The following is a 144,179-nucleotide window of genomic DNA, read 5'->3' as shown; positions in this document are numbered from 1 at the left end:
TACGGACCATGCACTTCATTTAATGCTCCAATTAAATATCAGAATGAGGAAAATATGTGATCTCAGTGACTTCAACCATGGCATGAAACTTGAAACTGCTGATCTCCTGGGATTTTCAGAAGAACAGCAGGTCAAAACCCGAGGCAGCTGGGCTACAAAAGCAGAAAACCACATAAGGTTTCACTCCATTCAGCCAAGAACAGGAAGTTGAGACTACAATATGCACGGGCCGGACAGCTGAAGATTGGAAAAACTTTGCCTCTATTAGTATGGCGAGTGTATATGTATATGGGTTTTACACCAAAACATGAAAAGCAGAAAAAGCTGTATCTGAGATTATCATATTGGGTGTCAAAACTTTGTGTATTTATTCAATATATTAAAACCACAGGACTGTCAATCAAAACCTTATCATTCAAAGGGCTCAATCTAAAACTTTCTTTGTTTAACATAATTTAAAGCCATTTCGAGCTTGTTTTTATATATAGGTGAATGATAATTGTTATATGTTTACGAACTTCCATAAAGTTACATACTAGACACATATCGGCATTAGTTATATCAGTTCAATATACAATCATTGATATACTCGGCAAAAAAAAGAAACGTTCCCTTTTTCAGGAGACTGTATTTTAAAGATTTTGTAAAATCCAAATAATCTTTACAGATCTTTATCAGAAAGGGTTTAAAGGATGTTTTTCACGCTTGTTCAATGAACCGTAAACAATTATTGCACATGCAGCTGTGGAACAGTCCTTAAGACACGAACAGTTTACAGGCGCTCGGTGATTAATGTCACAGTTACAATAAGTTAGGACACTAAAGAGACCTTTCTACTGACTCTGAAAAACACCAGGAGAAAGATGTCTAGGGTTCCTGCTCTCCTGCGTGAACATGCCATAGACCTGCTGCAGGGAGGCATGAGGACTGCAGATGTGTTCAGAGCAATAAACTGTAATGTCTGTAACATAAGACGTCTGAGACGGTGCTACAGGGAGACAGGAAGGACATCTGATCGTCCTCGCAGTGGAAAATTACATGTAAGCGTGTGTCCCCCAAGACGTGATGGAGAACTTGCAGATGCCTTGGTGGAAGAGTGGAGGAACATCTCACAGCAAGAACTGACCAATCTGGTGCAGTCCATGAGGATGAGATGCACTGTAGTACTTAAAGCAGCTGGAGGTTACACCAGATACTGACTGTTCCTTCTGATATCCACCTCCACTCTGTTCAGGGACTCGTTATTCCATTTCTGTTCCTCAAACGTCTGTGGAGCTTCTTCAGTTCATGTCTCAGTTGTTGAATATTTTTATGTTCATACAAATATTTACACATGTTAAGAAATTTGCTGGAAATAAAAGCAGTTGAATGTGACAGGACGTGTCTTTTTTGCTGAGTATATCTTAGGCAAAAGTAACAAAAATTAATGCTTATTAAACATTCCGGCACAATAATATTCAGAGGAACCAATGAACCAATGTGGCAAGAATTCTCCCAGTATTTTAGATTTTATACCAGATCTGCCAGCTGAACCATGGAGAAAACAAATAAAGATCATTCATAATGTTCTTTCTTTCTTTCTTTCTCCCTTCCTTTTTTTTTTTTTTTGATTGTTTTGTTTGTCAGTGCCAATCCTGAATGCCTGCCCATCATATAGTGCATGTAAGGCCTGATACAGTACACACAGAATTGAAAGTATTTTGTCTGCGTGTCTTATCCAACATTTGTTGAACTGAGAGGTATTGTCTCAACTCGGGAACTACCATTAACTTTCACTTCCTGTAACTGTCAGTAATTTTACTACACACGCTATTGTACATCCGTCCTGGAGCAGGTGCTACCTTTTAAATCTGGGACATGTTGTTAATCACAGATAAGACTGATATTCAACATTTTTCTTTCTTTCTTTTTTATTTTTTACTTTTAATAGAAAATTCCCCTGACTGAATATTCTGAATATGTCTGAATATTGTCAGTCTACTCTCTGATTATTATTTATTGGAGAGCAACAAATGCTGGTTTCTAAGGAAAATCAGATGATGAAAGTACTTACATTCGGATGGTCTGCACTCTTACGTTGTAGACTTTACATTTCTGACACTGTAAATTGTCAATGCGTTGTAAACAGCGAGCGCACTCTGTGTTAAGATGTGTTATAGTGCCCTCTTGAGGCATTTCCATTAAATTACACAGTGTCTACAGGTTCACAATGTACGTCCTACCCAGTTTAATTTGATCGGATGTCTTGCTCTGAAATTTTATTTATTTATTATTATTTTTTTATTTATTTTTTTTTTAAAAATATGTCAGAAAAGGGCTTCACCTGCCTTGTAAGTTTTTCACACTTTTCCAAATAGGCAAATACAGTCCCTAATTGCTGAAAAGCAAAGCAAAGTTTTCAATATGGTTTAATCCTGGTTATATTGCTTTCATATCTTACATGCTATATATTTGGTCTCCAGCTCATTAATTCATCATTCATGACCATTAGTAACCACTTTATTCAGGACCCTGGAGCTGTGAGGTGGCAAACTACCCGCTGGGCCACAACGCCACCCACTCCGACTCATTCCCTTCTGAAACGATTGCAGATATCTGACAGAATGTGGTGCTCTTAGTTTGAAGACCATTAAAGAGAAACATTTAACTGTCTTTAAACAATTTAATGAAGCTTGCTATTCAAAGGAATAATAGAAAACAAACTAATTACAAAGGACAGACCTGATTGACAAGTAAGAAATATCTACAGACTCAAGAAAGAACAGTAAATTATACCGCATTGAGTCGTTAGCGACGATATGAAATGCTCGAGATTTTCAGACAAGGCACCGTGTTGTGTTCTGGTCTGGTGTGAATTGTTTGATGGTGATCCATAATTATCCTAATGATCTTGAAGTTAGTCCAGAAGTTGTGTGTCTCTCAGTCACCCATTAACATGCTGCTCCTCTCCCTGTGACAGGATCTAGTGCTCATGGTGATTTTGTCAATGTCTTTGGAAGATTCATCTGGCGATGTCCTAACCATACTAGATAACGACATGCTCACTTGCCTCTTAAGCAGCTTCATCACCTTCTTCTTGTAGCCCTTGCAGGCAAAGAAGTAGATGAAGGGGTCCAGACAGGAGTTGAGGTTCATAAAGCTGACAGTGGCATGCAGGGAGATCTGAAAGGCATGCAGCTCACCACAGTCTGGCTGATAATGTAGTTTTCGGATCATGTACTGTAGCAGGTCTATGTGATAGGGACTGTAACAAACCACAAACACCAGGATGACACAACATATTACGCCAATGGCCTTGCGACTGAGACCAGACTTCTCGGTCAATTGGTTTGTCTTGGCTAGCTCACGAAGTTTGGAGCAAAGAGCTGAGTAGCAGACCAAGATGGTTACCAGAGGAATTCCGTAGCCCAGAAACACGGCCCCGATCAGAATATAGGGCAAGCCATCTACCTGCTCGAAGTTGGGGTACTCCATGCACGTGATGTAGCCATCATGCTCCACATGGGTCATTGGCATGGAGAGGAGCGGCAGTGTTTGTGCCAGCACCAGCATCCAAACGCCTACACAGATGTATCGCACGTTGTGAATTTTACGAAAGCAGCTGAAGCGCAGTGGGAGCACCACGGCGATGAAGCGGTCCACACTCAAGCAGGTCATGAAGTTCACTCCAGCGTACATGTTTATGTAGAACAGCAGAGCCGTGGCCTTACACAGGCCCTCTCCCATCGGCCAGTGGAATCCCAACCCGTAGTAGGCCACTCGCAGAGGGAGGGCAAGTGCAAAAAGGATGTCCGATGCCACCAGGTTGGCAGAGTACACAGTGGTGGAGTTGATCTTCTTCATATTGGGCCAGATGACATGCAAAGCCAAAACATTACCTGACAGTCCCAGTACGAAAATGAAAGTGTAAACCACAGGCAGGAGCACATGTGCCCACCCACGATGATCATACAAGTTGGTGCAGTTGCCAGCAATGGAGACAGCCATGCTGCTGTTGTTTGGAGTTGCCATCATAGCCATGAGGTCTACTTGTGGAAACAGATCTGAGGAGGCAAAGAAATATTTTTTTCAACATTCACAATATCAACCTCAACTTTCACACATGGTAAAAGGAAGCTGAAGTTGGCTGGTAAGTTTTTTTTTAGATTTTTTTTTTTTTTTTACTAGTAGGTGAAGGAAGTCCGCAGCACGGTTTGGAGGAAGTCTATAGTACAATAGCAGTTCCGCATCACTCATCACTGATTCACACAATGAGTGGTGGTCCCAATACAACCAAGTACACTCTGGTACGCGCGAGGTTAAGTGAAATGTGTTTCCTGCCCGCCTGCATGATTAGCAAACTCTGCTTCAACTCTAAGGTCCTTGTTACAAAGTGAATAACGTTGCCATACGAGAAACTAATATAAACCTGAACGCCGCATGCGTTTGTGCAACGTCTATAAAACGTACACAATCTATACTGTAGCCTACCTGTGTACATGTAAAGACATATTTGACAGAGATTTTCTTATTGGTCTACATTCTGTGTAACAACTGCACCAGTCATAGAGATGTATTTTACAGGTAGGGATCTGTGGCTATGGTCACACACTACTACTGCCCTGCTTTTACCTCAGGGACCGTATTTGATCGAGTAATAATTTGAGCACACAATACGAACAGATTTTGCTAGAATTTTTCTTCGAATTTTTATTTCATCGTGCGTATAGAATACATTGTTAGAATGCTGGATCAGCAAAATATTAAAAATTAAAATGTATCAAGAGTTAATATAATTTAAAACAAATTTAAGCTTTTGTTAATTAGGTTGTGGAAAGTTTATTGAATTTGGACAAATTAACCAATATAATAAAAATAATAATAATAATAATAATAATAATAATAATAATAATAAAAAGTGGATATAACACTAATATTACTCTGAGAAGTGTACTCACCGAATCTTTGTGCCCCTGACAAATGGTCAGCGTGTGTGTGTTATTTCTGTCGGCATTGCAGTGATGGGTGTTGCCTTGCCTGCCTCTGCCTGGACCACGTTTCTACAGAGCAAATGATCAGTGAAAAAGAGAACTCTCTTTCCAGTGTGGTACTGTTACTATGGTGACTGACATAATTTCCTGTTGGTAGGCCTGCCTTTTTTTTTTTTTTTTTTTTCTTTTTTCCATAGAATGCATACGTTTTCAAAATGACACTTTGAAAGCTAAACAAATCTCTCCCGCTGTAAAACATTATTCATGTCTTGCCGTATGAACATCGAACAAAGAAACAATAGTAGTGTGTAAGACATTTTTGGATACAAGAAATGGTTCTGCAAGAAACAGTGATACTCATGCGTTTATGACTCATGAGTCACTTACAGCGGGCACACAGAGTGAGAAGGAGAGTTTAAACATGGTGTTAAGTGACTCTGGAGTTGCGTAGTATGGAAGTTGCTTATTATAATGAGTCTTTATTGATCACGTATACATTACAGCATTTCTTCACATACCCCAGCATGTTAGGAGTTGGGGTCAAAGTGCAGGGTCAGCCATGATACAGCGCCCCCTGGAGCAGAGAGGGTTAAGGGCCTTGCTCAAGGGCCCAACAGTGGCAGCCTGGCAGTGCTGGGGCTCGAACCCCCGACCTTCTGATCAGTCACCCAGAGTCTTAACCAGCAAGCCACTACTGCCACATACTACCCATACTCTATACCTATACTCTATACCTATACTCTATACCCATACTCTATACCCATACTCTATACCTATACTCTATACCTATACTCTATACCTATACTCTATATCTATACTCTATACCCATACTCTATACCCATACTCTATACCCATACTCTATACCTATACTCTATACCCATACTCTATACCCATACTCTATACCCATACTCTATACCCATACTCTATACCTATACTCTATACCCATACTCTATACCCATACTCTATACCCATACTCTATACCTATACTCTATACCTATACTCTATACCCATACTCTATACCCATACTCTATACCCATACTCTATACCTATACTCTATACCTATACTCTATACCCATACTCTATACCTATACTCGGTTATGGCAACGTGAACAGGACATCACATTTACCTCATTAAAAACGAAAATCAATGTATGTCCGCAGTAGTTTCGGCACTGATTTTAGTACCGCATTACCCGTCTGCTTATACACCGTAGCAATCCAGTATTCATCAACTCTGATCAGAAAATGAGGTTATTGTGGCAAGTTTTGTTCCCTCTCATATAACTATTGAACTTCAGACGTTTTGTAGGTGAAGCCCGTTACCTCTGACCTGAAACCTATGACTGAAATGGAAAGTGCCAGATGTGAAATTCACCAAATAACTTCAGCTGTCTTAAGGGTGAAACCTGTTGATTTGCTCTCTCAACCACATCAAATGGCTTCTTGTGATGTGGATGTCATCCTGTTTTTAAAGAGAAAAAGACAGAGTAAAGTTCACAAAATAAGGTTTTCAGCACATCCTTGTGCAATTGTATGCGTATTACTGACAGAGACTTTAAATGTTAAATGTTTATATATTACCTAAATTATTCATTTAAAATTAAAATTAAATTAAACCTCACGTGGGCACCCGGTGACTTCAGCGCAGACTTCAATCTATACCGGAGCACCTTAATCACAGTACTGAGGGCAAACACTGACTGTCAGGGAGCTTTGACTTTTTTTTTTACGATGAACTTTTATACACTGTATTATAGATTATGATTATAGTCTTAGACAAATCCTAGACATCGTGTTTTGTGTTTAGGTTCCTGCTTTTGATGTGAGTTTGGGTTTTGTCTTCACTTACTTTAATGCGTTTGTGAAGTTCATTGGAAGTATGTCTTGTACAGTAGTACTGGAGCACTAACGACCTCATTTCATGGTGCAGTATACAGAATGATAATAAAGTTGACCTTGACATTGACTTTGATGAATGAGTCAATTACACCAATAACAAAAATTATAATATTACCGAGAGGTCGTATCAAAAAAACAAAAAACAAACAAACAAACAAAAAAAAACAACAAACAAAAATGCACTTGAAACACTGCAAAGTGTTTATTTGAAGAAACGTTTGAAATGTATGAAATATTTGATGTGTTAAAAATGATTAAAATAATGACAATTGCTTTGAGAAAGATATAATAAATAAAGAATTGTCCAGATGATGGTTGTAAGTTAATGAATATGAACATTTAGCTGCAGGACACGTACAGGAAGAGTATCTCAACTTGCAAACTGATCTACTAGAGTAGATAATATGCATACCTGCTTGGTGGATTCACGCTAAGAAATATGAAGAAATGTACTACAGTTTAAATAAATAAATAAATAAATAAATAAATAAATAAATAAATAAATAACACCCTGGGTTTGCCGGACAGCACATTGTGCACTTACCTGTTCCACAAAGTATATACAGAAGACAGCTATATTATCCCTCCAATCACCTCAGCCCAGTTCATCCTAATGTTTTGACCACCTTTGCTTAATAAATTTGTCTAAACTCTCTATCAAAGCCTTACTGTTAAAGCTAAGACTAACCAAGCCTAGTTTTTTTTTTTTGTGCAGATTTCCCTTCAGAAGCATTTCAAAAACCCTTTGTCCCCCCCCCCCTTCCCATTTCCCAACAGATCACTTCTACTGGTTTGTTTGTTTCCAGTTTCTACAATCTGGCTTCTTAATCATCTAATAATTGAGAATATCAGTGTGATTCACAACCTGTGCACTTCGCACCGCTATCGTGTGGGATTTAGGATGAACAGCAGGTATAGTTTGCCGTTACGAACACAGCCATATGGTGAGGTCTGGATCAAAGTGATTAATCCTACACAGGAAACGTCGAAATGAGAGCACTACTGACAGTCATTTCATGTGTACCAACTGAAATGGTAAGAAAAGTACCCTTTAACTGGTCATTATAGACACTTCAGAGATTCTGCGTACGGTTATAACTCTAAATTAAAATAAATAAAATGTCCATAGCGATCTGTAATCATAACATTACGACGCATATGAAATTTCTTAATAGCCAATAAATGAAAACCTGCAAATTGTTGGCGTAGAAATGAATCCTTCTGGTAGATATTTCATGTTTTTATTGCTACTGGGTGAAACATGTCATAGCTTGTGTGTTTGTGTGTGTTTGTGTTGGTAAATGAGAATAATAGCTGGCATAGACATGCTTCGGGAAAGTAGTTACAGGAAGCTGGCTTCATTTCATGCTGGGAACTGAAGTAACATTCCTTTGTTTCTATAATAGTCTTATATACAATGGATTCATTCATGGGTTCGTTTATTTATTTATTTATTTATTTATTTATATTTTTTTTTACATAGCTAAGAATTCAACTCAACGTTTTTGACCAGAAGGATATTGTTGAAAAGGGTGCTTTTCTTTAAATCTATTCCCCAAGTGATGTGGCTTTCCAGTCTATACACAGTCATATCAAGACTCCTTCAAAGGGCTGCGTCTGAGCGGCAGACTTTTATGATGAGTATCACTGAAAGTGTCCTAATGTATATATGTGCCATGTCTCATGTCTGATGTGTGATGTGTGGGGGTGTACACACATGTGTGGGTGAGTGTGGGTGTCCATACACGTTTTTAGATCTCAGTGGGGACCTTGTGGGGTAATTGATCGAGTCCCCATGATTATTTTTCTTGTTTGTTTGTTTCATTTTTAAGAAAACAAACAAAAAAAAAACGGAAAGAGAGAGATGGTTTCCTTTTGGTAAGTGAGGTTAAGGTTAGGGTTCGATTTAAGTGCAGGCGTAGCATTAGCATTACATTTGCTTTTTTGCACGTTCTGGTGTTCAGTTCTAGACTGTCTCTCTTTTTTTTTATATATATATTATTATTATGCTTATTTTACGTTATTATTTATTTTTAGTTTTGTTATCTTCATTAACTTTTCCTGCTTAATCCATATATTGTATAAATTAATTGACTTTATTTATTGTGTATTTATTTATTTCTTTATTTATTTAATCTTGTCTGTGCTGATCATCTCCTATTTCATGCTTTGTTTTTGTTAATTTTGTTTTAGTTGATCTGGGGTGCTTAATTCTTTTATCCACTTTGCCTTTTTTTTCTCTTTCTTTGTTATTCTTCTTTGATTATGGAAAGCACTTTGTGCACAACATTATTATTGTTATTATTATTATTACTGTTATTCTTCTTATTATTGTTATTATTATTGTTGTTGTTGTTGTTGTTGTTGTTGTTGTTGTTGTTATTATTATTATTATTGTTGTTGTTGTTGTTGTTGTTGTTGTTGTTGTTATTATTATTATTGTTGTTGTTGTTGTTATTATTATTATTATTATTATTATTATTATTATTGTTGTTGTTGTTGTTTGTATTATTATTATCTGCATTAATATTTATGCTAATAAAAAGTCCTCACAAGGATAGAAAGACAAAAGTGTGTGTGTGTGTGTGTGTGTGTGTGTGAAAGTGTGGTCTACTCTAAGCGGTTTTAACAGCTTTCTGCAAGATTTTCAAGATATGTAAACTTGTAAGTATTGTTTCCACCCCCTTGCAAGATGTTCTGATAGCATCACCATGGCAAGTGAAATGGCGCTAAAACACAAACACATAAACAGCAGCACGAGATTACTTACTGAGATTCAGGCCACTTTTTTACTGTAACATAGCCGACATTAGTCACTGAAAAATGAGACAACAAATACCTCTGTGCCCTGCAGGCCCAGCCATTTGGGGAACTAAATCTTTTTTTTTTCTTTTAAACTCACTCCCACATGGTGTTGACACGTGAATCGTTCATCTTCCACTCTGGTTATAAGAGTAAATGGAAAGAACACAAATAGTGATGCTTTAAAGAGATGAATCAAAGGAAAAAAATGACAGAAACTTTCCACTTTCCACAAAAATGTCAAATATTTTAAGCGCGGTTAATCAACCGAGACGTGATTTGTTTGTCTTCTTTAGTTTTGCACTTCCAGACTAATGTGGTTGATGTACTGTTGAGTGGCAAACAGACACTCACATGGACATACAGTCTACAGCATGTGTAAGGTCCCGAACCTGCATCATGCATCATGCTGAAGCGCTTTGCTTCGGCCTTAACATTCTTAACTTTCTAGTCAGTTACATTTTTTTTCCCCTTTCTTTCTGTGTTTTTAGGAGAAAACAGTAATCGTAGTAGTTTTAATAGCAGAAATACTACAACGGGAACATACTGCGCTTCATTAGGATGTATTGATGCAATGCAGTCAGAGTGAAGTTATCTGATATTTCTACGATCTGTAACCAAGTGTTGAAAGATACAGGATGGAATCAAGGACCTGTGAGACTAGGATGTCGTTAAGCAAAGGATATCCTGTCCAATATGTATTTAAAAAATGTGCAGCTGTTCGTGCTTGAGGATCTGGAAGATTTACATTTCTCTTCTAATTTCGGTGCTTAGTAACAGAGCTTTGCATTTTGTTATGCTACTCATGAATTGTCTATCTGGGCTATGTGGAACTCGCCACTCCCCACTAGCAATGGAGTGTGAATTCGAGTATGTTGAATTACGCTTACTCCGCTAGTGCATCTCTGCTAGTTTGACCAGAAAAAAAAAAAAAAACAGATTGTGCCTTTGCAACTACTCGTGGCAACACCTCAGCAGGAAGTAAATGTTTGTGGCTGTTTCTGCTGACTTCATGAAGATTCAAGACATTTGAGAAAACGCCATACCATGTGCTGATATCCAAACGCCAGTATCAGTGTATATTGTTTTGCTTTGCTCAGAATTATACATCCAGTCATCACTGTAACTTTAGAACAATGAATAATTACGGCGAGGAGCCGGAATGCTATCGGCTTTCAGAATCGGTTTTAAGGAGCTCGTTCTATTGAGCAAACATTTACAAATGTTTATCAGGCTTGCCTGCCTACATGATTAAAAATGTTCACTTGAATGCACTTGACTGACAGTAGTACGTACTGTAGAATGTTCTTTGGTTTAAATTTACACAGTAGCACTCTCTAGTGGCGGTGAAGAACTCTGTCTCAACACAGGTAAATAAATAAATAAATAAATAAATAAATGGTAATCAGATTCAGCAAGAAATCAAGCAAGAAGGTCCAAGATCAAGCTAGCTAACCAGTGAATCCTGCTTTGTGATACAGGAACCAGAACTTGACCGTAAAGGATCAGTGTGCCCGGAGCTTCTCATTCCAGCTACACAAGAGCCACAGCTGATACAACTCACCAGTTATTTAAAGACTAAGAGCAACTGATTAAACAACTGGAATCAGCTGTGATTATGGAATGAACACTTACAGCCACACTGGAGCCTTGCAGATAACATTTGGCAACCGTGTTGTAAAAAAAAAAAAAAACAACAAACCCTCTGGTATGTTTTCCTGGTAGTTATAGAGGACCCTCTGGTGGCCTGAAAAAGTCAGTGAATACAAACGTTGGAGCCAGGGAGTAAAAAACTACATGTAGTCTCCATACAGTACTCATTATATTCTGCAAAAACTGATTTCAAAATATTTGCACACACACACACACACACACACACACACACACACACACACACACAATGGAGGACACTATCTTGGACGTACATGCTTTTTTCTCATTATCAAAACACAAGACAAAACTTGCCTTAATTGTGAAATTCAAGTAATTATATTTTTTGTTGTGATTTCTTTCTTTTTTTTTTTTTTTTTAAAAAAGTGATTTGAATTTCTTGTATTTATTTTCTGCCCACCCTTACTGTATGTTTCATTATTCTATTTCCCATATAAAAAAAAGGAGATTTACAAATACAAGGCCTGCCAGTCCATCAATCAGCTTCACATGGCGACTTGAAATCCAGCACATGCCAATTTCATTACTGTCTGCTGTCTTTTTCTCTTCTTCTCTGGTTCTATGAACGCTTTGGTATGAATCTTGTCGTTAGATTTCTTCAAACTAACTTTTGCTACGGCTTTCCTTTTCTTTCTTGTGCAATGATCACTCTTCATCTATATATGTGTCGATCGTAATGATGATATTATTTCTATAATATCACAAATCAGAGGCGGGTGGTTCTAAGTGCAATATAGGGTAAAAGAGAGTTGAAACCAGAGCAACACATGGAGAAATAACACTCAGATTTGTACATTGAAAGCATGGCAAAACCTGATGAAGAAGGTGCGTGGGTAAGCTGTTGAAGTAGACAGAGTGACTGAGGAAAAATCTGAAACAGGTGTGTTAATATTTAGTTTGGCTGTTGACATATCCGGGCTGGATTCGGACTGGCACGTGGAGTGCTCGCGCCAGCATTGGCAGTGAGTGCTTATTCCTGCAACAGGCATTAACGGTGTGGTAATGATAATATGCCTTATGATAATGATGTGACCTACAGTATGAAAGAAATTTTAACAATAATGCGACTCACACATGGTTATGTAGTGACCTTTATTTCCCTAAATGTGCTATAGTCCAGGAAAAACTCAATTCTGGAAAAAAAAAAAAAAAAAACCTTGAAAAAAATGTATTATTCTGCCAATAATATGCCTTGATGTCTTTAGAACATATATATAATATATTTTAAAAGTCCCCGCATAAAGCTCTGTAAGCATGGCACAAGAGTGCGTAAAAGTGCACAAAGGTTTCAATTATGAATATGCATAAGAAAAAACATATAATTATACATATAAATTTACAGTATGTGTGTGTGTGTGTATATATATATATATATATATATATATATATATACACTGTGGGTGGGGTCCATGAAGATTTTAGCAGTTGCCGTACTGCATCGCATGGTGTAGAGAGGGGAGAGAAAACCCAGAGGTGTGCTCGAAGTGCACCACTCTCCACAGGGCTATGCAGTCCTGGATTGAACCGTACCATGCTGAGATGCACTGAGTCAGTAAACTTTCTATAGCCCCAGTATAGAAAGTTTTCAGGATTGCTGGGGAGACCCTGAATTTCCTCAGCATTCTCAGATGGTACAAACGTTGTCTGACTTTGTTCAGAGACCCGGACACATCTCAGCTGAGGTCCTCAGAGATGTGTAAACCGAGGTATCTGAAGCTGCTCAGTCTCTCCATGGGGGTCCCGGCGATCTCGAATGGGGTGTAGTTCATCTGCTGACTGTTTCTGAAGTCCACAATCAGCTCCTTGGTTTTACTGATATTCAGGGAGAGACTGTTATCCTGGCACCAAGCTACAAGTTTCTCCACCTGGTCAAGGAAGGTGGCCTCGTTGTTGTTGGAGATCAGGCCCATAAATACTGTGTCATCAGCAAACTTGATGATAGAAGTGGAGCTGTGAGAGGACACACAATCATGTGTGTAGAGAGAGTAGAGCAGGGGGATCAGGTCAGAACCTTGTGGGGATCCAGTGCGCAGGGTAAACAGGCCCACTCTCACTACCTGGGTTCTACCAGTCAGTAAATCCAGGAGCCAGTCACAGAGGGGAGCATTAAGGCCGAGGTCCCTGAGCTTGGAGGCCAGCCTGTGTGGGACTATGGTATTGAAGGCTGAGCTATAGTCTATAAACAGCAGCCTCACATAGTTCCCTTTGTTCCTCAGTAGACCTGTTGAGGCGGTAGGCGAACTGGAGTTGGCCGATGGTGTCAGGGATGGAGGAGAAGATGAAGCTTTTGATAAGCCTCTCAAAAACCTTCATGACAAGTGATGTTAAGGCTACAGGACGATAGTCATTTAGGCAAGAGGGCTTATTGTTCTTTGGCACAGGAATGACAACAGATCTTTTAAAGCAGCTGTGGACCACAGGTAAGGACTCGTTGAAACTAGAAGTAAACAAACCTGCTAGCTGATCCGTGCAAGATCTCAGAACACGGCTGGAAATGCTATCAGGGCCGGCCGCTTTCCTAACAGAGCTGCTTTCAGAGCTGCTTTCGTCTACAGCGCTGATTGTCCTCAGTCCCTTCCACATGCATCATGAGTCAATGAGCTGGAAATGAGACTCCACCCGCTTCCTGTACTGGAGTTTAATGGCTTTCCATGCGTGTATGCCACTTTGTTCTAGATCATATGCCCTGACATGAGCCCTGAGTTGTACGTGGCTGTGCTAACATTCACTGCAGCTGGGAGAGTTTATTCCACCCGTGGTTTTTGGTTTGAGAAAGTCCTTATTGTGACTGTGTGTATTGTATCCTCAGTGAACATACCAACAAAGCTAATTGCTACATATGTAAATTCAACGACGTCAACGGAACTCGTCAGGTGTGCTTGAGATAACGCCTGCTTTGCATATTTGTGCTGTTGTGAGAGAATAATAATTTGAATAATTTTGAGACTGGAGAAATCATTATAAATCGCATTTTCAGTTGAATTCGGGGAAACCATTTGAAGCATTCGTTGTGTTGATCTGTTTCAATCCCTTTTGTTTGATTTGTTCATCTCAAACAGCTGAAAGTCTGTACTTTCTGACAATAAACCTGATTTGCAATGGGGGGTTGAGTCACTTGGATTGCAACTGTATGTTGTCTTGCAATCAGCTGATTTTGAGGCAGCACAGAAAGCTTCCCCATACCTAAAGACATTACTTGAGAATTCTGTAGGAGAAAAAAATTTCACTCAGAGGCAAGGAGTGCTACAAAGTTAACGATGGCAAGCTGCTTCATGTGAGTGATGAAGGTGAGCAGTTGGTTGTTCCCGGCCCATTGAGCAGCAAATGACACTGGTGAGAATAGCCAAGCAGTTTCATTGGCCAGGTTTTTACCAGAAAGTGATTGATCATTGCAGGCTGACATCTTAAGCAAGAGGGTCACAAAAGCAACTTTACTCAATCTACACTATGGACATAGTGGGACCCCAATTATTATTATTTGCTCCTGCCCATGATCTATTCTAACTAATTTAGAGGGGTCTGTTTCCTAAAATATAAACAAATAAATAGCCTAATTTAAACCATTGTGAAACTAAAACCTCCCCCTTGTGTGATTTTTTTTCTCGTGTTTTGTCGGGAACCTAGTCACTCAGATGTCCTGTGGGGAAAAAATAGTGCACCTCCTCTACTTATCTTCTTAGAACACATTATCTGTTCATTCTGTTAATGTTCATTCTAATCATTCTGTTCATTCTGTCATTCTAATGTTATAATATATATACATAAATGGTTATGTCCTGTACATCCCATAGACCTAAGTGAACTGTAAATGGTCAATGGAATTGGTGGTAGCATGGGGCATGGGAATGTTTAGCAGCTCCTTCCATATGCATATTGTTAAATTGTGATAATTGTTCTCATTTATGTAAGTTTGTGTCTTTAGCTTCAAGAAACGGCGTTGAATATTACAGATGGCTATTACTTTCTACACCAACAAATTTTCACAGCGAAGTGCATAGCCTTTGAAGAGAGTAAGCTGTAGTCTTAATCACTTCAGATCGGACAGAAGCCATAGGGGGCTTCGCAGTACTCTAATTAACGTTCTCTTGTTTCTTCAATCCAGTGTTCTTCAGGCCATTACGTGTAAATCACTTCAAAATTTGTTTCACTCCATGACCGTATAATTTCTACGAACGTACTGTACATTTTCATTAATTCATCTTCAGTAAGCACGTTTCACCTACTGGACGAAAAAAAAAAAAAAAAAGCAAATCTGAATTCTCAACATATCTAAAATGATTTTTATAAAACGTGCTTGTATAAGAAGGTAGGTGATAACAGATATAAGGAGAATATTATATAGGCTAAGACAGTGGTTTTCAAAGTGGGGGCCGCCAAGGGGTGCCCAGGGGGCCTCAACAATTTGGCGTGAAAAATAAAAAAATGTATGTTTTCTCTTTCTCACTCTCAGACACACACACACACACACACACACACACACACACACACACACACACACACAATCAATTCCTAATGTAATGTAAAGATGTAAGATGTAATTATTAATAATAAAAAAAGGGGGGATATATTCAGAAGTCTATATTTTTAATGTGTTTTAAAGACATCTTGCAAAAGGGGGGTCTCGGTCAAATGTTAATGCCATTTGGGGGGCGTTGCCCTGGAAAAGTTTGGGAACCACTGGGCTAAAACATCAATATTTAATTGAGTGACTTGTGTTAATTCACACCATGCTGTTATGACCAATGCCAGGCCATAATGCAGTAATCATTAATAAGTACCGTCACCTAAAGTAGCCTTTCGGTGAGCAAGGACGAAGAGTCGGCCGAGATTTCTGTACGGTTACATCGAGGACAAAAACCTGCTACAGGTAATACAACTGAGTCTTACAAGAACTGCATAATAATCCATCAAAGAGCTTTTAGGTTAACTCTGAGAAGGAAGAACTGATCGATTCAGTAAACTGATTCACTATGCTCTGCACATGTTTGGATTTTGAGACCAGGAAGATAAATAAATAAGATGATATACTATCCACTGTACGGATTTGGAGATAAATGTGCCGAGCTGCCCGACGTCTTTCAGATATCCTAGTTTAATATGATCTTTACTATACGAGAACAAACTTATATAAGTTTATATACTGAAAGATTGTTATAGATATGTATATGTGCACGTTTTACATTCTGTAAGAGAAACTCAGGACTGTTCCCCTAAAAACCAGCAGATTTTCACTTCCTGGAGTTCAGATATAACCTCTGCCAATCACACACACAGTTCCAGGTCACTTCCTTGCCATTCTCTGTATAAACTAACGATGGACATTCACTAATTACCTTTTGTTGTGTGTAAGTTCTGAGCCATTTATCTTAATATTGCCTGTTTCGTGTATGACCCTCAGTCTCTTACTTTGACTTTGTCTCTTCGGACATGAATACAGTTTCGGAGGCTTTTGGATTTCTGACTGCATTTGGACTAAGATACAGTATTTGGATTATGAACTTCTATATATATATAAAAAAAACTTCTGAAAATGGATCCTTACACTGCATTTGACTCTCACACTGTTACACTTAACCTTTAAATAAATTGCCATTGTGTTCCAATGTGTTTGACATTTAAGTATTGATTTTATATAACAGTGCTTTTTTTTTGTTGTTGTTGTTAAAAACAAATTAAAATTGTGTCAGGGGAAAAAAGAACATTCAATAATATGATATTCCTGACCTGCTGTGAGTCATCTTGACAATCCTGCTGTATGTAGTCATTCACAGCCAGTTCTGTGTCAGGGTTGCCAAATCTGAAATTGTGTGAATTTTGTACACTGAGGTCATATATCAGCTAAGATACACCCTATCTACATACTACCAATCAATGGAATGAGGAGCAATTAGGGGCAATTATGGTTTATTTTAAGTTTGTATACCAACGTTACATAACATTCAAATGATCTTAAAGGTACATTTATTGTTGTGCAATGGAAAATGGTTCCTCTCGAGGTTTCTTCCTCATAGGGAGTTTTATCTCACCACCGTCACCACCGTCTCGCTCAATAGGGATAAATTCACACACTTAAAATCTCTACCCTGTGTTTATATCTTTCTGTAAAGCCGCTTTGAGACGGCGTCCGCTGTTAAACGCGCTAAACGAATCAAATTGAATTGGATTGAATTGAATAGCTATTCAATTCAAGCATCGTGTTTGAACATTTTGTCGATTTGGCTCTCCTCGACGCATGTTTTCTCTGTATTGTTAATGTGTTCTGCACTCAGGTTTACAGAACATCAGTTAAGTAAAGTAAATAAGTTAAGTAAGTAAGTACGTAGATCATTATTGTAATCATAGCCATAAAGAATGTACAGTGAGTTATTAGTTTAAATAAGTTATTAGTTATAACTTATTTACGTTACTTACTGTGGTTGAAAAATAACAGTGCTGTTCTGAGATGCATTTTCTTTACATTTGGTTGGTTGTAAGGTTACCCAAAATACCACAGTACCCTTGTACAACATTGAAGGCTGTACACACATATATATATATATATATAGTGTTAAGTTTTTATTTACTGGTGTACAGGCCAATTGAATATTCAGGACCTGATCCTATAAAGAATATTCGGGACATTCGTGCCACTTTCTCAATGCTTAATACTTGTAGTATGTTCGGAAAGTTTTAGACTGTAATCTGGAATAATATCTTTCATAAAAGTAACAAGTAACCCTGAATCTTAACCACACACTCCTTTTTTTAGGCTTTGGCATACTTCTACTTGAACTGCACACCTATATATAGTTTTGTGGATGTATGAAATACAGAGCAGCATGTGTTCTGTGGTTATCATGATATCCTGTCATAGAGCTGAGTTAAGAGAAAATATGACAGGAAGAAGAAAAGCGCCTCCAGCGTGTAGCTCTAACACCTACATACCCCAGTCTTCAACCTGGCACGTATGTGCCTGCTCCCTGCTCTTTCTCCTTGAAGTCTTAACCGTGTGCTTTGATGGATTTGTCAGTTTCTTAGTAATATTAACCGTTGCTCTCTCATGTTGTGCAAATCAGGCCGAGAAAAAAAAAAAGAGAGCGAGCACATTCTGCAAAACAGCAGAACGATGCGAAACAGCAGAATTGTCTGATGGTTGTAGTTCAAAGTGATATGTTTTTCCCCTAATTCATAAATGTAGTTTGTTTTTCTATGATACTATGATATATGCTATATTTCACATAAATAATGGTCTGAAAATGGGACTGACCATCACTGGAACTTGTTAGCTTATTGGTTAATAGCTATCTTTGTGTGTGTGTGTGTGTGTGTGTGTGTGTGTGTGTGTGTGTGTGTGTGTGTGTGTCGTTTTATCCAACTTGCTGAAAAAATCGCCAGACTGTTTGCAGAAAAAAATAAATAAATAAATAAAAATCCATTAAATAGCCTAACATGATCAAACTGTTTATTCAGAATGCAGCTTATCTCCAGTAAAATGCGTAAACAACATTCAAGCTATCAGCTTTATTCATTTTGATATGTTACAATGTACATGATTTTTTTTTATTTACTACATTTGCAAGCATTGCTAAAAAGGTGTACAGAAACCTTTTTTTTTTTTAAATGCAGAAATTAAAGCACTGGTTCATAGCACATTTAAAATTTGAACCTATTCACAGTTTACTGATCCACTGATCCACTGATCCAGATGAAGACCGACTTGCTTTGCTGAAGCTTTGGAGAAGGGTGTATTTCTCCACCTGTCATAGTACCAGTAAAATCAGCTTTTTTTTTTTTTCATATGCTGTTTCTGAAATGTCAGGAAATGTTAATTATTCGTACAGTAGTAAAATGTCACATGTATTATTTAGAAGACAATGACAAAAAAAAAAAAAACACAAACGCATAAGAAATGAAAAGTATCTTGGTTACTGTTTCTTCACTGCATGGCAAAAGCAAGTCGATTCAGCACCTCTCAGGACAGGCACTGATTTCTGCTGATAGAGGCAGGAGTGGAAAATACTTGAGTAACTGTATAGTGAACGTCTTCACTATACTTAAGCATTATTTTGGGCATATTTATGAATATGAAATATGTTGTACTCTTACTTAGTTACAATTCCAAGAAGAAGAAGAAAACAAACATACTGCTTAATTTTTTAAATTTATTTAAACCTTCAAAGTACCCGTTACAAACCTTGAAGGTCTCTTCGCTCATCCAGCATCCAGCCAATGACTATACAGTATGCTATATATCAATCAAATGAGCCCCTGAACATTAAAAAATTGTGGGGTTTTTTTGTGTGTGTGTGTGTAAATTTCTATTTAAAGCATTCAATTAAATCAAAAAAATATCAAGAATCGTGTCACTTCATCATCTGTTGTGTGACCTACTTAACGTCACAGCTTCATCAGTGACTTTTTTAGCTTCGATACTGTAAAGTAAAATTAAAAGTAGAAACGTATTTGGCTTTCAACTTTCAACAAAAAAAAAGGAATTTTTTGCTGGATACGTCTGCTTTTAATTGAATAGGGTTTTCCATTATTCATATACTTTCACCTCTGCTGGTGGGTGTATAGTATAGCTGCACATAGTAGGAATATATAAGCTGAGCGTGCTGTGTATCAATAAAAGCTTTTTGTTGTTGTTGTTGTTGTTTGGACAACATTTCATATCCTTTCCATATCTCTTTTTCAGTGAAGATTAAAGTCTTTAAACGACCTTCTAAATACCAATGTGTTTAATCATTCACACGCTAACTGTGATCAATTGACAGTCCCTTAGTCATGGTTTCTCCTGTACGTCTCTAAACAATAGTTTCCAGAAAAGAAATCACGGGATAAAGATTATAAGCATACATTTGTGTCCTCAATCGACAATTTATCAGAATCTTAATACTATGGTGATCGTGGAGTTTAAAACAGACCGACAGAAAATGAAGGAGAATTGATTCAAAGACAGTGAAATGATATTCAATTGGATAATATTCATCAGCTAGCTGAATGTAATTGATTATCAGCTTGTTGACAATGTGCCAATTCATTACAAAATATTGGAGGAATCATTCGTAAATAATTTATTTATCAAAATTGTTATTTTTTTTTAAAAAAATCATTTTTTTCAGATTGTTGGATTTCAATAGTTCAGCATCAGTTTTCAATCATCTAGTTACTCAAATAGATCAAATAGATGCTTTCAAGTGTTGCTGGTGCTGTAATCGGGCACGTTCTTTGAGGAAAGTGACGCGGGCATGTAGCCCTTAAAAAGGCTCATTACTCTCTGCTTGTATGTCTTAATTGCAAAAAAGTAGATGACTGGATCCAGGCAGCAGTTGAGGTTCATCATGGACACAGTGATCTGAAGAGACATCTTGAAGACCTTCTGTTCCTCACAAGAAGGCTTATGGAGAAGTCTGCGCACCATGAACTGCATGATATTGATGTGGTAGGGGCAGAAGCACAACATGAAGCTCAGCAAAATCAACAATATTATGTTCTTGGCCCTGCTACTTTTTCCCGACTTGCCGGTCATGGGGTTCTCCTTGGCCATTTTGGAAAGCTTGGAATTGATCTGGCAGTAGCAGCCAAGGATAAGTCCCAAGGGCAGGCAGAACCCAATAACACAGGCAAGCAAAAGCACATATGGGGTTTTAGGAGATTCGTCCAAGTTGGAGTACTCCATGCATGTTTGCTGACCTTCCCACTCATTAATCATGCTCCTGAAGAGCATAGGAGATGTCTCCAGGAAAACAATTGCCCAGACCAGAATGCAGATGCCTCGTACCACTTTCAGACTCCTCAGCTTCAGACATCTGTGTGGATGCACCATGGCCAGGTAGCGGTCAGCACTGATGCAGGTCATGAATGCGATGCCCGTGTAGGTGTTTGAATAGAAGATAAAAGCAGTGAGCCTGCAGAGATGATCTCCGAAGGGCCAGTCAAAACCACGGATGTAGTAGGTGATCCGACCGGGAAGAGCAAGAGTGAAGAGGGTATCAGAGATTGCCAGGTTGATCAGGTACAGTGTGGTGGAGTTGAACTTCTTCTTCTTCTGGCTAGTGATGTACAGGACCAGGCTGTTGCCTGAGACACTGACGACGAGCACGATAATGTAGAAGATGGGAAAGAGAATCCGTGCTGATTCCTTGTAGGTGAACACGTTGCAGGTTTGGTTGGAGATACTTTCATTTGATGGAGATGATTGAGTGGCCATGGTTCTTGAAGGATAAACGACAAAAACATTCAGTAAAAAACCTTTGCTTCAGAAATTCCATTGCGTGAAATATCTGCGTAAAGAATCTGTTCGGTCGCATGATTCATATGATATTATAATGATAAGTGATGAATAATGTCATAGAAGTCAATATCTGTAACAACTGACCATATCTAGGGCAAATGATAGCTTTAATCAGGTCAAAAAAATGACTTACTGTTAATTCGGCAGGTTTGATGGATCACAGTGAGAGCAGATGTTCCTCTCTGCGCTTGTGGGTTGCGAAGTGAGTGGGAGAAGAGCTGGCAAGGCTTTGTTCAGTGACAGCTTCAGAAACACACACCTACTCCACTCATTGAAGAGACACAGTGACAGAGCCGCAGAATTCTTTCGCTCAAAATGTCTTGCGTGACAAAATTATGTTAATTTCCAGTTTGCTTTATGACTTCAATCGGGTTTTTAAAATGGGGTCACAGGGATATACCCAGTGTAAATGTCAGAGGTCTTAGGTCTGATATAGATTTGTCTAAGTGAGATGTAATGGAGCGTGGTGTTTAATATGTGGTGACCATGACGCCTGTATTATTATGTTTCGGTTTTGTAAGTGTATTGATTTCAACAGTGTTGGGCAAATATCGTGTTAGTTTTTCATGTAAAACCCACAGACACCTGCCAATGTAAGGTGACCTATTTAGACAGAGGAAGTTGAGGTGAAGTTGTGCTTGCACAGTATCCACAGAACAAAACATGAGGAAGATCAATATCTACATGGTGTGCACTGGATTGAAAAAAAGTTGTTATGTTTTTGTTGTTGTTCTTGTTGTTTTTTTCTTCCAGAAAGCAAAGCTGTGTTAACACTGTTTACAGTGTCTGAAGATATGACGCATAAATATACTCAGTGTAATAAGATTCTAAAAAAAAAATGATATATTCTAATCAGATTTCAGCAGCAGAGCTGGAGATCTGATAGCATCTGTGGTTTGGCAGGGTTGTATCATCACCGCCTCTCAATTCTATGCTGTGAAAGTAAACCTTCTCACGATCAGATGGCTGTTAATCAAAGAGCATGGAAGCATCACAATTATTACACAATTGTAAATGACATTTAAGTACACACAGGTGACAAATGGTGGCTCTTTTATGCCGTGTTCAGCTGTCATGGTTGGCATCGGCTGATCATCTTTATCCTATGTTGAAATATTTCTATCCTGATGGGAGTGTTTTGGTTTTTTGGTTTTTTTTGTTTTTTTTTTTCCAGGATGACAATGTCAGAGTCCAAACCCAATCGAACACCTATAGGAGATTTTGAATCCATGCTCTCTACTGCCAACATTAAAACACCAAGAAGAATAGAAGTCATCCCTCTGGTGGCTAGTAGTGGACCATTCAGACGCTCTTGAGCACACTAGCGTCTAGATGAAAGATTTACCACTTTGTATTCGAGGTAGGATATCGTAGCTATTTCAGCCCATGACATCGCCGATTGTTTGCTAGTTTTGATCGACAATGTTGTCGCTAGCCGAGGGGAGACACAGCTAAGCTATCACCGTATGGGTTTAGCTGCTGCAGCGCCATGTAGAGTTCGTTATCTTTCCTTCTGCTCCGCTCAGATCACGTTCACGTAAACTGGAACTCATCTAGACGTTTACACGCCAGTTTCAACCCCTTTACTAGTGTATATCCATTTTTCCTATCACTGACCGTGAGCTAGCGTTTAGCATCGCTCCACTAAAAGTTTCCGTTGTGTTGTAATTATTTCTATAAATGTACAAACAAAACGCCATTAGGTTATATCAGTAGTGTCATTCTCTTATTCATCACCGTGACCACACACAGTTTTCTGTTTACAATGTCTACCAGGGTGATAAGAACACGTAGTTAAATTAAACTTTGTAAAGTACTTATAGTAATAAAGTAGAAACTCTCTGCACGTCCCCGCTGTTGGGCCAATGTAATGTGTGCGTATTCATTTGGTAAGTATAAAAAAAGCACACTGGTACATATTTCAGAGGTTCCAGCATTGCTAACAAGAACAATCCAAACAGGCAAAGAGAGAGAGAGAGAGAGAGAGAGAGAGAGATTGCATTAATATTGGACAAAACGGATGATGGATGCATAATCAACAGTTACACCACTGATGCTTACAGCTACTGTATGCTATAGACATGGTTCCTCGCAGATTCTAAGTATTTATGTACAGTTTAAGTATTATGATGAATGATGGCCTAGCTCGGTGCTAAGAGCATAGACTGCAGAAAAGTTTAGATTTAGACTTTAAACGATTGTTATACAGCACAACTGCAGTCCGGTCCATGTCCATATCCATATCCATATACCATGAAAAATTAACTTTAGCTAAAAAAAAAACAGAAAAGCATAGTTTTAGGTGCCTTTTATATCACCGTAACAATAGATTAAAAAACCCTGAACATTGTGGCTAAATTGAATATGTATATAAGTAATTGATGCACATAATACTGTTCGATAATTATCATGTACTAGACAAAGGGTACGTAGACACTGCAGATGAATCTGGAAGGGACCGCCCTAGTGCCATGTGCATGCAGCTTAAGTTACAGTAGATAGCCTACAGGTACAGTCTTGTACAATACTGGTCTATTGCATATCTTTCTACTATCCTGGTTTGTTGTAATTGAAGTGGATGGCTTTAGACCAGCAAAAGGTCACTAATTGGCGCAAGTCACATACAGTTATGACACGGCATACTTAGGTCACACCGTGTAGACGGTATCACCTGCAAGTTAACACCCTGCAGATTTCATGCTCCATTAATTCACTGCACAGAGATAAAGATCTCTCCAGTCTAAGAACACGGTAAAAATGAAGTGACACTGATGTTCGGCACGCGCAGTAGGGAAGGGTCCTGCTTTTCTAACGGGCCTTGAGAGGTTCAGTAATCACACTCACTCAAGCTCTGGGTATTTGAATACCTCATTATTACGTCCATCATCTGGCGTCGGTCATCATTATCAGAGGACTGCAGACGAATATTTTGAAGATTGCAATATCAGAGTAAAGATGAAAGGAAAAAAGAAGCCAAAGACTGCTTACTGGTTTCCCAAGAGTAAAACACAGTGCAGAATGGTTCTGTAGCTGTGATTTACATCGCTTACCCTCTTATCATGCCTTCTGTGAAAAACAGGGGGAATTACAGGGTGGCACAGTGAAAAGTCGCCGGTACGTCTTTGCCACGCCTGAGTGTGTGTACGCGGTGTTGATGGCTCTGTGACAGAAAAGGTTTTTGGATATTGGAAGTGACGACCCAGCATGGGACATGCATGAAAGTCACTTCTCAGAGATCTGACCTTTTTATTTTCATTCTTGAGGGGAGGGAGGTCAGAGTCAAACTGATTCGGAGGGAATTATACATCAATACAAGACAGTCAAGCTAGAGCTCCATGATCATATTTAGAAGAGCTTATACCAGGTACAAGGCATCGAGTTCGGATCTGTGCCACGTCCAAAAGTAGGAAAGCTCAATAGGGGATTTTATTTATTTATTTATTTATTTATTTATTTATTTACGATGTCGTGCTGTGTATCGTGGACGTATTCATTAGTAAAAACAAAAATAAATGAACGGCCGCAGTTTCCTATCAGCGTTTCCAATCAAATGCTTCATTCACAACTACGTTATTCGATTTATTCAATTCGATTCAATTCAGTTTTATTCGGAAAACAACGGACGTTGTCTCAAAGCAGCTTTACAGAAAGATATAAACACAGGGTAGAGATTGTAAGTGTGTGAATTTATCCCTATTGAGTGAGACGGTGGAGACGGTGGTGAAGAAAAACTCCCTGAGATGATACGAGGAAGAAACCTTGAGAGGAACCAGAGGAACTCAGAAGGGAACCCGTCCTCATCTGGGGAACGACGGATAGTGTGAACGTCAAAGAAAGCTCATTATGGTGTTTACATGAAGTCTGTTTGTTGAACTAGTCCACTGTATAACTATAAATAAATGTATAAAAATGTATATAGATAGAGAATTATGAGCTGGTTTAAATGTAGAGTACAGAACCCTGATTTGGTTCTAATAAGCTATACTAAGACGCATTTTGTAGGCAGTCAGGGAGTGCAAAGGTCAGCCCTCGCTTGTTTTGATAGACATATTACATTTAGATTTAGACTTCAGTTATATAAGAGTTTGTGCAGTTTACATAAAAAGTACAAAAGCTGAGTGAACAGATCTGTGGGATTAAAAAACAAGATATACATTTGTGCACAGTGGAGATATAATTACTAATATAACTATATATATATATATATATATATATATATATATATATATATATATATATATATATACTCTATTGTACTTTGTATATTGGTCTTACAGTAGAATAAATATGTGCAGAGGAGCAAAAGTAAGTCTTAAGTAAATTGTTGAATACAGTATGTTCATTCCAGTACAAGGGATAATGTGCAATGCCGTTACTGTCCAGCTATGACTGTGTGCTCTTGTTCAAGAGTCTGGTGGAGGGAAGAAGAAAAAAAAAAAAAAAACCCACATCCCATGTGCTATTGTGGTGCATTGTGCTCAAGTCTGCCACAAAGTCAGAAATAGAAATACTCTGGAAATATCATTCTTGCCTGCAGCCTAATGTGCTGTAGGTCCTTACACTTGTTTTTTGCACTTTCACCTGAATGGTTGAAGTCAGACATGGCTCGGATCAGTTCATGAAAAGCACTTTCAGTCTTCAGCGACTGTCTGTTTTTCTCAGAACGAGATCTCAGGTGGGTTTAAAGGTAGCACATTCTGAATGCCACAGAAAAGTTTTCAAGCCACAACTCCTGTGTTACGTAAGTGCATCCTATCTGTACAATCAGATTATACGAGCGCATGAGCCGTACTTTATTTCCACTGCTGAGTTTCTCTATCCACACAGCACTGAAAATGCATTCGCTCAGTGATCTACTTCATCATAGTTTTTAAAAAAAAAAAAAAAAAAAAAAAGGTTATGATTTGTTTTTTTTAAGCAGTGAGACATGTGCTTCGTTCAATTCTTCATTCTTGAGTACTTTTTGAATGTACTACTGTGTGTAATGATGAGCCAGTATCTTCAGTATGATCCATAGGTCTTGTATTATTTTATGTTCTTGTGCTATTATTGTGGTTTCACTGATCGTACTAATTACACCACGTCAAATATGTCACATAGTTTTATTGTAGTTGTGTTATATTTATTCGTTTCACAAAATCATGTGTGTACCTGTCCAAAAAAAAAAAACAACGAAAAAACAACAACAACGACGAAAGATTAATTAAAACTACAAAAGAAGAAATAAACCTTTATGGAAATTAAATGAGCTTATAATGAAATAAGATGTTAGTTTCTAGAAATGACCACTAGGGGGAACTGAACACTACACTTGGTGAAATGTAAAGAAAATCTTGAGAAAATCCTGGAGGGATTCCCACAACCATGCTGAATTCAGAAATTTAGCAGGATATCTGAGGGTGTGTGTGTGTGTGTGTGTGTGTGTGTGTGTGAGAGAGAGAGAGAGAGAGAGAGAGAGAGAGACCTGCATTTATGGCATACCTGCAGCCTTTTGTAACTCCATCCAGTTCAATACAAGCCTATCTGTACGTCTCTCACTTCCCAGTTCCATGGACCCTTTACTGGATAAACATTGTGGATGAATGGTAATGATACTGTGAAATATCATTTTTGGGACAGCTCTCTGGGTGTGAAATAGAGAGTAGTGAGACTCCGGTTGCCTTTGAAGCTGCCCTGCCCCGGCGCATATGGCCAGGCCTCCTGCTGGCTCTTTGTTGGTGGCGATGGCAGTTCTTTGTCGTTGGCCTCATGTGGCTTGTGTCCGTTCCCATCATCACCAATTACACGTTGCTCTCCGGACAGCCATCTTTAACCATTTCAGTCAGATCCACTTGCGTGAACACACCCTGTGCACATTTCTCTGCTTGTCAGATTTACCACTATAATTACTGCACCCAAACAGACACTGGCACCTGCAGTGCTTTTCAGGGACAGGATGCCCCGAGTGGGTGAATGCGGCTATAGGTGTGTGGATGGCACAAAGAATGAGACTGGTTTTTTGATGGTGTTTTGGGGGTGTATGAATAGATATGGCTACAAGAAGAGGCTGAGATTTTCAATGGCGCCGTATGTGTTTGTCCATGTTTGTGTATGTGTGTGTGAGTCTATAGACACGGCATTATTGTAGCCGATAGCGTCGTAGTGCTATAGATTGACACTGGCTGTGGGCTGTGTGAAGAGTTAAACCAGATCTGGATTCTCAATTGCACTCAGTGGGGGAGAAGTACTCAGCTCCCGGGGACCCCGCAGCCAGCTGGCTTCACACAGACGAGCTGCGCCCTGATTGTCTGCCATGGTGTGTGTGTGTGTGTGTGTGTGTGTGAGAGAGAGAGAGAGAGAGAGAGAGAGAGAGAGAGAGAAGCATTTTTACATACAACGCTTTTTCACCTTACTTACTGTATGTCAGTTGTTAAAATATGTGACTACAGACAAAACTGGGTTGACTTTGAAAAAATACGGTTTCCAATAAAGACGTGACAGGGAATCATAGCTGACTTGTACAGTTGTAGCACATTTATCCGCTCTTTGTGTCTAATCCTTGAGTGAGACAGTGGAGTTAAACCTCCTGAACTGCTGGTGACTTCACACCTTAAAGTGTGTCAAAAACCGCACCGTTCATGTGTAGCATCCATCAGGGCAGGTAACATCTTTTACACCTACTCACGTGCTCCCACTGAATAAAAAGTCAACCCAGGGTCGCACTGACAGTAGTGAAATCAGTATTATTACTGATGAAACCAAACACTGAGTCCTGTGCTCATTTTCTTATCCAAACGACTCTTTTGAGACATGTTAACGGAAACATCTGTACGGTTTCCTTGGGTTCCTTTACTGTTTTCACAGGCATGTGATCATACATGTGTGATTAGTATCATACACTTGCTAAAGATAAAGTCACACTATACACCGATCAGACATGACATTAAAACTACCGACAGGTCACATGGAGAACAATGATTATATCGTTACTATGGCAACTGTCAAGGGGTGGGATATATGTATGAACAGTTCTCGAAGTCGATGTGTTGGAAGAAGGACAAATGGGCAAAGGTAAGGATTTGAGCAAGTTTATAAAGGACAACTTGTGATGACTGGACGTCTGGGTCAGAGCTTCTCGGATACAGCAGGTCTTGTGGGGTGTTCCTGGTATGCAGTGGTTAGTACCTACCAAATGTGGTCCAGTAAACCGGCCACAGGGTCATGGGCGGCCAAGGCTCATTAATACACCTGGGAACTGAAGGCTAGCTCTTCTGGTCCGATCTCACAGAAGATCTACTGTAGAACACATTTCTTTCATGCTGGCTCTGATAGAACGGTGTCAGAACACACAGTGGATCGCAGTTTGCTGTGTACTGGGCTGCGTAGCCGCAGACCGGTCAGAGCGCCCATGCTGACCCCTGTCCATCACCGAAAGAGCCTACACTGGGCACGTGAGCATCAGAACTGTACCGTGGAGCAATGGAAGAAGGTGGCCTAGTCTGATGAATCATGTTTTCTTTTACATCACGTTGACGGCCGAGTGCGTGTGTGTCTCCGGGTCACTTACCTGGAGAAGAGACGGCACCAGAATGCACTATGGGAAGAAGGCAAGCCGGTGGAGGCAGAGTGATGCTCTGGGCAATGTTCTCCTGGGAAACCTTGAGTTCTGCCATTTATGTGGATGTTACTTTGACACGTACCGCCTACCTAAACATTGTTGCAGACCAAGTACATCACTTCATGGTAACGGTATTCCCTAATCACAGTGGTCTCTTTCAGCAGGATACTGCACCCTGCCACACTGCAATCATCGTTCCGTGTAGTCCCCACCTCACAACTTACAGGATTTAAAAGATCTGCTGCTAACATCTTGGTGCCAGATACCACAGCACACCTTCAGAGGTCTTGTGGAGTCCATGCCTCGACGGGTCAGAGGGGTTTGGGTGGCGCAAGTGGGACCTACACAGTATTAGGCAGGTGGTTTTAATGTTATGGCTGATCTGCGTATATGTGCTAATGTGAAGGTAAAATATTAAAGATAGAAATATTGATTGTAAGAAAGAAAGAAAGACTTTTTAAATTAAAATAAATAACTTATTGTCATCCATGTCCATATAAACTCTATGAACTTGCTAGTTTGGTAGTAATTTGCAGTAATGCTGTTTTGTTCTCAGAGAACATAATTTCCTAGAATAATAATAATCATTCTTATGAAACAGGACAATAGAAAAAAGACTAGTTACGCAGTTAAAAGTAGTTATTTGAGGATTCACTTTGATTCCCATTAGACACAGACCTTAACAAACCGAGACTGAACATTCTCAGTGTTTTGGATCCGCAGCTTGGAGTTGTTCCTCCTACACCACTACACGTATTGTTAAACAACGCCGCCTGTCCCTGTGTCCTGGTTCATGTCTGAAGACATTTCCATTTCCCTTGGCTCGTATGACTATACTGGTTTTCACTTCATCTGAGCCAGAGCTCATATTTTAGATGTCATTTTGGCTACTTTCATATTGTTTCCTTCACAGCGCGTGGACTAATTATTTGAGCAGCACTGCTCAGCAGCTAACAGACTGACAGTTGGTATTATCAGAGTGATCAGGCTGTTTCTAGGCCTCTGCTCAAGCCATTTGATGTATATTAACTGTAATTGGTGCCATGGCTGCAATGATGTTTAATAAACCCTCGTGCCATTTTCCAAGTGGATGCCCCGGAGGAATTTGGGGTGGAGGCTGGTCCTTGGAGATGTCTCCTAAGAGATCTGCGACATGACCGTCCATACCTTGTGTAAAGAATGAAGTAAAATTTCTATGATTGAAGTAAAATAAATGTTTGAAGACTTTCCCAGGCTTGGGAAATGTAAAGCTGAGGATTTCTTTCAGGGTGAGGTGAGGTGAGGTGAGGTCACTGATCTGTTGCAGGAGTGAATGGGCTCAGGCTCGGTCACGACTGGGTGATTTCCTCTATCTATGATTCATCTCCACGTTTTTAGCACTTTGTAATCTTGGTCATTATTGCCATGACTAACATATAAATATTTCATGGATTCCGTTTTTATGGATTCAACTTTTTTTCTTTTCTTTTCTAAATTCAAAACATTGACTCAGTAGAAGTAACTGTAGTAGGCTTGCAACAAAATTAGATATGAAGTAATGTAGTGAGATATTTAATTATACATAGATATTTCATTCTCAATGATACACTATATATTACACATCATCCAAGCATCAAAATTATGATTTCATTCTGGCATAATACAAAAAGATTAGACCGGAATGTGAATGTGAATGGCACTCCCCCACCTTTAGTTTATATAGGTGCCATTTGGAGACAGTGATTTTTGTTCTGAATCACATATCCATGACACTGATATCAAGAATATCACATAAAGACATAAATAAGAATATCACATAAAGACATACATTGAACGATACAGTTGCAACATGTTTGGGCACCCATGAATGAAAGAAATAATGTTCCTGTACTTCCCAAATCTTAATTGAACTTCTTATTATGAAGTATTAAATGAAATTGATGAAGCACTTTTAAATACGTTGCCATCTGGTGTGGCATGCGCTTTCAGGAGAGCGGTAGAGGAGTCGCAGGTTATACATAGCTGCCGTCTTCTAACAGTGTAGTGCTGCTGGAAATCAACAGTGACAGTGAGCTGCTCATTAAGCCCAATCAGTGTCAGAATGTGTGTGTGTGTGTGTGTGTGTGTGTGTGTGTAACAAAAGGTTTGAGATTAATTATTATTACTATTGTTATTATTATTATTAATAGTAGTAGTAGTAGTAGTAGTAGTAGTAGTAGTAGTAGTGGTAGTAGTAGTAGGTCAAACATGACAAACGTGTGTGTGTGTGTGTGTGTGAGAGAGAGAGAGAGAGAGAGAGAGAGATGGCTGGTCCTTGTGCTTATTTACTGCTGCTCCATTGCTCAAAGGCAGGAAAGAAAAGGCTCCTGCTCTCTGCACACTTCTGTTCAACGCTGAAATAACACGCTCCTCCAGACCATTCGTTTTACGCTCTCATCTTACTACTGTTATTACACAAAGTCTAGACAGACCCTCCATAAAATAAGCTAAGACGTATCTTAATTGAAATACACCATATCTGTATACAAATGGGTGACAAATTAAAGGAAAAACCAAAACACCTGACAGACTGTTCATTCTGACAATCTTATTACTTTACCATCTCAGTCACCTGAAGAACCATCAGTCTTCTGTTTGAATGTGCTCACTGAAGGTGCACTTTCTACAGATAGATAGATAGATAGATGGATGGATGGATGGAGGAATGTATGGATGGATGGATGAATAGATAGATAGATAGATAGATAGATAGATAGATGGATGGATGGATGGAGGAATGTATGGATGGATGGATGAATGGATGGATGGATGAATAGATAGATAGATAGATAGATGTGACCCTTGTTCTAGTGCACCGCAGAAATAAAAGCCCATTTAGAAATAAAGTGCAGATTTAAGAAAACAATACTCCTTCAATAACATCAGATTGATTCAGTATCAGACAGTAGTATTTATTTATTTATTTATTTTTATGGAGGGAAAATCTCACACGGGATTAAACCCCATCTGCTAAACTGCTGAACTTTTCTCAGGGGCAGAATACTAAGTGCTGGTGTAGATTCTAACGCCCTGTCACAGTCCAGCTCCTTTTGAACAGGCTTCAGCAGTGAAAAATGAGGCACAAGTGTTTCACTGACAGTTGTTCTCATGCCCGGGGAGGGAGGATATTTATATTAAAAAAAGGTGCTAACATAAACAGGCTTTACGGACTGGGCAACACCTCGGGTGTGATGAGGGGCAAGAGCAAATTTGGCTCCTTGAGAACTTTAATGTGTGAATTATGTGATTTGTATTTATTTATTTATTTATTTTTATTTTACTGGCTGGACGGACGGTTGGATGGATGGATGGATAGATACAATGGACATGACTTTAGAGATGGTGTGAATTGGTCTTTGTTTGCCTCGAGGCGACAGAACCTCATCTGCGTTCTGGACCTATAAAAGAAAGGCTACTTTTTAGTTAGATAAAAAGAAATATCACGATTTGTTTCTGCAGTGATACAAAACACATTCTCCCATGGGAGGTTTTGGTAATTTGCCTATTACAAAAGGATGATTTTAACTTATTTATTTAGTTTTTTATATATATATGTATTTAGCTTTGGCTGCATATTCGACTCAATATATGCATTTTAACATTACATTAACATCCATGGTCCCTACGTATTTGACACATATATAAGAAATAAGAGAAAACCCTGCTGGTCCTATTATTTGTTTTCATATGGCTTTTTTAAACTGTAAATTTATTTGCATATTTATTTCTTTTTGGCCAGTTTATGGGTCCCAGTGGTCAATAATCAGCCACATGTTAAGACACAGCTTCTTCGTCCAAGTAATGTATTAATAATCAGATGCTGCTGTCACTTGTCTTATTGTCAATGTTCACTTGTTTTCAAAATTTACGGGTCACTGGAGTGGCATTTGGTACTTGTCCCCAGTACAAGTCGTGTCCTTACTAACTAGCCAGTTGTGACCACTGTGTGAAGCCATGCTTATGGCAAGCCGATTTCATAATGTTGACCATGTAAGTGACAAGGATGATGGGGGAAATGCTTATGCAAAACTGAATATGAATAATGCATGAACTCATATCAGCCTAGAGACCACATGAACATGGTACATATTGAAATAAGGCAGCACATTGTCCTTGTCTTTTTGATGAGGTGGAAAGCTTGAATTGGGGGGAGAGGAGAGAGAGAGAGAGAGAGAGAGAGAGAGAGAGAGAGAGAGAGAGAGAGAGAGAGAGAGAGAGAGATTGCATTAATATTGAACAAAATGGATGATGGATGCATAATCAACAGTTACACCACTGACGCTTACAGCTATGCTATAGACATGGTTCCTCGCAGATTCTAAGTATTTATGTACGGTTTAATGCTTTATATATATATATATATATATATATATATATATATATATATATATATATATATATATATATACAGTGTTTTCTTAAAATAAATTACAGTTAAATGGGTTTTGAATGTATCTATTCTGCAAGCGCCACAAGTGTCGAAGCTGTGCTGCTCTGTGTCGCACATGAAGGCTTTTGTCTCTAGAAATAATCTTTTCCTTTCCTTTCATCGCTGTTGAGGTACATGTGCATTGAAATGTTTGTTCACCTCAAACCTGCAGACCACATGTTTGCTGTAAACAAGGCTCCCGCAGGAGGGAGTTTTTTTAAGCAGGTCTGAACGTGCTCATTAATTTGGTTAAATGAAGTGAGAAAGTAGGAGTCAGGGCCAACCAACCAAACTCAGGGATTAAAACAACAGAAAAACAGAAGAAGAAAGAAAACAAAACAAAAGAAATTCCTCCCGTTGAAAGCACTTCCTATGATACGGGGCAACTTGACTGACCACCTGCCACTCCTCGTCAGCAGCTCCAGCAGTGTTCATTTTCCTCCAGCTTCGGCCTGGAAAGAGTTAATGATTACACACACACACACACCCAACCATATGATAGACTAAAATGATACATCTAATAGTAATAATAAGACATTTTATTAACACTTTTATTAACTGATAAACATGATTTTTTTTTTTTTTTAGAGTGTTTTACGGTATTCATTTGATGCTGATCATATTTTTAAAAACTTTAGATTATTCTACTCAACTATGGCCATGTTTGTTTGTTTGTTTGTTTCTTTCTTTTTTAGGAAAATGGAGAACCCACCTGAACAAAACATACGAAACTCGTCACAGACAGTAACCTGAGCTCAGGATTCAACGTGGGCCTGGAGGTGTGAAGATATCAAGGAGATCTTTCTTAAAAACTTAACTTCAAAAATGTAACAGGAACATTTTTTTTAAACAAGACGTCTCTACCTGTACAAGCAAAGTACTTTGCCTTGCAATTTTTGTAATCTCTCTCTTTCTCTCTCTCTCTCTCTATATATTTTACTTAAATGCAACAGTGTATATGATACTGTATTATGTGCATGAATAATATATCAATAAGTATGTCAATAATTATATAATTAATGCATTAAATGCATCAGATGCACTTTTTTCTTGAAATGCTGACTGTCCACTTTCTCTGGAAGCCACACTGCTATTTCTACTCCCTCTACATTCATCACTACATGTACTAAAAAATTTCACATATATTTCAAAACACTTATTACGGATTTTAGTGCAAATTTAAAGATGATACTTGTTTTATACTTACAACAACTATGTGGTCACTATGGGTTGAAACTGTTTGTCATCCTGCCACCTGCAATCATACCTCCTCCACTAATAATCAGCAGTGCACACTGGCCTTCAGGCCAAACCAAAGCTCGTCATGCTTCTTGAAAAAGACTCAGTGAAACGAACAGGGGGAAACCCACTATTCACAAACCGGAAAGTCCACTTGGCTGGTGCTTACTCATCTGTAAAAATCAGGGAGCGCTGGAAAGTTTGTATAAAAGGGCATTTGACAGTGCCATGCTGTTCAGTCAGTGCAGCACATGCTGCAGGCTCTGGCATTCCCGATTGGCTTCCAGGTCATTGGGTAGCAGCAGCAGGGAGCTGCACTCCAAGCCTCACGACAAGCCTCTGACTCGCAGCTGGATCTGTAACAAGGTATCATAGGAAATGAGTTGGCAAAACATCACTGGGCTGAAAAGTGTGAAAAAACATTTTGAAATGATATCATTCGTAAAGGTACACGGGTGAACACGGGCTGGTGTTCCAGACCCAAGTTCTCCAGCCTGCCACGAGACTCGCCTTTCCTTCGGGGAAACAATTAAATATTTAACTCTCTCAGATTGGGATGTTGCGGCCTCGATGTGTTAATTTCCTGTTCGTTAGACGAACACACACATCATTAGTTGGTGGTTAATATTCGTCTCCAGTTTGAGGCCCACTATAACTGTATATCTGAGTACAAATACATATTTTAGACAAGATTTTTATTAGGCTACGTTTATGGCATTTTATTTGAATTCATTTGGCTAAGTATGTAGTATATTTGTGAGCTATTTTAGAATCACATTTTGGAATCTGACAGTAGTTTTACACGTGATAAATAAGTGACGTCCGATTCAAAATAGCCATGACGTTTTGTTGACCTTGTAGGAATTTTGTGCACGGGTGGTTCTTAAAGAACAAGCTGAGACCGTATGTGACTTAGTGAGAATTATTATTGTTATTATTTTTTAAAGCATATAGCACAGCCCTGTGTAGTTTATATATCAAGGATGATATGGGAGATAACTCATTAAAAAACAGATACGCTCAACACCCTTATTGCTCACGTGCTCCCATTATCTCCAGAATTTCTATGTCAAATTATACTGCTTTAATACAAATAAAAATTCATTCTCGTTATTTATCATTATAATTATTATATCATGCTGTATATATATACGATATAAATTGTATTTATATATATGATATATAATATTATACATATTGTTTAAAAAAAAAAAATTATATATAATATTGTTGAAAGATACTGACAAATATTTCACCATAATATTAAACCTTTTTAAAAATGCTATACTTTAAGAAACATTTTTCCTCAGCAAATCTGACAGGAAGCGTTTAATGTTGTCGTGAGATAGCTATGAAGTATATTTGTTTACGGTCAGGGGAGAATAAAAAGAGCTTTCAAGGAAGCGAGATGAAAACTTTTGAGCGACTCGATTTTTTTCAGATCTCTCTCTCTCTCTTTGTCTCTGTCTGAGTCTCTCTTTCTTTGTTTTGGGAGAGATCATAGTTGAATATCAGAGCCAAGTAAATCTAATCAATTATACAGTTTTACAGATAAAATATTCAATATAAATCAAAACACATTTTCCAAAAGTCACAGTATAATGAGAAATTTAAATTGGAAAGAGAAACCGTTTGTTTATTAGAAATGCCAGAGTGGGGTGGTGACTTGCCATCCATAAATTTTGTCACTCCTAAATCTCCAGACCTCAATCCTGGCACTATTTCAAGATTTTTAATGAACCCAGACATCAGAGACATCAAACCCTGGTGATGCATTGTCCATTTATATCAGGGAGTGCTATGGAGGACAAAGGAGAGACGGAGAGGCAAGACATGTATTCTTATATATATAAAAAAAAAAAAAAAATCAACATTAGCTTTTGGAAAAGATCATTAGGTGCTTTCCATGCTTTAGGCTGGCATCAAAGGAATACAGCAGGTATACCGATTTCTCTAAAGTGAGGGAAATTGCTTGGGTCTTGAACCACTGTGTGCAATATTGATTAACTTGCCTCATATGCCATGCACCCCTCTTTGGCTGAACCAAACCCAAGCTGCTTTTGGGGGCTCAGTGGTTCCTAGGGGAGACCAGAATAGAAGTTGAGTATCTTGCTGTGATCCAAAGAAAGTGTGCCAAATGTTATCAAAACGGGATTAGTGGACAACAGTCGTGTATAATGAAGGCAGGGAACAAAGGTAGTTTCCAAGTAACCAATGAGGGGAATTTTCAAACTATAACGCATTTCATTTATTTTGCATCTACCAGGAAGTCTCTATGGGATCACATGGACCTAAACCCATATTCCACTCAATATGCTGCAAGAAATTGCTATTGCTATTATTATTACATATTACCGTATACGACGAGGAAAGGTGGTCAGAAACGTTCAAATGAAAGAAACGTCTACCGACATACGGCCACCATTTGCGAAGCCATGCAGTTATGCGTTTTCTACCATGTGCAGAATGAGGTTGATGTAGTTGAAGAGTCACTGTGCTCATGTTAGCAGCAGAGGTGCACAGCAGGTTTGGTTTGAGCCTACTCCTCTCACAGCTGCTCACACATTTTCATGCATTTGGAACCAATTGGAAAATATACCGATTTCACCGGATGAATAGTCGGTACCCAAGACTGTCGCATGTACATTAGTTAGTACTGATGCACACAGGAACAGCATACTGGTTTACACTCTTACAACATAGCACAGCTTTAATTCTGGACTGACGCACGGAGCTATATAGAACAAAACATTATTTTCTGAATTGAAAAAAATTCTGTATACAATCCCTGCTGAAAATACTAACCAAAAATAGAAACCATCACAGAAATTCACTACAAATATAGTAAATGGGCTGCACGTATTAGCGCTTTTATAACCTCAAACACCAACGGGAGCAGAGCTGCCATGCAAGATACTAGCTTGCCATCGGAAGCAACTTGGCGTTCGGTGTCTTGCCCAAGGACACTTCGGCATGTGGAGTCACGTGGGCTGGGAATCGAACCTCCGACCCTACCACCTGACCCACAACCTCCCTAAATACCCTTACAAACCATCAGCTGTTAACCATTAAAACCATTATCAAAGTGTTTTATTGGTCCTTAATGGTATCCACTAGACATAACAAGCCACCAATAGAAGGCAACAAATTACCAATAGAGAACCACAGCAGAACCATTACAGTTTCCATTAAAAACCAATACAATTCCCATTACAACCAGTTAAAACATTATAAAATTCTATGAGGGTTTCTATTATATATATATATATATATATATATATATATATATATATATATATATATTAAAGCAGGGACTACTTTGAAAGAGGCTCCAGCATTTGATGATTAGCCTATTCACACACTGATGGGTTATTTCTTTCTGCATGGCACTCTTGTGGAGCTTGCAGATTTCGTGCAACGCTCTGTGCCCACAGCTAACACACATCCGGGAACTGCTTCTTGAATCCTGACATTTGGAGAGAATCTCCTGCTGACTTAATCATGCCAAATATTGCGTGTCATTTGTGAGCCACACATGGACCTGGCTGACGGTAGTAGTAGTAATCCGCCTCTGCTGTGCAGAGCTCCTGGGGTGCTCAGTCACTGCTCTCCCTGCTCTTATTTTCCTGTCACGCTTGCTCATACAAATAACAACGAGCATCATCATGCAATGGATATTTATGGAAATGTAGCTGGGATGAGTAAGTAGGTTTAAAGAAAAGACAAGAAAAGAGAAGAAAGGGCAAGGCTACACTGACACAGACAACAGGACCCCTGCGTGAAACATTAAAAGAAATAATAATAATAATAATAATTTAAAAATAACCAGCAGAAACAGTGCATAATTATTGTGTATTATTCCAAATACTCTGCACGTGCGTGATCCAACTTTAAATTCCCAGCCTAGGTCTGTTCGCCACGCCCATCCTCCCTCGACCAATCACAAGCCGTCACACGCGCGGTCGCCAGCCAATAGAAATGTGTTGTGACATGACGGAGGAAATATGGCGCTCTGCATAGCTCGGGTTTACAGGAAGGGGTCTACTCAGTAAGTTTTACAACACCTCGCTAGTTATTACTCCTTCTCCATGACACATATTTGTGTTTGTTTTGATATCTTTTGCCGTGTGGATGAAAGGCGCAGGAGAGAGGTTATAAAGCTTACAAAAAACAATCATATTAGCGTTGTTGTTAGCGCGTGCAGTGCTGAGTGCAGTGACATGACACTGGGGTTGATGTTTGTGTGATTGTAATTTATTTCTCTCACAACACAAATAGGCTTGATTGTGCAAACAGCTTAAAGGCATACGCTGCAGCAAGTTTGTGTGTGTGTGTGTGTGTGTGTGTGTGTGTGTATGGGGGTTGGACAAGTTGAATGCCCTTGCAGTCTGCAGAGTTGCCAGTTCCGCAGTTTTCCTTCCGGTAAATATCTGTGTCTCTCTGTCTGTGTCTCTCTCTCTCTCTCTCTCTCTCTCTCTCTCTCTCTCTCTCTCTCTCTCTCTGTCTGTGGGATGTGATTGGCTTTTTTTTAATAAAAAAAATATATAGATTAATCATACTTGTATATTAAAATACATTCACATTTAAATAAATCAAGCCATCCCCCACAAATAATATAAGAACTGACAAATTTAAGGGAAACACCCTTAAATTTCTCAGCATGCCAGGGAGTGCCGGTGCTAGACTTCTGGGGCCCTGAGCAAAACTTTATCAGTGGGCCCCCTGTCAGTGCCTTCATAAAAACCCCAAAATGAACCCCACCCCTTAATCTGTTCATTCAGAGCAGTTTGACCGTCAACAAACAACCTACAGTGAGTTTATTTCAATACGTCAATAATTCTCTAAATATGCAAACTTTAGAATAATGGGCATTGTTTGTTTTTAAAGTGCACCTATTATGTTTTTTTTTCTTTTCTTTTCAAATATTCCCTTTCATGTAGTGTGTTATATATGAAGCTGTGTGTGAATGTAAAAACATCTGCAAAGTTTACAAAATCAAAGCGCAGGACAAACGGAGTTATTGACTCCCAAAAGAAGGAATCGATTCTGAACAGCTGAGTCGAGTCGTTAGTGATTCCAGACTTTACTTCCTGTACTAACCTACGTAGGTTTGTAACAAAAAGCCCCGCCTCTGGTCTTCATCGGCTGCTCACTGACAGACGGAGCTGAAACTCGTTACGGTCGTGGGCGTTTCCTTTTTGACACACGCTGATGGTGACAGACCAATGACAACAGACTGGGATGTCTGACCAATCAGAGCAGAGTATGCTCTCTGAAAGGAGGAGGACGGATCATTTAACAAGTCATTTATGACCCTGGTGGGGGATGGTAATGCTGCAGTTTAAATTATGAGCACGTTAAAGATTTTTTTTTTTTTTTTTTACACTTTGGGTGCTATTGTATCTTTAACAACATTAGGCACGTTTCAAAACGATAATAGGTGCACTTTAAGGCACTGACAGGAGTCATACGACAGCTTTCTTTGCTGAACAGTCTACCTAAACAAACTGAAAATTGCATTTCATCATGGGGCATTTCTAACGAAACACAGTGGACGACTATTGAATCTGTTGATCTGGACTGACTGGAGTATTGTTTTTAATTAATTAATTGCGTGGTTTATTAAGACTAAATCAGAATTTTAAATATTACAAAAAATACATATGTTTAAGTTCTTGCTCTTTTGCTTCACGTTCCTGGCGCATTTTCTCTCTTTTTTCTGCTCCCGACGGATAGCTTCGTTCGGAAGCCGTAGCCGTATGTCAAAACGAGTGCTGATGATGTCATTTCCTGCCGCACTGCGCATGATGTCCTAGAATATAATCATGTATTTTATTTTATTTTTTTTAGAGACATTTCCTCATGACTCCTCTAAAGCTGAATCTGCATTTATATTTTCATGTTATAAAACAATATTTACAGACTTTAAATAATATGAGATCAAGGGGGCCCCCTGGTGGTTCGGGGCCCTACGCAACTTGTGGTGTTTCCATATAGGGAGGACCGGCACCAACGCAAGGTCTCCTCACACGCACGTGTCCCTTTTAAACTAGATTTAACTGTACTCTACTGTAACTAATATAGTTGTGCTGGTGAAATTGTCTCCTCTTTCTCAAAGCTGTTCTTTATATCATGATTGTTTAAGGAAATTGGAAATTTGATTCGCTATTTTTAGGCTGCTCATGCTTTTTTTTATTTATTTATTTATTTATTTATTTATTTATTTAATATATATAATATTTATTTTCTAAACTCAGACCTGGACTGTCTGAGACTTGAAATGCCAACTGTTCTGTTGGGCACCCAAATAGTTTCTTTGTGTTGTCCTTTTGGGGAATCTTTAAATCTTCTATATCCCATGCTACAACATGGAGCTTTCCGTCTAGAAAATGTTTCAAGTAGAAAGCTAGAAATCCTCAGGTAGCAAACTGATGGGCTTTTCAGCCACTTTTAAATGCACCTCGCCAACGTCAGCCATTCTGTTGAGTCAACACTGGGTGCTAACGTTGGCCCAACATAACTTAGTCTAATGGGCCAACAGACCTAACATTGGGCCAACAGACCTTCAGCTACCTTTAAATCCACTTTTACCAACGTTGGGCCAGTGTTGGAACGTTTGTTATGGAAAGTTCTTCAATGCCAATGTTAGCCAGTCCGTACAGGATTTCGTGGAGGTTTTTTTTGTTATTATTGCGACCAAAAATGCTTATTTTGCTGTGGCTTATTTATCTGTGCATGTTTACACAATATATAGAAAATGACAGGTTTGCATGCAGACATGCAGTCAAAGTACGCTCTAGCTCCTAACTACAATCACCATTAGTAAGTCTGGACATTATATTACACTTAAAACTTTCAAACTGAATGCTGTACTGGATTTCTCTATTGGCTGTTTATAAACGTTATCCTGGAGACTAACAGTATTTATTTTGAGCTCTAAAACACAATATAGGCCCTAAACATAAGGTCATGATTCTAGTAAAGTTTCTAACAGAACGCTATGCGTTGATGAACCCTTGATGGGACTCTGTGAAAGACTGGCTTGCATTTTTACTGGAATTGTTTGTCTGGTATTGATGATTTATTTATTTATTTATTTATTTATTTATTTAATCAAAACACCCACAGAAATATTCATCTCGAATGCCTTACATTGGTTGGGATGCTCCTGAGCAAATAACTAAATAATAATAATAATAATAATAATAATAATAACAATAATAATAATAATAATATCTTAGCTTTATAACAAATTTCAGCCCACTGTGATCTTTTTTTCAAAAACTTTCTTAGCAATTAACAAATTAGACATTGTGCAGCGCTGGTTGCTATGGGCCAGAAGAGTAGATGTTTTGATTGAAAACCTAAAATTTGTACTGAAGGTTCTTTATTTGTGAATGATGTCCAGAATGCGGTACATAATGTGGTTTTTAAAAAGAAAAATCAGCTCTAATGCTGCCATTTTATTGGGCTGGAATGTCAGATAATGAGAATTGAAGTTGTATGGAATACCTGTTTTTTAAAAACCGATCCTCAGTGGTGGAAATGTGCTGGATTTTCCACAAGCAGGACTCGGTTGTCATGCAGTGGCTTGCCAGGTTCTTACTTGGATTATGGAGTCTTTTTTTTTTTTTTTTTTGTATAAATATTACTACTGATAATAAAATACACCGAGAATACTAAGATCAGGAAAAATCCAGACGTTGAAAGTGACCAGTGGTGACGGGTGAAAGCTTTGTTCTCTGCACTAGAGTTAACGGGCGAGTCCGCATCCGTCCGTGCCTGAGACGCACGGAGCCACCTCCTACACAGATAGACGCGAGCCTACGCAGCGACGTGCTGAGAGATATTTTACTCTTCACCTGGTCCTCGGTGACTGTGACTGTCACATCCATATGCACATAAGGGTTTTTTTTTTGTTGTTGTTGTTGTTGTGTTTTTTTTTTTTTTTTTTTTTTTTTTTTTTTAAATCCTTTTATAATAATACTGCAGATATGCAAATGGTTAACGGTGGTTTTGGAGGTGCAGATCCATGGTCCACATCCATGTGTTGGGACATGGTACAACCCACGTTATGAAATGTTCTTCTCCAAGTAGCTTGAAATATCAGTTTTCTGCCAGTGAGAGTGAAATTCCCAAATCTTACATCCAACAGTGTTAAATTAGGAGGCAGGGAATGGGCAAGGGACTATATCTTAATACTGTGAAATTTAATTTTAGACTAGGTAGACTACACTTCCTCATAAAGCACTGACGTGTCTGCATGTGAGATGTTTAATTATGAACTAACGGATGGTAGCACTGGGGATTATTTATTTATTTATTTTAAATCTACACAACTTGCATTATGAATCTCTCAGAAATGTTGACAAAGCCTCATTAATTTTGGCAGTGTTTAACCCCGTTCCCCATCTCTGTGTTCCCGAGAATTTTTATTTTTTACAGCATGTGCTTTGACACAAAATAGATGAATTGATAGAAACATTTGAAGAATGAGAGAGAGAGAGAGAGAGAGAGAGAGAGAGAGAGAGAGAGAGAGAGTTGGAGTTGTGGTAGTGGTAGTTCAGGCTTGTTGTTTTAGGTCGGGTTAAAATGTCCCCACCTCAATTAGCCAGTACTGTACTTTATTAGGATGGGAAGCTTCCATCTGCACCTGATTCGTCTTCAGAGACTTTAACAAGGAACTTCAAACAGTTTAAATGTCAATTACAAAGAAGGCATCGTTTAAGGTCCTAGTAATCTGTCCCTATTGGTCATCGGAACATGGTGCCAGGTGGCTTAAATTCAAAGCAGATGAATTTCCAGAGGCGCTGTTCTGATGGCAGAGCTCATCTACAGTGTGTGATGTGACTGTCATGCCAGGCATCGTCATATTTGCAGCTCGCGTGTGAGCACAAGGTGCGTACAGTGACAGTTTTAGTGCCTGAGGTTCTCTCGGGCGCTGCCATGAGGATGTGTTTAGCTCGATTAATTAAAGCCACCGTTTCCTCATTTCGTGTCTGGACGACGGAACCGTTTGCTCTTTCTGAGGGAGCACGTGAACTAATGAACGAACGTTTTTTTTTTTCCCAATTTAAAAAATAAATAACTGAAGCTGGTCAGTTTACCGTGTGTCTGATGACTTGTGTTTCCCTGCAGATAATGTAAGGTAAAGCGTATCAGGAGTTTGCGCACCAGGCTAAGTGCTCAGGCTGCGCTCTGTTCCAGGCAGTGTAAGCGTGCATGGTTTATGTAAAACAAGTCGCCGCTGGCATGGCAGCACGCTGTGTTATGTCACCAACACCCACTTGTCAAAGATGCCGCAGCGTCCGAAAGGAAACATTGACTGGCGCTATGAAGTCGACAAGTGATGAAAGTGGCCTAGAGCTTTTCAATTACACCGCCAAGGCCTAGACCCTATAAGTTAATGGGCGGCTTCCTTTTTTGAGGCCTGCCAAGGCTTAATAGCACAGGTTATAAAACCTTGAAATGTAATGTGCTACTATAACTTCTACAATTAAAAGCAACTGTGCAAAGGGAAATAGGAAGCCGTTTTGGAGAGGCATTGGGCATAAATCAAAGGTGGATTTTCCGGATAGCCTCGGTTTACAAACTATTCGGGGGGTAAGTGATATTTAATAGATTCTTATGCACCCTTCTGTTAGGGATATATCTGGATAAGCCGTAATCTGTTTTATGCTGCCTGCAGACAGACATTGCATCATAAACAGGAGTTTTGTAGGCTGTACAATGTTTCAACGTACCTCATGCCAAGCACTATTAACGCCAATAACGAACTTTTTTTATTTATTTAATTTTTTTTTTTTTTCATTTTAAAACCGTTAAACTCTGAACAAAACCAGGCCATACTCGGTATGGGGCTGCAAGCTTCGTTATGAACCGAATAAAAATAAAAGCAGATCAAATGCTTGGAAATATGTGGGAAGTTGGAATCAAAAATGTTGAAATGCTTTTAAAAACTTGCTGTTCCACTCACGCTGCAGATGTTGCGTCCGGAATCCCATTGGGGGGGAAAAAAAAAAAGAGTCCTGAGCAAATAGTCATGTGTTGACAAATAATTTCCACATTGATGAGTGCTGGTAACCACAGCAGAGGTGTGTGTGTGTGTGTGTGTGTGTGTGTGTGTGTGTGTGTGTGTGTGTGTGTGTGTGGCCCTAATCCATTTAGTGAAGAAAACAACTTAGGCCCACTTTAACCAAACGTTACCGTTAGACTAGCAGGAAATGCTCAGTTGATTTGGATCCTTCTGCTTGAGTGGTCAAATATGTGTGTGTGTGTGTATATACAGTATATAAACACTACTGTTACAGTGCAGCTGTAGAAGAAGTACGGACGTAACAGGTGCCTTTTAGTGTAAAATAAATCAGCTACTAATTTCCTCAATTGTAGTGTATTGGAAATGAATCAAGAAAGAGATTTGTGTATTTGTCTTTTGGTTTAATCCCATATAGAAAACATTACTGAATGCAAGGTCAGTACTATCCTTTAAAAAAAACTCAACAAAAACAAGTTCTTTCTGGCTCTCCTTTTAGACCAGTACATCAATAAATCGGTCTGTTACCTGTTGTTGACCCTCCTAAGCTAGCCTTTTGAAATTTGTTACAGAGCATTAACCTAACACATGTTGCTGGGGGAAAACAAAGACTTGGTAACAGGATTGGGGACCAGCTGAGTAAACTGAATGTGTAGGGCTGGTAGGCCGGAGCGCTCTTGTCCTGGAGGAAGCTAGGAAGATCCATACGGCCAGCAGATGGGCGTTTTGTGCTCTGGGTGTCCAACCCCTGCGCCCCCCCCAGACAAACAAGTGCCTCTACTCTCGCGTTAAACACTTTGATCAACACAGGATCTCGGCCAGAGAGCAGCACCTCAGATAGGCCTCGGAATTGCATCTGTATAAACATGGAGTGCTAGGAATGTGTGAACAATGCAACAAGAGAATCTTGCTCAAAAACCAGAGCTTTGACTAAAGCAGGGCCTCTGAGGTCCACTGAGCATTGAACCCAGATGTGAAATAAACAGTATAAGGGATTAGGAGGTAACGCGGAACACGAGGTGGTTTTGTTGGACTGCGCCCGAGTTTGAGTAAATGTAACCGTCATGTCAATCAAGGACGGGTCACAGTTTTATGAATGAAAGGTTCTGAAAACTCTAATGATTAATTAATGACACTGAATGAAAGACGAGCTCAACTGAGCAGAATGGTGTTCTCCGTGCAATACTCGAGGCAAGGTTTCAATGTCAGTATCAGTATTATTCTGGATAATAATGATGATAAGAAGAAGAAACAAATAATTAGTGTCTAACATTACAGAAAATAGTCGCTCTGATATAATCCCTCCATATATCCTTACCAATAATTAAGTGATTAATGTGAAAGCAATGACCATTTTTCATAGTTTCGAAATATTACAAATGTTTGTTTTAATTATTGCAGTGTTAATTAATATTAGTCTTTTACCACGTCTTTCTATCTGGTTATATTGACCTACATGCCAATGATTAAGCTGCATTCAGCCATTTACTATAGCACAGTACTTTGACCGGACCGCTATCGACAAGGACAAATCGACCATAATGTGACTTTTTATATTGCAATTGCAGTGTGTCTTGTAGAAAATAAAAACAGACAAACTGACGAACCTGTGACGTCTCGTGGTTAAAGGTTTTATTTCTTTTACTGGTTTACCCCCAATGCCATGCTTCATTGAAACACAAGATGACAATTTGTCGGAGATTAACAGATTAACAGATGATTTATTGTGCAGTCCTACTCCCCATCTACTGTGTACGGAAGTATAAAAAAAATGACTTCCGTGGAGTTCACGTACAACCAAGTAATGTTAAACGTCGAGAGTATACGCATAAACGAACGTGTATTCATCGACCGCATAGAGAGTGACACATTCTTATTGTATTCTTGGTCCTTCACAGGATATTTACTGACGTACGAATGGTATGCTTGATTAACTAAAGCCGAGTGATCGGGCTGATTCTGAGAAACGGAGAAATAGAGGAATGAACCTCTCGGTGTTAGGCCTAATTGGGCTGCAGTCTATTTAATATGTTAGGCTAGGGTTAGTGAACCATATAGAAAGCCATCATGAAGACTATGGTGTGAGTCTAAGTGAAGCCCCTATAGGAGCATTAGCTGTCTCCTGCGCTCAGCGTGCTGGTGGATCTTGGAGCAGTTCACCAAAGTTTTAGGTGGTAGTAATTCACCACGTATCCTCTTGGGGTCAGTGTGCACAACGTTCTGCTGGTCTGATTGGCACCGCAGCTTGATGTGCATATTTTACATTCAAGGAAATGAAAAGCATCCAGTTTTTAAATGGGTTTAAAATGTATCATTTGGCTTAAGTAAGATTTAAGATGAATCACTTGCGTTCCACCGCATGCTCCGAAATAGACTGCGTAAATGTTCACCAAAAGGTTATAAATATTAAAGCAATAAACAGGCATAACCCCCCCCCTTAAAAATGAATAGTGTGGTAATATCACAGATCCTTATATGCTTTCAAATGAACTATCGACTGTGTGTGTTCCAGGAATAAAACGATTCTGTTGCAGTTTGAAGCTTAAACCAGATAATAAACATTGTCTAAAATAAAATACTAGAGTAAATAGGACTTGCAGTACAATTAGGACTTGCATCACAATGTGCAATCGAATGATATCCCTCCTTTTTATGACTGCATTAAAAAAAAAAAGAAATATATAAAGAACGGAAGCAATAAGTCGAGTAATAATAGTGGGAGCAGATTTCCCATGGTGCCGCACATGTAAATGGAGAGAGTAGAGCCCTGAGGTTGGGTCCCACTCACTGATGTCCCGGTGAGGACGTTTCACCGGTTCTCATTAGTTTTGGAAATGAGCATTTCAAGAGGAGGGGGGAACCGCACTCGACCGTGAACAATAGAAGGAGCTGCCTGTCACGACTTGCACCTTGTTCAACTCTGCATTTGGCTTCGATATCGACAAGTCGAGATATTTCTGACTGGGCAGCGGATACGTGCTAGCGCTTTCCGAATGTTTTAGTCCATTAAAACATCACTTGCAAACTCCTATGAATGATTTCGTAACCTTCATGACGGTGAAGCGTGACGCTTTGCATCTACTGAACATCTAGTGATTTGTGTGAAGCTGAAGCTGAAACCCTGACTCCTGGAGCAATGGGGATATTTTGGATTTAATAATGAGTTAAATGAAGTGAAATCACTAAATATAATTAATCACTTAATTTAAATCACTTAAATTAAGTGATTTTAAACCTTAAAAGCATTTCGTGATTTATGCACAGTTTATTAGTCAGACATGCAGGTATTGTTTTATGTTTTAAGCGAGTAGAAGCGAGCCTTAGCCAAACCCGACGTGCTTAGTTCACACACATGTTGATAACCAGTTACCTTGTTTTATGAGTTGTGTTCGGTTTATGATGACCTTTTGAAGTCTTGTTTAACGTCTTTCCCAGTAAGCTGACTATATGGAATCTTGTTGTGTTGTACCATGTATCATCAGTCCAACACACTGTCCCCCAAACCCCCACCAGGTCCTCAAGGTAAACTAGCATTGGATATTTGTCGTCATGTCTTGCATGTTAACAAGGCCCAGCGTCTCTCTTACGTCCTACGTGGATGCCCTCGGAACGTCTAACTCGTGATGACCACGCCTCGGTGTTGATGTCCTGTCGGCGAGTGTGTTTTGTGTTCGGGCACGTGTGCGGTGACTGGATGCGGACGTCTGAAGTGGGAGCCAAGCGGGCGAGCGGGGCTGTTTGCTTTGTCCCCTTAATGGGGTGTGTGATGGGCCCCTGATCACGTCACTGAGTAGTGCTGCAGCTCATTAGAACCAGACTGTGATTCTGACACACACACATACCACCGAACCCTGCAGCACACACACAATTATTTAGCTTCAAGAAAGGTGTGTGTGTGTGTGTGTGTGTCCACATCGCTCATCATAATGATGCACGTGTCTTTCCACGTTAGTCAGCCCACAAGTCGGTTACACTGCGAGCTATCGGTTCTTTATTTTCCCCCTACACATAATGTTTGTTTGGTTAGTTTTTTGTTTGTTTATTGTTTCCAGATGGCAGTCCTCAACTTTGCTTGCGTGGCTTTCAAGTTCCCAGTGAGCGTTTTACAGCCTTGGCTCGAGTGCTTATCCTGTTTCCTAGCCCCTGCTTTATGACAGCCACTTTTTCCCTCCAAACCCTGAAAACAACTGTCAAAAGCTGTCTGCACTTTTCTAGAGTGTAAAAGGAGGAGCTAATCTTTGTTTTGATGCCACAAGGTTTACCCTAGGTTTAAGGGTCACTCGCGAGGCGAGCGTCCCCGAGGCTACCATTCTCTTCGATTTATTTCCGTATTGAAACCGAGCCAAACTCCTTTGTTCGCGGAGGTGCAATGAAATGTGGCGCTTTTGTTGCAAGGAAGGACTGATGAGGCTGGAAACCTTTTTCCCATGGCCGGGTCTGAGCACCATTAAGGACACGTCACTTATTTACAGGAAAAGAGCAGGTCAGCTGTAAACGTGGGGGTGGACAGCCTTACTCATCAGATGCGGTTAAGGGCAGGACTCTCATCAAAGCTCTCAGCTTTTGTTAAACCTCACCCTTAACAGGTTCTTTTCTCCAATGCCACTCAATGACTAATTGCTCTTGCATTCCAGTTCTCCTAATCTTATTTTCCTAATGGACCCACCTATATTTCAAGTGATCAAAAATACTGGAACATCTGGCTTATTTTTTTTTAATTGCCCAGATGTGTCCTATTGGATTGATTGTTTAAACAGTTAATACCTCTGATTGGCTTCTCTTGGTTTGAGACTGCCTTTTGTTTTTAAAAAAGGTTACATCAACATGAAGATCAGAGAGCTGTCTATGGGAGAAAAAAAAATCCATTTTGAAACTGGAAAAAAAGATGGAGAATATATCAGAGCCATTGTACAAGCACTGGGCATAGCCAGTAGAACAATTTGGAATGCCCTGGAAAAAGAAAGACACGGATGGTGCATTGAAATCTGACATCGAATGGGTCGGCCAAGGAAAACAACGACAGTCGATGACGGAAACATTGTGAGAGCTTTAAAGGAAAACCCCCAAAACAAGAGTCAGTGACCTCACCAAGAACCAACATGGGGCAGGGGTGAAGGTGTCGCAATCCACCGTTCGAAGAAGACTTTTAGAGCAGAAATATCGAGGGCATACCACAAGATGCAAACCACTCATCAGCAGTAAGAATCGGAAATCCAGATCGTATTTTCTTTTTGCGAATTCCAGGACGAGCCACAAAAGTTCTGTAATCAAGATGAACCCCTACAAAAGTGATGGAAAGGCCAAAGTGTGGAGAAAGAAAGGATCTGCTCATGATCTAAAACATACGAGCTCATCTATCCGTGAAACATGGTGGAGGTAGTGTCATGGCTTGGGCTTGCATGGCCGCTTCTGGAACATTCTCAGTAATGTTTATTGACGATTGAACTCATGATGGTAGCAGCAGAATGAATTCAGACATTTACAGGAACATTCGGTCTACCAATTTACAGAGAAGTGCGTCCCGTCTACTCGAGAGGAAATTCATTATCCACCCAGACAATTTAGTTTACCACATCTAGTTGTGAATATCAGATGTAAATCTTGTATTAATCTTTTATTTATTTATTTATTTATTTATCTCAAACCCAAATGTCTTCAGTGTATAAGAAAAACCCCAACCCTACTCCTAACTTTAATTCTTTTATATATGCATAAAAACGCAATATTTTCGACAGTTTTTAGTCTGGATTATCTACAATGACTGCGATAGCAACCTGGTCTGTGCTGAAAGCCTCTAAAAGCTGCTTTAATTCTTTAATGAAATGCTCATGGCTGTGCTGGGTGTAATAACTTTGATAAAGTGTCAAAAGAAGATGGTGTGAAAGGACGTCAGTATTTCCTTTATCTCACATCATTCTTTGTAGAAAACAAGCTCAAACAATGGGAAATAAAGCAGAATTGCTTTCGTTTTCGGTTTAATTCTCTTTTTGCCTCATATGACTCTCTCATTGTCTAGCTCTGATAGACGACAATCCTCCGTCATCTTTAAAGTCAGCAGTAGGGCGACATTTTAGCTTTTTTTCTCCCCCGGTCACATTGGTTGAGAGAAGCTCACATACACAGGCACCACAAGAACCTCAGTGAAAAGAGACCGTTCTAAGACGCAGTAGCTGCTACATTTAAAATAAAACTAATGGCCGGTTTTCCTTACCACATTCACAAATGCAGCAGGAGGTTTTTCATCCACTACCAAGCTCTAACCATAGAAAAAGACAAAGACACTGGGTTTAATTCCTTATTTACTGTTAAACCAAAATACACAATGCCGGGTAGACTACGTGGAAGAAATGAAGTTGTACCCTCTCTGTGTGAAGGATAAGGACGAAATTGAATACAAATACATTAATCAGAACGAACGGGTAATGTTTTAAGCGGTAACGTTTACTTTGGCTTGGTTTGGCCGAAAGGAACGCAACAAAAAAAGTCACATGATCAGGTTTTTTCTTTCACATGGATGTGAGCGAGCGGTCAGATACGAAGTAGGACAAACGGACATTAACATGAATGCACAATGTTCATCCATAAGAGTCTGAACTTGGCAATATTTTCCCACTCATTCTTGCAAAAACTTTCTAGATCCATCACATTGTGAGGACCCCACAGATTTTTAGTAGGATTCAGGTCTGGACTCTGGCTAGGTCATTCAAAAACATGTCTTTTTTTGGTTAAGCTGTTTCTTTGTTGATTTGGTTGTATGCTTTGGGTCATTGTCATACTGAAAGGTGAAATTCCTTCGCCTCTCCAGCTTAACAGCAGAAACCTGAAGGTTTTGCGCTAAAATCGAGTGGTATTTGTAGCTGTTCATGATTCCCTGGACCTTGATAAAAGCCCGAGTTCTGGCTGAAGAAAAGCAGCACTAAAACACGATGCAGCCACCACCATGCTTCACCAGGGGTATGGTGTTCTTTTGGTGGTGTGCATTTATTTTCCCCCAAACATACCTTTTGGAATTATTATACCTTTTTGGAATTGGTCTCATCAGACCATAACACATTTTACCACATGGTTTGGGGGGATTTATTTGAGCGTGGATGTTTTTTGTGAGGAAGGGCTTCTGTATAGCCGCCCTACCCCATAACCCAGACATGTAAAGAATACGGGAGATTGTTGTCACACACATGCAGAGAGTAATCAGTGCTAGTCAGATATTCCTGCCGCTCCTTTAATGTTGCCGTAGGTCTCCTGGCAGCCTCCCTGGTAAGTTTTTGCCTTGTCCTTTTGTACATTTTGGAGGGAGATCCTTTGCTTTGTAATGTTACTGTAGTGCTCCGTTTTTTCGACACTTGTTGACGGCCTTCACGGTGTTCCATGGTACATCTAATGTTTTGCAGATTCTTTTATCTCCCTTTCCTGATCGATTCCTTTCAACAAGCGAGATACCATGCATGTTAATAAGCTCTTTGCAGACCATGGCTTCAGGAGTCCGATGAAAACACTGAGATCCTATAGAAACCGCTGATCTTTATTTGGGGTTAATCACTTAATCGATCAGCTGTATGATGATTACTTTTTAAACATGAGATTAAATGTGATCGGTTCATTCAGAGCACATGCCCAATTATAAAAGCGTGTGCACACTTATGCAATCTGGTCATTGTAACTTTTTTTTTTCTTTCTTTTTTTCCTTAAAATGTTTTATCATTTTAATTTTTATACATTGTAATTGAGGGTGAGAAGAAGTTCTGACATTATCACAAAAACCTGACGTACACAACAGGGGTATTTAGACTTTTTATATCCATTGGATATTACAAAATCGTATCACTGCATTAAAAATAAAACTGTGAAAAATGAGTTTAACAGAGTTGTAATGTCCGACAGAATTAATTAATTAATTACGCCGAAAACTGAGAAACGTGTGTAAAAATGTTCCATAAGATCAAATGATACAAAATTTTACAATAAAATAATCTGCATCCAATCAGATGGTAATTGTAATAAGACATAAAAAGGCTAACAGGATAGCCATGATATCTCCGAATCGTGTATTCTGACACAATTTACTACAGTATCGATATTATATATTGTCATATCGCCCAGCCCTAGTGTGCATCTGGTCAGCGTGGAGAGGTCGGGTTGCCTCAGTGTGTTAACATCGAGGCACCGTATTTGAGTCAGTTGTAATCACGAGATCATTAGTGTGTTCGGAAGGTGCCGAGTGTGCTGTGTTGCTGTAGTGACAGAGTCTCTAGCCAGGTCCTGACCCTGAGCTGAGAAGTGCCTCTTACACAGGTTCCCTTAATCTCCTTGCTGACCGGTCTGTGACACCGGTTGGGAACAGGACAGCGGCACTTGGGTAAGTTGCTCAGTTTTATCTTATTGTGATTTGATTTTGCATTAAAAAAAAAACTCCTGATAAAAGTCACAAAATTTACATGATTGCTTAAAGATAAAGGTAGTGGATATTTATTCTCTGGAGAAATACTTCAGCGATGAGTCTACATGTAGATCAGGTTTAGTTTAGGGTTTTTGCCTAGAAATGTGACTATTCTTTCTCAGTAAATTATTTCTAAAGTTGATGTTCTAAATATCCGTGATTCTGTAGGCCATAACAACACACAAGACACCCTGTACTGACATTTATACATTAGGATACAATACAAATTTCCTGTCATAACATTTACATTTGTCATTTGGTAGACAGTAGAATGCTAGCAACTGTTGTCCTGGAGTATTAAGTTCCAAAATGCAATGAAACAAGGGCCAGTGCTAAAATCTTGTATATATCTGATCAGCCATAACATTAAAACCACCTGCCTAATATTGTGTAGGTCCCCCTTGTGCTGCCAAAACAGCTCTAACCCATCGAGGCATGGACTCCACAAGACCTCTGAAGGTGTGCTGTGGTATCTGGCACCAAGACGTTAGCAGTAGATCCTTTAAGTCCTGTAAGTTGTGAGGTGGGGCCTCCGTGGATCGGACTTGTTTGTCCAGAACGTCCCACAGATGCGCGATCGGATCGCGATCTGGGGAATTTAAAGGCCGAGTCAAGGCCTTGAACTCTTTTGTCACGTTCCTCAAACCGTTCCTGAGCACTGCCATTATTGCAGTGTGGCAGGGAGCATTATCCTGCTGAAAGAGACCACTGTGATTAGGGAATACCGTTACCATGAAGTGATGTTCTTGGTCTGCAACAATGATTAGGTAGGTGGTACGTGTCATAGTAACATCCATATGAATGCCAGGACCCAAGGTTTCCCAGCAGAACATTGCCCAGAGCATCACACTGCCTCCACCGGCTTGCCTTCTTCTCATAGTGCATTCTGGTACCATCTCTTCTCCAGGTAAATGACGTAGATGCACCCAGCTATCCACATGATGTAAAAGGAAAAGTGATTCATCAGACCAGGCCTCCTTCTTCCATTGCTCCATGGTCCAGTTCTGATGCTCATGTGCACATCGTACATGCTTTCGGTGGTGTACAGGTGGTCAGCAGGGGCACTCTGACCGTTCTGCGGCTACGCAGCCCAATACACAGCAGGCTGCAATGCACTGTGTGTTCTGACACCTTTCTATCAGAGCCAGCAGTAACCTTCTCAGCAGTTTGTGCTACAGTAGGTCTTCTGTGGAATCGGATCAGACGGGCTAGCCTTCGCTCCCCACCCACATCAATGAGCCTTGGGCAGCCATGAACCTGTGCCCGGTTTACTGGTTGTCCTTCCTTGGACCACTTTTGGTAGGTACTAACCACTGTATACCGGGAACACCCCACAATACCTGCCATATTGGAGATGCCCTGACCCAGTCGTCTAGCCATCACAATTTGTCCCTTGTCAGAGTTGCTCAGATCCTTATTCTTGCCTATTTTTCCTGCTTCCAACACATCAACTTCGAGAACTAACCACCTTAACGAGATAATCAATGTTATTCACTTCACCTGCCGGTGGTTTTTATGAAGCCATGCATGCCAGTTGCTTGAATAACATTGAATTTGCTTGTTTAGCTACAAATCAATGCAGCAAGTTTGTGAAACGTCAAGTTGTCTTGTACCTTGTACGCTGACCGGAATTAGTATGTCAATCCACACCTGCTGTAGCCTGAAGGCTCTGGAGAAGCCACCTAGACTTGTTCTGAAATGCAGCTAGAAGTTGTAACGGAGCCTAGCATGACCACTGGAAACATCCCAGCAGCGCCAGACGCCATCCGTGGCCAGATTCCGGAGAGTGCAGATAGCCAAGGGGCAGTAGGAATGAAAGAGATGCTGAAGTGTTCAGCAGACTCTGTGGCTTCTATGCAGAAGACATCATGAATGACAAGTAATAGTATGAACTGCTAATGGGAGAGCACTTGCAAAATTGAGGGAGAATAAAAATATTTATCCAATGCTGCATTCAGATTGTCTGTACAAGTTGGATGTTTTCTAGCTGTACTACATTTACGTTTATTCATTTAGCGGACACTTTTATCCAAAGCGACTTACAAATGAGGAAATGTAAGCAAAGCGATATATCGAGCGGAGAACAATACAAGTAGTGCTACTGTACAAGATTTATAATTGAGTTCTAGAGAAGCAAAGTGTGCAGAGTAGAGGTGTTTTGATTTATTTATTTATTTATTTATTTATTTGTTTGTTTGTGTTTTATTTAAATAATGTGGGGGTTGGTGTTTTAGGGGTTAGTTAAGTGCTCGTGGAAGAGGTGGGTCTTTACAGTGAGGGAAAGAAGTATTTGATCCCCTGCTGATTTTGTACGTTTGCCCACTGACAAAGAAATGATCAGTCTATAATTTTAATGGTAGATTTATTTGAAAATCCAGAAAAACGCATGTCAAAAATGTTATAAATTGATTTGCATTTTAATGAGGGAAATAAGTATTTGACCCCCTCTCAATCAGAAAGATTTCTGGCTCCCAGGTGTCTTTTATACAGGTAACAAGCTGAGATTAGGAGCACACTCTTAAAGGGAGTGCTCCTAATCTCAGCTTGTTACCTGTATAAAAGACACCTGTCCACAAAAGCAAGCAATCAATCAGATTCCAAACTCTCCACCATGGCCAAGACCAAAGAGCTCTCCAAGGATGTCAGGGACAAGATTGTAGACCTACACAAGTCTGGAATGGGCTACAAGACCATTGACAAGCAGCTTGGTGAGAAGGTGACAACAGTTGGTGCGATTATTCGCAAATGGAAGAAGCACAAAAGAACTGCCAATCTCCCTCGGCCTGGGGCTCCATGCAAGATCTCACCTCGTGGAGTTGCAATGATCATGAGAACAGTGAGGAATCAGTCCAGAACTACACGGGAGGATCTTGTCAATGATCTCAAGGCAGCTGGGACCATAGTCACCAAGAAAACAATTGGTAACGCACCACGCCGTGAAGGACTGAAATCCTGCAGCGCCCGCAAGGTCCCCCTGCTCAAGAAAGCACCTATACATGCCCGTCTGAAGTTTGCCAATGAACATCTGAATGATTCAGAGGACAACTGGGTGAAAGTGTTGTGGTCAGATGAGACCAAAATGGAGCTCTTTGGCATCAACTCAACTCGCCGTGTTTGGAGGAGGAGGAATGGTGCCTATGACCCCAAGAACACCATCCCCACCGTCAAACATGGAGGTGGAAACATTATGCTTTGGGGGTGTTTTTCTGCTAAGGGGACAGGACGACTTCACCGCATCAAAGGGACGATGGACGGGGCCATGTACCGTCCAATCTTGGGTGAGAACCTCCTTCCCTCAGCCAGGGCATTGAAAATGGGTCGTGGATGGGTATTCCAGCATGACAATGACCCAAAACACACGGCCAAGGCAACAAAGGAGTGGCTCAAGAAGAAGCACATTAAGGTCCTGGAGTGGCCTAGCCAGTCTCCAGACCTTAATCCCATACAAAATCTGTGGAGGGAGCTGAAGGTTCGAGTTGCCAAACGTCAGCCTCAAAACCTTAATGACTTGGAGAAGATCTGCAAAGAGGAGTGGGACAAAATCCCTCCTGAGATGTGTGCAAACCTGGTGGCCAACTACAAGAAACGTCTGACCTCTGTGATTGCCAACAAGGGTTTTGCCACCAAGTACTAAGTCATGTTTTGCAGAGGGGTCAAATACTTATTTCCCTCCTTAAAATGCAAATCAATTTATAACATTTTTGACATGCGTTTTTCTGGATTTTTTTGTTGTTATTCTGTCTCTCACTGTTCAAATAAATCTACCATTAAAATTATAGAATGATCATTTCTTTGTCAGTGGGCAAACGTACAAAATCAGCAGGGGATCAAATACTTTTTTCCCTCACTATAGCTGTCTTTTGAAGATGGTGGGAGATTCTGTGGTCCGAATTGAGGTCAGAAGTTCATTCCACCACTGAGGAACAGTTAGTGTGAAGGTTCTGGAAAGGGATCTTGATCCACACTGAGTAGGTACGACTAAGCGTCGGTCGTTAACCGATCGCAGATTGCGTGAGGGAACGTAAGCCTTCAGGAGAGAGTTCAGGTAGGGGGCGCTGTTCCAGACAAGGTCTTGTACGTGAGCATCAAGGCCTTGAATTTGACGCGGGCGGATACAGGAAGCCAGTGGAGGTGAAGCTACTAGATCTAGGAACTTCTTCTAGATCTACTAAGATTACTAGATCTAGCCAGTGAAGCTACTAGATCTAGGAACTGCAGAGCTTCCATGTTATTTATGCATAAATACATGTATTGGATAAAAACACTGACCTGCTTGTTCAAAAAGCATATTTAATTCATTTCCACAATGCAAATTTACCTGGGGAGGCGGTATTTATATCAAATAACCTTTTTTTTTTTAAAAAAAAAAAATTAGTTTACAAGTAAATTATTTTATCAGCGAGTAGCATATCGGCCAACAAACAGCTGAGCTAATTAGGCTTATTTTCTGCGTTCTGCTTTCATGAGAATACAAAGTGAATGATTTTAGCACTCTTGTTTTATTCATTGATCGATTCATTTATTCATTATCGTCAGGGATGAATCCCAGTTTATAACTGGGCCTTCAAAATCCAGTGCGTCAGCTAAAATGGCCGTATTTTCGGAGGGATGTTTTATTTTGTTCATACCTTGCGATTGAACTGCAGGGATTTTATGGCACTTGCCCTTATTGTGGAGCACGGCTGAATTGGAGAAGGTTGCCTCCTGAAATTGCCAGAGGCTGTTTTCTGTACTTATGCTATTTGAAAGGGCAAGAAAGGAATGGTTTGTTTTGCCAAAAAAAGTCCTCTAAAAGGTTTAACCTTCCAATGCAGTGCAGCAAACAGGTTCTGGAAGTGCCTATTTTTAATGCAGTCAGCATAAAGGACTGTAATTATGAAGTTGAGCGAGTCATAAGCCAGGTCATTTGAAAGTGACAGCACAGGAATGGGACCAAATCCTTTTCAGGCTGAGCTGTTTGAGGGCCCGTTCTGTCTCTCTTCCACTGCAAACCCCAAACCCCAGTCTGTCCATTTGGCACGCCTTTTGATCCAGTCATTCAAACAATGGATCTATCACTAGATTGCAAATTAAGGCAAGTGGACACAAAATATGTAAAACCTTTTTTTTTGGTGTGATGTATTATTTTAATTTTGGTAATTCGGTCTTTACACTATGCTGTCTAATGCAAAAAAAAAAACCAAAGTTCTCATTTCACCCTTCTGCTGTTTTTGGAAGCCCATGGCTCATTTCCTTTGTTTTGATGTTTATTCTGAGTATTTTGTTCCCATTTAGGAGCTCAGCGTCATATTTTTTTTCGACTGCGTGTGTCATCTGAGGCACAGACATGGACGGTGCTCCACTGGTAGTCTGGCTGTAGTAGACTGCCCACTGACACACACATCGCCATGCCTTTTAGGCCCAGCTGCAGCCATGCGCTACTTCCTGGCTGCTTTTGTTTACCCTTCTGGGCCCCAGCTGTTGAGATAGGTGATAGCCACGCTTTCTGCTCCAAGCCCCCCTAAAAAAAAAAAAACCCAAAAAAGCAGAGTCTCTGCGCTCTTCCACCCCAAACCCTAAATAGGCACATTAGACACAGCACATTAAGAGGCTGCTGGTGTGGAGGTAGGTGCATATCCCTGAGGCCCTTCTTCAACACCCACCACCAAACACACACTCATACTCACTGACTAGATCAGGAGGCATGACTCTGGGAAAAGAAAAAAAGACTCAATGCTTTTTTATTTCTCCTTTCACCAGTGTCCCATGCCCGGTTTTCATTCATACAACATTCTCATTATTTAGATATTCCTTTCTCTTGGGGAAGAGGTTGCCATCATGGCTATTGTTGGTATTTTTTAACATTGTGTCTTGTGGCACTGTGTTTGATGTAACATTATGTTTCCCTAGACTTGCCGTGTTGCTGTCTTTGTGTCCCCATTGACTTTTTTTTCTTTTTTTTTTTTTTTCTCCTTCTTTTTCTTTCTCTCGTATCCCACCCTCCTCTTTTTTTTTCTTCTCTCTCCCGCTTTTGGAAGCGTACACCCCGCCGTAGCCACAGCGCTGTGAAAATACCCACAAGGCCAATCAGACCATATGTAGTGTTGCCGATATTTTTTTTATTATGCAGCAGCTGAATCGCGACACAGCAGGGTATTTCTAAACATGAAAACGAATTCACAGCTAAATGCTCCTATATGCAGTACAGAGGCAGAATGGGAGGAGAGCGAAATCAAACGCCGAGATTCAGACGAACCAGAGAAAAAGACCCTGGGCTGCCTGGGCCTCATTTTCAAAGTCAGCACCACAAACGGAGTCTCAGCATATAATGCTACTTTTCAAAATGCTCACCAAAAAGAGACAAAAAAGGAAAAACGCGACAGACTTTTGATTGATAAGAATACGAATGAGTATAATAAATTGGACACTGCAGGAAAGATTCTGCCCATCAGAACGTAATTAATTTGAGTCAGTGATGAGGCCAATTCAGTTACTATATACAGTTTATTAACAAAAGACTAGAAAAAGTTTTTTTTTGTGACTTTAATATTACACATGTATGTTCCTGCTGTGGCGTCCAATTTGGTGTGATTTCCTGCAAGAATGCAGTCAATGGCATCAGTAATGCAGTTCTGGGTTCAGAAATCTGAGCCTGACCTGTTCCCCTAAATAAACTTAAATACAGTGATTGGGTCTTTCTACTTGGAATGAACTTTACCATGAAAGAACTTCAGCATGACTTTGTCTCAGAGCAGTGCAAATGGAATTGCCCCCCGATGGTTTGGAATGCACCCAGCTGGCATTTAAAAGGTGATAATTGGAAAATACAGGATATCCAGCCATAGTTGGGGAAAGGGAGTTCTTGTTCTGGAGATTTAGGGTACGTTTACAGGACAACGATGTACTAAAAACCGAGGAAGTTTTTCCTTTTTGCGTTTTTGAAAAGTTCCGCGTGCAGACGACAACGTCGTCAAAACGATCCCCGTTCACACGGATCCGCGAAAACGACTGAAAACGTTGTATTATGCATGCCAGGCCTGTAGATGGCGATGTCACTTTGTAAAGAAACACTACGCATTTGCGCACAAACATTCACGTCGACGTGTCCGCCATATTGATCCGGGCAAGACCGCCCTGTAAACAAATACAAATAAACGGGAGGTGTGGTTTTTCTGGATTAAAAAAAAAGCACAATAACGTTTACATTTCTCAGACGATTTCAACGGTTTACGATCTACGTGGAGTACAAAAAAAGTCCTGTGTCCGGTTACTTACAATCTCAATAGTTAGACTTGGAAAATGATTCACTGTCATAAGGAATTGTGAAAACTTCTAAAAGGCATTTCTTCAGTTGGTGTTTTGATGATGATGATGATGATGATGGTGGTGGTAGAGGGCGGTAAAGACGTTCATCGTCATGCTTTAATCTGCAGTAACAGCTTTATCCTGGACAGGCTCATGGATCTGGAACCTATCCCAGGGAGTGCACTCTGGGTGGGATGTCCAGTTCATCGCAATGTACCATGCACACACTCGTTCACACCTAAGGACAAATTTAGTGTATCCAGTCCACCTACTGACATGTTTTTGGGAGGTTGGAAGAAAGGCGAGGACTTGGAGGAAACCCACGTGTACACTGAGAGAACATGTGAAATCTTTAATAGGTGTTCGAATGGGTTGAGATCTGGTGACTACAGAAGCCTTAGCGTACCATTTTTCATACTCGTCAAAGTGCGTCCTTGTGCTCTGTGTATGGGGGCGTTGTCGTCCTGGAAAAGACCGCAATAACATTTGATATTTTTCTTTCATTTACCACGCTTGTATGTGCACGCTGAAACACGTCCATTGGTAGGGGACTTGGTAGAAACCTTATGCTTCAGACCAAGATTCCAGCAAGACTGAAGGCTCTACATTCTCCCCAGTTTTCTCAAGCAGGGCATGACGGGCTCTTTTTGTTTTTATTTTGCCAACTTCAGAGTGCATAAACTCTAAGTGGTGTAATCTCTCAGCCCATTTTTTAGTCATCTCACTTTTCCCCCCTTGTGATCTCCAAGCTTGTGTGCCTCCTTTTTGGATCAGGAGAATGTGGAAGGGCCACACAAAAGTAAAAGCTTATAAAAGTAGCCTTTCCTCCCATCACCTCCCCTCTTTTCTTCCTCTCTTTATTGTAGTCTTATAGCAGTGCGTAAAGCCAGACATGGCATTCCTCCTGATCTGAGGAAGGAAGCCCGAAGCCGGGGATTTGGAGAGCTTCACCCCTGTCTAAATTGAAACCATTTCTCTGCTCCTCTTCTAAGCTGGGCTAAGCAGGAGCAGACATTTGAGTCTTCATTAGAGTCCCTCAGTGGAAAGAGGCTGCTCATGTCACTGATGAGACACGGTCTACAAAAGAAGTGTAAACTTAAGCAGTGATTTGTAGCTGTGTTTTTCTTTTGTAAAACGGATAAAAGCTCCGTGAGCACACAAGTTATCTACAGACACCCGTGATAGGTTATTGGTTGTAAAAAAATAAATAAATAATAAATATTTCTACCTACTGCAATCCCATGCCATCTGCCTGACCCAAGCACCTCCAAAAGAAGTTTCCATCATTAGTGCGCAGCATCCTATCTGCACAGGAAGACCTTTTGAAATATCGCACTGGACATAGCCTAATGATTTCCGCTGGTTCGCGAGTGCTGATTCCGGTCTTGTTGTGCGCACAGATTCTGTGCTATGAAAGGCAGTGAGCTGAAAGGACACCCACTCCCACTCGGTTAACTAAAGCAAAGATGCTGGGCTTTTTGCTCTCGTTTGAACATCACACCAGATTCTTTAATGGTTCCTGAAAATAGCACCGCAATTTCTGGTGTCATTGGCGTGGATTTTCCATGTTTTCACAGACTCGGAGGCGATAGACGTGTCGAATGGCTGGAATGGGGAAGGAAGGGCGATGTTGGAGTGGCACTTGCCCTACTAGGCTAGGCAACACTTTGTAGCCACCCTGTTCCTCCACCTCTGAACTTTCCACATGTCCTCCTTTTGCTTGTTTAGCTAAACCATGCGCCATGTGAAAATTCATTCAATTCACCTGGCCAGCTCTAATCCCTTCTTTGCTATACTGCAAGTCAGCAAACTTTTTATCTAACCTTGCAACACATGGTAAGTCTCCACCAAGAAAAAAACAAAAATGAAACAAACAAACAAACAAAAAAAACTAGCTAGCTTGAACATGCAGGGCAATATCAGGAAGTGTGGTCATTTAAAAAAAGCCATAAATTGCACACACATAAAGATATTTGTGAACATGTGAGCGTGAGGAGAAACTGTCACGTGAGAGAGAGACACCGCTTTAGTTCAGTGATCACTGCCCTCCAATGATAATGGCACCCTTGGTAAATATGAGCAAAGAAGGTTGTGAAAAACGATCTATATTTTCTTTATTGCTCTACATCGGGGTGTCCGATCTTATCTGGAAAGGGCCGGTGTGGGTGCGGGTTTTCATTCCAACCGAGCAGAAGCCATACTATGGTCTATGGTTCTATGGCCAGTTTCATCTGACCATAGAACCCGATCCCATTTGAAGTTCCAGTAGTGTCTGGCACACTGAAGACGCTCGAGTTTGTTTTTGGATGAGAGTAGAGGCTTTTTTCTTGAAACCCTTCCAAACACCTAGTGGTGATTGTAGGTGACTTCGGATTGTAGTTTTGGAGACTTTCTGACCCCAAGACACAACTAACTTCTGCAGTTCTCCAGCTGTGATCCTTGGAGATGTTTCATCCACTCGAACCGTCCTCTTCACAGTGCGTTGAGACGATATAGACACACGTCCAGTTCCAGGTCGATTCATAACATCTCCAGTTGACTGGAACTTCTTAATTATTGCCCTGATGGTGGAAATGGGCATTTTCAATGCTTGTGCTATTTTCTTATAGACACGCCCCATTGTGTGAAGCTCAACAACCTTTTGCCGCTCATCACAGCTATATTCCTCGCTCTTACCCATTGTTATGAATGACTAAGCGAATTTGGCCTACGTGTTACCTCATATTTATACCCCTGTGAAACAGGAAGTCATGGTTGAACAGTTTCCTGTTCCTAGTCACCCAGGTGTTACTAAAAATGTAAAATATCAAATGGAATATACTTCAAAAATATTTTTTTCCCAAAGATTTTATTTTTATAAACCTGTGTTGTTTGCAGTTGTATGATGTCCATGAGAGCAGAGTATTTTTGTGAATTCTTTGAACAAAAGATCAAAAGGTTAAACAATAGGCACATTTTCACAGCCTTCTTTGCTCATATTTACCAAGGGTGCCAATATTAGTGGAGGGCGCTGTACATGCACTCCAGTGTCTACACATTGCTCATGAGTCAAGGTGTAATTCATGTCACCTTGATATCATTTTTAATGAGCATGTTTGCTGATGTTGCTGCGTGTGCTTGGGTTGGTCTCCCTTGCACTCTCTATTAAATATCCTGTTTAAACACAACAACATCTTAAACATACAGTCCCCTCCGAAACTATTGGAACTGCAAGACCAATTCAGTTATTTTCGCTGTAGACTAAAGACATTTGGGTTTGAGATCAAAAGATGAATATTAGAGAGTTTATAATTTCAACTTTATTTCCGAGTATTTATATGTAGACGTGTTAATCGGCATAGAACATGGCACATTTTGTATCAGACCACCCAATTTCTAGGCGAGAAACCTATTTGAACAAGTGACTGACAGGTGTTTCTTGTTACCCATGTGTGCCCTGTTGGATTGACCGTTTTAAACAATAAATCGCTCTGAACTACTCTTGGGTTTTAGCCTTCAGTTTCACCTGTGAAGACTGCATTTTTTTGTTGTTGTTTAAAAGGATAAACCAACATGAAGATCAGAGAGCTGTCTATGGGAGAAAAGCAAGCCACTTTGAAGCTGAGAAAAGAGAGGAAATCATTCAGAGGCATTGCACAAACACTGAGCATAGCCAATGCAGCAATATGGAACGTCCTGAAAAAGAAAGAAACCACTGGTGTACTGAGCAACAGACACCGGACGGGCCGGCCAAGGAAAATAACAACAACTGATGGCGGAAACATTGGGAGAGCTGTGAAGACAAACCAAAACAGCGGTCAGTGACATCACCAACAACCTCCACAGGGCAGGGTGAAGGTATTGCAGTCCACCGTTCCAGAAGACTTCGAGAGCAGAAATACAGAGGCCATACCACAACATGTAAACCACTCATAACTGCCCACTGTGTATAATGTGGTATGGCTTACAAAGCTGTCACTTCAGAGGAGAGACCGCTCAGTGGAAGCAGGCTACAGGAAAAGGGAGAAAGTATAGGTCTATAGTTTCTACCGGTAGAATCACTCGGTTAGTTAAAATCATATGAACGCTAACTCAAAATAACTCCTGTTATTAACTGGTTTAGCACATTTTAAAATCAAGCTTTTCCAGAACAGCTGAAAGTAATCTTATTCCTGTTTTCCACATGCTAAATGGTGTTGGGTTTTTTTAGTTAATCTATTGACCGTTTGCTTTAAAGAAATGTTTGGATATGGGCATTTCTCCTGAGGGTGAGCTTGTTTAAGGGCTGATTTCTGCTCCATTTCTACTGTAAAGTTGGCAGTTCACTGTTTGTAGGTGTTGGTCCTGTTATTTGCATTCACTTTACTCTGTTTATTAGCCAGAGGCAAGGAAGCAAACAAGCTGCCCTCCCCACCTCAGATTCTCCCTCTCTTGTGCCCCCTCTCTCTCTCTCTCTCTCTCTCTCTCTATAATTTGATCACTATGTTTCTCTCTCTGTTTGTTTGTCTATGTTTTTCTGGATTGATTTTGAATTTTAATTTCAAATTGCATCAGAGGCTGGCTGTTAATTAACAGCAGAGGAACTGTTCGCTTTATTCATGTATCCACAATTGCACGGTTGCACAGTTTACCTTTGAGAACTGCATGGAAATAAGATACGGTTCTGCCAAACATTTTAAAAAAATTAAATAATAAATAAATAAATAAATAAATAAATAAGCATGAACAATCACTCTGCAAACACACAAATAGGAAATAGTTCTGATTATATTAGCCCTCTTTGTGATTGGACGTATGTAAACGGCAGTGGCAGGAGGAATGCTTGCTATCGGATGCAGTGGCTGCATGTTGGAATGATTAGCCGGCACACTGCGTTACACTGGGTGTCTGACACATGTGTTCGCTCTATGTGGCGCGTCCTGCGCTGTTGTGCTTCATCCTGTACTTACCTCACCACAGCTCACTACATCGCCCTGGGTCAAATGCGCTGGTGATGGATGTTGGTTATTAAGGTCTGCTACCTGAGAGTTACTGAGAGAAAACATTCAGCTTGTGGGCCTTAATTCCCACAATCCACAAGTGGTTCAGGCAAAATTGGCTGCTATTATCCCATGTGCAGTTGCAATCAAAATTATTCAATCCCCCGTTGCAAATCAGGCTCATTGTCAAAATTGACAGACTTTCAGCTGTTTGCGATGAACAAATGAAGCAAAAGCGGTTGAAATAGTTCAACACAACAAATGCTAAAAGTGGTTTCCACAAATTCAACTGAAAATGCAACTTATGATTTCTCCAGTCTCAAAATGATTCACCCCGCCCCCTGAATAGAATCCCTCACAGCAGCACAAATATGCAAAACAGGTGTTGTCTCAAGCACACCTGATGCAATTATTCAAGGACTTCATTAGTTGCAGCAGGTGTGTTTGAGCTGGAACACATGAAATACCTGTACTGGCTCGGGGTAGTAAATACATGAAATACCTGGACGGGGCAGAAAAAGGAAGATATCGACGGCTGCAAGCAGACTTGTGAGAAGGCAGGTTGTGAAAAACCCTCGAGTGACTGCAAAAGACCTGCAGCAATACAATACAGAGGTTTCAGTGAGCACAGGAAGGCGTGTACTAAACGCAGAAGGTTTCCATGCCAGAACTCCAAGACGTTCACCGCTACTGACCCAAAAGCTCAAGTCGCTCAAAATCATATAAATAAGCCACAGAAGTTTTGGGATTCTGTTCTGTGGAGCGATGAAACAAAACTGGAACTTTTCAGCATGATGGATCAGCGGTATGTCTGGAGGAAGAAGAATGAAGAAAGAAGAAAGAACACTCTGTCCACAGTCAAGCGTGGTGGGGGCTCGGTGATGTTCTGGGGCTGCTTTGCATCCTCTGGCACTGGAAACTTGCAGTGTGTGGAAGGCAAGATGGATTCATTGAAGTATCAGGAAATCCTAGGAAAAAATGTCATGCCATCTGTGAGGAAGCTGAAGCTTGGGCGTCATTGGACCTTCCAACATACCTCAAATTCCACCAAGGCTTGATTGCAGAAGTCGTCCTGGAAGATTGTACAGGGCCATCATATTCACCTGACTTGAACCCCATAGAAAATCTCTGGTGGGATTTGAATGGTAAATGGTCTCCACTTGTATATCACTTTTATCCAAAGCGCTTTACACTGTGTCTCATTCACCCATTCACACACCAATGGTAGCAGAGCTGCCATGCAAGGTGCTATCTTGCCAACTTGGGGTTCAGTGTCTTGCCCAAGGACACTTCAGTATGTGGGCTGGGAATCGAACTGCCAACCCTACGATTAGTGGACAACCCGCTCTACCACCTGAGCCACAACCTTTGAAGAAGGCGGTTGCAGCACAGAAACCCAAGAATATTACTGAACTGGAGGCCATTGCTCATGAGGAACGGGATAAGATTCCTCAGGAACGCTGCCAGAAGATATGCATCTCGTTTGCAGCAGGTCAGAACAACAAAAGGAGCTCTAATAAGTACTAAAGATGCTCGCCATGAAGGTGTTGAATAATTTTGAAATTGAAGAAATCATTATAAGTTGCATAAGTTGTGTTAACTGTTTCAATCGCTTTTATTTGATTTGTTCATCGCAAACAGCTGAAAGTCTGTACATTTTGACTACAAACCTGATTTGCAATGGGGGTCGAATCATTTTGATTGCAACTGTTGTTGTTGTTGTTGTTGTTGTTGTTGTTGTTATTATTATTGTTCGTAGTAGTAGTAGTAGTAGTAGTAGTAGTAGTCGTAGTAGTATATACAACTCCAATTCCGAAAAGGTTGGGACAGTATGGAAAATACAAAAAAAACTCAGTTCCCCCTGTACTATATTGAAAACACATTATTTGATGTTTTACTTTGCGAATTTAACTTATTTTTTGAAAATATACACCCATTTCAAATCTGATGACTGCAACACACTCCAAAAATGTTGGGACAGTCGACTGTTTACCACTGTGTAACATGTTGAAATGTCAACTCGTCGGACCATAAAACACGATTCCACTGTGCTACTGTCCATCTCAGATGAGACCGAGCCCAGAGAAGAGGGCGGAGCTAATGGACAGTGCCGATGTACGGCTTCTGCTTTGCGTAGTAAAGCTTTAACTTGCATATGTGGATGCAGCGGCGAATGGTGTCGACTGACATAGGTTTACCAAAGTATTCCCGAGCCCATGTCAGGATCTCCATCACAGACTCATGACGGTTTTTAAGACAGTGACGTCTGAGAGATCAGATCACACGCATTCAGAAGTGGTTTTCGGCCTCGCCCTTTACGCACCGAGATTTGACCGGATTCCTCGAATCTTTTAATTATATTGTGCACTGTAGAAAGTGAAACGCCCAAAATCCTCCCGATTTGTCTTTGGGGAACGTTCTTCTCAAAGTGTTGGATTATTCTCTGACACATCTGTTGGCAGATCGGCGAGACTCGGCCCGTCCTTGCTCTTGAAGGACTCGGCCTTTTTTAGAAGCTTCTTACATACTATGATTAGACGATTGTCTCACCTGTTTCACATCACCTTCTTATTTCAACTCGTCACATCGCTATTAGTCCCAAACTGCCCCGTCCCAACTTTTCTGGAATGTGTTGCATGCATCACTTTCAAAATCAACATTTACTTAAAAAAAAAATACGCAGTTGATTAGATAAAACATCAAATACCTTGTATTTATACTTTTTTTTGTTTAAATACAGCTCAAAGTACATTTAAAGATTAATCCTCTTTGTTTTTATTAGCATATATATATATATATATATAATGTAAGGTTTTGGGGTTTTTTGCTTTCTTTTCTTTTTTCTTCGTTCAAGATGTTACGGTGATGTTAATGGTGTGACGCTTCATTTTTCAGTCAATCCTGTCTCCAGCTGTTAACCCTCTGGTGTACACATTTTTTAAACCCATGCCACGATGTCAGTTGTGTATTTATTTATTTATTTATTTATTTTACTGAGAGTGACTTTAAGAATGAAATCATAAGTGCTGCAGGTACCTTATGTGTTTTGCTCCAAATGTTCCTTTTAACAGACCAGACCAAAGCCTGGTCGAGATCATAGCAAAGAGAATGTTGGCTTTTAATTACTGCCCTCACACAAGGGTGTGTATGCATGTATTTGTGTGTGTGTGTGTGTGTGTGTGTGTGTGTGTGTGTGTGTGTGTCTGGGTAGGTAGATTTAGTGCCCATGTTGTGGGGCTGTGTAGGTTGGGCCTCAGGAAACTCCCCGTAGTGTCAGGAGCAATCGGCCCTAAGCCAGTATTAATTAAAGGATTTGGGCCAAGCTGGAGGAGGTGGGGCAGCCGTGACTGCTCTACAGCTACTACTGCCTCTGCAGGGTGTCTCACTCACTCACTCACTCACTCTGGCGGGAATAAAAATGCTATATAAAGGTCATTCAAGCTTTGAGATTACTAGTCTCCTTTCAAGATTCAAAGATTTTTTTTTTTTTTCAATGTCAAATCATTTGTGGTGCCTGATCTGTCACATCATAAACGTATCTGCAGCTGGCCTGATGAAGAACCACCACCGAATCTCACCTTCTCATGCTTTTTATGATTGCCAGTGCTCTTTTGACGAGCTTCCTATTATTATTATTATTATTATTATTATTATTATGGTTATTGTTGTTGTTATTATTATTATTATTATTATTATTATTATTATTATTATTATTATATGTCTGGTAGAAATGCTTATGCATGAGAAAAGCCGAGACCCACCTGGTGCTGTGAATGGCCAGATCTGCCCTCAGGTCATTGGCAGTTTTGTTCATGCATGCCAGAGACCAAAGACGTGTCTTTTCTGGGCTCACAGTGTGTTAGGAAGCCATGATTGGTCCCTGTGCACCTACAAAAGAGACTCCTCTAATGTAGATCAGACATTTGCTGCCTACCTGAGATTGTATTGAGGTCACTCACTGAAACATTTCTATCTAGCTCGGTTAAACGTTTCTGTCTCACCCACCCTCTCTATATTTTAGTTCTATTTAATATTTGTGTTCCTATCTATCGATCTATCTAGCGTATTCTATCTATCGATCGTATTCTATATGCTTCCCAACACTGGACTGAGACATTTTTATCCAATAATTTATTTTATTTTTTTTCATGCCAGGATGTGATCAGTGCCTGTTTGTGCAGTGCCTACATTATACCACTGGAGGGCATGTCGCACTAACCAGGCCATTGGACAGCAGCTTTTGGGATGTAACTAGGATTAGGAAGGGAACTGTGTCAAAAAAAAAAAAAAAAAATGGAGTGCTTGGTCACATAAACATGCTGTTTGGAGCGGAAATCAAACGAGCATGTTGTCTTTCTGAGCAAATCCAAAGGCCTGTTTGGATATCCTACCCATGTTTCCACCCGACCCATCTGTCTTCAGTGGGTGCAGTGTTGGTCCAAAAATGGCAGTTTGTGGTCGTGTGTGTGTGTGTGTGTGTGTGTGTGTGTGTGTGTGTGTGTGTGTGTGTTCCTTCTGCTCTGCTACTACACCCTGTTTCACTTTGCTCTCCTGAATACTATAGCCAAAGTCTGCTTGAAACATATTCTCCCTCTCCTGGGCCTCGGCCACCTCTGGTGCAGCGAAACAATCCATCTTTCTGTCCGACAGCGTGCCTCTGACAGAAAAGCGCGCTGACGTCTTAATGTTACAACCGGCCGTAGATAAAAAACGAAGCCCTGAAGCACCAAATAAGCTGTTGAATTGTCAGCACTAATAAAGAATAGATGACTGTTTTGGCATAACATCCATGGTGCGTATTTATTTATTTATTTATTTATTTATTTATTTATCTATCCCCCCCCCCACATTGACATTGTATTGTTTTTAAACTGCTCTCCGAGTAGGATGTGTACGTCTTCAGCAGCTCCCAGTTTGCTCTGCTTGTGCAGGAGAAATACCGTAGAGCACCGCTTGTGTGTTGGAAAGATGGAGAATGATAAAGAGGAGGAGTGTTGATGAAATCTCTCTGGACTTCGACCAAATCAGTTGAGCTTGGCTTGCAGTCTGAAAAGCTTTTCCAACACACTCGCTGCCTGAAACTGTCTGCATGACCTCATAAAACATACATTTTTTATTTATTTATCCCCCCCCCCCCCACACACACACACACACTATGTCGTACGTATACATTCCTTTGAGTGTGTGAGTGTGTGTGCATGATGGTGGTTGCTGGCTAGAGGCTAGTAAAGCTCCCAGTGGTTTCCCGTCAATCTTAGTCGCTGCTGTCTAAAACAAACGCTAATCAGTCAGCTCTCTTAATCAGTAATCTCTATAGACCAGTTCACGGACTCGCCGGTGTCACCCTCACCCTCCTTCCTTCCCCACCACTGTTAAACCAACACTAACAACCCAACTCGAATCAGACTGACCGCTAAGCGATTGTCCCGCGTGTTTGTCTCAGGCAGAAGCAATCAGTAAGTGCGTTGTCTTAACCTGGACCGTCCCAACCGATTCCGTTCTCCCTTTCCGTCCTGCTTCAGATGCCTAAACTGGTGGGGTTTTTTTTTTTGTTTGTTTGGTTTGTTTGTTTTTTTTTTTTACTAAATAAGGCACACTGATTTCCAACACGTTGTCAGTTTATGTACCGGAACCAGCTTATAAACGTAACGAAAAGGGCACGAATGCGAGGAAGAGATTTCGAAGTCAATTTCGAAGATGTCGGTAGAAAACTCGTGCGCAAGAAGACGACGGTTCCTCCAAGTTGTAAAGGAAGGCTATTTCAGCTCCAAAATCCCCCGACAGTACAAACGTCTGTGTGGTTGTGCACTGCAGGACGCTACAAAGTCTCCTAAAAGCAGGGCGAAAACGCTCAGCCCTTCCAAACACCGGACACCTCGCAACCCTGCTGTCAGGTTTGTTTAAAGCCTGGATCTATTTGCATGAAATAAATAAAACGCTGTGGCTCATCAAGCGCGGTGCTGTGGCAAAAGGTTTCCTCTCCCAGATGCAGTCTCCATCTGTCCCCCGGCCACCCTGCACATTGCGCAGTTCTGTGATGGTGACTCTTAAATAATTCCATTGGAGCAGTACACTTATTAATGGCCTATGTTTATTTATTTATTTATTATTTATTTATTATTTAGTCACCTTTCTCTCTCTCTCCTGCTCTCTCGTTGCTTGTTGTTCTACTCTACACTGCTCCTGCTGTCCACTGCGAGGACATTTTTCTCCTAACATCAGGAGCCCCTGATCACATTGGCTTGTAACTATAGACAAGGCAACATGGGCTAATTAATAATGTGTGGAATAATGATGGGAGAACATGGTGAGGTGCTTCTTTTTCTGTAGCAGGCCTGATGGAAAAAGAAGAGCTGTATTATTGTTTATCGAGGGGACTGGCGTCTCATTTTTTTTTTTTCTTTTTTTCCGCCTCATCCCTGAACAAGCCGTGTTGCCTCATGGGTTGAACTTGGGCAGTGGAAAAGCTACGCACGATCGTACATGCGCAGAACAAGCCCAGCACCTGGGCTACGATTTGGAGAAGCTGAGATAATGAAGTCATAACTCTGTTATTTGCTTTTTTACAGCTTGTTTTATTTATTTTTTTTTTTAGTTGAGCTGACAAGCTGCGTCCATAACGGCTCCTGTCAGTTTAACTGACCGCGTCATCAAGGGGAAGAGGACCGGAAGATGCGTACGGCTCCTGAGAACGGCCCGGCCTCTTTCGCTTTAGTGGCGATCCGGCTGCGGGCTATCTTTTAACGTTTTACGCCGGGCTACTAATGTCAAGAGGTCACTATTAGCGCTGAACTCCTCTGCTCTGGTTTAATTCTCTGGTCAACTTCTCGCTAATCAATTACAGCGTTGGTCCATTTATCAGCCATGGTGAGGGAGGAAAGAAAGAGAGGGTTAAAAAACGACCTCCTCTCACGGCTCGGGGCGCGTTATAGCCTTTAACTGAACAGCCTGACGGGCCCTTTTTGCCGTGTGCTGTAGCCTGGGAGTCACGAGTTAGGATACTCTCGCACCCGGGGATGGTATTTTTTTTTCGAACACATCTTCAAATGATGAAGGTTTGCCGCAAAACGGTCGAGAACAAAGCGTCGTGGGGTTTGGGTTTGGGAGTCTGGTCGTAATTGTGAGTGTTTAGTATCCGTCATTACGTTATTAAGGAAAGATAATTGGATTTACGTTCATTTCATTCATGTCACATGGCAGGCATTGGACTCCTGGGGTAACACACTGTAAATGAGGAATTACATGTTAGTTTAATTATCACGTGGATGAGCGTGTATCTGATAATCATCATCCGCTATGCTGGCATTCAGCACCGTGTGGAACCATGGAAAGGTGGAAAGCAACGATTCATTATTCGTGTTTTGTAAATGACTTCTCTTGTTTGCGCTCTTTAGTTTTAACACCCCCCTTCAACATTTCCTGCTTTAGAAACAGAAGCACCAATCCAGCGTGCACTTTTTTGGCTGGAAATCAAATGATCTCTGAACGCTCTCTGTATGCATATCACTGTTTAATCTGTGCGAGTGTGTTCTGGGGCATGCAAATGTCTGCACGTGTGGGGTGGGGGTGGGGGCCATCATTTGGAGAGGTTTTATAAAAACATGTCAAACAAATCTCTCCTCTTTTTCTTCGCTCCCCTGCACCTCCTCATCTGCTCTCCTTCTCCGAGGTGGCATGATTTAACTGTAAACGAAGCCCCTCCACGCATTAGAATGGACGACGCACAGCGACTCCAGTAAGCAGTGATTTCAGAACCCAGCGATGGGAGGCATTCTCCATGCTCCAGTAGAATAATAATCAAAGGCCCACGATTAATAATTACAATCGAAGCTCCATTCGCACTTGAGATGCGTGTCTGAGCCGGATAAAGGCGAAAGTCTCTTGAAGAGTCAAGCACATGTTGAATTGAGGAGTGAAGAGGTGGGGAAATGTTACTCAAGGGTTTAGGAGCTAATTGTGCGAGTGCACAAAGAGGTACTTGAGAAGTAGGGCTGAAGAAGAAAACAGGAGGGAGAAGTGGGTGTTGAGTGGTGCCACTGTTGCGCCGCTTGTGTGTGGGGTTCGCGGTGATCCGCCGTCACCTTTTCCAGCTTCGGTCGGGACAGGAGCACGTTTCCGCTCCGTCTTACCCAGCCTGCCTTGCTTTCTTTCAGCCTCTTCAAGCCGGTCATCCTGAGTGTCTTCAGATCACTTTGAAAATTTGGGTTTGTTTAGATCTTTAGCATCGGTCTGTCTTTAGCAACCTTCTCTCTTTCTCCGTCTTCCATATTTTTAGCGCATATCAACCCTTTTTATGAAGAAGTTCGACTCTGTAAAAATCCACTACTATCTTTTTTTTTGTTGTTATGTGTGGTGGAGGGAGGGGGACTCTTCTTGTGTAGATTTTTCGATTCTTCAGTGTGTCACTTGGCTGTGAGTGCCATTGTCTCGCGGCTCTTTTTCTTTTGCAGCGAGTTGTGTCATTCCCTCATGATCAGCACTTTTGTTGCCTTTGTTTTTGGCTGTACTTTAGAAGTCCATCGCGTCTTTTATCTGCCTCCCATTCATGCAGAAGGGAACAGTTGTGCTCTGTTGTGGAGATGTTCCACTGGATTTCCACCAGTGGGGTTTCCTTTCAGGCCCTTCAAAGCGCTACAATGGGCCTCCAAAGGCCTGAATGGCTATTGCCGAGTGCACGCTCTTAGCGAGACTCTCTTATTTTGTTTTCCCGGAGTCAATAAAAATGCTAAGTTAAAAGCTAACCCTGACGCCCTCCCCACTCCCAACACTTGTTCTCCTCCTTTTAAGTTCCTCCTTCGATTTATTTCTAAAGAGAAAATGAACGGGGAAAATATTCACTCTTGATCTTGCCGGAGAAGAGGAACCGGGGTCGCTAAGACCATCGCGATTCGGAAAACGCTTCGCCTGGCGGAGTTTAATATTACGTTTCCTCCGTGGTTTTTGTGGCCAGAGATTGGTGACGTTTGATGCGGCCATGCTTTGTGGGTTTGTAGGGAGAGCTTAGACTTTAGGCTTGTCGAGCATTGTGTGTGATGCTACAGAGAGGAGAAAAGAACAAGAGAACAGGGCTGTAGTAGGATAAGAGATTATAGTGAGATGAATTGGCCAGCACAGATAACTGCTATGACTTCATCCTTATTGCGCAGATTAGGGCGTAAAATCCACCCTAATGAGGCGCGCGCCGGAGAGGCGGGAAAAGGCACGGCCTAGCCCACTTCTACATTGCTGCTGCCAGGGTCACCAGCCACCAGCTGATCCTGTTTAAAGAGGATCAGATTCTTCTCGGCTACAGTCAGGGAGAAAGATAGAGAGACAGACACAGAGGCATGAGAGACACAGGAGGGGGTGAGTGACAAGAAGGCATGAATTGTTTCAGTCTGAACATCCTCAGTGTCCCTCAGTGTTTTAATTATTTTATTTTTTCGGGAGGGGGGGGGGTCTAGATCTTGTCTTCAGGCTCAAAACCAAGTGAGCTCCCATACCAAGAAACAGCTTTTTATCGGGATTGTTTTAATGCTGTTCTGCGTGGAAGTGTGTAAAAAATCCACATCATGGATACGGCATGCGAACGGAATAAATATCGATAACGTTTCTTTGTTTTTTCTTCCCCTCCCTCCCCCACTTTATTTCATGTTTATGCATCACAGCATTGATTTTTTTTCTCTCCTGCTTCATCGCTTCAGAATTCATTTGAAAGCTCAAGCACGATCTTTAGAAGTATCTTGCATGTTAAAAAGATGGCGTTTGCCGCAGAGTAGAAACGTAAATTCGAAATGTTGTGCGTTTTCGGTATCGCTACTGCCTTCTTGCCAGACGCTAGAAACATTTGCAAATCGAGAGGCCTGCTGTTGATTTAGTCTTTTATATAAGTCAAAGGGGAAAAGAGTCACAAAATGAGCAGCAGATTTCTCCATGGAACTATGGCAAGAACGAATTAAATAAATAAATAAATAAATAAAAAGTTATACTGAATATTCAAATCGTATTAAATATGCTATTAGAGGCTGACGATTCAGAAAATAGCCCCATTTTGAATTTAAATAATTTACTGATCGATACAAAAGCATTACAGTTAATCAAACGTATGTGAAAGACTTTTATTTTGGTTATATTTTCTGTAATTAAAGTCCCTGTGAAGCGCCTTGAAACACGCAGCGTTATTCGATGCGTTGCCGTCATTTCCACTGAAACAGGAAGTCGGGGCGGGACAAATCACGTGGCTCCTCTCCCTTTTTAAATAGCCAATAGTGTTTAGCTTTCCTCCCAGCCTGGACTATGGCATGCGCTGTACATTCTAGAGAGCATTTGATTGGACGGAAAATGAGACGAGACGCTGAAGTGCAGAATGATGTCATCAAAACTGTTGATCCGTATCGGGGGTAGAGAGAAGGGTGGGTTTTGTTTGGGGTTTTTTTTATTATTATATCCTCTTAATGCAAGTTTTTCTGCACACGCTAGCTTCTAGATAACCTCAAGGCTAACACGTTCATACTAGAAACTCCCGTTTTGATTTCATGGGGACTTTAAGGTCTGTAAATACATGTTTTCCTTTTTTGCCTTGTAGAACCTAGTGAGGATTTATTGCACTGGCTCGTCTTTCTCCCCGAAACAGTATCATCATTCATGAACAGCAACAAGCATTCATTCCTTCATCTTCAGTAAGCTCTTTATCCTGGTCAGGGCCTCCGTAAATCCCGAGGCTATCCCGGGAATACTTGCCACACGAGGCAGGAATGCACGCTGAACGGGACACCGGTCCATCGCAGCAGCAGTAGTGATTCGAAATCTATCTAATAGCAGGTCGGAAGCGTAAACGTTTCGAAAGGTCCAGTTTCGTTCACAACAGGAAGTGCAGCAAGACCAGTCCCACACTGTAAGACTCGTGCAGCTCGGAGAGCGGTTTAAATTCAGTTATAATGGCACTAAAACTAATGCTATATGTCCTGCCAAAGCCTTGGAATGTTCTGGAGAACTAAAATGGTAAGTTTGTACCACTGTGAATTTTTACCAAAATTGAAATGTTGATATTAAACTTTGTTCATTTGGAAGTAGAGTAAAAGAAAAAATAAAAATAAATCAAACACAGCGTTACTGAATTCTTGAATCTGATTGGTCAGAAGGTGTTGATTTCATCTTCTGTCAGTTGTGCTGGATGTAATTCAAACGACGGGTTTATCTCGATGCCCTCGTTCTAACACGCCATCATTTCTATAGTAACTCTTTCTATGGTGGATGATGTACATAATCCATGGCTAATTATAAACTGATTGAAAACATTCTGCTGTTTAAAAGTAAAATCATAATGAGTCTCTATTGATCACATATATATATATATATATATATATATATATATATATATATATATATATATATATATATATACACTACAGCATAATGAAATTCTTTTTTCACATATCCCAGCATGTTAGGAAGTTGGGGTCAGAGCGCAGGGCCGGCCATGATACAGCGCCTCCTGGAGCAGAGAGGGTACATCCTGATTTCTTCTGTTTTTGTGTATATCTCATGCTAAATAGTTTTAGATCATCAAACGAAATGCAACATAAAACAAAGGCGACCTGAGTAAACACACAATACAGTTTTTATTTATTTATTTATTTTATTGAAGCAAAAAAGTTATCCAACACCTATCAGCAATGTGAAAAAACTAATTTCCCTCCTAAAACCTAAAATCTAGTTGTTCCACCTTTTGCAGCAATAACTGCAACGAAACGCTTCCGATAACTGGAGATCGGTCTTTCACGTTCTTCTAGGACTAGGACGCACTCCTACGCTTTGGATCAGTGTCTTGCTGCATAATGCAGTTACGCTTGAGTTTCATCTTACGGACTGAAGACTGGACATTCTCCTTTAGGGTTTTCTGGTAGAGAGCAGAATTCATCTTTCTCTTAATTACTGCAAGTTGCCCAGACCCTGAAGCAGTAAAGCATCCCCACACCATCACACTGCCTCCACCATGCTTGACCTTAGGTATGATGTTCTTTTTGTGGAATTCGGTGTTTGGTTTACGCCAGATATAACGGGACTCCTGTCTTCCAAACAGTTCCTCTTTCAACTCCTCAGTCCACAGAACATTCTCCCAAAAGGTTTGAGGATCATCACGGTGTGTTTGGCAAAATTCAGACGAGTCTTAATGTTCTTCTGGGTCAGCAGTGGTTTTCACCTCACCACTCTTCCATGGAGCCATTTTCGCCCAGTGTCTTTCTGATAGTGGAGTCATGAACAGTGACCTTTATTGATGCAAGACAGGCCTGTAGGTCCTCTGATGTTGTCCTTGGCTCTTTTGTGACTTCCTGTATGAGTCGTCGCTGTGCTCTTGGAGGAATTTTGGAAGGTCGGACACTTCTGGGAAGGTTCACTACTGTGCCAGGTTTTTTTTTTTTTTCTCATTTGGAGATAATGTCTCTCAGTGTGGTTCTTTGGAGTCCAAGAGCCTTTGAAATAGCTTTGTAACCCAGACTGATGTATTTCAATCACCTTCTTCCTCATCATTTCTAGAATTTCTTTCAATTTTGGCATAGTCGGTTACTGATATTGAATTTTATTCTTCTCATTTTAGGCCGAATAGCAAAAACTAGTCTGCCTGCACAATATATTTGTATTGAATAATAAAAATTTTGAAAAAAATAAATGCTATCTGTCAAATACAGTAGACAGGAGAAAATTTCATAATTGCGTTGTTTCTGATTTGTATCCTAATGTACCGTGTTTATTTTGTTTATTTTTCCACCTGACATTTTAGCACCGTGAACAGCATTGTCTCCTCTTAGCTCCAGGGTCCCTGGTTCGATCCTGAGCTTGGGTTTAACGTCTTTGTGAACTTTTACATGTTCTCCACATGTCCGTACGGGCTTCCTGCGAATTCTGTGCTTTCTTCCCACCTCCAAAAACATGCCGGTATGTGTCAGTTGGTTTTGCTAAATTGGCCCTAGGTGTGAGTGTGTGACCACATGATGCTCAGCTTTGGACCGGCGTCACATCCGTGGTGTATCCCTGCCTTACTCAGAGTATTCCCAGTATAGTCTCTGGATCCACCATGATCCTGACCAGGATAAAGCAGTTAATGAAGATCAGTGTATTAATTTTCCACCTTTTTAATCCTTTCTTCGTGATCCAATTAAACGAAATTTAGCATTTCTTTAGCGTTTAAAACAGTTGCAGAAGACGATACAATCATTGCACATATTTGTCATTTTGCAAAACTTGGTCTGTAGAGATCCGCACCTTTCACTGATGTTTTAAATAATGGGCCTCACTTGTCAGTGTAGCACACAAAACAACAGAGAATGCAGCAAAAATTATACATTATTGCACACATTATAGAAATTGGAGGACCCAGCAAGCCACTCTCTTTCTGATCATTATAAACAGCATGGAATTTCCAGAAGTATGTATGACCATTTCCTGCTTTCAAAAAGCAGAGCTGAAGTTCAGAAATCAGAGGGGGGAAATTGGGAACAAAACAAAAAAAAAGTCTATAAAGTCTGAGAAAGAGTGGTCGTTAGACGTTAATTGAGCAAGCCATTAACTGTCCAGTAAACCAATTTTCAAAGTGTCATCAATGTATACTTTTGAATTTCATAATGGTTTAGATTGATGTACCCCCTCCGCCTCCCCTTAATGGAGTCTAATGTATAATATAATGGCAGCCTGTGTAGCTGAACTACGGTTGCCATCAGAGTCTGTTGATCTGTTGTTACGTAATGCAGTCTAGATTGGTGGTGTGTGTGTGTGGGGGGCGCTAACTGGTGTAACTGGCGATGTGCCGTTGCTAGTGTTAACGTGCAGGAAGAAATATTGTGGAGGATTAAGATCATTTATCAAGCTGGATATGAAAGGATTTATTCCTAAATAGCTCTTAAGGAGGATTCATGAAAATCCCAAAATTTCACCAACAAGAACAAAAAAAACCTGTCCATGCCCTACTCATGCTCCCGAGTGTGTAGGTTTACAAATGAGACGACGACTAATGTAAATCTGGACTTGATCGACTTCGAATCCTGTAATGTTGTATGGATTGCTGCACTTTTGTATATGGAATATACTGTTAAGTTGAAATTGCTTGTTTTTATGCTATGTTTACAGCATTAAGCAGAAAGCGTTATCCAGAGCAGCTTGTAGAAGTGCTTTGTAGTCTCTATTGAAAACACATTTCACTAGGTCATAGACTTTTTTTTAAAAAAAAAGAAGGAAAACCTTCTGTATAAACGGAGGATGGGCAGGTCTGTGTGCCCATAGCCATAAGCTGTAAACAAATGCCTTTTTTTGGGGGGGGTGGAATCAAAGCTACTTTGAAATTTTATTTCAATTATGAAATTTTTTACAGCGTAAAATTTTATTTATTTTTTTTTAATGCTGTGCAACACTTCCAAAAAATCATCCGAGACCCTTAAAATAGCAGTTTCCCTGTGTGATGTGCTTGGTGTCGATGATCACCTGGGTACAGTGCAGAGCTTGCTTATTTATTTATTTATTTATTTATTTATTTATTTATTTATTTTCTTCTCCTTTTCTCGTCACCTCACTTAACTCGCATATAATTCACCTTTTCTGTCATTTATCTCTAGGTTTTGACCTTTTCAGATGCTGTTCAACTGCTAACTCTGGCACAGAAGTGAGTCAGAACAACCTCCAGTTCAGTCTGTTCATGTCTCCAGCCCTCTGTGCGCTTCACGTTTTGGAAATTTTTGTGGCTCGCTAAATGCACATGAGCTGTGTCAGGAACATGCTTTGCACTTTACGGGTGATCGACGTACAGTACACATGCGAGTACAAAGAAGATCGTCTGTGAAACTCCTGTGAATCCGACAGACAGCTTGAGTTCGCTTTGCCGTACACAAACATCTACATACAACGTTACTAAAAGATTGATAAACGAGGCCCATTGCCTGTAGACTCTCTAATCCAGTGTCTTAGCTTTAGGTTTTAGCAGAGCCGACTGTAGATCACAGGACGGCATGGATTGAAGGCGACGGAGCTGTGCTGAATCGATGTCCGACGAGTCCGAAATCCCGTCCGATTCCCTCTGCTATACAGAGGGACACCAGGCTTAAACATAATGAGAAGCAGTTCTGTCTAGAGCCATATAAAAGCACCAAAGAGAAGGAGGCTTTAAAAGCCTGACCAGTAAATCCAAGAACAGCAGCACAGTCTGGTAACTTTACAACCTGTAATGTAGTCATGCTGCCCTGTGTTATGATGATCTTTCAAGTAAAATATGTAAATAAATGAAAAGGACAACAAGGAGGAATTTAAAAATGCTCTACAGGCCTACTTCAGGGATTGTTAAGTATATATCATAGTTTATTAGGAGGGACAAATGTTGGCCAGATGTGGGATTGAGTCACTGCGTATTGAACCTCTCCAAGTGTTCGCAAGCAGTGACGCTAATCGCTTTATATTATTATTAATATACTACGCAACTGTTATTATTAAATATATTCTAATGTTAGCCCTGACGTATTGCTAGAAAAGCTAGGAAAAATAGCAGAAAGCTCGGTTCAGCGTCGCTACTTTGGCACGGCAGGCGTCATGCGTCACTTAAAGTGATTGAATGTTGGTATTTTATGGGCAGCACAATGTCGCCATCTCGCAGCTCCAGTTTCTGCGCATGTTCTCCTCGGTTCTGTTTGGGTTTCCTCTAGGTTCTCCAGTTTTCTCCTCATACTCTGAACACGTGCTTATCGGTGGATTGCTTATGAAAGATTCCCTCTAGGAAAGATCGACTAGCATCCAATCTACACTGTAGACTTCTCCTACCTCAAGCCGGTTGTTCCCAGGATTGGTTCCAGGTCCACTGCAACCCTGACCAGGATCAAACCGGTACTGAAGATGAAGAAATGAATTTTTTTTTTAATGCTTAAATGCTTAGGGGAAGCTCATTCTGCTTCATTTCATTCATTCAGTGCTTGGTTAAAAAAAATTTTTATTTCATGCCTATCAGCAAATGCGTACGGTAAATGTGTATATCTGAACTCGTTGAAACACGCTTAACGAGCTTCTGACACTCGTGTCAAAGACATGTTGCGAGTCTTTCCAAATCCGTTCAGGTTCGAAAGCCCAAATCGCCATTAAGTGGCCAGTCAGAAGTCTTTATAAAGTTAAAATATAATGATGTTCTTCAGCACCGTAGAACCACTTGTACGGAAGATGGTACTATTCCTGATGCCTACAACGAGACTGAAAGCACATGTGTCTTTTGACAGCGGTTCTATAAGTGAGCTGACATTTAAGCTAATTTAGATTCTGTGGTCCGTATTGCATCGTAAAATCAGTACAGTATGTCGTGGCAATAAATGAAAACCCTCTGTAAGCTAGAAGCCAGTAAAGAGAAGGCTTTGGCTTGGACAGGGTTGTTAGAGGGAGTGAAAGAATGTTGGACCTTTTGACTTATTTCTGGAGGAAGAGTACTTCTTCCATTCTCTGCGTGTACACTCCAGAGTCAGACTCTCTCAGTAGGTTAGCCTGGTTCACTCATTTTCCTGGAGCTTCCCATAAGCACATCGCACTAAAGATCCTGATTATATGTCAACCTGAACTAAAGTAACACGTAGGTAACATTAGAAGAACAGCAGATGCTGGATCTTTACAGTAACAGGCTCTGAAAACACACACAAAAAAAAGGGAGATCATGGCAAGAAGAAGCACACTTTCTCAGGTTTAGGCAAACGGCTATGGAGTGAAAAGTGAAATGCGGAATCTTGAGCCTATAGGACTTGGGAATCGGCATCCCATCATGCTGCATTACGGGATCGTTCCACCATTTTAGTTCCTTGTTTTCATGCTACAATCACGTTCATACGCCGCGTGAGCTTAAAGAGGGCGGTTTCATTGGGGTTTTCGGACTCGCCGTGCTTAAACGTGAATCGAAGGAGAAGGGTAAACTCGTAAAACAAGCGGCATAATGATCATAATGACCATAATGACCATTTCCAGACATCTTTCGTGAGATCTGGTGTGTAGCGTGAGTGTCTACAAGTAGTCAGAACCTTGAGATCTATAAGAAGCCAAAATGTGATACCGCAGTCATTCAAACCATTGGATTTTCTCTTCAATTTGGTCACCTGACAATTCCCTGCTACAATCCAGCTCGAAGCTACCATACAACGGCTACTCCCAAGGAGCGCTGAAGGCTAGTGTTTCCTCCAAGACGTGTAAACACACTTTGAGGAAAGTGCTATCTGCTGTCTTTCAAATACATGTGCTCGAAGATGACCACGGTTGGCTATGTAGCTGTGATTGACAGGGCAGAGAGAGTACGCCATCCCTCCCACGCAGAGAGCACGGCCAATCTGTCTCCCGTGACTCTCGGATACAAAGAGCTGTGGCATCAGCAGGATTTTCTTTTTCCATGGAAGCATGAATTTAAGCATTGAATAATGATTTGAACAATGTAAGAGCACACTATTTGATACAGTTAATATTCCATACACATGACCTTTTAATTATCATGAATAAAAACTTGCCGAGTCATCTATTAAACATGACCTGGTTTTATCGCTGTTCCTTTATCCATCGGGGAAGTGGAAGAGACTGTTGTGCCATGGTCTGGGGGGAAACTTTCTACCTTTTGGTTAATTAAGCATTCACAACACACCAAGTTTAACCAAGTATATTACATTTATATTAGATGTCAAAGAATGACATGAAATATCATTCAAATCTAATTTCTGATTTATTTTTTTCCCCCCCTAATTTTCCTCACTGTTCTGATGCCAATGATAAGGGAGGGATTTTTATATATATTTTTTCTTCTATTTTTCTTTATTTGTTTATTTTCAATTAAAATGCATTTTGGTAGGTAGATTTTAAAGAGCCCAACCAATCATCACAGCCTGTGTGAAATTAAGGATACACCCTTAATACCCACTGAACAGCAGAAAATGGCTATATAGTGTAGAAAATACAATTTCCGGAGGTAATTACATTAGTCTTTAGACTTTACGTAAAGTCTTTCGTTTCGTTTTGTTTTGGGGTTTTTTTAAACCACGGTTGTGAGAGTTTATTACAACACGACAATAAAGTAGCTTCCAACCATAATGACTCCAACACTTTGTTTATATTAAGACTTGTCTTCTCGCTAGATTGGCTATCTTGAATGACTGGCATTCCCATCGCGTTCCTATTCTGCCTGAAAACTTTTTGATCACGCTGTTAAGCACCTTAAGCACAAATTTATTTCTCCTTCACTTACATGTCTTGTTAGTATTCACCATGTGCTTTGAATATGAACATTTTATATAGGTGTCAAGCTCCCAACACACACACACATTGCTTTCCACTGTCTTTCATCCAACCTTGCGTTATTTTTATTTTACTCCATTAATATAGGTGCTCTGCACTTTTGTCTGTCATGCAATAGTGAGTTCCTCCCATTCTTCTTTGCATATTCCCTCCTCGTCCCCACGTGAGGTATTGTTCCTGCCCAAATTTAAACACTACAGCATTCAGGATCCCTGCAGAGGCTCTGTGTACCCGGGCCCGCAAAGTGCTTGCAGCCATAACTACATGAATTGCTTTTAATTGCTTGGTATAGCTGCATCATCTTAGTTGAGATTATGCCTGATTGATACTGGAAGGCAATTGTAAGCGTGGAGGATGGGATTAAGTGCCTATTGAAGTGACTTTAGCTCCTTTACACAACAAAGGGAGAAAGGAGAATACATTACCCCCCCCCCCCCCTCCATTTCATCTAAAGCCCACTGCTCCCCTGTCCACCTTTTTCCTTTTCCTCACAACGCCCCCCTTTCCCTGGATGGAAAAGGAGCACAATCTACCGATATTATTCCTCTAAGGGCAATGAGAAGGAACAGCCAGACGAGTACTGTTCCTAGCTATAATTAGCTATATGTGATCCCAATTATTTGGCCCATTCATTAGCGCTAATTGTTTGAGCAACCTGACCTAAAGAACAAATAATTAAAACGTGTGTGTGCCCTAATTGCAACTACTGGTGTGTGTGATAAAATGTGTTGGAAGGAGCTGAAGTAATAAAGCCGAAGCGTTTTTCATTAGGCAGTAAGCACTGTGAAACCGAAATCTTGGCTCTCGAAGGCAGAACTTTGGCCGTTTAGATTAGCAACGCTACTGTTCGCTGCTAGCGAGCCGTGCTTCCAGGTGTAATTAGCTGAAAGTGTTGTGCAGATTTGTTGTGTTGTCCAGACTTTCGTTATTTTCTGGGACTTTGTAATCCCTTACCGTTTCTGTCTCTTTGAGCATCGAGTAGCCCAGACCCTAAATAGATTTTATGCAGCTAGAGCTGTTAAGCCTTTGTGTATTAGTATTAAAGGAGAACAATTGGCTGTGGTGTTGTGGGTGATAAAGGCGCTCAAAGCGCAGGTCAGCAGCACTCGTCCACTTGAATGGGGGGCTTAAAGGAAAACAAACTTTGTCATTGTGTTCAACGTATCGGAAGGAAGGACATGGATTCAGATAGCATCTGTTCTTGCTTTCACTGAAACAAGTTTAGAAACAAGTACCACACCTCATACAAACAAGGTTCAAAACTATATGCAGTTTGATTGATTTTGATTTTATTATCTTTTCATTTGTTTTTGTTTGTGTGTACAGGATAGCCCAGAGGCTGATGGGGGCAGCATGGCAGCAGGGAAGTTGGCGAGCCCACCATACCCCTGGCACATCTCTGAAATACATCCCGCGCCGAGCCGTCCTCTACGTACCAGGCAACGACGAGCGCAAACTCAGGAAGCTCACCTCGCTGAGCGTCGACTGTGCCGTCTTCGACTGCGAGGACGGCGTCGCGCTTAACAAGAAGGTACCCGCTACACTGTTCTTCCTTCAGTATTCCTGCATCACCTGACTCCATGGCACATGAAAACCAAATCCTTTACACACCCCCACCCACCCACCCCCCCTCCCATTCAGCCAGGTGCTAGCGCTTAATCACACAGCATAAAACTAGCTAAGCACCATGCTTAAAACAAGCACATTTCCTTCCCATTATGTCATCATAAAGGCAAGAAATGCCCCCTATCACATCCTCTTGAAACAAGGTGCCCACTTCACACTGGGATATCAGCAGGAAGTCCGCAGATGCAGCAGGTTAAAAGCGTTCTCGACCCGCCCACGCGGCCTGCCAATTGGCCCTGTTTTGCCTTGCCATGAAATTGTGATTGGAGCTCAGGATCAAGAGGGGCTGGAGGAAAGAAGTCACCTAACAATGCTTTTTAAAGTCGTGATAATAAAGATGATTGATATGGCCGGAGGCTGTTCCCGATTGAGAGAGGTCAGCTGTGTGACCCTTTAGGAGGATAAAAAAGTGATTGGGCTCAATGTTTTGCAACACCGTCTTATTTCTCGATCGGTGCTAAGTGGAAAAGGGGTTTCAAAGGAAAATGTCACAGAAAATAATACTAGTTTAACATTCTCGCATCTTTTGTGTCGCCTCGATCGCGTCTTAAACCAGCCTTCGACAGCCAGTGAAAGTTTGGGCTTTCGGTGTTTTGATAGAAACGCGTTCCAGGATACTGTTGTCTCGGCGCACGTGCTGGTAAGAACAAAACCCCTTCATGCGACGGTGCAGATACAGTGTTGCTGTTGGAGAAGAGCAATACCACTGACGGATGAAAAGATCCTTCAGATCATTGTGTCATCCGCTTCAGGATTATCCTGCTGAAGAAGAATAAGGCAGGGTGATCGGAGCAGGGGAAATTAGCACGTATTTTGGCAGGCCTGATCGAATAACTCTCGCTACTCTGGATAAACATGCTCACGGCACCCCCCGAAAAACACCGTTCGTACCGAACGGAGGCCGTCGAGTAATCCTATTACTCCTCAGCTTTTTGATCGTTTAAATCTGCCGAGGTTACAAAAGCACTTACAACCCGCAGAACAAGTCGGAGTCTAGTTTAAAAACCATATGTTCGCTTTAAAGACTCTGGCGCGGTACAGTGAAGGCTGGATTCCATTATTTATTTGTTAGCGCGCTAGCGTGTAATGTAAAAGCGAGTTATTAACTCGATAATAAAAAAGCGCGTCACTCGGCGGCTCCCTCTCCTTCGCTCCCAGTCTCTCGGCCGTTTTATCCGTCCTGGCAATCGCAGATCTGTGGGAGTCGTCGTGTACAGACGTTTTATTTCTGTGCCACTGAACGACACGTCTTCCTGCAGCCCAGCTGTGCTCGTGAGTGACGGAGAAATTAACGCTCTGCAACAACTGGATGACGGATTGACGTCTTTTAACGTTCAGACATGTTTGTTGGGTTGTTTATACGGTAATTTTGTCAGTGTAGTGCTGCACGACAATACTGTTTATCAGTGTACGGATATGTTTAACAGTTAGTAAATGAGAGATTATTTTGTGCTTGAGCTGCAAGTAGTCTGTAGCCAGTACCCATTCACCCCTGTGTGCCCTGATGTCAGATGACAGATGCTACACGGTCTGCCCGGACATTTCAGCTTATACGCTCACGCTGTGGAGCACGGAGAGCATTCGGTCCTCTCATTGTGCATCTAGCTGATGGTTACACTTCTCCTATCTGTGAGAGAGACTTTGTTGTTCTGTTTATGTAGTGTTCGAGATGCCCTATAGACTGGCGCACAGTTTGGAGCGTTCGGCCCAGCGGCTTCTCTTCTAGTCTGCCTCCCGTCTCCCCGCGGCCATCTCGCTCCATGCTCCCCTCCTAATCCCTGCAAGTTTGGAGCTAATGAACTAACTGCTGAGCTGCCGCCACGGCGCGTAGTCCCAAACTATACTGTACTTCACACCCGATTTATTCTCCAGATGGCAAGACTACGCAGCCCTGCCGGGAGGGACCACCTCTTCCACTGGAGTGTGAAAGTGGACGGATGTTGTTTTCATACCCTATCTGATCAGCTCCAAGCTCCGCAAAATCCCCCAGCTCCGTGCTCCAGCTAACCGGCGTGGCTGAGGCTTAATGAGAGAGAGGTTGTGTGAGAGCACATCTCTGCTCTCGTTTCATCCGAGGTTAGTATGTCACTGGTTCAGCCTCCCGCCTCAGCTGATCCGCTCAATAACAGCTGGCAAGGAGGGGTGACGCTTGAAACAGTTCACTTTCTGACCAATCTCTCTTTCTGTTTATTCACCTCCCTTCTTTATTTGCTTCTTTCCTCCATCTCTATGTATTTTATGCTAAACAGACACAAAATAACTTTTTTTTTTGCCTCAAAATAACCCATCTTCCCCTCTTCTGTGTCTCTTGATCAGGAATGCACACAAATAATTCATTAAGCAACAGTGCCACGTGTCGTTTTTGCAGGCCAGACGCTGTCGTATACTGCTTCCGTCCTGTGTCGAGTAAGGATAGTTACTGAATAATGATTTTTAGCCTTATAGATACTGCTTTTTATCTTCTATAGCATTTAACTCGTACTCATGAAGTGCGAGATGTTTTAAGAGGTATATCTATACCCCTCATATCATACTCAGTCTGGTATTGTGCTACATTTTGGCCACTGCACACAGAAAGACGAGAAGCAGGGTGCTGTTCGGTGGGTGTTTATCAGCTGTGTATTCAGCCCACTAGCATTTTCTCTTGTTTGACATGAACTGCCATGACATGCAGAGAGCTTGTTTGTGTTCAGCCTGGCTGCTTCTGTGGTAGTCCTGCTGGTGGCAGCAGATGAATGGTTTGAGCAGTGAGTGGAATGGCAGTCCGTGTTTATCTGTTATACTGTACGGCGTATGGTGTATAAGGGACGGCTCTGTCTTATTCTTTCATGTTGCTAATTCCCAACCCTACACACTGACCGTTAGGGATATAGGGATTTTTTTTCTGAGTCTTTTAGGGTACTGTGCTTGGCCAGGAGCGCAATGAATGTCTTTCATTTGACAAGTCAGACTCAATAATACTCTATTCTAGTCTTGGATTTCGCGCAGTTCTTATTTGAAAGTGTAATATTTTGGCTTCCTGTCATTTTCCCCCCCCCCATTTTAGCATAATTTATGCAGTGAACTGTTATATGATATACAGCCTTGAAAAGCAGTGCATGGATGTAGTGTTCAGTTCAAAGAGCAGCTGCTGGTTTTGGCCGGTGGTCGGCTTGTGTGTGTGAGTGTGTGTGAGTGTGTGTGTGTGAGTGTGTGTAGTTTCATACGCTGCTGTATGAGGCTCGTTTCTCTCTCTGTGAGTTGGTTGGTTGCTGCGCTGCTCGGAGTGGGAGGCTGAGGAGAGACCGTCTCCGGAGATCAGGCCTGTGTCACTCGAGCAGAGACTCCTCGCTGTTCTTCTCACAGTACAGGCCAGAACAGCACAGAGGTGCAACAAAAATCACTCGGCTGCCAAGAATCACAAACGAGGATACCAGGCTTTGACCCAAAAAGCGGAACCTCGGCTCCAACAAGCCTAGAAAAGTTGATGTCTGCCAGAACGTACCCGTCACTCAATTCTAAAAAAGTCAAGTCATGTGTGTATACATACAGATGGGTGACAAATTAAATTAAATTAAATAAATATATATATGTGTGTGTGTGTGTGTGTGTGTGTGTGTGTGTATATATATATATATATATATATATCTCAAACGTGCTTTATCCATCAGGCGTCATTCAATGTCCTAGGTTCTAGAAGTCTCTGGAAGTGTACTGGATCGGACATCACCGTTCTCCCAAAAGATATATTCTCTCAGCTTTGATGATGGTGATGGAGAACGGTGTCTGATTGGTCACTCTCCCATAGGCGTTCAGTTGAGTTCAGATCAGGTGACTGTGAAGGCTGTAGCATATCATTTACATCATTTTCATGCACATCAAACCATTCAGTGCCCTCATGCGCTGTTGGTGGGGGCGGGGTCATCCTGGAAAACAGCACTCCCATCAGGTTAGAATGACGTTTCATCATTTAATGAGGACATTGAGTCTGAATAATAATGTTTTGATTTGCAGTGATGCTTTGCTCTGAGTGCCAGCACAATGCCCACCCAGCATAACCCAGCCTCCGGTTTCTCCTTTGTAACACGTCTGTGTGTGTATATACACAAGTCTGTGTACGTCTGGGTGTCATGCCTTTTATCTCGGGTATTTGTGCGGTAATCGGTGAATAGGAAAGTCCCAAACGTCCCATTAAGACAGCAAAGGTTGCCGGAGTATTATTGCACTCCGCTGCCTGAGTGAACTCGGTGAACTTCTGTGTTCTAATGATGGGGTCAGTGCACTATTTGTAACACAGTAATATCGAATCATAAAGACATTTTTCATGTCTCTTAAATGTAATGAAAATGGCATGCAGCTGTCCAGTATGATGCTGAATTCGGAGCGAGATTCAGATTGAATCCATATGAGAGCCTTATGGCTGGACTTTAATGGGCAAGTCAGTACAGGGAGCTCACTTTTCCTACAGTGTCACTAGGGAATAGATGAGTAGTGTGCATGCCTCACATAGCTGTGGAACTGTAAACTCATCATCAGTGTTTAATGCCTGTAACTTGACTGTAATGGGATATGCGTAAAGTGACCGCTATGAGGACGTGATATGTAGTTTAATCCAGAAAGAATGTCGTCCAGCCTGGAGTGATATAAGGCTCTGCCTATGTGTGGTATGGAAAGCGCGTTAAAGTGCACGGGTATAGAACGCATAACCAGGTTGAGTGTATGGGAGAAAGGTGAAGGCTTACTGTCGATGTTTTACAGTATATGCTGTTCATTTTCATAAAGTTTCTCTCCGTATGATTTGTCTAAGATGTTCAGTGTGTAAATCCATCTTTACCCATCTCATTTATTACGTTACCAAGGTTGCTCTAATCTCCTCTTACTTGGCAAAGAAATGCTGAAATAACTCTAACTATGCATCTTTATAGTTGTTTCACTTTTAGTTATTCGTCATCTTAATATCCAAAATAAACGGGACGAGATGAGGGTAATTGGTTAGACTGCTGTAAGGAATAGTCTCACCCTTTTATTCCCCAAAGTTTGAGGTCACTGGATAAAACTGACCGGTTTGTACAGTATATCAAATTTGCTGTTTATTTAGATTAACAAAAGCCATGGCTAAACTTCATTGAAACAAGCTTCACCAATAATTGTGCTAGAATCTTGCTTTACCTCACTGGAATTTTGGATGGTAAAGTCGAAGAAGTCCTAGAAGGAAACTTTATTTCCTAGAAGCAGTTATAATTCTCTGTGGTTTCAGTCTATAAGTGATTGGCTAAAATAAGTACGACTCAGTATTTCAGAAAGGTCACTATGTTGCAGGGCTTCTTCTGTGGCATCAGGTGTGTGTAACCCTAACGGCTTTAAAATGGAAAGCAGGCAAATGCCAGCACCTGTATAATGTAGCTTTTAAAGGCCATGCAAGCTTTCATGAGTGTTCTCAACATTTCTTTCAGGTTCATTTATCTTATAGCCTCATGGTATGCACAGGATTATGTTCAGGAACTCCAGAGAAGTGTCATAGAATCCAGTGAGAATGATTCAGGTTGTAAAATACATTCACTGACTCAGATTATAGAATACATTCAGGCTGATTCAGATTTTAGAATAAAATCAGACTGATTCAGATTATAGAATACATTTATTGATTCAGATTATAGAATACATTCAGGCTGATTCAGATTATAGAATACATTTATTGATTCAGATTATAGAATACATTCAGGCTGATTCAGATTATAGAATACATTTATTGATTCAGATTATAGAATACATTCAGACTGATTCAGATTATCGAATACGTTCAGGCTGATTCAGATTATAGAATACATTTATTGATTCAGATTATAGAATACATTCAGGCTGATTCAGATTATAGAATACATTTATTGATTCAGATTATAGAATACATTCAGGCTGATTCAGATTATAGAATACATTTATTGATTCAGATTATAGAATACATTCAGACTGATTCAGATTATCGAATACGTTCAGGCTGATTCAGATTATCGAATACATTTATTGATTCAGATTATAGAATACATTCAGATTGATTCAGATTATAGAATACATTTATTTATTCAGATTATAGAATACATTCAGACTGATTCAGATTATCGAATACATTCAGGCTGATTCAGATTATAGAATACGTTCGGACTGATTCAGATTATCGAATACATTCAGACTGATTCAGATTATCGAATACGTTCAGGCTGATTCAGATTATCGAATACGTTCAGACTGATTCAGATTATAGAATACATTTATTGATTCAGATTATAGAATACATTCAGAGTGATTCAGATTATAGAATACGTTCAGACTGATTCAGATTATCAAATACGTTCAGACTGATTCAGATTATCGAATACATTCAGACTGATTCAGATTATAGAATCCGTTCAGACTGATTCAGATTATCGAATACATTCACTGTTTCAGATTATCAAACATGTTGAGAATGATTCAGATTGTAGAATACATTGAGGTTGATTTCAAACTGTAGAATTCATTTCAGATTGTAGAATACATTCAATTTAAGTCCTATTGACACCCAGTGCTGTGAAAGTATTGAACAGAGTTTGCAGTAATCAGACCTGGGTTACGTCTGGTCCAGCTGAACCCCATTATGAATGCAGTTTCATAGATTTGCACACAGCACCAGTTGGTACTGGATAACTCTTTTGCTTCAATAAATAATATCATCATTTTTTTAAAAAAAAGCTGTATTTTGTGTTTACTCACACTTCCTTTGTTTTATCTTGGATTGTGTTTTAATTTTTGAAACAGTTTAGTACGAGACGTACACACACACAAAAAAAAGAAGAAATCGGGAAATACTTTTTCACAGCACTGTACAATACATTTGCATTCACATGGAAGAAGAGGAGAAGTGATGCTGCCTCAGCTCCCGGTTCTTACACTGAACCAGCACACAGACTGTTGTGTGTTTCCCTTTATTGTGGCTTGGGTCTTTAATAATACTGCATTTGTTTCTTGACCAGTAGTAGATCTTATTGGGGTCTTGAGATTTATTTGTAATCCTCAGTAATTATGTGGGCACACCACTAGATTTTATTATATCCACTAGCGGCAAACTATTAAAGCCGTCTCGCTCCTCCAGATTCAGGCAAACATCACAAAATACTGGGACTTCTCTCAGCCTCATTATCAGATTACACTGAGCTGTTTTTGTTGGCAGTGCCAGTGCACATGTAGGAGTGTGAGATTTTATATATATATATATATATATATATATGAGAGAGAGAGAGAGATAAGCTGCTGTCTCAAGAAAAGGGCAGGGTTGTTCTGTAGTCTTACACTGTGTCCTTCTCATGGGGAACTGGACAAATTCAGAATGAATAGATGATTTAAATGCAGGATCTGTTGGGTGTTCGGCCGGGACAGGGCTGCAGACGCCTTTCGTGTCGCATGTCAAAGCCGAGCCATGGGGCGTTGTTCTTCTAGACATCACACCTAGAATACACCGGCATCTCTGCCCTGCTCATCCCTTCACCTCACATTCAGTGGCATTGTAAATGTATAAGCTTGTTGAGAAACGCCAGGTATAAGAGACGAAAAAATAAAATAAAATAAAACAAGAACCAATGACTTGTTTCAAAGAACTTCCCTTTGACCTGAGAATGATTAATTGCGTAATTAACACACATCGGTAATACCTTTTAAATTGTGGCCCGGAAAACGAATATCCGCACACGTTGAATATTAGATCGACGGTTTCAATTATTTCAAATGATTTAAGATGTTTAGATCGATAGATAAGACTCTGTTTATCTACCTTACAGCAGGTTTTCATCATCAAACGTTTGCGCCGTTCACCTTGCCGCGGTGATCGATTTGATTGATTGTTTAAACAAATCATTAAAGTCATTAAATGTCGGTTATTAGCATAAACTCTACAAAGTATTACACCGTGTGCGTCTGTGTTTGAAATAAAAGAACGATTCCTGCCTTCCGCTCAGACACCTTTCCCAGACGTAACTGAATAATCCAGACATGGAGTTCCTTTTTTTGACACATCACTCTGCAGGAGTCCAGATTCTGAAGCTCTCAATACATGAAGGAGCTGGCCTTTTTTTTTTAACTAGAGGTCAGCATCTCCAGACTTGAAAGTTCATCCTTTGTTTTGAGCGTTTTGTGGACATGCTGTCATAACTCAGTGTCAGGCTTTAATGATGGGCTTGATGGAAGGAATCAAAGTTCTCTGAAACCTGGGCTTCTCCGGGCCACTCTGTGGGATGCTGGGTGATTGGGGAGCTCGCTTTGAAGCAACTTGTTGGATGGAGATCCATTAATGTAAAACATTTCAGTTTTCAAAGTGCTTTATTCAAGCGCGGAGTCGCTCGGCCCCTCAGGAGCTGAAACGTTCTCAAGAATGTTCTGTCTGTCAGTTTACTCTGAAAAGAGGTGAGTTAACTGGCCTTCTTCCCACTGATGGAAAATCAAATATTACTCTGTCTAGAGCGTCTTTTCTCAGAAGGAGGAAAGGAGGGGGAGCTGTCATGACTTCTGTTACATGCAGGATTCCTGCAGCATTAGTGTATTTAATAAATCCTACCAATTATTTGTAGTCTCATGTCATGCTTGTTTGGAGACCACATCATCGTGCTTTTCAACACTTTTTTTTTTTTTTTCTTTTTTGCATTATGTAAAAGATGATGAGGGTAAAGTGTTTAAAAGGGATTATGCTGTGAAGCCGTTATATAGCTGGTAATTTCATGCTTTACAGTCTTTCTTGCATTACCTTTTGTGTTTTCCTCCGGATTGCCTAACAGACAGTCTGGAGCAGTAATTGAAAAATACGCAATGACACTAAGGACACCTTTTTAATTGCAATAACACCTCGTTAAAGATTACAATAAACGTATTCTCATGTGCTTTAATTTATTCCTCACAGCAAATTAGTGGTTAGTTTCTTGCTGTGCTTTCTGCGAAATCATTTATTTATTTATTTATTTATGTATTTATTTATTTATTTATTTATTTTTCCGTGATGCTACGTCCTTGCTGATGTTTAGCCAAACAGCAATTCTTGCCATATTTAACACGTTCTTTAGTCTCTCGAGAATGCATGGAGGTTAGTACTCGGTTGTACGCAGGGGTGAATAAAATAAAAGTTTAAAAAATAATAATAGTAATTTAAAAAAAAAAAAAAAAAAAAAAAAAAGTTGCTACTTTTTAAAATGTACTCAAAAAGTAACTGATTAAAATGAAGTCAGTCATGTTTACAGGAGCAAAATAGATTTTTTTTATTATTCGTCTTTCATTTTTTTTATAAAGTGTTTTTATTTTTGTTTTGTTTTGTAAAGCAGCTAGGCCATTTTGCCTGAAAAACATTACTGAATCTGAAACTTCACTTGCTGCCAATTCGATTATGTCATGCTACTGGAATCGATGCTAGTCTACCCGAGCATTAGCAAAAAAAAACAAACAATCAAAGTTTTGGGTTTTTTAGTTTTTTTTTTAAAATATAGCAGGTTGATTATTAACAAATTTGCAAAGCTTACCTCAGCATGCTTTGTCTAATTAGATTTAATATACGCTGTGCCTCCTAGGCCCAGGACACACTTCATTTTATACAAAGCTTTGCTTATTCTAGTATATTAAAACATTTGACTGCAGTAGGTCCTGGGGCGCTTGTCGTCAAATTTAACACCGCAGTCCGGTGGTTTATGAATATTTAAACACACGGGTAGCTAAAGTATTAACTACATGATGTTGTATGAGAGGGTCACGGCTAGCTGTGAATTGATATGTTTTTCTACGTTGGTGAACTGGATTTAATGCTAAAATGACTCGGTCATTGGCCAGATGAGAGAAGAAGAGTACTGCGAAGGTCTACATTAAGTAAGAGTACAAGTATTCCATTTCAATAACACTCGATTGCAAGGTTTTTATTTTTAATGTGCTACGTTAGGATGATTCATCAGCTCCTTGATCGCCTGGCGATAAAGCACATTATACCATACCTCGGCTCTTCAGAGCTCTAATTTAATATCCTTTGGTCCAGGCAAAATCTAGTTTTAATACAATTGGCCGTTATATTTAATAATAACGGAGAGATTTATTTTGATCGGAGCTTATTCTGTGAGGTTGTGTGTGTTCTCATGCATGTGTGGTATGAAGCCTTTTGACCTCTCCATTCAAACTGTATTAACTTGCAAGTGCCGCACACTCCCTGCTTTCTTTCAGCTGCTCCAGCCCTTGCTTCCCTCCATCTAAGGAACCAGGCTAATCACCAACAGACCCTGTAGGCCTCCTCGTGCTCCCAGCCCTCCTCAGATCTAACCTGACATCTCCTAAGCTACTGTTTCCTCACACTACACAGCTTGGACCAGACTTCCCTCTGGACAGAGCTGCTTGTTTGGAAGTACTTTTACTTCCTGTTCTCTCTGCTTTACACTGCTCTTCAGCCACATCTGTTTTGAATTTGTTGGCATGTGCTGGTGTGTCACTGTTTGGATCTAGTGCTGGGATTTACCTTTTGATTCTTTGTCCCCTCCCTCCTTGCACTTACAGTGTGTGTGTGTGTGTGTGTGACCTCTTCTGGAGTAATGTGTTAGGATGCTGGGACTTGCGCTTTATGGTCTTAAGTGCATTTGCTCCATTGAGGATGATCCCTCTTACTGGGATTTGCTCTGCTCTGTAATTCCAGGCGCCAGACGCCATTTCTTCTATAAATTCTCCAAAATGTCAGCCATTGATGTGTCTTGCTTAATCTGTGCATACGAACAATGTCTGTTAATGCTAACGTCTTCATTTTTTATTTGTTTAGCTTTTTTAAAATTCCAGACCGTTTTTACACATAATGATCGATGATTAATATCGAGGGGCATGGTGGATTAATGGTTAGCACGTTTACCTCGCACTTCCGGGGTAGGGGGTTCGTTTCCCGTCTCCACCCTGTGTGCGCGGAGCTTGCACGCGCTTCGGGGTTTCCTCCGGGTACTCCGGCTTTCTCCCCCAGTCCAAAGACGTGCGCCGTAGGCTGATTTACATGTCTAAATTGTCCGTAGTGTGTGAATGGGTGTGTGATTCTGCCCTGTCCAGGGTGTCCCCTACCTTGTGCCCCGAGTTCCCTGGGATAGGCTCCCTGCAACCCTGTGTAGGATAAGTGGTACAGAAAAGGGAGGGAGGGAGGGATGGATGGATGGATGGATGGATGGATGGACGGATGATCAATATTTGTTTTCCATTGAAGTACAGAGTTTAAAAATAATGTTCCAGCATGTGTACCTCACTTATTTCCACCATTGTTAATGTTTTGGAAATTTCTGAATGGCCAATTTAGTTTTGTATTACATCGTTGTTCTGGCAAGACTGACATGTCTATTATAGATAAATATGGCCCCTTATGGTCAAATAAAATAAATTGCTGCAGAATCATTTGCTAAGAATAGGAAAATTGTGTATTTCTCAATCCAGTCTTCAATTTCAAGCCATTATGTTTGTATTCTGTTACTGTACGGTGCAGTTACATGGCCACTCATTCACGTCGCATACGTGTTGCATCCCCCATGCAGGCAGAGGCGCGGGAAACAATCCCGAAGATGCTGGCGGAGCTGAATCTGGGGCACACTGAGAAATGTGTGCGGGTGAACTCGGTGTCCAGTGGCCTGACCGACACTGATCTGGAGGTCATTCTACAGGCAGAGGTCCTGCCCCCGGCACTCATGCTGCCGAAGGTGGAGGACACCGAGGAAATACAGTGGGTGAGTGAAGAACCCTGTTCGACACCAGTGCTCAAGATTTCTTGAGGATAAATATACCAACCGGGATTAGATAAGATAGGTTTAGATAAATGCCCACTTACATAAGTACGTACAGCTTCACATCTCCTAAAAATGCTAAATCACCATCTCCTCACATAAAACTTCATTTCAAAGTTTACACCCATTTTCCAAAAATGTTTATGTGGACTGTTTGCCATACAGTCCCCTGCACGAGTCGTTACTATAGAAACGATGACGTATTAAAGTACTGGAACGAGTGCATTAAAGTAAACCTAATAGTCTGAACTACTACCCGAGCCATGCTGTTCTGAAAATTAATCCGCACCTTCTCAGAGTAGCGCGTTCAGCAGCACTGTGGTATAACTGAGAAGAATACTGGACATCCTCCCAACCCTGATTATTAAATCAGTATTTGTAATGTTTTGTGGCTTCACCCCCATTTAAAACCTGCATGCTAATGCAGATGTTAGACTATGCTGATAGACCACGGTGCCATAATATGAAAAATGAAGACCTAAAAATAACCATTACATTTCCCCTACCATCTTTAAAGCACGTTAAATGCGAGTGCTCCGTGTACTGTATATTAACCGCTAGTGAAGGAGACAATGGCAGGTCTGTTTAAAGCAGACTTATGGTTTTACAGGGGGAGATCTCTGTGGCTAGGGCCTGTTTTTCATGAGTCCAATCCAAGAATTTGAAGTCTGTCTGACACGTTAGATGATGGAGAATATATCGATCCAAGCCTGTCGACTCACGGCGTCGTTAAAATGTGGTGCCGGGTGGCTGAGTGAACTGGCTCATATTCTCAGGGTAAGAACGAGTAATCCTTAAACGTGTTTATTAAGTGTTCCGTCGAGACGCATGCTGTAGCCTGTACCGTCTTGCTCTGAAGCCGAGGCCGAGACCTGGACCTCGACGAGAGTAACCACCTCTATAAAGCCCTTAACCCGGCCGCACATCAGTATCGTCGTCATCTGTCCGTGTGTGTGTGTGTGTGTGTGTGTCTGGTAGAAACGCATCCCTGCTGCTGCAGGAGCCCCAGTGGCTCAGAGACACCCTCATCCCTACATTATTAAAAAAAAAAAATGACAAAAAAGGCTGGCCCCCAATCCACCTCACCCAAATCTGCAGCATTCAGATGCTCTGCATGCCTCCCAAAAGGACCTGAAAGGAGTCACAATGTCTTAACTAGGTGGAGGATGGAGGAAGGGAATGTGTGTGAGAGAGGTGGAGGGAGTTCACAGCTACAGCTAGTCCAGGCCAGAAGCAGGAAGTTTTTAACTAGTGCTTTTAATTAGAGCTCATATATTTCCTGGGCTCCTCTCTGTTTCTTACCGTTTTAATTGCTGACAGGTGCTCATGTTTTTCTCTCACTCTCTCCACCACCTTGTTCCTTTTTTTTTTTTCTTCTTCTTCTTCCCCGCCTTTCAGACGTATTCGCTCACCCGAGATTAGTCTCTTGAAACACTTTGGTCAGGCGATCAAAAAAGCCAAATAGGTCTGCGTGACTAACGAATAGCTGATATTCTATTTATAAATGTCTTTGTAAAAGTTATGAGTGCATCGAGCTGTCCAGTCTGTATGTTTTCGACTATGTAACGGATACAGAAGTGTTCCTGGCTGAAGTGGAGAGGAGTTTCCTCCTCATCCACACACACACACACACACACACACACACACACACACGAAACCCGTCTCTGGGTTACAGTTCTAACAGGTTCATCATCTTTTCCATGCCTTATCCTGTGTGAGAGAGCGGCAGTGTGTAAGAGCCGTACGGATGTGCACATGTATGCCCTGCACATACTTGTCCAGCGCCCTGCTCATGTCTCAGCAGGGTATAGAAGATTGTGATGGTGAGGACATCATGTAGCACCGACCTGACATGGGCCTGCTGCTTTGAAAGTGATGAGAGAAACATGAAAGGAGTTGTTCTCCCTCTCTCCTTTGCTCTCCCTTCACGTGCGTATATTGATACGGTGTATAAACATGAACAACTAAAGTTGGTGTGTCGGCAGCTTATCGTGTAACGCTAAAACGATGACGCCCAAACTAATACCGGTGCGGGTTTAACACGGCGCTTCGCAGTTCGGGATAAATAAGAGCTGTTTAAACGCACTAATAATTTCATCAGTTGCAGTTTTCGAAAATGGCTTTTTTCATAAACAGACTATATTTCTATATTATTATTATTATTTATGTACTTATTTATTTATTATTACGCTTTCTTTTTTTTTTTTTTTTTTCAGCTTCTTCACGTTCTTGTCCAGTCCGTAATAGTGATGACTCACAGAGAAGCTGTATTAAATTTCTCACTCTTTGTCCATATCTCATCCCCCATCGTTCAGCCCCTGGACTTTGTCACATTAGATACTTGCTAACTGCCCCTTTGAGACTTCAAGCTTTCGAGCCTGGTTATGGCTGTCCTCCTCCTGTCCTCTGCTTTCAGGCTGAAAATCCCTCCAATGTTTATTTTTCTTTTTTTTTCTTCTTCTTCTTCTTCTTCTTCTTCTTCTTCTTTTCTCCCCCCTGCACCTAGCTTAGAAGAGGAACCACCACACTGATTTGTTGCTAAAAGACGGACTTACTTGTTTCTCTTTGTATGAAAATCCATTGCTTTCCCTTTCTCTTTGCTTTCTCTCTCCTTGTTTGACTGACAAGGCTTATTGGACTATAACAGGCGTAACTCCCACCCCTTTGTCCAAGGACAATCCTCCCGCAATTTCGGTGCCGCGTGCATTCTTTAGACGCCACGCCACTGGGTGTGCACCCGCTCATGAAAGGGTCCAGCTTCAGGCCCAACCCTCTTGTCTCTTCTCTCTCTCTCTCTCTCTCTCTCTCTCTCTGTCTCACTCTTACTCTCCCTCTCTCACCTTCCCCCTTCAGTGAAATGAGCACTTTAGCAGGCCGGAAACATTTAATCTGGCTCTCTTTTGAAGAAAATTAATTAAAACTTGTCCATTCACCACCCTTTTTTTTTTTCTTCTTTTTTTTCTTTCCACCAAGGCTCTCTTCTCCCATGATCGCTTTCTCTCCAATCCCAGGCCCCCTCCACTTTCCAGCCACTGAAGGAAGGGCTAATGCAGCTCTTATTGAAGAGTGGCTGCTTTTTTGAGTAAAGGCTGAACAAGGACTCGAAGGGTCAGCTCACATAGAGCCATTGACCTGTTAGAAAGACTCTTTTCTCTTCCAACCTGGGAATAGTATTATTAGTTAAGCAGCAGGGCTGGCCTCAGTATTTTTGGTGGCCCTAAGAATCCCCCCCCTCACTCACACACACACACACACACACACACAGTATTGAAATGACATTTATATAGACAACACCTGTATAGATACAGTAACTTTAGGAATACCAATTAGAGAACAGTAGTTAATTAGATTTTATAATCATACCCGTCTGAGACATTTCAGTGATGATTCTAAAGAATATTGCACATAATGTGAGAAGAAGATGCTAACAGGTTAATGTCCTCTTCAAGCATACTTGGACCCGATTGTTTATTTTCTCAAAAACCAATCATATATATATATATATATATATATATATATATATATATATATATATATATATATATATATATATATATATATATTGTATGTATATATATATATTGTATGTATATATATTGTATGTATTAGGGATTGGCACCTTACTTAACTGTGCATAATTAATTTTAAACATGTCATTTCAACAGTTCAGTAGCAAGGGGACTGCTATTGGCTAAAGTGTTCATAGGCTGCAGTGCATGGTGCTGACAGTTTCATTTCTTTGTTCGTGTCTTTAGGCTAATGTGCTAAAACGCTGACATTTTATGGCTTACAAACGAACTTACTAATAATAAACTTTTATAGAGCGCCTTTAAAGGCAGCTTCTCAAAGCGCTGTACACAAAATAAGCAGTACACCGAAAAAAAAAATAATAGATAAATTTTTTTAAATAAATAAATAAATAAATTATAAAAGTAGACATCAGCAAGTAAATTCTAGTTTTAAAAAAAAAATGTCTCGAGTTGAGCTTTATATATGTCCCTTAGCTCCCCTAAGTTGGAGAGGAAGAGAGTTCCAGAGGGAAGGAGCGTAGACAGAAAAAGTGCCGTCACCGGTAGATCTTAAGCGGGTTTAACGTAAAACTGAGCGTTTGCTGCTATCCCATCAAAATGTCTAAGAACAAATCATCTATTATGGCTCTAGTGTAAAATAAGCGTAGCTTTTTCAAGGTGTTTCTCCAGTCTTTGGCTTTTAGCTTATTTTGGGGGGTTGTTTTTAAAAAAAAAAAAAAATCAAACAAACTTTAAGCTCTAGATCCATTTTTTTTTGAATGCCGCAGTGCTCCATCCACAGTGATCGACGTAATTATTTGGGAATAAATTATCTAGGAATCAAAGCTGGATCCTGAGAATGTCACCAGTTTGATTTTAGAACCTCTTGTCGGGTTAGGGTTAGGGATCGTTATACTACAAGGGTGTTCAGAAGTCTACATACATAGGGGACGATGTTTGCCAGCACCATGTCGGTTGTGCCTTCGTCAGTGGACGCTCGTGGACGTCCGCTACTCGTTTGATCCGCAACACTTTCTTAAAAAGTTTGGCACCAGTGTTGTGTGTGATGTGGTCGCCATGTTCCCTGTTAAAGTCAATCCTAACCTTGCGACGGCTTCTCGATCCAGCCGTGAGAATGATTGCCATATGTTCTTCTTTTATATACACGTATACATACATGTGTGATAATGTTGTCTGTGGAGTCCTAATGATCCTGTTACTCCTCTCGTGCTTACTGCCAGCCCTGTTAAGCGTCATCAGGACAATCTGGAGATACGCTACACCATGTGGATTTTGATTAGAAGCTGCCTCTCCATACACATCAGCGATGTAATACCATTTAAGTCCATTAATTTGTTGCCTCTTGTCAACATCCTAAAAGCCCAGTCAATCCTGGTATCTTCTTAAGCTGTACGTCGTGTAATGCTTGGGCAAAAGCTTTTCATTTTCATTTAGGATCAATTTCTGGCTTGCAGATGGACCTGGGCCCTGGATCCAAAATGCAGGGTTAGGGGACTGGCGGCCGATAAAGTGGGAAGGGTGCAGGAGCTAGGGAACGCCATGTCGTTGGGAGCGCAGTCCTTTCTGAGGATTCAGGGGGAAATATTATGCTAAGCCGTCTGTGTTAGCATAGCAGCGTTGCTCCTGCGGGGTTGTGACCTCAGATGATTACAGTACAAAGCTTATTGGGTCTTGAAAACCCCTTTGAAGATGAAAAGGCTTTGATGGTTTATATTTATGCAAATCTCTCAGATATGATTTATCCTACTGAGATTGAATGGGGAGATGATTAAAATTCTCCCCATTAGGGGGAAAAAAATCCCTCAATGAAACCGAGTGTTCATTGGATATATTTTTTTTGTCGTTATTTAGGGGCAAAAATAGCCCAGACTTACCTGAGGTTATTTTGATCCTGGATTCCCAGTGTGTGAAAGGGAGTGAGCATGGAGAGCGACGACAGGGAATTACACATTTCTGCTTCAAGCTTTCTTCCTTTCTCCCTGTCTCTTTCTCTTCCACCTAGTCTCCTTTTTTTTTTTTTTTTTTTTTAAACTGGCTTTGAAAGAAAATATCTGACGGAGTGTGCTTTTGTGTGTTTCCAGATGATAGATTTTGGAATTTGGGCTACCCCACTGGCAGTGCACAGCTAGCTGTGAACTGGTCTGTTGGAATAAAAAAAAAAAAAAAAGGGTGGGGGGGATGCTTTGGTCTTCAAAGAACTAAACTTCATTTTAATGCCTTCTTAGGTAAGCTCAAATATTAGCAGGAAAATGTGCAAAAAAAAAAAAAAATGAAAGGCTAGTAGAAGTGCCACATCACACCCTGATTGTCGTACATCTCGCAGGTTCGTCTGCCCAGGAAAGACGAAGGAAAAGAAAGAAATGCTAAAATGAAATGCTCTCCCAGACAGTTCAAATCTTGTCCCTTGGCATTTTGTTTTCTCTCTTATTACCGGAGCATGTTGTACGTCTTGAGGGAGATTTGCAAAACAGGCATTTGTCCAGAGCCCCAAGAGTGAGTAATTTTATTTTTAAAAGAACATTTATACTTTCTGTGATTCAGGAGGGTTTTTTTTTTTTTTTTTAATTGGATGTCTGTCAAACGTAATGTGCCATCGGTTCGAACATGATTAAAAGGATCCGTCACTACAATAACAAACCATTTTGCTTTTTTTTTCTTCTTCTTTTTTTTTTGCTGTTTTTTTTTCCTCCAGATTGTGATCTTTTTATGATTGATATTCCCTGCACATAGTACTAATCATTATGTATGAACCCAATAGTGATATGTGTGTGTGATATGTGTGTATCTGTGTTTGTGTGTCAGTTTGTTGACAGATTTCAGCAGCGCTTAAAAGGCCGGATGCTAATGGAACCCATTCGCTTGGTAACCTTCGTGGAGACTGCTGTTGGGTTGCTGAATTTTAAGGTATATTAGGCCTAAGAGTGCAGATGAAAGGACTTTAGATAACAAAGCAGTCAGATTAAAGAACCTGTCACTGCGCACAGGGGTGTGTCACGGTTCTGTTTTGGGTTTTTTTTTGGGGGGCGGGGGTTTCCAGATTTCTTTTTTCTTTTCACTGTATATATTTTTTAAACTTAACTCTTTCCATTCAGTCAGTCATAAATAAGCATCATGCAACACTGATAGATTCAGGACGCAAAGATGAGCCTATTTCCCCCACATCATTTTTTTCCTTTTTTTCTTTTCTTTTTTCTTTTTACACACCGTCTTAGATCATATTGGTGAGTCTGTGTCCCCGAGGTGAGACAGGGAAATATTGCACAGTCACAGTGAGAAGTGAAATTAATTTGGAACCCAACAAAAGCCTGACTCAAATTCCATCTGCTTCGTGCCCGACACGATCATCTCGCATTCCAAACTTTCCGCTCCCCGCCACAGCGATGGTCTTCCGTCCCAGCTTGGATGGCCTTCACAGATTTTGCCGCTTTTCCGTCCTTATGCTCATGGCTGTGTCAGGCCATTAATTATCTGTTGTGTGTGCAAGTTGTGGTTTTTTTTTATTTTTTTTTTATAACTGATCATTTTCCATGTCTGAACTATTATGTGAGGAACGGAAGAAGAGACATTGATTGAACGAGTCGAGCGAGGGATTTGAGCCATCTGACTGATTCACTTGATTGAGTGCCAAGACGCGCACACACACACACACACACACACACACACGCATACATATACAGAGCTCTTTGTGTATCCTGTGTCTGTCCCAGGCTGTGTGTGAGGCGGCTCGGCAGCTCGGACCAAAAGTTGGGCTCCATCATGACGGAGTAGTCTTCGGCTCTGATGATTTCTGTGCCAGTATAGGTCTGCCATCTAATCCACTTCTCTATTCTTTCCTCTTTTATCATTTATACTGCTGCTCAATAGTCCCCAGTAATCTTTATTATTATTATTATTATTATTATTATTATTCATAATATTTCAGGTGTTTTCATTTCCCAGGTTTTAAGTATGTAGTTTCCAATTGGGAATTCAATTAAAGCAATATATTTGTATGCAATATTTCCTCTATTGAAGGTGCAACAAGGACTAAGGATGCCCGAGAGCTGCTGTATGCTCGTCAGAAAGTGGTGGTCACCACCAAAGCCTTTGGCCTGCAGGCTATCGACCTTGTGTATATCGACTATCAGGATGAAGAAGGACTGCGGCAGCAGGCCAGAGAGGGTGCGCTCATGGGCTTTACTGGTAGGATGTTCACAAAACACACACACACTAACACACACACACACACAATAATGCAGAATAATCTGTTCTCATATGCACTATACTCATAACTCCTCTGTACTCCTCCCCAACTCACCCTTCTGCTCCTCTTTACTATACTCGATGGTTGTGTAATAAAGAAATAAAAGCATGTGTAAGTAAAGAATGTTTGCAGTGTGCTACAGCGCTACAGGCCGAACAGGTGCCCTCACTCACCTATTCTCACGTATCTGTGCTTGTTCTTTCATGGCGTCAAACCTTTGACTCGCTCATGTAAACGTCTCCTCTCTCTCTCTCTCTCTCTCTCTCTCTATGTCTCTCTCTCCTATTCTCTTTCTCTTTCCTTTTCACTGGAGCTTCAGCTCCTTAGTGTTTATATGAATTCTTCAGAATGCTGCTTTGAAGCCGAGCATCAGTTTTTTGTGTGTTGTCTTTTTTTTTCTTCTTTTTTTTTTTTTACACCTAGTTTGTGCTTTTGTGCTAAGATTCATTTTTATGTTTCATAACACAAATAATTTCATTAAGTAATGAAGTATTTTTTTTTTTTAATAAATCAACTGCTTGTCGTTTGCAAGCCAGAAAGGATAAAAAGACAGATTTTTTTTATTTTTTTTAATATGATTTGGTTAGGCATTTTGTACGTGTGTGGGTGCATGCCTGTGTTCTGCTCATTTGTGCATATCCTTTATTGCATGTAAGTGAGTGCGTGTGTGCATTTGTCTGCATGTAGCTTGAGCTTGGCCGTATGTTCACAGCTTAGCACTGTGTGGGTTTGTAGCCAGGCAACGCGAGTGTGTGTAGTCCCGGTGAGTGGGTAACTGGCCACAGGAGGCCAGGCAGCCCTCCTCAGAGCCTGCGCTAATGAATATGTAATGGCTGTTTGCAGAACACACACTGTTCCCCCTGCACATCTCTGTTTACAGCAACACTGCCATTCCTCCAGAGCACTAGGCCTTTTGTCTTGCAGCATTCTCGTGCTTCTTATTCATCCCACTTCCTCCCTTTCCTTTTTTCTTTTTCTTTCCTTTCCTCCCTCTTTTCACCACTTCCAAATTTCTGTTGTGCAATGACGACATATTAAATATCCAGCAAATGTGGTTGCATGTGGTTTAAAGCTGTTATTCATTACTGGTGTGTGCACATGATTAAACCAATAAAACTGCTCAGAAGTCTTTTAAACCTCAAAACACCATAAAACATTAGTGGTTGAAGTAAAGGTATTTATTTTTATATTTCATAATTTGTTGCACAAGAATACACGCATTCGAAAGCCACAGATTTTGGCTCGGGTATAATTCGACTAATCGCTGGGGGAGATTAAGCATGCAGCGCAGCAATCCGAGCAGCTTTCCATTCACCGGTGTGTCTATATCTGCAGGTAGGTTGGAATATGATGAAGGCCCATTAAACACACACACACACACACATGCATTGTCTGAACTAGCCACGGAGTTCCACAGAGACCCGTTTTCCACTTGGTAAGGAGAAGATGGTTTACATGGTCTGGGTGTGCATGTGGGAAATCGAACACACAAACAGGCTATTTATTTCTTTTTGAATTCCATATTCTTAATGTCGTCTGAACACTTTATTCAGTAAAATAATTGTCGTTCAGAGCATTGTGTTCAAAGTACATATCCTGGTCAGTCTAATATTAAAATTGCATATTATATGTTCAGTTATATATATACTTGAATCTGTCGAAACGGTGTGGTCTAAATCCTCTATTCTGACGTCGTTTGATCATCATGTTGGGTTATATTGCCCGAGTCTCATAATCATAATTCCATTCAGGTGGGTGCGAATAGTTTTGCCTGGAATCACGTGATCGTTCATGATACTTGTTTTGTTGCTAAACGCTCTTCTCGCGGCGATGTTCTGTGATGCGCTACAGTCTGCACGCATGTTTTGTGTCATCATCGAGTTTAAATGTATCGGCAGGTTGGCAAACAGTCCACGTCTAATATACAAGGAAACCCGTCACCTCATTACTGATATTCTGTCGCAAAATAAAAATAAACAAACTGTGACCACACAATTCAGATCATCCTAAAAAAATAATAAAAAAAATAAAAAAATACAATTTAAGCTGCCAACATGTTGTACTTTGAACCTTGCCAAACAGAGGGCTCTGTGCTAAACCACAACACGCCAATGAGACGGACCTTTCCAGATGGCACTGTATGATTGGTTTGCTGGCTTCAGGGGGCATAAATGATGCAATGCGGCCAGCCAATAGCAGCGCGGTAAGGATGCCTGACACGCCCCTTTTGCTGGCGCTGTCATTAGCTGGCTCAGAGCAGACAGCTCCTGAACAGGTGGCACTAGAGGGAAGGGGGCATATTTTGTTGATGTGAGGGAACTACCCCCTGCCAGCCTTTTCTGGGATGGGCGTCGCAGGCACGGGCCCTGAGCCTCCTCTTTAGGCTGTTGATCCAACAGGCCGGCTCCTCTGGGAACAGAGAGATAGTACACACACTTAGTCCTCCATCTACACTAACCCTAACCCAATAGCAGGAAACACCTGAGACAAACTGCTTTGTTTTGTTTGTTTTAAACTGCAAGTCTCACTGTCATTATTATTATTATTATTATTATTATTATTATTATTATTATTATTATTATTTAATAGTACCCAGCTATTAGTCATGTGCATAATTCATTAACCTCCGCAGAAGATGAGCAAAACCGACTGCAGAACGCTCCGTCTGCATGGCAGAAATATTCAAACATGACTAATGCTGGAGTGTGTTAATATATTAAAGCCCAGTAAAGTCAGTCTTATGTTTTATTGTGAAGCTGAAATGCATTACATATGGAAATATATGCTTTGTCGGTAATGTTAGCAGATGGAAATAATGCTTTTCTTCTGTGCTACGTTCTGTTGTTTGGAGCTCAACATATCGTAAATCGCATGATTCCACTTACAGCCGTGTGGACGGTCATGTCCTCTAAGCATTCGTTTATTTATTGGCTTGTTTGTTTGTTTGTTTGTTTGTTTACCTGTCTGTCTGCCTGTCTACCTAACTGTCTGTGCCTTGCTTTGCTGGTAAGTTCTGCTCTGTAATGTTATGTACATGAATGCATCATTTACCTCATTTAGCTCCTGATCAGTGGAAACAGGAGTAGTCTAGAACATGTATGTATATTTTGGATATACACAGAGACCTTGTTTTTGTCTATAAAGCCATGAGCAAATGGCTGTCTCACGTCATGTAAAGGATTTTGTGATTTCATGATCATTCTCCATTGTCTCGTAGAGCTATCTGGCCATTAACTGTAAATCTGAGCTTTTCTGCATGGCAGTCCCTTACGTCTGTCTCTCTGTGTGTGTGTGTGTGTGTGTGTGTGTGTGTGTGTGTGTGTGTGTGTGTGTGTTTGTTTGCACACTTCTCACAGAACTGTATGTACCCTATTTGTGTGTGTGTGTGTGTGTGCGTGCTTGCGTGCGTGTGTTTCATGCCCATAGCTCTGTAATAAAAAGCAGAGGCTGACAGAGGCCAGCTCAGATTGAAGTGTAACTAAGCGTGCAGTAAAGTTTCAGAGTTCAGCGGGGCACAGGGCGAAAATCAGGATGACACCCATGATTCATAGCATCCTCTCTGCCTGCTGTGTCGCTCAAATTCAAGCCTGGCCAGGCTGCCATGCCAGAATAAGAGGAGATGGTGTGTGCTGTGCCCACTGCTGTTGCCTTGGGAAAGCCGACTTTCCACATTCGAGCACAACAAAGCCCGTTATGCTTCCAGCCCAGGCTTTGCTCGACCCATGTGCGTTTTTATACTGTGCAGCCTTCGCACCATCTCATTTCAGGGGCCTAGGATTGTCTTACTCTTACTTCAGTTATTTCTTGGACTATTATCGGTTGTTATAAAATGTTAATATGAACTGCAGATGTATTGAATTGCACATGTGAAGTGTGTATTCGCAGTTGTTTTGCAGTTTTACAGTACAAGGTCCAGGTGTTTAGATTTGGGATTTGTATTTGCTCGTTTTCAGGATAAAAAAGGAAGCAGGTTTGATTTAGCGTGATTATATATATATTTTAATTAATACTATGTATTAATGGTGAACTATTTCCCATACCTCTGGTATTTTTCTCAAGGGAAGCAAGTCATCCACCCAAACCAAATCAAGGCTGTTCAAGAGGAATTCTCACCCAGTCCAGACAGAGTTAATTGGGCCACCGAGTTAATCGCTGCTTTTGAGGAGCACCAGAAGCTAGGAAAGGTAACATCATTGCATCAGCATGATCTCCTCTATTACCCTCCACCACCCTCTTGCATCCTGCACTGCACCTTGCACTGCTATGTAGCTGAGAGAGTTTAAGCTTGAATAATAAATATGACCACAGTTCTTTGCTATTTAAGCAAATAAAATTGATGAAATATTATCATCTCTAATTTGCTGCCTCACCGAGTCTGGTGCTTTGTACACAGTGGTGTGTTGGTGTTGGACAATCTGCCTGAATTTAGCTGCCAGTAATTCTTCGACTAAGACTAGCCTCAGGGACGTCACATGCTATTTCTTCCCGTTCAGCTCTCGTCCGCCTCCGTTATGCCATACATTTCTGCTTTCCTGTTTTAACGCTTGTTCTTTGACCTATAAAACACCCTCCTGTGGTCGAGGATTTTTTCTGTCACTTGGTATTTTAATCTAAAGCCTTGCCAATATTAAAATTCCGTACATTGCACTTTACAGAAAAGTAAAATTCGACGCTACAAGCAAGCCGTGTGTAGTAAAGGCTTCTTTCTCTTAGAAGCGGATGTTGGCCGAGCGAAATAGTTGGCACTGTGCAGTAGTAAAGTGAAGAAAGGCATTTAACAATCAAATAAAAAGACTACCAGCAATAATTCATGCGGCTGTCAGGAACACGTTCTTTGTGTTTTGGCTTCGTTTTTCCCAAGCAGCTAATAAAAATCTTGTCACACAATACTGTATCTAAACGTTCTTCTTAGTAGCATATTGCTGAATAAATAGAGCAGATTTGATGTAATTACAGTTGCTGCATATGATTATTAGAAAGTTAACTTTATAAAAAAATTAACTAGTGCAGTGACTGTTACGTGTGTATATGACGTGAGAGTTAAAAATATGTTTTCTTTTTTTCCCCCCCACCCGGTGTTGCGCTTTGTTCTCTCTAGGGTGCGTTCACCTTCCGTGGCAGCATGATTGACATGCCGTCGTTAAAGCAGGCCCAGAACATCGTCACCTTGGCCGGAGCTGTCATGGGCAAGTGAGCCAAACTGGGCAGCCATATCTGTCACTGTGCGGGACATCGGACAAAAAACTGTTAACCTCAGACAGATGTGTGCCCTCTCAGACCATTAACTGTGGCTCATCTACTGCTCTATAAGGCTGTACTGCATGGCCTGATGGGAGTGACTTCAATGTCAAAGAAGTGATTATGAGAATTGTGTTTCCTTCATCTAATTTTTGTCATATGTATATAATCCACACTAATATTCTCCAATTTATTAGATAAACCTACCTTGTACTCACACTGATTAGCCTATTTATTTATTTATTTATTTATTTATTTCAGGTACAGCTACATACAGCATTCTCTATATATCTACATAAATATAACCTAAAACATTGTTAGGTTTTTCACACAAGTCCTAAAAGATGATGAAGAACCCAATTAAACAAATGAGACGAAAATATTACACTTGGTCATTTATTCATTGAGGAAAGTGATCCAATACAGCGAATCGAATTTCTCCTTCAAATGAACTACTAATCCTAGAGGTTCACTAGAGGTACTTTAACTGCTCATAGATATGTAAAATTGGATCGTTTTCCTCAATGAATAAATGAACAAATCTAATATTTTTTGTCTCGTTTGTTTAATTGGGTTCTCTTGATCATATTTTAGGACTTGTGTGAAAATCTGATGATGTTTTAGGCCATATTTATGCAGATATATAGAAAACTCTAAAGGGTTCACAAAGTTTCAAGCACTGCTGTATAAGTGTACAATTTCTTACTGTAGCCTCTTCTACTCCATCCGTTAGTGGAAAGGTACCACCTCAGGACCACCGCTAACTGCTTATTATTGGGATGGCGGACTGTTCTCAGCACAGCAATACCACTGGCATGGTAGTGTGGGTAGTGTTAATCACATGCTCTAGTGACGCTCAGATCTTAAATGGGTTGTGTCTACTTTTTTATTATTATTATTGTTAGTCCACATGATGATTATATACAGTAGTTATACAGAGACTGTCACTCGTCTTTTTCCATGTACGACCTGCTTTCCTTATAATTTAGATCCTTCACTAGTCACAGAGGCCAAGACAATATTATATCAGTCCTAAACTGTCCACTTTTGGTGAGCCTGTGCCTGCTGTAGCTTCAGATTCCTGTTCATGGCTGACGTTACAGGAACATGCCGTTGTCTTCTCCTGTTGTAGCCCGTCCGCCTTGACGTATGGTGACATGCATTCTGAAATGCTTTTCTGCTCCTCACCGATGTACAGAGTGGTTAAAAACCATAGCCTTCCTGTCCGCTCAAACCAGTCATTTCTCCTCTCACTTCTCTCATCAAAAATTCATTTCTGTCTGAAGAACTGCTGCTCACTGTATGTCTATTTAATTATTTATTTATTTATTTTTCCTGTACTCTATTTAAGTGTGTGTAAAAGAAATCTCAGGCGGTCAGCAGTTTCTAAATACTCAAACCAACCCGTCTGGCACCACCAGCCATGCCACAGTCAACGTCACAGAGATCACATTTCTCCCTATTCTGATGTTGAACACGATCTTGACAAGATCTTGCTATGTATTTGCATGATTTTGTGTTTTGCGCTGCTGCCACCTGATTGGATAGTTGCATGAATGTGCTGGTGTTCCTAATAAAGTGAGAGAGGGAGAGGGTCTGTGGTCTTGCTGTATAACTCAACAGTGTGTGCTCTGTGTGCATATATATTTCTGCCTCCCTCAGGTCAGCTCCTGGGTCAGGGTTTGACATGTCTGGGGAAAGGGCAAACAAACACTTATTTCCCCATTCAGCCCTGAGGCTCCTCCAGGCTCAACCAGGCCACAGCACATCAAAGCAGCGTTTGCCAAAGAGCCGCCATAAATGTCCTTAAACCCACAGCGAGAGGAGAGCCAGCGGCCCACTCCAAACCACAGGCCTTTGTTTAGGAGGGCACTCTGAGCCGCTGAAGTGGGGGGTATGAATACGTCTTGAAACAGGCATCGGCTTTAAGCTGACCTGCGTGGCAACATGACACACTTACACTCTTTCTCTCTCTCTCAGAAACACACACACTGCAGGGGATAGTGTTTGTCCACTTTGTTGTAAGTAAATAGCCACAGTTTCCCCGCATTTTGCACTGCTTTGTTGCTTCACCCTTGTGGCTTGCAGAGATTCCTGGGCAGCAAACGCCATCCGTCAAGCCTATGAATTGCTCACTTTTTATCCTGAACTTGCCCAAGAACTGGGAAAACATGCCACCATTGTCCTTGCAAGCCTGCGTCTTGTTGAGAACGCTCCTTCCAAGATAAACCTCCAGTATATTATTTCAAAACGAATTCATGCTATTTTGACACTTGTGCTTAAATTATTATTATTATTTTTTTCAATAGGTCCTACGGAGCTCTCTGTTTATTTCTCGTCTCTGTCAGTCTTTTGTCTCCCACTGTTGATGAGGTCTTGGCAGAGAAGTCAGAGAAGTATGAGAGCAGGGTGGAGGGGTTGGATGGTTAATCGTTCAGTTGGTCACTATGGTAATGAAGGCCTCGGCATAGTGGTTCAGCTGGATGTGGTATGATCGATCGTGTCTGTGGTGAGAACTTCAGGTTGCAGCTCAGTGCCAGCCAAGGGATGCAGACAAAAAGATGGAGGCCACTGCTGTGACCAGCCCAAAAGGCTGACAGTAAGCTGCCTGCCTGGCATTTGGCCCACACATCCACCCCACCCACACCCCACTTCTTTTAGCCTTTCGCTCATTTATTTTTAATTTGTTAATGGTTTTTACATTGTTTCTCTCCGTCTCGGTTTCTAAACTCCCATCGTGTGTCAGTGATTGGGGTGGCCCGGTGGCTTGTCAGCCGCTGCAGCATTTCCCACACTGAGACAAAGTGGCCGTGTAAGTGAGCTACTCCGACAGAACGCCGGGCATTAAGTCAAACAAGCCAGAGGGTTTAAAGTAGAAATGGAAGATGTGATAGATGCCTGGGTTGAGGATTCTGGCAAAGCTGTCTTATGTCTTGGAGAGCTTATAAAAACCTTGCCTTGCTTGCCATGTCTATTCTGGCTCTGTCAAAATGAAGAAGAAACATAACCATACCTCATTTCAGGGTTCAGATCCTTCTGAGCTCTTGTCGCTGCTCTGATGCTCCTTCCTGAACACTTAGCACGTAGCTGGCCTTTGTTTGATATGTCCCTCTGTTTCCACACACAAAAGGCACAATGTCAGCCATTAATATGACCAATCTGACTGTAGCAATATTGTATCTTTATTTTGATATTATTCTTTGAGTTCCCTCCTTCATTCACCCAAACTACTGGCCTACAACTTGTGTGCTATACATTCAAATAAACATTGCTGCATATACAGGGCATCTGAAAATTCTCCATACGTATGGGACAGTGTACGCCAGCACCATGCCAGTCGTACCTTCGTCAGTGGATGTCCGTGGACGTCCACTTCGTCTTTTTTAATTTGTTAATCATTTTGCCACCAGTGTTGTCGCCATGTTTCCTGTTGAAGTCCATCGCAACCTTCTCGAAGCATCTCGAACCGGCCACGAAAAGGATTTGGGTACGTTCTTCTTTTCTCAAAGGCGTCCTTAAAGCCTGTCGGGGGGGGGGGGGGAGTATAATATAAACTAAGTATGAAACATTTTGCTAAAAAGTGTTAATTCCCCCTATGTATGGGAGACTTTGGGAACACCTTGTACTATAATTTAGCTCCTAGGTAATTATTTATTCATTTTTACATTGAGAAAATGGTGATATAGCATATATTTTTTTCGATAGCATATGTTTCAGAAAATGAATATATTCATTTTGTGAAATATGACCATTCTAAATTCTTTAAAACTGCTGACATTGTTGGCACACTTGGCATTATTTCAGCTATTTTCACGTGGAGGAACCTGAAACACCATACAGCTCTGAAGCTTAAAATTTCACATACACTTCTGTGTGTGTGTGTGTGTGTGTAGTAGCGACAGTTTCACATGACATTTCTATTATGCTTACTTAATATAATAATACTGCATAATCTCCTCAACTCACAAGGCGGAATTATTTAAATACATTTCCCGGTATTCCCAGAGAGAGTTCATTACAATTAACGCGATTAGGACCTCAGCAAGGCTTGACTCAATTATAGCTAGACTCTAATCACTTTATATTCTCTGTTATGTCTTTCATAAATTTAGCTCCCATATAAACCCGCCGGAGAGAATGCGTGTATGCGAACCACCGGCAGAATGAAATTAAAACGAAACGCTTAGCATATTTTCATTAATGCCAATGGGGCCCGTGTGACAGGGCTCATTTCTCGCCCGGGGATCTGCCAATAATGACTGCATTGTTTTACGAGGCTGCTAATGACAATATGTGACAAACTAATTTCAGCACAGATCACTCATCCCCCTGCAATAAAACCCAATCGTTTACGGCGTGAACAAGGGGCGTCTCAAGTCCGAGGCGATTTCGGAAAAATAAGGTAATTGAAATGAAATTGAATTCCGAGGATAAAGACTAGGGAATGAAGCTCATTGCTGTCCAGCACTTACATGATGTAACACAGTAGAGAAAGAGGGAGGACGGTAGGGGGTGAGCTCTTGTCTGTGCACACAGAGGTGCGGAGAGGTGCTCCGTCCCTCAGAGTCGGGAATGAAACGTTGTGTAGAGTTGCTGTGACGCGTCTCGGTTTTATTCACAACACACTAGAATCAGGAAATTGTGTGGACGTGGCTAATCGCCTGCATTTCCATCATCATGTGACTTGTGTTCCTGTGTACAGTTCTTCTCTGACACGGACTTCATATTTGACGCTTCAAATGCAACGATGTATTGAATCTGATTTGAAGTCAGACAGCTTAAAATAGACATACAAAGTGGGGCAAAAGAAGCCAAGCAGAACGGACAGACTTGGACTGGGACAGATTGGACTTCTGCATTACACCGAGATGAATGTTTGTTTAATGGCCTCCAGATTTCGATTACTTAAAGTGTTTTTGAACTGTTACGGGGTCCAAATAATAGACTGATGAATAGATCGATTTATTTATTTATTTATTTATTCATTTATTTATTATTTTACAATTGTACTTGTAGTGTTTCAACAAAAAATATTTTACTCTACAGGCAAAAAGGATTCAGCAATGCCTCTTTAGAATATGAGAAGACTTTTTTTCCCCCTCCTTCCCGTATAAGAGAGTCAACATCCTGATCAATTTTTTAGTAAGTTTTTATTAATGCCAAGAAAGCTTAGACAAGGTGGAAATTCAATAACTGTCCCCTTATATCTGAATTCACACTACATGAATGGTTTAAGCTTGACTGAAGAGCACTGAGGGTTCAAATATATATATATATAATATGTGTGTGTGTGTGTGTGTGTGTGTGTGTGTGTATATATATATATATATATATATATATATGTATATATGTATATGTATATGTATATGTATGTATATATATATATATATATATATATATATATATATATATATATATATATATATATATATATTTTATATATATATATATATATTTTATATATATATATATATATTTATATATATATATATATATTTTATATATATATATATATATTTTATATATATATATATATATATTTTATATATATATATATATATATTTATATATATATATATATATTTTATATATATATATATAAAATATACATGTTATAGGTATTCTGCTATGGGTATGTTGTTAGATAGTTTGTTATAGGTATGTTATGGTTATGTTATTATAGGTATGTGAACATGCATGAGCAGCAAAACACGGGCTGTACTAGAGCTCTGCATTAAGGATATTGTTAATGCTGGGTATTTTTTCCAAGTATAAAGTTAGTCAATAATTAGCCATTCACTGACTGTCTGTTCTGAGGGGATTTTATTTCTTTATTTATTTATTTTGTAATTTTGTCTTGGAAGTATTGTCTAACCCACCGCAGTACAACATCAACATCTCTACTCCTGTTAAGTGAGGTGCTTCTCTCTGTCTCGGCAACTCATCTTGTAGAAAGTTCTGGGTCTTGTGAAACTAAGGGACATTGTGTGTCGCTTCCTTTGGGCAGACATGGCTGTGTGTGAAACACTGAAACAGAGGCAGATCAAAGCAGTGCAACTTTCCTCTAAAGCTCACTATAAAGCCACGGGTCCTTTTGTCTGCTGTTGCTAGGATTCAAGTCAACTAAAGGAAGGATACGCTAATCACACTCCATACATCCCCCAAGGCTTTCCACAAACTTGTACATTTTTACTGTGTTGACGTACCTGTTAGTTACATGTTAGTTATTCACTTCCCAGTTTACAGTTCCAATCTGTTGTTTAAATCCATTCTCTCCTCTCCTTCTTCTTCTTCTTCTTCATCTTCTTCTTCTTCTTCTTTTATTATTATTACTATTAATATTATTGTTATTGCTAATGTTAGGGGGGAAATAATTCAAAGAAAATAAATTCAAATACATCCGCAATTAAGTAGCCTACAAATTGTAAATTCATATGAATTAACACATTTTAGTGTTCATTTATAAATGTCATTATTTTAAACATTTGTACCTTTTAAATGACCATTTGGAGGCTAGAGGCTAGGCCTATATAAAATTACGATACGGAATATTTCGTTTTTGTCGGTTGTTTGTTTATCTTGCGCGTATTGTTTTGTTTGTATGTTTATTAATTCGTTGGGTCTGATTATGTAGTCAACAAAAAAAAAGCACAATTCTAGCTTGCACGTATTTTATAAAGCGAATGATTATTATTATTATTTATTTATTTTTACTTATTTATGGAAATTGTAAAAATGTAAAAGTTCTTTAATGAGCAGGTGCATCCACCTCGACCCCCCCCCCCCCCCCCCAGACACACACACACTCACACACTCTCACACTCTTCCTCCAAGCTCATTTTCTCACCCAGCTTTTCTTTAGCGCCTTTAAACCTGCGGCGGCCCGAATTTTCCCTCCCGTTTGTTCCAAAATGGCTCGAGAGCATCGGAGTCTCTAAGGGAGCTAGTCCATGATGATTTTGCGTGTTGTCTATTACAGCAAATTGTAGCTCATGATCACACGATTGCTGATAAATTAGAGAGAAATTAAGGCGAGACAGCGTTCTTTTTCATAATGGAGATGAAATAAATGCACGTTGGAGGAGCAGAGGAGCTTGCTGTGTGATTTGACTACTCTGTGCAGCTTCCACCTTCTCACCCACTGATTTTCTGATAAAAGAAGACCAACGCAGAGGCGCCACGGCTGAAGATGTGTGCCGCCGGATGCTGTCAAAATTGTGGAAGCAAGAATGTGTTCATAACGGAGACATTTCAAGGATTCCTTGTTTCCTGCTCATTCGGGATGCTGGACATGTGGACCAACTGCAATATATATTATAGCATGTATTATACATATAGAGTCATTTAAACGAGGTGGCTCAGTTGGATTTGTGCATGAATCTGTTTTCATGTCGCGGCTCCAGAACACTGGGCGATAATGTTCCAGCAAATTGATGTCCTTATAAAAGTATGAAAGGTTAAAAATCGGTGGTCCTTTACACAATGACTTCCTTTAGGTTCCCTCAATGTCCTACCAATAAATAAATAATTATAAAAAAAAAAAAAAACCATCAGAGAAACAGAAGGTTTGATATTTAATTTAGCTTATTAATTGATATGAATTAATTAAATTGTTTGTACCAAAAAAACAATAAATGGACTGAGATTTCAGTCTGCAGAAACGTTTTGAGAGATATTTTCAAAAGACACCATTTAATGAACGTAGAAATTGTCACGAGATATTTCCAGCTCTGGACTTTCAAATGTTCATATTTTTCCAAATCTGGAGCGCTATACATCGCTTCATGTCTTATCTAAATGAGTTACATGGACGATGCCATTCTGATTTTAGTCTCAGGTAGGTTGTCCGATGAGATCTGGCATATCGCCACACATGCACACTCGGAAAACTACACCTGGAAATATTTTGCTTTTTACACCTACATCTCACATGTCCAGGCTATATTTCACTTGCTTTCGTCCTTTTATGTAGGCTAAAGGATACCATTATTTATGAAATACATAGCCTACCTGTCTTCAGGAAAGTGACGTCACACGTTAATAATCACGACTCTCAAGACTGACAAATATACAATAATCATGCTTTTTTTTTTTTTAAATACTCAGTAGTCTATAATGATCGAATTCGTTTCAATGCTGATTACACACCCGTGCTAATAATAGTTTTTATTTATTTATTTATTTATTTATTAAATATCCGAATTGTAGCCTACTTAATTAGCCTTTTTGGTCAGGTGACTAGTTTTCTCAAGTTCGGCGCGTGCCGATGTGCTCACGTTTTTAATTGTAGTGTGACACCATCGCCTCTAATCCAATTACACAAGTTCATCCTATAGGCTGTTGGTGGGATTTTCAGAGATCCCCACCTTTAACACCCGCGCCGGGTTAATTGCCTAATTTACACAACTTCTCGCCTCCTCCTCGATTCCATTTACTAGCAACATTTTTTTTTTCTGTCAACTTATAAAAAGCTACGAACCGTTTTGTGCTCTCTCTATAGCTTACATTCTAGGTTTGTGAGTCATTTTTCTAGGTATAAATGCCCCATATAGCTAAATGCGCCAGTAATAATAATAATAATAATAATAATAATAATGCTTTACGAACGAATAAATAAAAATTGAATATATAGTTTAGAAACATTATTAAATATAAAACGCTGTGTGGTAGAGCAGCTGAACCTGGAATCTGTTGCGTCGGAAAATTAATTTTATTGAAAGAGAGATGTTGCCGGATTAATTCGTTGTTTCGTTGGATTTAAACACCAGGTTATTCGGTTAATTTTAGGCTCACCATAGGCTAAAGCACGCGCGTTTTTGTCCTGTAGGTTTACAGTACACTGGTTTAGGTTGAGCTTAATTAATTAGCCCAATAAACCACCGCTGAACTAAGACATACCTGCATATCGTCTAAAATCTCTCTTAAGTAGCAGCAGCAACAACGAAAGCTTCAAATCAACCCCCTGTTGGTTTTAAAGCAACTATGAATTCATGACACTTAATTAAATTGAATCCACACGGTGTGTGAGGCATGGCATTAGAGGAGCGGACAGGGTAAAGGAAAGGGGATAGGCCTAATGAACCACTTGACCCCTAAAGTTCCCTCGCGCTCGGTGCAGAGGTAAAGTTTAGAAGCCCTCACATCACTTTACTTCAGTCTTTAAAATGGGCGCGCGCCTCAAACTTCCGGACACGTCTTACAATAATAATAATAATAATAATAATAATAATAATAATACAGTAATACTAATCATGTAGGACTGCAAAAGTGTAAGCTGGGCCAATATGTTCTGGCTGTTCAAATGATTAGCTACAAAATGTTATTGAATTTCTTTAATATGATTCTAAAAAATTTTATAATCAATATTATATTTAATACGTATATATATATGTCTATTTTTCATTTTGTCGTATTGAATTATCAGCGTTCTGATGATTGAATAGGTGATTTGTATAGGCTATTAAATGTCAGTTTTACTACGCTATAAAATAAACGATTTGAATAGCTTGTGTGCTGCTTGATTTGTAGCTTTTGTGTGTTTTTATTGTACAATCGCAAAAGCTTTCGGTCTCGTGTGAATTTCTTACAGCCGCTCAACAATAGTGGAGTAGACTAAATCTGCTGTGTGAATGGATGCGCCGCTTGTCAGTGTCGTTACTTTTTTTTTACGGTTCTTTGCAGCACTGACATCTCTAGCACGCCGCAGACCTGAATAACAAATCTGAACACCCGTCGCCTGCAACACGCCTTCTACTGCTGACGGGAAATGGGGGGCAATAATGCAGTCTGAATCTAATAAGCACGCTGTTTCGGTGTTGCTTATTGCTATAACAATCAGCCATGCGCCACGCCGTCTGGTCTGGACATTTTGCACGCGCTTGTGTTCAGGCTAAAGTTTGTGCGCGCGCGCGGGTGTAGGTGTGTGTGTCATGTATTTGAGAGTGGATGCTCAGGTAAGGAGCTCCGGGAGTCTCAGCCCTAATGAACGGCTCCTCTGGGGGGTCTTCCTGTGTGGAAAGGAGGCTTCACCCTCCTACTGTAACGGCTGGGAGATCCTACAATCTCTCTCTCTCTCTCTCTCTCTCTCACACACACACACACACACACACACACACACACACACACGCACACACACACCAGCCACAGTGCTGATGCAAGCAGGCCAGGAGAGCAAAGCCAGCTCCATGCCAAGTCTGCAATCTCAGCACCATCAGCAAATATTCCGTATAGACACGTTTATCAACAGTCTGCATCCACATAAAGCTTCTCTTCAATATTCTTTAACGTGGATTACAATCTCTTGTCTCCAGGTACCAAAGCAGAAAGGAGCACCAGCATGTGGTGCTGCACTGTCAAAATGTGATGAACGCCTCTGTTCAGCACCAGTTTCATAATGGCTTAATGTTCTTATATGGTTTGTAAGTAATTCATTTATAATATATATATTTATATATATATATATCCCGTGAGCTAAATTGAAATCCGTTATAACGATAACAATAAATTCCATTTGAATGATGATAAGCCTGTTTCTATCTTGTAAAAATGTATGAAGGAGAAGTGGGAACAAAGGAGAAGCAATTAATACTTTCAGAGATTATTGCATGTGACCAAGATTAATTTGGCCCGTTATTTTAGTGAAACATTCTGTCATTTACCATTGCAAATGTCAAGACAGGGGCAAAGGTGGCCATCCCCTAAGAGTTAAGCCTAATTATACAATTTGTCTTGTGACTGGGACAGACCACTGTAAAGTCTCCATTGGGACTACTTCTTCAGCTGGCCGATTCCATCACTGCTGCTGTCACCCCTGGTATATACTTGGGCTCACTGGCTGACATCACTCATCTCTCCTTCCTAGTTGTAGGAATTAGGGAAGACTTGCAGCCAGCAAAGAGTTTTGATGGTTTTTACTCATTTCACTGCAATTTTCCACTGCCGAGGAAGTAGCTGAACGTCAGATCATTTTGGTAAACTAACATCAATAGACTTTGAGTACTGAGGACTGAGACGTCTCCACTTAATAAGCCGTTACATGCTATTCCATCTGTGAGAAGGTAAAACATCTGGTTCTCATTAACAAGGTCTCTTACACAAAGGTAAACAGAGCCTTCGAAATTCAAAATATTATCAAACGTTCTAACTCCTCCACATAGATTTCAGCAGATCTTCATGGAATAGGCTTAATATAAGATTCAAGTGGAAATTGTTAGAATATAAAACGGAATATATGTTCAACATGTCCAGCAGGGACAATCTGCTGTACGTGATCCAGCATTTGCATATGAAATCGCAACTATGCAACTTTGTCTCAATCCTGCAGAGGTGGAAAAGGCCATAAGCAGCGGAAGTACGGTGTGTACTGCTTGGATTTCCTGTTCAAAATGCCACAGTGCGAGTATGAAAAGCAACCATCAGTGGCACAGGCAGACTGTAGGTCTGTCTATGAGGCGTTGTTATTACCGGTTCAAAGCCATGTCTAATGGTTGTTTCAAGGTCAGCTGGGGACAAAGAATGCAGTCTGTGATGTTTAAGAACATCCAGACACCTGAGTGAAGCTGTAGCCAGGGGGCACGTGGCCTGTGACGCAATCAGGACAGTTTAGGGGATTCTTCTAAGTAAGCTTATGTGCTTATCATGCTGGGATTATTACCCCATTGAAGAGAAGAGGGGTTCAAGTTTTTATGGATGGTAAACTGCAAACTAGCAATGCAAAGAATGCAATATGGAATCATTCAGGATGTGATCCAATGCTGTATGCAGTATTTGTTTTCTGTTTGATTTGAGCCTGAAACTGGGAACTCTTTCTATTCTCTCTCTCTCTCTCTCTCTCTCTCTCTCTCTCTCTCTCTCTCTCTTTCTCTCCTTCCTTTATGCTATGGTCCAGCTGAGCAGGAATGATTTCTTCACACTGAATTTTGACCTTTTCCCGTATGAGGCGTTTTACAGCTGCATTCAGAGTCACTGCTCTAGTGTGCATGATAGTTTCTTAGAAAGGGGCCTTATTTCACAATCTATAAATAAAAAAGAGCCATTACAACCACAGTTTCAGAATAAATGTTGTTTTCTTACGACTTTCCGTAGCATGAAGCAGCCAACTGTATTCCAGTATTATTTATATTTTTCCCTTTTCCCCACCTCCATAATTTACAGTCCACAAACATTCAGATCTTTTGAATATAATGAAATATACCGAATCTGATATTGAGAGAAAGATAACACTAACATACCCCTAGCAGAAAATAACCACAAACATATATTCAGCTGTATTCATAACCTATTGTACGCGTGCCTGCATTCTAAACTAACACAAATATCCACAGTGCTACCAAACAGTGAATATGCAAGATGCTTCCCTGGATATGGCCGCGCAAATTCTGCTGAGCATTTACCATCTGGATGGAAAATGTTTTATTGGACGAAGGCCTACATTTAGAGGCTTGTAAACAAATCCTGTCAAACGCAAGTGCTAGAATGGCCCAGAGATTTTCAGACGTATACTCGATGGGCCAGGTATGAGGGACTGGCTCTAGTGCTTGTCCATGGACGACCTTGCTCTCCTCACCCCGAGCTTTGGAAAACCTCCCAGTCCTGTGGCTCCGCATTTGGACATGCACCAAGTTTGGAGGTCCACAGATGTTGCCGGGAGGCCAGATATTATGTCCAGCAGACATGCAAGATGATTCATATGTTTTCAGTATCAAAGGGCCCTTGCTTGGACTCTGCGGATGTGAATTTCAAACCACAGTACAATATGAGTGGACACCGTGATCCATTCACGTCATTTTCGAGCATTTTCAGGCCAGTTTTTAAGAATGAATCCATATCTGATTATCTGTGTTTGTAAAAGATCAAGAGTATTGTAATCTATCCAATCCTTATTTCATTCGTTTCTTCTTTAAGTCATCTTTTTTTCTGCCTTACTAAAGCGAGTTTTACAATATCCTGAAAGCATTAATAATTTTGTACAAAAACATTAACTGTATCCCATCTTTGAAAACATCTTAAGATCTTCAGGGACTGCAGACTATGCAGTGTGTGAAGAATAACAGGATCCCAACTGTATTTTGCAAACTATGCACTCAAACCAACAAGTTCCCAAACACTCAACCATTATTATACAGCTTTGCCATATTGGCTTTCATAAATGTTTTCAGGAAGCAATAAGACACTTATAAAAATCTTTCCTAATGATAGTTGTTTTATCTTTAAACCTTTCTGTGTTTGACTGTTATTTATGAAGTCTGAAAGTGTGGCTGCAATCCTAATAATGATATGAAGTGATATGACTATTGAAGCTGATCTCCAGCCTGCATGACTTTGTCTTAACATCAGGATTGTTAGTATTAGGATTCATGAAATACTCCAGACATGTTTCAGATCTCTTGGTGAGCACTCGTCCTTAGTGAGAATCCTCTCTCCTAGAGTTAAACTAATCAAAACTAACTGCAGTGCACATAGACTGACGATGAACAGTGTCTGTGATTATATATATATATATATATATATATATATATATATATATATATATATATATATATATATATATATATATATATAATCAGTACTGTCCAAAAGTCTCAGGCACATGCAAAGAAATGCTGTAGAGCAATGATGCCTTCAAAAATAATGAAATGAAATGTTTCTACATTAGTAAAAATACTATAAAGAGCAGTAAACAAATTGAGCAAGCTCAATATTCGGTGTGATGACCCTTTGCTTTAAAAAAAATCATTAGTAGTCTCAGGTACAATTAGTGTAGTTTTATAATGACATGAGCTGTAAGTGTTATTGAGCATCTTGCAGAACCAGACTCGGATCTTCTGGAGACTTTGACTGTCGCACTTGTTTCAAATTTTTGCAGCGAAACCCATCAGCATTCATTGTGTTTTTGTCTAAAAAAAAAAGTGGTTTCTTTAATGACATACAAGCATTTTTTTTTCTGTAACATTTAATTTCGTGCTGGAAATCTAATGTTTTGAAATCTAAAATGTTTTTGTACTGATTCCATAATGTAGAAGTCATAAAATAAAAATCTATATATGAAAAAAAGTTTATACAAAAAAAAATGATAATAATAATAATAAATATGGTGCCTAAGACTTTTGCAATATATAGCCTATATTTCCTGAGTTCTCCTTTTGTTGTGTCTCAGCAAAAAAAAAAAAAAAAAAACAAGCTAATTGCAAATAAATGGTGATGTGCTCGCTGCGCTATTGGTTTAATGAATTTCCTATGAAAGTATTCTATTAAAGGCGGGCGGAGGTCAGTCAGGGCCCCCCGGAGAGCCCGGCTTCTCCTAGACTTTGCGGAAACACATCGGGTTCAACTCGCAGCTGCTTGAAGAGAAAACGGACAGCTTCCGCTCCGAATAATAACTCGCCTCGAAAACGAGTGCCCCAGAAAGGCACTATAAACTGGACTTTAAGGGGAGGGGGGGACAAGCGCACCATAGTTGGCACAGTCAGTTATCTGGATGTTTTTAAAGAGACAAGTCATAAATATACTTACGGTGTAGTGTGTAGCTACAAGCGACGTTAACTCCCGTTAAAAAAAAGTTTTCAGTCCAGGAGGAGACGTAGTAGGATTTTTGTTGTTGTTGTCCTTCTTGTTGTTGTTGTTCTTGGTGATGATGGTGTTTTCTTTCTTTCTTTCTTTCTTTCTTTCTTTTTTTTTTTTAAATTAAATCTCGATGCCGACCAGAGAGCTAACATGTAGACTACATCTGCAAGTGGATCGGGTTTTCTCACTTATTCGGGAGACTTAAGATAGCAGGCAGGTAGGGTGCATGGAAGAGTTTGGCAGACTGCCTGGATTAGGGAACGTGTGCCCATTTTCAGGGATCTTTCTAACAGCTTCTGTGGTGAAACAGAGAATTTTTAAATTGTAACTTTTTTGCTTTTCTCATCAAGTGTCCCTATTTTTCAATTATACCTAGGCTATATGAGGCATGATGGAGAAAGGGTTAAATTATTGCATTTTATGTGTGCCCTTGTTTAGAACCAAATGTGGTAAGCCAGGGGAGCAAAGAGGCTGTTTTGTTTTGTTTTGTTTTGTTTTGTTTGTGTATTTTATAATTGTAGATGCTTTAGTCACATGTCCGTTTGTATAACTAGGTGGACTTAGACATGAAAAATATTCAGTGGTTCTATTTTAATCAGGCATTTTGCCATGAATGCTAGGCTGTGGTTTGTGCACTTTTAATGAATGACTTTGCACATTTGCACATGAACCCAAGGAGACCAGTTCACGCAAGAAATCCACGCACAAACATTAGAACAACAGTATATCTTGCAACTTTCGTGCCATGTTCTTCCTGTGTCTCAACTCCACGTTATTCATATTCCCATTAAAAATACGTGTATTGATTGAACTATAGGCCTGGACCTTATAGTTGTTTAAAAAAAGAGTTGTTTTTAATATCAGTATCACTTGTATTTCACACAGAACGATATTTTAAACTTATTTAAAAAAAAAAAAAAAAAACTCATTTCCCCCTGAGGTTCGACGCATTGGCGAGTTTTCCTGTGAAATGACAAACTACTGTTTCATCAAGTTCTTTGGGGAGCCTGCGAGTATTAGAGCTGTTTTAGACTTTTACTGAAGAAAGACCAAAAAAAAAAAGTTCAAAAGTGCAAAATGTCTATGACACTTCAGGTCCATGTTAAATGCAATGTGAAAGAGGTGGTGTGAAATGGGACTAGAGCACAGTAAACACGAGCTCCTCCAGTGTGCTTATTCTGTCTAATAAAGGCGAGATGGGAAGAGATCTCGCTGCGTCTTCACAGTCCTTTTCGGCTTTGTCTTTTCACAAGTGGCGTCTGCAAGTCTGACTCGCACAGTTACTGATTTGCAGGCTGCATGTTAACGTGGCCCATGTAAGTGATTTCCACGGGCAGGAGAGCAAATCGTCGACAAAAGGAGCAGCTTTTCGATTCAACGCCGTCGTTAGGACAACCTCAAAGTATTCCTCAGATAATCAGCTCCACTTCAAAGCGTCTCCCATTCAGCCGCGACTGCTTCAGCTCTTTTATGAACTTCCCCCTTTTTTCACTCCGAGGCGACCGTCTCTTTGATTATTTTTCATCGTGTTTATTTTGCCCCATTCATAGGACACTTGTTTTAAATAAATAAAAGATCACTCTTTCACTTGGCCCGTAGTAGTTCGAGCACACACACACACACACACAGAGATAAAAAAAAAAAAGTTGGGCCGCACGTCAATGCTTGTTTCAAATTAAATCTGAATATTCCCTTGGGATTGAAAGGAGTTTGGGAACAAACTTATGAGAGCGGTTCTGGTGAAATGCAAATTGACTTGCGCTAACGTGGCATGAGACTAAGGTCAGGGCAACTGTATCTTAATAGAGGGTTTCGAATTGAAGGAGGGACCAGGGACGCATGGAGAGGGGATTTTTTTTCACCCCCAGAGTGCACTTGAACTTCACATCACCGGTGATACACCTGCTCAGATATGTGATTTCTAGGTTTGTTCATTTGCACTAGACTAAAGCTAGGCGCTAAAGAGCAAATGTGATATCTTTCTCAAGCCGCCCTGCATACATCATCACCCCCCCCCCACACACACACACACACACACACCCCACCCCATGGTAGACCTACATCCCTTATTGACTGATTGCCTACAAGATGCTTAAAAATGTGTCTACATAGAAAAATATATTTTTTTTTCCTTTTGTCATTTAGCAATACGTAAATAAAAACAATTTTTGTAAAAGAAAAACCACCGAAGGCTGTTTTTGTTGTAGTTGTTGTTGTTGTTGTTGCTTTGATGAGCATCCTCCTTTTACAGGCTGTTCATTGGATCTTCTACGGGACATATTCGGATGTTAGTGTCCAGACAAAATTGGTTTGAAGTGGTGCAGGACTGGAGTTACTCGATTCGGATTCTGTAGTATGGACAGGCGGCACTTTGAAATTGTACTACAGCGCGTTTTACCGGAGGAAATAAGGATGGGGTGAGGGATGGGGGCTTCATATTCACAAGGCAAAACTCCCTTTATTGTAAGACATCTCTTATGTTCTGTTTCCCATGACTGATTTGTGCATTGGTGACAGTCCCTTTCTTTATAAGATACACCACTGATAGACTGTTCTGGGATATAGGACTGATAACTTATGAACATAACTTATAGAACTTACGAAATGAATTTCAAGCAAAAAAAAAAAAAAAATCAGTACATAGTATAACAATTCAAACTTTTTTTTTTCTTTTAAATAATTTGTTCAGAATAGTCCCCAGTGCCTTTTTTAAATCATCTGTATATAACAATATCATTGTCTTATTTGCTCAAAGAAAATATACCATTAAAATTAGACACTATTTTGTTTTTGTTTTGCTTCTTCTCTGCTGTATAGAATCTGTAAGAAATAAATATTTAGACTGCCCCACATTTATTAAAAGCAAGTTGTGATTTAAAATAAAATCCGAAAGACAATATTTGACTTTAAAGAAAAAAAAAAAAAAGCATAGATCATAGTTGTCTTGTTTTTGTTTTGTTTTTGTTTGTTTTTTTAATTCAGGTCAATAAATTTATTCATATCAATTTCATCACGAACACCAAAAATCTCGACAATCCTCTTCACTCTTTCACCCAGCACAATTAACAGCACCATGCACCGCAATAAAAACACACAGTTACTACACAGGGCATGCGAGGGATTCTTCACATTACACATAGGCTAAATCTATTCAAGTAAAACCTTTTTTTTGTTTGTTTTTTACACAACACCATAAAAATCACTACATTTCACCAAAATTAATCATATTATTCTTTGGTGTATCTGTAATTCCAGACCAAACATTATTACCAGCAAATAAATTACAATGTACAAAACTGGTTGGGACTTTAGCACAACATTCACAAGCATCGACACTATTAGCCTTTTTACACATCCGTCAGGGAATAGGCCCGTCCACTTTACATAATTTAGGGTCTCAGAGGACATATTCGTACTCTTAAATCAGAGTTACATTGGATTTTTTGCATAAAATACAGTCTAAATAGTTCTTAAATACCACAAAAAAAAATCTCCCGACCACAGTTATTGTATAAATTTTCAAACAAGTACTCAACAATTTCTAGAATAAACCGTTTTCCCCTCAGTAGACTCTCAGGGGGGGAAAAAAAGGGTACTGGTCGCTGGGATGATACCCTCAAGTGTACACCTTTTGTACCTTCAGTATGGATCTTTAACCTAGAAAGGTGCATATAGCCTATATGTGTACCTTTACTCTAAAAGGTAATCAGGGTCCGATTATGTACCGTAAATCCTTTTTTGCTACATAAACGCTACATAAAATACTTTAAATGTACACTGTATGCACATTATCAGATGAAAGATAAATATTAAATATACAAAAGATAAGGTGTACTACCCCAGCGACAAAGAAAGGTACACTTTAGTGCCCTTTTTAAAAAATTATTTCTAAGAGTGTACTGATATAATAGAAGTGATAGACATGCCTGTTTGAACATGTTTCTCATTGCAAAAACATCGGGAATGTTTACATTATAGAAACACTTGGAAAAGGACAATTGCCCCACAGATATTCATCAATCTGTCATTATAAAAGACCTCTGGGGAGAAACATAAGCTATAGAAAACTGTCCAGTCAGTGATACAAACACATCAATCACCGGTTATTGTTTCATTTGAACAATGTCGGTGTCACTTAGTAGGCTGGATATGACTTAATCAGCTAAGCCCACAGTCCTTTCGGCAATGCAGGAAATATCTTGGTCCGAAATTGAAAGCAAAGGGTGTGAAATTATCCCGTGTTTAATGATGAGATGCACCCCTTGTATGTTATTAAATAAAATAATTAAGTTAAAAACGACTGTCGAACACATTTACTCGAAGTTATTAATGCGTTGATCAGTATGGAATAGGGTCTTGTGGTACATGAATGCGCAAGTTAAGGGCAAAGGGTAGGGTAGGGTAGATTAAGTTAGGGTAGGGTAGGGTAGGGTATGGACTGATGGCACATGCTCTTCACCATCTGACATCCGCGGCGCTGTTGCGTGTTTTTTTCCACCAACACTTCTGAGTAGCCTACCGCGCGTCAAACACATGATGTTACAGATGTATAAAAACAGTGTGTGGGAGGGATGCAACATAAATATATCCCTTGTGCTTCATATCAGAGCATCGTCCTTGGGTCTGAATGTCTAAAAGAGTCCTCGTCGTCAGATTCGGAGGTTGGGACATCGCTGGAGGGGGTGTGGAGATTGTTAGGGACAGCACTGCCCTGGCATACGTACCACTCGTTGAGGTTGGTGACCTGTGGGGAAAGGTTGGCCGCGCGACTCCGCAGTGGTTCTGTGGAGGGCGCGAGCGCGTCACCGAGCGCCGCGGAGGAGGAATGATACGTGGCGGCCGAGCTGGAGGAAGGGGGCGGAGGAGACTTGCAGTGCACCTTCATGTGTTTCCGCAGTGAGCTCGGGTGCGTGTAGGACTTGTCACAGCCGCGCACTTTGCAGTAGTAGGGCTTGTCGCTGGTGTGCACGTGTGAATGCTTCTTCCTGTCACTGCTGTTGGCGAATTTTCGGTCGCAGCCGTCAAACTCGCATTTGAAAGGCTTCTCACCTGAAATGGCAAAAATCATGCTGCTTCATAAATAACGTAAACATACAAGATAGTCCATTATCGTTGTGCAGTATTTTGTGAGCATTTATTGGTGAATGCAAGACTTCAGTTAGGTATAACTAATATACAGTAGCTAAAGAGATAACATCGTGGTTGAAAAATATTACATTCACACAGTGTATTTAGGTGAAATCTTTTTCTTTGCTTGTGCTACCCACAAGTGTACACATTTTCTACTTTTAGTGTGTGTCCTTTTCCTGGAAAGGTGCATTTAATGCACATTTATAAACTTCTAAGAACGAATTACAATCCTTAGGTCTTTTCAAATAGGCCTATACATTACATCCATGTTTAGAAGTGAAGGACACATACTAAAAGTACCATCCCAGCGACAAGGACTGTTTAGTACCTTTTTCCCCCCCTGAAAGTACAGAGACTATAGCAGTCAGTTGAAAACTCCCCCGCACGTGCTATGACTGCCACCTTCATGCAGTAACTTTTCCACTGCACTACGTTGCTTTGTGATGCGTGTAGCTCTTTACACATCCACCTACGACTTTCAAACTAAATTATTTTGTTACTTAGCATAACATCCCCCCGAGACTGTGGACAACACTCGGGTATCCTATAATTCCGCCCTTCTTTGCCTGTAAACATCGTGGTGGGTGATATTGATCTTTGCGTCACTAGCAACAAAACACAGCAGTCAATTAGGAGGTGAGACTGTCAATCAGGCCTCATGCTTAAATATACAAACAGCACACAAAATCTCAGGATCAAAGGAAGTGCATGGTCCCAATGGCACGAATCACAAGCACAAGCTAATAGAGTCACTTATTGTTTTTAATTTCAAACCGTAAGCATAAAGAAAGATAAAACTGCAGCCACTACGTGTGTATGTCATTGTAAACAAGTCTATGGATCACAGCCTAATTGGGGTAGCACATGTTCCTAGCAGTGTTAGAGACGAAATAAACACACTACATTTTAAACGTCCAAACGAGAACATTCCATTACTAATCCCACACCAAACCGACTCAGGTAGAGATGGTTAGATAGGCTGTAACAAAATAAACTCTTGAAAAATAACGAGGCCTTCACGCGCGCTATACTGGGTGAGGTAGGCAAATAGTATGCGCTGTTGTATAGAGTTACGGTTCACAAATGTTTGGGGGGAAAAAAGCTATTTCATCTTAAACCTGATGTGTTCAGTGATGCACTAGCTTGGCACCGCGACCCTGAGCAAGGTAGTGAAAATGAATGAATGATTAGCTACTGTGGATCTATACTTCTGGACATCATGGTTATGTTTTGTTCAATGCTATCGTATATTTTGATTTGAATCAGCAAAGCCAGAAGGAAGGAAACAACCGAATTAGTTGTTTTTTTTTGTTTGTTTTTTGTTTTTTTTTATGCTATAAAATCTGAGAACACCTCCAGTTGTATTAGGACTTTTATGAACTTGATGCGTGTGGATATAAAATCTATTTCCTCTTTGTTTACTAATCCATGCTTCAAAAGTCAAATTCTCCTGAGGCGCTCGAGTTCCACTTTAAAATGCGTAGCAGTCATTCTTGGAAGCAAAAAAATGTACACTATAAAGCGACAAACCTCTGTTACATAACCTTATTGACAACGTATATCCATACGCAGCGCCTATATGTTCACCATCTCCCTGTGTAAATCTAGTTTTGGGTCTAATATAAGGAGAAATAGGGTTTACCCGTGGCAAAAGAGTAACTGTGTCTTAGCAGCTACATGCGATTACATCGTTTCGATGTTATTCATCAGAGTGTGGACTAATACACATGACTATTGCTAACTATGTAACAACTTCTGTTCCACTCAGTCTAGGCTAAGGACGAATAGCTTCACTAACCTGTGTGAGTCCTCTTGTGAATCTTTAGGTTTTCCGAGCGAGCAAACACTTTTCCACAACCAGGAAAAGGGCAAGGAAACGGTTTCTCTCCCGTGTGAACTCGGATATGGTTGATCAGTTTGTACTTTGCCTTAAACGCCTTGCCCTCGCGCGGACATTCCTCCCAGAAGCAGACGTGGTTGCTCTGCTCGGGTCCGCCGACGTGCTCCACCGTGACGTGGTTTACCAGCTCGTGCATGGTGCTGAAAGTTTTCGAGCACGGCTTCTTAGACGTTTGTTCCTGGTCAATCCATTTGCAGATCAGCTCTTGTTTGATGGGCTGCCTCATGTACCTCAAAAACGCCCCCGTGGCTCCATGAGGGGCTGAAGCGAGGTTCACATTTAGGTTCATGGAATTGTAGCCGTGAAGGGAAGGTCCATAGTGTTCAGGCCTGTGGCCGAAGTGTTCTGGCCGGCCGTAGATGTCCCCTGGAAGACCCAGGCGCATCTGTCCGTTGAGAGCATGGTGGTGGGCACCTGGGGCTGTCTGCTCGTGAAGTCCCGTGAAAAGTGGATGGGCACCACCTTCCGTGTGCCCGTAAGCACCTGTTGGGGAAATGAACATGCCATGGTGATGAGGGGAGGAGGCGGAACTATGCTGGTCGCCAAGTGCATGCATAGCAGAGGCTGAGAGCTCTCTCCTGAGGATGAAGTCCCTGCTGCTTGCGTAGCCTGAGTGGGGGTGAGCCACGGGGAAACCAACTGTGGTCTGAGAAGACGGGAAGGATGCCGCGGTCTGGGCTTCGGGATGGCTTTGAATGTGCTGCGATGGACTAAGTTTGAGAGCATTTGTCTGTGCCATGTGCTCGGGTCCAAATGGAGTGAGAGCCACTCCAGGGTCGTTGCCCATCTCCCCAGGGTGGAGGTGGGCATGGTGGGAGTGAGGGTGATGCCCCCCTATCCCCGGGAAGCCTGTCATATTCTGATGAGGAAGGGGTTGAGTCGCTGCCAAATCCGCTAATCTTATCGCCGAATTCCTCTTGCTCAAAGAGGGCTCCATATCTACACCGTCATGTCCACATTCGCTACTTTTGTTTTTGTTTTGTTTTTTTTCCCCCCCACTACACGCCTTCTAAAACATTAAAATATATGCATATAACCATCTATATAACTTCTTTTGTCCTGCCTCTAACTCTGCTTGCTCCTTTTCCCACTCTGTCCTCAAGCGATTGGCAGAAACTACAACAGTTGGAGGACACAGTGGGGAATACAGTTTAGAAATGGCACTGCGGGTATTGGACAGATTTCGGTGACTGGCAGTTAAAGGAGCGAAGCGATTGGCTGTCTTTCAGTGCGCAGGCTCAGCGGGGTTCCGCCCCCTCACTCCCATCGCCGCTGTCGACTCCAAAAAGTTGTACTCACAAAGTTGTGTGTAAGGCGCTGTTTACCAGGACATGCAAATGTGGACAGAGGCATTTTGTATACAGAATAACTTTATTTATTTATTTATTTATTTATTTATTTACTTATTTACTTATTTACAATTAGTAGGCTACGGTATTTAAGCTAAGAAATTAAGCACAACACGTTTTTGCTAAATGGCCAGGTGAATGTAGGCGACTTTTAATGACTGTAAATAAATCTAAAATAAACCGTTACTGTAAATATATCGATTTTTTCTAGATTAAAGAAGCTAAAAATGAATGAATGAATTAATGAATGATGTCCTGTATTTAAATTAATAACCTTGTAAAAAAAAATTATTTAAAAAAAAATATGCAATTTGCACAGGATTTTTTCTCTCTTTCAACTGTACTGGGTTTTGTAGAATTAATTTAAAAAAAAAAAAACATTTCTATATCGATCACCAATTCATTGTTGTATATCATTATAAAACGATATAAATGTATTTCAAATGATTATTTTTTTGAAGCCCAGATTTAAATACCACGCATATTAGATAAAAAGAAAATGTCAGAAACAAACGCTGGGCGACTAAAATAATTTTTTAGGACTAACATGCTCAATAACGTTCAATTTCTATAATTTTTTAAGGCTGATTAAATAATTAACGACATATAGTAAAACATGCGATTTCAAATATTTAAACCTGCCACTGTCTTCACATGTCTTCTACATGACTAATCTTGGTAATTGATATTTAATACATTTAAGTATATTTAAATATTTAATTCAACACTTTGGTCTCTAGAGAAATACACGTAAATTTCCAAATATTTTATCATGTTGTCTGCTCTCTCTCTCTCTCTCTCTCTCTCTCTCTCTCTCTCTCTCTCTGTATGAGTGAGAGTGTGCGTTGAACTTGATACAAGCACACACCCTTTTAAGGTTCCTATTGAACACAGCAGGGAGTTCATCTGTCATCGGTTTAATTTGTCTTGATTCAAAATCATTCTCAAAATTGATTTATGTTAGTAATTAGACAATATTTGGTGAACCTTAGTGGAGTATTTTCGGTCGAATGAAACACCAACGTTGCTAGATTACTCGCCTAAATGAAGGTCATGGGATTCTTCAGCTTATAACCCTATAAAGTCTTGAGTGCAATATGACGTTAAAATCAAACAATCAAAATTAATAAGGATTTTGTTTTTTAAAAAGTTGTGTAAGTTTGATGTAGCCTGGACACAATAAACTGGCTATTATATCAAATTCGCAATTAATCCGTCACGTTATCATCAATTATGAAACAGTTCAAATGTTTCATGCGACCTCCTTTTGATTTCTTATTATTATGTTTACACCTGTTTAAATTCCTACGTATTCGTTCATATCTATTAGCAGTGTAAAGGTTTATATATGGTACTGGGGTTTTATGAATTATTAATTACTAATTATTCATCTGAAATAATTCAGATGAAACTGAATTATTTCGATGGTTGTTAGAAACACAAGAGAATACGCAGTATTTGACCTCAGACTGCGATTGCGATTGCGCCGTGTGTGTGTGTGTGTGTGTGTCTCTATGTGTGTCTGTGTGTGTGTGTGTGTGTGTGTGTGTGTGTGTGTGTGTGTGAACACATTACTAGACTATATTCAGTAACTACATGCATAGGTTATTTGGTAAAATGTGATGTGCTTTCGGATGTCATTTCGTCCTTATCACAACTTACATATTTATTATAATGAAGAGGGTTTGGTTTAATGGGGGTATTCTTTCCATAGTTTATTCAAGGGACCACATATGAGGTCTTCATAGGCCGGAGGTCAAACACTCATGAAAACCGCCAAGGTCAATGAAAGTAACCAACAAACCGTCGACATATTGATAACGTCAAATCGGAGACACATTTTGTTGTTGTGTGTAAAGTGGTGCTGCCATACTGAAACTACATATTTATTGTCATATTTTTATGTTGCCTCAGCACAGTAAGAAGTATGGTTAAGGGAGATTGTAATGTCACATGCTTGTTTGAGTTTTAATACCTCTGTGTGGACGTTGGGGAAAATGTGGTTTACCATTTTCAGCATTTTTTTCCTTGGCCGCTATGGGAAGAGAGCAACAGAAACTACGACTTGCTGCCCCAGGCCGAATACGTCGCCGCTCTTTCTAATTTCTTTTTCTTCTTTTTTTTCCCCTACCCATTGCAAGGGGGAAAGGTTTTGTGGTTTCCTTGAGAAATAAAGAACTTAGAGAGGTCGGAAGACATGACTTTGAACTTGGATCAGATCCTGTGTTTCCTGCGGAGAGGGAAGAAATGGTCTTGGGAAGAATGGTCTATAACGTTTAAGCTGCAGGGCTTTGAGCTGAGACGCACACAATCCCAGAAGTTTTACACTCCATCTGCTTCTTCTGCTTCTTCCGTGCTGTTATTTGCCGTTTCAAGCGAGAAGAGGACAAGATAAAGTTTGAACCGCGTTGGAATGGGACCGCGTGGAACAAGAGCTAAATGAAAATGTAAGTAAAAGCTCAGTTTTTCCTGTGGGGGAGTTTTAACCCTAAAGACATCCCAGAAGAATTTACTTTTATTGGTTTGGGCAACCGCGTGGCAGTAATATATTTTTTTACACATAGACTATGATCACTGGTCTGGACTGAGAATGTGTGAGTGACTTCACTTGAGGGAATTTATTGTTTTATATATATATATATATATATATATATATATATAATTTGTTGTATTCACTGGTCCACCTTGTACATGTATTTTAAAATATAGACTAGAAATTTGGGTAAGTAATTTATGCACTCATATATTAGGTGTCCTGTACAATACGTATGAATATAAAAATGGTGTTCAGGTACCATGTTATCTGCAAAACAGGCTAACTAACTACAAATACTTTTTATTTATCGAAATCTAATACACGTCTTGTAACATTTACACACACACACACACACACACACACACACATATATATATATATATATATATATATATATATATATATATATATATATATATATATATATATATATATATATATACATGTAGTAGTTGGTTTACTCTTGGTTCTCAGGTTGAGACAAAAATCATACCACAAGCTAAAAAGGAAAAAAATAAAAAGCAATATTAGTTATCTGAAATAGTTTATATAGTTGGTTATATTAATGCTGATTAAAAAAAAAATCCCGACCAGTTTTCTACTCTCATCTTTGAGCAGTGACAGTACTTCTAACACAATAATGTGTGTTCCGCATATGAGTGCAGTCTGAAAAAGACTCAGTGTGCTATTGTCACTGGCTGCCGCTTTAATAAACCCATTCCAAACTATGCTTTAGAATCTACATTGTGGCAGCTAGTGTGCGAATACTTACCTATAATACGAGACATCGAATGATACGGCTTTGCATTTTACTCAAGCAACCCTTGTCTGAATGCTGGAGTACAGTTTTTATGCTACGGATTAATTAATTGCCTATAACAAATCTCCTCGGGGTTTATTTAAATAATTAAACAAAATGGCATAGCAAAAGATTGAACATTTCACCCCTGAGGGCTGCGTGCAGTATAAAATGATGTACAGGTTAGTCTATAGTATTCTATTGTGGACTAATGTTGCAATCGCTATCATAAAACGACAGTAGCTTTTGTTGCTTTGATTTCCGTATATACTCAGAAAAGGCTCGGCGGAAAAAAAAAAAAAAAAAAAAAAAAAAAGTAGGCGGTAATTGTCAGTGGAAAAATGGCGATCGACTATTAGTCGCCAAAGAAGCGCGTGCTATTGGAGGGACCTATGGGATTGATGAGGTTCGGGAACCAATGAGACAGCGCCAAATGAGTGACCGCTCTCCAGTTAAAGGGGGCGTAAGAAGAGGTAGTGCCAGTCCACTGAGAAAGACAGACCCTCCGAGATAAACACAGAAGAGCCAGAGAAATAAACATCCCGATCCGAGATGCTTCAAGAACGCGCCGCGCGTTTAAAGAAGACACAGTAAGATAATCAGTCGATTTTTTTTCCCCGACTCGTTTTAAACGGGAAGACGCTAAGGAATCTTTTTTTTTTCCTTCCCTTTCACTGGGATTTTAAGTTATAAGTTATACACAAGAAAAAAAATCTAGGCGATCTGAGTAAGAACGCTTGTTTTTTTTTTCTTCCCCCGTGTGTGAGGATTAGTACATACAAGTTTTACCTCATGTCGTGTTTTCAAATCTGGAAGTTATTACTTCCATAGCTAACAGTCTTCTCTGTTTATTTATTCGGCGGTTATCTGGGCCGTTACAGGTAAACTGCTTTGAGCAAAATTTGAATTAAGTGAGAAATAATGTTACTGGACGCTGGTCACCAGTTCCCTGGCTTGGGAGTGGGGACATTTGCGAGGCATCACGCGGCAAGCGACATGCAGGACAGGGACTTGAGTTTAGCGCAGAACAGCTTCGTTGACTCTGCGCACATGGGCGCTTTTAAACTGAACCACGATCTCTCCCCCGGACAGAGCTCAGCGTTCACCTCACAAGCCCCTGCTTACCCCGCCGCGGCTCTGGGCGCGCACGCGGCTCATGTCACTTCGTATGCGAGCTCGCCGTTCAACTCGACTCGGGACTTCCTTTTCCGCAGCCGAGGTTTCGGAGAATCGCCCCCGGCGAGCGGCCAGCATGCCATCTTCGGCCCCACTGCGGGGTCCCTGCACCATTCCCACGCAGACAGCCAAGGCCACATTCTGTTCCCCGGGATCCACGACCAGCACGCCTCGCATGGATCCCCAAACGTGCTCAACGGGCAAATGCGACTTGGACTACCGGGCGAGGTATTCGGACGATCAGACCAGTACCACCAGGTCTCAAGCCCTCGGACCGACCCTTACTCAGCAGCCCAACTCCACAACCAATACGGCTCCATGAACATGAATATGGGGATGAACATGGCAGCGCATCACCACCATCCTGGTGCCTTCTTTCGCTACATGCGGCAACAGTGCATCAAGCAAGAGCTCATCTGCAAATGGATCGATCCGGAGCAGCTGAATAACCCTAAGAAAAGTTGCAATAAAACTTTTAGCACAATGCACGAGCTTGTCACCCATGTCTCAGTTGAGCACGTCGGAGGACCGGAGCAAAGCAACCATGTCTGCTTTTGGGAAGATTGTCCGCGGGAAAGCAAACCCTTCAAAGCTAAATACAAATTAGTGAATCACATCCGCGTGCACACAGGAGAGAAACCTTTCCCCTGCCCGTTCCCTGGCTGTGGCAAAGTATTCGCACGATCAGAGAATTTGAAGATTCACAAGAGGACGCACACAGGTAATTATGATCAGTGTGTTTATGCTTGACTTGTGTTTATGAGTTAGTCAGTTGATACGACGCAATGTTTACTCGTTACTGTAATTGTTCTGTGCCATTCATTTAACGCTTCAAATCCTTCTTAAACTGCATTTATTGATAATTAGCGGTTGCTTTATATATATATATATATATATATATATATATATATATATATATATATATATATATATATATATATATATATATATATATATATAGCGTCAGTGTTTAAATATTAACGCCATTGTTTATATATGGGATCAAAAATGATGTGTCGTTTTTTGTTTTGTTTTTTTAAATGAAAAAAAAATGAAGAAGAATCGTGTCCAGTTGATACTGCGGCCACGCTGCTTACACTCCTGGAAGCAGTTACGGCTCGGTCTAAATAAACGCAATGAATTTTCATCACTGTGATAAATTATGTAACAGACTGTCGAGGATTTTGTGATTTGCAAACTTTAACCGGGTCACTGGCGACGCTAGAGCTCCTGTCCTGTTACCGCATCGCGTGCACAGCGGCGCCGTAAATCTCTTCAGCCGCTTTAATGTCTCCGTGGGCCAATGCTCGTGCGCTAAGCTCGCTACGTCAGGAGTTTAAAATTCAGTTTCCTGAACCCACCAAGCTGTTCTTGTTTGTAAAAAAAAAGTCTGTCGAATAAGGAACGAAATCGATGACAAATTGTACGCCCGTCTTTTTTTTCCTATTTTATTTTTATCGGAATAAATAGGAATATCTGATTTGAAGGCCTGTTGTTTTCCTAAATAGCCTATGCAAGCTTCTATGAGCTGGACAGGCCATAATGTAGATTTGACTTAATTTACTGTCAAACTAATTCACTATTCACTGCACGACTAAACCTTGACTTTATCAAGCTGTTGATTGAATTTTTTATTGTTTCTAAAAATCGCCTAAGCCGAATGTTTGTCAGCTTAACCACCGTCAATGGAATGACTTTGTAGCTAGTTTATGAAGTGAAAATAAGCAGCACTTAAATGCCGTCTATAGTTGGTGCTCACATTTTTAAACATTACAGCTGACAGTTTAAACTAACATCTTGAAACGTTTAGCATTCATCTGTGAGAACGCAGTCTGCTTGTGAGAAGAGTCGATTGCAAGTGGTAATGAAATACAGTTGATTGCATGCACTCGCATACATTACCTACTTGGTACATTGTAGCATTGCGAATGAAAAATTACTTTTCTCACTTTAGTTTTGGGCTGAATGTATTTCTTTTTTTCCACCTCATTTACACCGCTGATAAGGGTGAGCATTTGATACAAAGCTTCTTTTTTTCCCCCCTCACTATTCTTTCCTACAGGGGAGAAACCATTCCAGTGTGAGTTTGAAGGCTGCGACAGGCGCTTTGCAAACAGCAGTGACCGGAAGAAGCACATGCACGTGCACACGTCGGACAAACCGTATTTGTGCAAAATGTGCGACAAATCCTACACTCACCCCAGTTCTCTTCGAAAGCACATGAAGGTAATTCTTTGCAAAAAAATTAAAATAATAATATATATATATATATATATATACACTCAAGTAACCAAACAAAGTATGTAGAAGTTTCTGCGACTTGTTATTGTTGTTATTATTATTGATGTTACTGTTGTGCATGATGCAGACTAGCACACAGCTGATACCGTACCATGCAGTGTTTGCTCTGGTTAATTAATTGCTCGAAATTTTTTGCCCCTTTTCAGGTTCACGAATCTTCCCCGCCAGGGTCCGACTCGTCTCCGGCAGCAAGTTCTGGATACGAGTCGTCCACACCCCCCGGGCTGGTGTCACCCTCCACCGAGACCCAGAGCAACACCAACCTGTCGCCCTCGTCCGGCGTACACAGCTCAAACGCACACAGCGGCCTGTCGTCCAACTTCAGTGAGTGGTATGTTTAGGACTGGATCAGTCCACAACGAAGTATTTCTCTCTCACACACATACACCGCTCCAGTAAGACTTGGGGTCTAAATGAGACTTGTACGACGACTAGGCCTAAGCCTGTATCTTGCGCTATTCTCCCGGGAGTGATCCTCATCAACCGAAGAAACGTGCACAAAGAAGCACTCCTTCTTTTGTAAATACCCTTTTCCCAGTTGCTGTAATAGATTTTGTCAGGTTTTTTATTTTTTAATTTTTTTTTTTTTTTAATTATTCTTATTTTTTTATTTTTTGGTGTATAGATGTCGCTTCAATGGTAGCTATTTCTCTAACCGGACTTTTAGTGCACATATTACGATAAAAGTTGTATATGGTCATAAATATTGTGCTCTCATTAAGGCAAACTGATTGTACCTAAAACATCTATTAACTGGTATGAGTGCCAAAGTCAACACTTAACGAAGACGGACAATATTTGCTTGTGAATGTATATTTTCGTTTGCTGGGCTTAACTTGTGATGTTTTTTGTGCTTTGCAAGTTCGAATTGTGAAATATATTTGGAAGATGTGAGGAAAATAAACGTCGTGCAGTTCAATTTTCTGTTCCCTCACCCTTCCTTTTGTAAATATCGACTGCCATATTTATCCATTTGTAATTAAATTATGGTATTTACTTGCAACAGATGAAACAATATTTATAAAGAATGTTTCTTTACTATAAATATGTACAATTATGAGCTGAACAGGGGCAGGTGTTTTGTTATGTGTTTTTGTTCAAAGTTCAAGAGGTGTTTTCTCCATTATTGTGATAAAAAAAAAATTACTGCATACAAATATAATAAAATGTGGTTCACGTGTTAAACTGTATATATTTCCTCGTGCTTTATTTTCTTCATTGTAGTGCACCTGTACATTTTTGTTCGTCTGGTACGAAGTGGTAAGCTTTATTATGCTAGGACACAACTATTCGGGGGTTTTGTTTTCCTTTCTATTTTATTTTTTTTTAATTGATGAGGTATCATTGAAATTTTCCCCTCTGTCTTACCCCGTCTCAGAATTGGTTGGGTTATTAAAATGAACTTCATACATCAAAACTTCAAAAAAAAATTTTTTAAAAATGCGTTGTTAATAAAACGTGTTCATACTTAACCACTGATGCTTAAAATCAGGATTGTGATTGCATGTGCATGTACCAACGACTTGCTTTTGGTTTATCTGGAAGACCTGTGTCCGGATTCTCCCGCTTTGCTTGCGTTTATGTGGTGTTAAGAAGCATATCCATGAACATGACAACACTGCAGGGCAATCAGGAGAATGATTATATAGTACTTGAAGGTGATATAAATATGCAATAGGTAGCAGTGTATTGCTAGAAAACGCTATTTATATTTGAACGGCTAAAACAACATAACATTTATATAGCTGCTACATTTATTAGCCTACATTTCAAAAAAAGCACTTGTTCAGTGGCTGAATACGGCTGTTTTTTTTTTTTTAACATGATTCAGAACAACACAGCAGTAGCTGATGACTGGCAGATCAGTCGGCAAAACACTATTGACAAAAAATCTCTTAAACTCACCAACTGAACAGCTCCTTCTCTGTACTTTTGGTGACAGAAAAAATAAAATCCACAGCGTATTGAGTCCAAAGCTGACTACATTCGAAGTAGACGAAACGAAACATTTGCGTGAGGTGTTTTTTTTTATATTATTTTTTTTTAAAACCCAGCAGTGAAGACCCCTGCTATGAAAAATGGTAGGTTATTTCCAACCCCACGTCAGAACAGCCTAGTATACCAACTTAGTAACTGCTGTGGAGCGTTACCATTTTGACACGGTCTGGATATAGCCGAATATATATTTATATATTTATGTATGTCAAGCCTGCGGTGTTTCCCGAGATGTCAGCTGTGAAAATTATGACAACTGTCACCCAGTGCCTTTATGGAAACCTACGACAACAGTGTAAACGAGTGTGTTATCGGTATATATACTTAGAAAGCATCAAATGATGGGTCTAGGCAGATGCCATATAAAGAAATGGCATGTCTGACATATCTGCTGTGTCAAGCTAAGCAGGAAACTCTAGAGCTGTTGAGCAGGCCACTGTGCTAGAGCGACTGCTTGACTGTGCGCTTGTTACCTCCAGTCTCCATGACCGGACTGTGTGCTGACCTGTTGGTGTTGATCACCTGCACTAAGCGTGACCTCTAGGGAGCGTGAAAGGTCAATGTCACGCAGCGTTCAGCCGCCGTTTCTTCCTTTGCTCTATTATTGGTCCGTGTAGAAAGACATGGATAACGGAAACGCAACTCTTCACGAGACAAAATATGACTTGTGCTAACAGTTATAAGACTTCAGGAGCGACGAACTATTTGCTTAACGTTGTGCAGTGTAATATCATGCCAATCTGTAAACCCTGAGCTTGTCTTAAAACGAAAAATCACAAGTCCACGCGTTTTCTCGCGTTCAGTAATATAGATTTATTATTGCGACAGATTGAATTCCCTTTACACTACTGCGCAGTGCGAATACTTGCAGACTTTGTAATGTCAAATTCGATTTATGTGAATTATCTACGACCAGCTTTGTCTCAGTGTCTATCGGAGCAGACTTTACGTCCCACACGCTGCGCTCACTAGCAGGATGCGCGCACACGCCAGCGCTGCATCCGTGTGCGCGCACACACGCACACACGCGCACAAATACTAATATAGATTGTTTTTTTTTTGTTGTTTTTTTTTTCCCACCCTCGTCGTTTAATTATTGATACCAATAGCTCCAAATGCTTTTTATGGAACGGGAAGAAGTCGCATGTACGTACCCAAGATAAGAAGAAAAAAAAAAACAACAACATTATTATTATGTGTGTTTAATAACGTGTTCGAACCCGTGCGTTAACTTGGTTTATAAAAGATCTGGACCATCTGCGATCTGTCCCCACTCTCAATCATTAGAGTAATGGTTGGCTTAATTTTCCACCGATTGCATCCACACCTGCAAGAACATGGACGCGTGTGGCCGTGAGCACACATCCTCCCCCTACTTGTCTAAGACACAGTATGCGCACAGAAAACACTCAATCTGGGAACATTTTAATATTCATCATTAATTTACAATTTTTTTTATTTTTTTATCAGTTACTAATTATTTGATATTTTGTTGCTTTATATTTGGACATTTCCGTTTGTGTAGTAGATTATCGCTTCCAGTTAGGACCGGAACATAACACATGATTCAATTATAAGAATTGTTCATCTTTTATTCATCCTATATTAGCCTGTTCCAAGTATAACGTGGTAGATAGTCCCTCATCGCAATAAATCATTTTTAGTTGATTAAAACGAAAAAAATAAAATAAAATAAATAAATTGCAGAATATTCAAAATTTCGCAGTGAATGCCTATATAAAGCGCAACTTCAGCACTGTGCATGATAGCCTACCGACCAGGATGTTCCGGCCACGCCCAACCTGAAGATCTTTTAATGCTCTAATATATAAATCATAAGTCTGATAGCATTGAATGGGAAGAAGCGCGTATTACAAAACCGTCAGTGCTAAAGCAGCAACATTATACAGCACACACACACACACACACACACACACACACACACACACACACAATTCGTGGTTGGAAACCTCTTTGGATATAATTAATTTTGTTAATTAATGTATTCATTTTGTATTTATTTAATTATTTTTCAAATTTTGACAAACAAACAACAAGACAGTAAATGATGTGATTGTTCGATAGTGACCGGACATACTTATATAAAACTGTAATTTCATCACACACACACACACACACACACACACACACA

General features: G+C 40.4%; 5 protein-coding genes across 8 annotated transcripts; 2 read left to right on the top strand and 3 right to left on the bottom strand.

The window, feature by feature from the left end:
* Window positions 1-2,699: 2,699 nt before the first annotated feature.
* On the bottom strand, window positions 2,700-5,043 carry gpr183a (G protein-coupled receptor 183a). The gene is made up of 2 exons (XM_053627729.1): window positions 4,938-5,043; window positions 2,700-4,043 (listed from the first exon to the last, which is right to left on the bottom strand). Exon 2 carries the CDS (start codon window positions 4,018-4,020, stop codon window positions 2,920-2,922), a length of 1,101 nt encoding a protein of 366 aa, XP_053483704.1. The 5' UTR covers window positions 4,021-4,043; window positions 4,938-5,043; the 3' UTR covers window positions 2,700-2,919.
* Window positions 5,044-20,416: 15,373 nt separating this feature from the next.
* On the bottom strand, window positions 20,417-21,839 carry si:ch211-184m13.4 (uncharacterized protein LOC798560 homolog). Its single transcript, XM_053627728.1, has 2 exons — window positions 21,749-21,839; window positions 20,417-21,535 (listed from the first exon to the last, which is right to left on the bottom strand). Exon 2 carries the CDS (start codon window positions 21,529-21,531, stop codon window positions 20,515-20,517), a length of 1,017 nt encoding a protein of 338 aa, XP_053483703.1. The 5' UTR covers window positions 21,532-21,535; window positions 21,749-21,839; the 3' UTR covers window positions 20,417-20,514.
* Window positions 21,840-38,874: 17,035 nt separating this feature from the next.
* Window positions 38,875-110,498, top strand: clybl (citrate lyase beta like). 4 transcript variants are annotated; one of them, XM_053627724.1, is made up of 8 exons: window positions 71,767-73,345; window positions 85,198-85,402; window positions 97,023-97,211; window positions 103,601-103,702; window positions 104,506-104,599; window positions 104,813-104,980; window positions 109,101-109,225; window positions 110,140-110,498. In XM_053627724.1, exons 1-8 carry the CDS (start codon window positions 73,212-73,214, stop codon window positions 110,233-110,235), a joined length of 1,113 nt encoding a protein of 370 aa, XP_053483699.1. In that variant the 5' UTR covers window positions 71,767-73,211; the 3' UTR covers window positions 110,236-110,498. The 4 variants fall into 4 exon arrangements, with proteins under 4 accessions (XP_053483701.1, XP_053483698.1, XP_053483699.1 ...); XM_053627726.1 differs by lacking the exons at window positions 71,767-73,345; window positions 110,140-110,498 and adding an exon at window positions 38,875-38,946 and having other exon boundaries at window positions 109,101-109,778; XM_053627723.1 differs by lacking the exon at window positions 110,140-110,498 and having other exon boundaries at window positions 71,756-73,345; window positions 109,101-109,779.
* Window positions 110,499-129,416: 18,918 nt separating this feature from the next.
* Window positions 129,417-132,953, bottom strand: zic5 (zic family member 5 (odd-paired homolog, Drosophila)). The gene is made up of 2 exons (XM_053627721.1): window positions 131,770-132,953; window positions 129,417-129,890 (listed from the first exon to the last, which is right to left on the bottom strand). Exons 1-2 carry the CDS (start codon window positions 132,806-132,808, stop codon window positions 129,445-129,447), a joined length of 1,485 nt encoding a protein of 494 aa, XP_053483696.1. The 5' UTR covers window positions 132,809-132,953; the 3' UTR covers window positions 129,417-129,444.
* Window positions 132,954-137,188: 4,235 nt separating this feature from the next.
* zic2a (zic family member 2 (odd-paired homolog, Drosophila), a) lies at window positions 137,189-140,373 on the top strand. Its single transcript, XM_053627722.1, has 3 exons — window positions 137,189-138,452; window positions 139,794-139,957; window positions 140,179-140,373. The coding sequence occupies exons 1-3, from the start codon at window positions 137,477-137,479 to the stop codon at window positions 140,371-140,373; spliced, it is 1,335 nt and encodes a 444-aa protein (XP_053483697.1). The 5' UTR covers window positions 137,189-137,476.
* The last annotated feature ends 3,806 nt before the right edge of the window (window positions 140,374-144,179 follow it).

This window comes from Ictalurus furcatus, chromosome 6 (assembly GCF_023375685.1).
Source record: "Ictalurus furcatus strain D&B chromosome 6, Billie_1.0, whole genome shotgun sequence".
Classification (NCBI taxonomy): Eukaryota; Metazoa; Chordata; class Actinopteri; order Siluriformes; family Ictaluridae; genus Ictalurus; species Ictalurus furcatus.
This window is presented reverse-complemented; position numbering and strand designations above follow the sequence as displayed.

Bases quoted from the DNA above. Each gene is read 5' to 3' on its own strand.
- si:ch211-184m13.4 (XM_053627728.1), bottom strand. From the start codon at position 21,531: ATGGCCACTCAATCATCTCCATCAAATGAAAGTATCTCCAACCAAACC.
- clybl (XM_053627723.1), top strand. From the start codon at position 73,212: ATGTCAAACAAATCTCTCCTCTTTTTCTTCGCTCCCCTGCACCTCCTC. The intron at 97,212-103,600 runs GTGAGTGAAGAA...TTTGTGTGTCAG, and splicing joins ACACCGAGGAAATACAGTGG to TTTGTTGACAGATTTCAGCA. The intron at 103,703-104,505 runs GTATATTAGGCC...TGTCTGTCCCAG, and splicing joins TTGGGTTGCTGAATTTTAAG to GCTGTGTGTGAGGCGGCTCG.
- zic5 (XM_053627721.1), bottom strand. From the start codon at position 132,808: ATGGAGCCCTCTTTGAGCAAGAGGAATTCGGCGATAAGATTAGCGGAT. The intron at 129,891-131,769 runs GTTAGTGAAGCT...TTGCCATTTCAG, and splicing joins TCACAAGAGGACTCACACAG to GTGAGAAGCCTTTCAAATGC.
- zic2a (XM_053627722.1), top strand. From the start codon at position 137,477: ATGTTACTGGACGCTGGTCACCAGTTCCCTGGCTTGGGAGTGGGGACA. The intron at 138,453-139,793 runs GTAATTATGATC...TCTTTCCTACAG, and splicing joins TCACAAGAGGACGCACACAG to GGGAGAAACCATTCCAGTGT. The intron at 139,958-140,178 runs GTAATTCTTTGC...GCCCCTTTTCAG, and splicing joins CTCTTCGAAAGCACATGAAG to GTTCACGAATCTTCCCCGCC.
- gpr183a (XM_053627729.1), bottom strand. From the start codon at position 4,020: ATGGCTATGATGGCAACTCCAAACAACAGCAGCATGGCTGTCTCCATT.